This window comes from Martes martes (genome assembly GCF_963455335.1).
Source record: "Martes martes genome assembly, chromosome: 11".
In the NCBI taxonomy this organism is placed as follows: Eukaryota; Metazoa; Chordata; class Mammalia; order Carnivora; family Mustelidae; genus Martes; species Martes martes.
In genome coordinates, this window is record NC_137899.1 from 94,547,914 (window position 1) to 94,689,994 (window position 142,081).

The 142,081-nt window shown below is 49.0% G+C and overlaps 2 protein-coding genes across 2 annotated transcripts; one reads left to right on the forward strand and one right to left on the reverse strand.

Moving 5' to 3' along the window:
• Positions 1-10,300: 10,300 nt before the first annotated feature.
• Positions 10,301-111,708, reverse strand: DENND2A (DENN domain containing 2A). The gene is made up of 20 exons (XM_080818210.1): positions 111,579-111,708; positions 83,361-83,462; positions 78,920-80,083; positions 67,803-67,930; positions 66,017-66,138; positions 55,448-55,648; positions 50,554-50,647; positions 49,937-49,987; positions 48,597-48,784; positions 41,493-41,602; positions 40,376-40,445; positions 39,197-39,274; positions 33,749-33,889; positions 32,215-32,363; positions 19,886-20,063; positions 18,322-18,363; positions 14,963-15,080; positions 14,339-14,584; positions 12,609-12,695; positions 10,301-12,130 (listed from the first exon to the last, which is right to left on the reverse strand). The coding sequence occupies exons 2-20, from the start codon at positions 83,432-83,434 to the stop codon at positions 12,099-12,101; spliced, it is 3,273 nt and encodes a 1,090-aa protein (XP_080674336.1). The 5' UTR covers positions 83,435-83,462; positions 111,579-111,708; the 3' UTR covers positions 10,301-12,098.
• A 9,512-nt stretch (positions 111,709-121,220) lies between these two features.
• Positions 121,221-139,070, forward strand: ADCK2 (aarF domain containing kinase 2). The gene is made up of 8 exons (XM_080818070.1): positions 121,221-122,826; positions 124,989-125,135; positions 127,560-127,688; positions 128,680-128,775; positions 131,611-131,862; positions 133,243-133,371; positions 134,203-134,256; positions 138,648-139,070. Exons 1-8 carry the CDS (start codon positions 121,894-121,896, stop codon positions 138,786-138,788), a joined length of 1,881 nt encoding a protein of 626 aa, XP_080674196.1. The 5' UTR covers positions 121,221-121,893; the 3' UTR covers positions 138,789-139,070.
• Positions 139,071-142,081: the final 3,011 nt, after the last annotated feature.

Below are 142,081 nucleotides of genomic sequence, written 5' to 3' on the forward strand. Positions count from 1 at the left end.
TAAATAAACTTTTTAAAAAAATAGCTGGCTCTTAAATGGTTAAACTTAAAGGCTTATATATCTAACTTAGTAGGGTAAAGGCAAGGGGGAGAAAAGGCCACTATGGGAAAAACCAGTAAGCTTCTTTAGGAAAGACAAATGGGTTTTTTGAACAAATGAGAGATTTTTTAAAACGTGTGATAATGTCTGTACACCCAGTCCCAGCTCTGACTCCATCTATCACCCCTGCAGTCCATCCTCTGACCACAAGCCACGAAGCCTCTCTAAAACACTGTTATCACCTAGTAGGGCTTTTAGAGACAATCATCTTGGGAGCCCAGGACCCCCAAGAAATGCAATTCATTGTGAAGTCTTCTTTCTTGCTCACCAGGTCCTCGCCTAAATCAATGAGAGGCTCCAGGCTGTAAGTAGAAGAAAGCTGGCTGATTTCACCTGGTGGGGGCATTCTGTTCCATCACTGGTGACCCCAATGTCCGTTGACAGGTGAATGGACAAACAAAACGTGGCATAACGTATACTGGAATAAATATTATTTAAACTTAAAATGGAATGGAATTCTAGGCTCCAACATGGACGAACCTTAAGGATATTATGCTAAGGGCAGATACCCTGAGAGGTACCTAGACTGGGGGGGAATGCAGGGATGCATAGAGGCAGAAAGTAGAATAGAGTCTGGGTGGGGGGTGGAGGGGTGGTAAGGGAGAATGAGGAATCATATTTAATGGCTGCAAAATTTGAGCTAGGGGTAGGGAAAAGTTTCTTGAGATGGACGGCGGAGATGGTACACAATAAAGTGAATATACTTAACACTGCTAACGGCACACTTAGAAGTTGTTGAGATGGTAAATTTTATGTTTATATATATTTTAATACAGTTAAACAAAATTTTTAAAAGATTTTCTTTTTAAGTGATCTCTACACCCAACATGGGGTTCAAACTTACATCCCTGCGATCAAGAGTCACATGTGGGATGCCTGGGTGGCTCAGTCATTGAGCACCTGCCTTCGGCTCAGGTCAAGATCCCAGGGTCCTGGGACGCCTGGGTGGCTCAGTGGGTTAAGCCTCTGCCTTTGGCTCAGGTCATGATCTTGGGGTCCTGGGATCAAGCCCAGATACTCTTTGCTCAGCAGGGAGCCTGTTTCCCCCCTCTCTCTGCCTGCCTCTCTGCCTACTTGTGATCTCTGTCTGCCAAATAAATAAATAAATAAATAAATCTTAAAAAAAAAAAAAAAGATCCCGGGTCCTGGGTTCGAGTCCCACATCAGGTTCCCTGCTCAGTGGAGAGTAGCTTCTCTCCCTGCCTCCACCGCTCCACCCAGTCACGTTCTCTCTCTCTCAAATAAATTTTTACAAATTTTGTAAAAGATTTTATTTACTTACTTGTTTGCTTATGGTTTATTTATTTATTTATTAGAGAGAGAGAGGAAGCGGAGACAGAGCACTAGTGGTAGAGGAGAGGCAGGAGGAATGGGAGAAGGAGGCTTCTTCCTGCCCAGCGGGGAGCCCGATGCGGGGCTCAATCCCAGGGCCCTGGGATCATGACCTGAACCAATGGCATGTGCTTAAGGGACTGAGCCACCTGGATGCCCCATTAAAAAAAAAAAAAAAAGCCAAATAAAAAATAAAATCTTTTAAAAAAACAAACAAGGGGCGCCTGGGTGGCTCAGTGGGTTAAAGCCTCTGCCTTCAGCTCAAGGCATGATCCCAGGGTCCTGGGATCGAGCCCCACATCGGGCTCTCTGCTCCATGGAGAGCCTCCTTTCTCCTCTCTCTCTCTGCCTGCCTCTCTGCCTACTTGTGATCTCTGTCTGTCAAATAAATAAAATCTTTAAATAAATAAATAAATAAATAAAAATAAAAAATAAACAAACAAACAAAACAACAAAACAGAGCAGCATGCTACACCAACTGAGGCAGCCAGGCACCCCCAAAAATGTTTGAACATGAATGGATTTAGGAGCATTTGGAATACTAAGGCACACGTGGCTGAGAGCCGGTTCTCGGTCAAGCCCTGCCTGAGCCAGAGCCGCCAGAGGGGCCTGGTGTGCTCCTCAGGAAGGCAGACACTGCTGGGAGAGAGAAAGGTGCAGTCGGCTTCCAAATAAGGAGGGGCACGAGCTATAAATAGCTGCTAGGACGAGCTGGGGCATGTCCTGACTTCCAGATCAGCTCAGCTGTTAGCCGCTTGGGAGAGTCAGGGCTATAGTTCCCTCTTTGTCTCCTCCCTCTTCCCCCACCACCTTTCCAGCCAAGGGCACCAGCTCCTCCTTCCTTCTCCCATCTGCCCAGTGGCACCATCAGCTGTAGGTTCTGGGATTCCGCCCTGAGCCGGCTGGGAGGCCACACTTCCTCGGTGTGGGGAGGCCCCAGGTGCTCCAGGAGTCAGTCAAGTCTGGGGTCAGGAGGGGCTTCTTCTATGTTACAGGTGGGAAATAGAAGGGCAGGAGGTGAGGACGTGTGTCCCAAGTTCACAGTAACTTGGAAAGGTGGGCAAGGAGGCTGCAGGCCCCACTCACCCCCATATTCACTCCCGTTTGATGCTGGAGCCCCCCTCCCCGCCCCCCATGGAAAGCAAGTGGGAATCTGGAGCAGTGGCTGAAATAAATTGTCCCTCCCCTCCGTGAGGCCAGGACATTGTCAGTTTGCTGTGAGATACCGATTTGCTGGGCTTGGCACGCAACGCACAGGGAAGAGGGGGACGTTTTCTTTCCTCTTTGTGATTGTGTGTGTGAGCAAAGGAAGTGTGTAGAACCAACATGCCCAGTCTAAACTGAAGGGGGTCAGCATAGGCCGCCCTAAAATACGCCACTTTGGTATAAAGGTATTTTGAGCTGAAGGCAATTGAGAGTCAACAGATTTAAAAAAAAAAAAGTCTTGGGGCGCCTGGGTGGCTCAGTGGGTTGGGCCTCTGCCTACCGCTCAGGTCTTGATTCAGGGTCCTGGGATGGAGCCCCGCAGCTCAGGTCATGATTCAGGGTCCTGGGATGGAGCCCTGCATCATCAGGCTCTCTGCTCAGCGGGGAGCCTGTTTCCCCCTCCCCCTCTGCCTGCTTCTCTGCCTACTTGTGATCCCTCTTTCTCTGTCAAATAAATAAATAAAATCTTAAAAAAGAAAAGTATTTTTTAAAGTAAGTTCTAGGCCCAAGTGGGGCTTGAATTCACAACCCCAAGATCAAGAGTCACATGTTCTACCAACTGAGTCAGCCGGAGCCCCTCCTGAATTTTGTTAGCATAGATTCGTTTTCTTTTGCATTGTTTTGTTGGATGGGTATAGAAAGAGAACCAAGAGCCCTCCGTGCCCTTCTACCTGCACGAAGTCCTTATTTTTATTTTTATTTTTTTAAAAGATTTTGTTTATTTATTTGACACAGAGAGAGACAGATCACAAGTAGACAGAGAGGCAGGCAGAGAGAGAGGGGGAAGCAGCAGAGAGCCCGATGCGGGGCTCGATTCCAGGACCCTGAGATCATGACCCGAGCCGAAGGCAGAGGCTTAACCCACTGAGCCACCCAGGCGCCCCACGAAGTCCTTATTTTTACCATATTCAGATTTATCAGTGTTTTGCTTTGTTTTTATTTATTTATTTTTAAGCTTTTATTTATTTATTTGACAGAGAGAGGGCACAAGCTGGGGTGGGGGGGCGGCAGAGGGAGAAGGAGCCCAATGGGGGGCTCCATCCCAGGACCCTGGGATCATGACCCTTGCCGAAGACAGACGCTTAACGGCTGAGCCACCCAGGCGCCCCAGTGTTTTGCTTTATAGTGGTACTGCTCTGTGTCTTGTCAGAGAGCTCATCCCCCTTGAGGTCAGAGAGACTTTCTCCCGTATTGGCTTCTGAAAAGTTAGATCTAGGTTTTTAAATTCTGGTTTGTTTTAACAAGCTGTTAGATGGTACATACCAAGTTCTAAACCTTAAAAATATTAACTAATTTAAACCTCATAAAAGCCCTATTTACTATTTCAATCTTTAGGGTGAGGAAACTGAGACATTCAGTAAGTCTCTCTGAGGCCCACAGCTAGTGCGGGGAAGCCAGAATTCAAACCCACACAGTTTCCAGAATCCGTGACTCAGACTTGGCACACTTTGTTGGATACCTGGAATTAATTTGTACGCGTGGGCTGAAGTGGGGGGCCAATTTTCTTCTTTCTCCATGTGGAAAACCACCAGCACCAGATAACAGGGTGATTCAGGGATACTTTTTTTTTTTTTTTTAAGAGTTTATCTCAGAGCTAGAGAGCAGAGGGGAGGGCAGAGGGAGCGGGACAAGCAGCCCCCACACGGGACTCGATCCCGGGACCCTGAGATCATGATGGGAGCTGAAACCAAGAGTGGGATCCTCAACCGACTGAGCCACCCAGGTGCGCCATCATTCGGGGATACTTTGCAGAGCAAATCCCTGTTATTTCAGCTTTCAAAAAACTAAAAAAGGAAGAAAGGCCAAGTCTGTGCTCCTTCCTACCCTCGGGTCTGCAGATCTTCAAACATGGTAGGGAGCCTCTCTCCTGCCTTGGGTCCTGGTCTTGCCTTTCCAAAATGATGCAAACACCCAAAATGTCCTTCTCGTGCCTCTTTCAGAAGAATGCGGCTGATGGGCCAGCCTAGTCTCCTCTGTGGAGGGCATTGTCCACGGCCCACCGGTGTGACACTGGCAGTCACGGCCCAGTGTGGGGACGGTGAGGGGCTGGGGACGTTGGGAGCCTGCAAAGGAATGGAGGGTACAGCCCAGGACAGAACGTTCGAGCTGTTCCAGGGTTCAGGGGCCATAAGCAATGTCAAGATTCCGGGAGATGTCTGATGCAGCCCCTGGATGTGTCCCTGGGAAGAGGATGAATGAGGGAGACGCCTGTGTGTCCAGAGCACGCAGTAGCCTCACGGGGGGGAGTGGAGGGCCGCTTGGGAGGGTGCTCTCGGCCGCCGCCGGGACGCAGGCTGCTGTAACAAGCCTGGTGTTGAACAACTGTGAGGGCGGTGTGGTGCCCGTTCGTGGTGGTGGCTAGTCCCTGGGGTTGCTTTGACAGTCCACAGTCCATGGACAGGCGCCAGGTCCACAGTCACAGAGATCTTGCCTCTTTTGACCTCGCTGGGGGTGGCCAAGTGGGCCGACCCCCCGCGGGGGAGGTGCAGAGGTTGGGGACACTCTGTTCTTTATCCACACGCTGTTGAAAGTGGAGAGGTTTCGATGTTCCCCTGAAGGTCTCCCGTGCGTGTGCATGTGTGTGTGTGCATGCACACAGGTGTGTAGGAGTGGGGGGCCCGGGGCACGCTGTGTTGCCTCAGAGGGTTTGAGTGGTAGGGAACCTGGATGGGTAGTAGGCAGGTCCAACCAGGGAGGGGATGGCAAGTCAGGGAGAACATTCAGGACGGCTGCACCGTGCCCCCCAACACTATCTGGGGGGCAAGGGTGTGGGTGTGTCTTTTTTTTATGATAATCACCTGTGATCCACAAAGATTAACCAGATCCTAAAAAGGAAGTAAGCCATTGAAGGTGTTATCACTAGTCCCCGCTCAGTGGGGACATCAATAGAAATGTTAAAAGGATTTGCGTTCCCTGGTTAGCTCTCGGTAAAAGACCAGCCGTAAAGGTCCCTGTTGGCGACCCAGTCGGGACCCCTCTCGCTATGGTGAGCTTTTTCCGTATCTTCACGCAATAAACTTCTGTCCCTTGGCTCACTCTTTGTCCAGATTCCTTCTTCGACTCAGTGCCAGGAGAACCGCGCTCTCCGGCTTCATTTGAAAGCAGTTGCATAGAGGAAGTTGATGTTAAGGTGGCGGGTGTGTGGCCAGAGTTCAAATAACCGAAGCCGGATAGAAATGCACTGTAACATTCTTGCAGCGTGTGTGTCCTGCAGGGTTTAACAGGTACACAACGTAAAATGTAGCATTCTAACCATTACACAGCTTAGCGGCATGAAGTGTATTCACGCTGTACAGCCGTCACCTGGTTTTTGTTTTTGTTTGTTACCTAGATATTTTTTTAAAAGATTTTATTTAGGGGCGCCTGGGTGGCTCAGTTGTTAAGCATCGGCCTTCCGCTCAGGTCAGGATCCCAGGGTCGTGGGGTCGTGGGATCGCGGAATCGAGCCCCATACCTAGCTCCCTGCTCAGCAGGAAGCCTGCGTCTCCCTCTCTCACTACCCCTGCTTGTGTTTCCTCTCTCGCTGTGTCTGTCAAATAAATAAAATCTTTTTTAAAAATTAAAGTATTTATTTGAAAGAAGAGAGGGAGCACAAGCAAAGGGTGGGAGGGGGTGAGGGAGGAGAGGGGCAGTGGGAGAGGGAGCAGCGGGAGCCCAAGGCAAGGCTCCATCCCAGGACCCCAGGATCATGACTTCAGGCAGATGTTTAACTGACTTTGCCACCCAGGTGCCCCTGGATTTTGTTTTTTTTTTTTTTTTTTTTTTTAAAGGATTTTGTTTTTTTTAAGCACCATATTGTAAGGGCCTATTCAGCCAGAGTGGCCCCACCCTGGTTGAACTGCCATTTTGTAGTAAAACTTAATTTGACCTTGCCCCGCCCCCCCCCCAGGGGAACTTATTTAAAAGCACGTCCAGGAAACCAGTCCCACGTAACAAAGTCCAAATACAAGGGTGGGTCAGGGCAGGTGGAGGTATTCAATCAGTGGGGGCGCATACTGTCTCCGAGCTACCAAGGAGTATGGGCCCCGCCCTTTGGGCACCTTTTGGGCGCCAATTCTGAACTAGGTGATAGGCTGGTTCAAATGTCTATTAGGATAAATTGTAATTCAATTGGTCACCTAGCATCACTGTGGAGTTTCCTGTGTGTGTTACAATCTCATTGGCCATCTGTACGTGGCCAAGCCCAACCACATGGCCTTTGCTCTATAAAAGTTAGTCTGGAAAGCAGGGAGGGGTCGTCCTCTGTGAGGGGCGGCCCCGACTGGTCTGTTTGACAGTTGGTCTGATTCCTGATGCTTGGCGCGAAATAAAATAAAGCTTTGCTTGACCTTCACTTTGTATCAGTCTCGCTCCTTTAATCACGGACCCATTATTGGGGGACCCAATTTTGGGGGACCCAACAATATTTTGTCGCATCTAGAAGTGCAGGATGCTGACAGTCCCGCTCTGTGTAGCCCGAACCCCTCTCGCTCCCCCGGAAGGCAGATGCCCGGTCTCCAGAGGCTCTCAGCTTCACTCGGCCTCCTTAGCACCTGACTCAGCAGGGGCTTGGCTAGGCTGGAGGGAGGGGACCCCCGGCTGGCCAGAGCCAGGAAACTGGGGCCAGTGGACCCCACGCTGCTGGGAAGGGCCCTGTGCCGCCACACCGGGAGTCGCCCCAGCGGGTGGCCCCCGCTTGGCTCGGGTCAGGCTGCCGGTTCTGCTCAAGGCTTTCCCCAGGCCCAGGCCGGATAAACCCAGGCAGTGAGGGCAGAAGAGCAACCTCTACCCGGAGACCTGGGCTAAACTCCAGGTGCTTGGGGCTCTGGTCCGCTCAGGGGGTTGTCCACCTGCCACACCCCCCGGGGCCCTCCCAGACCCGCCCCCCAGGATCAGCCCTTCCACACCTGCCCTAGCGAGTGATGGCTCAGTCCACGTGAATCTGGAGTTCTCTGCCGGAAAGAACTCAGTCCACACCTCGCCCACTCGGGTAAGGGAATTAACCGTGGTAGGAGCAACAACCCGCGGTGAGGTTCCGGTGCAGGACTGGACTGGGTGCTCCTAGCAAGACGGTAGAGGTGGGGCGGGTGATGGCTGCCGGCAGAGGAGAGGAAGAGGGCAGCTGAGGAGCCTGGGGTTGGCCAAAGGTGAGACTGTTTTGCTTTTTGGCCCGTTGCTCCGGGAAGCTGGCACCAGGCCTGAGTGACTTGTAACCGAAAAGGAGTCAGAGGTTGGCAGCTGCGCCCCACCCAAGATCTGGGTGTGGGTGAGGTGTGGTCACTGGCCGGGAGTGAAGGCCAGGTGCCAGCAGTCCAATGACCCCTCTCGCCTGCCTCTGGCTTTTCCTACCAACCTTTGTTCAGGCCGGGATCTCCCTCTCCTCCGCTGCCTATTTCAGCCTCTCCTGTCCACCTGAGTCGGGCTCTGAACTCAGCTCGCACTGACTCCTGGTGAAGTCTAACCACCACCCCTTGCCCTCCTCTGAGCTCATCCCTACAGCAACTCCCCTCGGGATTTGGGGGGGGGGGCTACCATGTATTGCCTTGGGTTTGCTTTCAAGCCTCTGCAAGGTAACTTGAATAATGGGACCTTTTTAGAAACCCAAATTCGGGACGCCTGGGTGGCTCGGTAAAGCGGCTGCCTTTGGCTCAGGTCATGATCCCAGCGTCCTGGGATCGACTCCCACATCGGGCTCCTTGCTCGGCGGGGAGCCTGCTTCTCCCTCTGCCTCTGCCTGCCACTCTGTCTGCCTGTGCTTGCTCGCTTGCTCTCTAACAAATAAAATTAAAAAAAAAAAAAAAGAAACCCAAATTCATCAGGTTTGATATCTCAGTGAGTGTGTAAGCTTATACCCGTTTCATTTCTGTTTTTATTTTGCAGAGCATTTTGGGGGCTCTTAGGTAATGTTGAACTCAGGACATACGCAAAGAAGTCTTATTTCCAAAACCTGGCCCTAAGATGACTTTGTCAGTGAAAAATGTAAGGGAGAATTTGCTTATAAGGGAGGAGATCAGTCACCTGAGGAAGTGAGTCACGTAAGCCCTGTAAATGTCTGAAGACCTTTGGGGAACTCAATGAAGGGAGCCAATGAAGGGCTCAGGGGATTTAGCCCCAGGCAGGTTGGGGTGGACCCCAGGAATCTGTATTTCAAACTAGTAACCCATCAAACTTGATGCAGGAGGTGCCGATCACCCCCGAGATGATTGGGGTCCTCTCTGAGAGGTGTGGCTGGCAGGCAATGGACAGAACTGAGAAAGCTGGAACCTGTCTGAAGAAAGGGAGGGCGCACCGACAGGTGGGGCGCCGGGTGCCCTCATGCATCGTGGATGGGAATGAAAAATGGTGCAGCCGCTGTGGAAATCAGTCAGATGGTCCTTCCAAATTGAGACGTAGACGTTTCTATACGACCCAGCAGTTCCCCTCCTAGGTACAACTACTCCAAGAAACAGAAAACAGGGATGTAAATAAATCCACGTGCATGTGTTTGCAGCAGTGCTGTTCTCAGTGGTTGAAAGGTGGAAATAAACCATAAACTGAGTGTCACTGACGGAAGAATGGATAAACAAAACGTGGTCCAGCCGTGCCCTGCATATCGTTCAGCCATAAACAGGAAGCACTATTATGGGCTACAGCGTGGATGTACCCCGAAAACATTGTTCTCGGTGAAAGCAACCAGACACAAAAGGGGATTTGTGTCTGTGACCCCATAAACCCATAGAGACGGCAAGAAGAGTGCTCGGTTGCCAGGGGCTGGCGGCGGTGGTGGGACGCTGGGAGTAACTACTTAATGTGTACAAGATTTTCTTTTGGGGTGATGAAAATGTTTTTTTGGTTGTTGCTAACATTGCAAGTGTACTAAATGCAACTGAATTGTTTATTTTAAAATGACTGTACGTTGTGTGAATTTCACCCCAATATAAGAAAAAAGGGGGGGGGCAAGTGCCCAGAATCAAGGAGGCAGCAGGGTTCTCCAGCACTAGCTCTGCCTGGGGAAAAAGGGTCTCGTGGTTCACTGGGAACTGAAACCCGATAATGGCGTGCTTCTAAACACATACACATTCTTCATGGAAAATGTATGCCTTTTATTGGCATTAGAGGACTGGGTTTTTGGACAGATGCTCCGTGAGTGGCAAGACACAGAGGCTGGGTAATGGTGATCTGGTTTAGCCCACCCAGGCCTTATAGCCGCACTTTGTTTCTGAACCCAAACCGTGTTATCCTCCACTATCTGCCCTAAACTGTGAGCTTAGATTACAACTCGGCTTTGTTTTCTCCTGCCTCTGACCCTCCCCAGCCTAATTTACCACTTTGCCAGTTGTTGACAACTTTTCAGTTGATTTAGTTTAAACATAAGCAGGGCCGGATGGGAGGAATGCTGGGAAGGTTGGTCGGAGGGCTCTCCAGGGTCGGATGATGGTCTTTTCTTGCACCGTGTGCCGCTTACGCGGATGTGGTCATTTGCAAAAATCTGTTACGCTGTATATTCATGATCTGAGAACTTTTCTGTATGTATATTGCACTTCAAGCAAAAAAGAAAATGAAAATAAGGCAATGTACTAAGATACTTATACAAAGATGCTTTTCTCAAACTTATTAAAAACTGGAAATAGACTGCATGCATAAGAGTAAAGGACTGGTAAACTAACTTCTAATACATCTATAAAATAGAGTGTTACACAGTCATGAGAAATGTTGACAAAGATGCGTATTTATTCACTTGGAGGTGGTAAGTAAACAATATGAAATAAGTTAGAAAAGAAGGTATATTCCAAAATATTAAAAGTGATCATCTCTGGGCAGAATACGGGTATTCATAAAATTAACTAATCCGAGGAGCTTATTAGGTACAAATTCCTGAGCCCCCAACACTCAGAGATTCCCTTTCGGTCTCCCCCCTCAACGCCAACCACACGTACCTACCCAGGCTAACTGTGATGCACAGCCTGGTTCCGACCTCGCACCCCTTTGAGAATCTGATGTAAACCGCGGATCCTCTCTCCTAAAAACCAAATGGACACACCAAATCATGGCTGTAACTTCCAGGTGGAAGGGGGTCATCCAAGACTCCAGTTAAGAACCTCTAATGTAGAATGACAGAGATCAACCATTTCTTCATTTTCCTCTTGTTCTTTTTTTTTTCTTAGAAGACTCCTTGCTCCCAACTCCCTAAAGGTGAGAACCTGTGCCAAGTGGCACAACTCCTTGGGCCACTGCCAAGGTCAGGGCATATCCCTTTAGTATGTTTTTTTTTGGGGACCTCTGGTGCCATCCAGAGGGGGTCCGCGAGCAGTGGGTGGGCCACAGTGGTGGCCCTGAGGCCTGCTTGAGAACTTGCCAGTGCTGCTCACTTTCTCTTCCTGTATCCTCGCTGTGTCCTTGCAGGACAGGACTTGGGGTGCAGCCTCTACCCCCACCTCTCTGCTTCTGGTCTCGAGAGGGCAAGCCGCCTAGCCGGCGCATGAGTCTGACAAAGCTAGCCCCAAAGTTCTGATGACCCGTCTATGTCAATACCAGAAGCCCCTCCGTTTATGCAGATCTGGGTCCCTACAACGAGAGGGGAAACATTCCCTACAATATAAACGGGAATAGGGTCCAAGCCGCAGCTTACATGTTTTAAGGACCCCAAGAATATCTTATTAACAGATCGTATGAGGAGATCTCTTTTTGTGTGTCCCTCTAAAAGTCATGGACTGCTCGGGCCGTGGATGGTTCTATGGCTTTGAAGAGGAAAAAGGCCAACTGGAAGTGTCCGGTCCATTTGGGCCCAGAGAGGAGTGAGTAGCACGACAAACGGCCTCGGCCACCAGGTGGCGTCCCTGGCCGGCCTGGGAGTGCAGCTCAGCCCAGGAAGCCAAGCGCCTCTGCAGTTCCCCCTCTTCCTTCGGGCTGGATAGGGCCCCATTCCACACACACGCCAATTCCGCAAGAGGACTCGCGCCCCAACACCTGTGAGCACGAGGGTTGTAGGGCTGCCACTGCCCTCCTCTAACACCTGCGTCTGTCCCCGGCCCTACCCAGAGGGGCGCCTTGCTTCCCCGTCCCTGGTCACTGCTCCTGCCCTCCTCTTTCTCGTCTCCTCTTGGCCTCAGAGCCCAGCCGCCAGGCAGGATGAACCAGGGCACCATGGCACAGGGCACCAGAGTTTTCTTAGCCCTGGCATAATAAAAAGAAAACCCAAACACTTTTCTTTCTTTTAATACCTAAGAGTAAAAATATAAAAAATCCCAAACCCAACAACGCAAACCATCCATTTGAATGTGCCGTGCCTGGTCTCAGGTCTCCTTTCCAGGGCTGTTCTGAAGGAGCAGCACCTGCTGGGCCCTGGGTCCTGGGGAGGCCCTGGGGTAGCCAGAAGCCATCCCGGCCTTTATCCCCCACCTGTGACACCCAGGACCCGGCGTTTCAGAAAGGCCACCAGGAACTGTTTTTTAAAAATGTGGCTGCAACTAGGAAGAAGTTTTCCCTTGAAGCTGAGCTGAAGGTTATTTCTTGTGGAGAAACTTCATTTTATTGCCTAAAAAAAAGAAAATGAGAACATGTCACCAGGCAGACAAAAGTGAAACTTTGTCCTTTCCATCCCGAACCCGGCGGCGGGGGGGGGGGGGGGGGTGTTGCCTCCCACGCCACCTCCGGAGCCTCTCCTCACACAACCTCCCCAATGCAGGGGATCGTCCTCAGACATGGGGAGTTTTGAAAAGAAGAATGTCAGAGCTGTAGAGGAGCATTTGCTCCGGAACAGGTGACACAGGGAGCACCGCGAATGGAACATGCCCTGCTTCCTAAGCTCAATTCCCCAGAAGACTGAAGAGCGTGGGAGAGAAGGACTGCCCAGGGGCCAGTGAGGCAAGGAGGGTCCCCGGGGCCAGCTCAGAGCAGGAGCTCGCAAGGCCACAGAGCAGTGAGCTCTGCATTGTTTGGCCCCCGTGGAGGGAACCCGCCAAGACTGGGGGGACCAGAGACTGGTGATGGGGACAGAGACCACTGGGCCTTACCGAGTCCCTTCAGGAACTTATTGACACCACTGTGTTCTCCACTGGGGAGTGTTTCCAGGTACTCTTGGGCTCGGACCTCAAACAAACCTGTTGGCAAGAGAAATCCCAGCCATTTTAGTTCCTTCTCACTCCCTCTCTTCTAAACAGAGCCATTTCCTTACCGCCATAAAAAGGAAACCTTGCTTCTGAGACGAGCTGCTCCTCTGCACGGGCTCTGAATCCTGAGCTGTAGAAGGGGTTTTACTGGCCTTCTAATTGCCCAGCCTTGTGCAGTAACTGCTCTGGAAGGCTCCTACTAGCTAGCTATAAGCTAGCTCCGACATGAAATCCTATTTTATTCAACAAACACCTTCCAAGTGTCTATACTGTGCCAGGCACACGGTTTCAAAGATGGACCAGACAGCCCTGGCTTTCAGGACTCCTGTCGTCTCCCTTTTCCTCATGTTCTCCCCTAAGAGGGGAGAACTGGCCAAGTGGTTTAGCTTCCTGGGAACCCGTCTGCCATCTGTGGGCTCAGGAAGGCCTGACAGGGCACCTCGCAGGCGCCTTCTCCTCTAGCCCCAGGCGTGAGGCTCCGGCATGGTCTTCCTTTCTCCCGGATCTTCCCTGGACCTCCAGGACGCCTTCCACACTACTTTTAAGCTTTTGTGTCTCGACCTTTCTACCAAATAGTGATCTGTAAGCAGATACTCTGGTAAGCAAAGCTTCTACTTCAAGGAAGTCTGTCATCAGGAGCGTGACTCAGACTCTAACCAATTTCCTTTTGTCTCTTCAGATCCCGCTCCTCGGAATACCTCAGGTGTGGCCAGCCCCTGTCTCGTCTTTGCAAAGAGCTGCAGGAAGGGGGGGCGGGGGGGCTTTGGTTCCTTCACCCAGGCTCGGCCATCACAGCACCGGAGGACAGGGGGGCCTGGGGCCGGAGGCTGTCCTGGGACCCTCGCTGCCTTCCCTGTTCACTGCGCTGGCTTCTCCTTGGTGGCGTGTCTCCCCCGCCCAGGCCTGATTCCCATCAGTGACAGTCTTCACCAACATTTCTAGCTTTCCAATTCCCAGAAGGACTTAAGATGATGCAAGAAAGGGGGGGTGGGGGTGGTGCGGGTGGTGGTGATTTGATCCTCCCTCACATACTCCCCCTCTTCAGCCCTGGAAGAGGGATGAAGTCCAGCCAGAGGGGACAGGAAAAGGGAGGAGAGTGAGTGCAGGCGGGCAGGCTCATGGTGAGAGGACCCGCCAGCTCCTCAGGCTGAGGAGTCTTGGCTGTCCTACCTCCAGTGCTGCGGCCAGTTGGCCAGTCGGGCTGAAAGCGAGGAGGTGCTCACACCAAGTGGGGGCACGGCCATCCTCTCTGCCCCTGCTCGCTGGTGCCACACCCCGCGGAGACCGGCAGGAAAGAAGGGCAGGAGGGAGGAGAGGCCTGAGGAAAAGGAGAGGAGGGGCCGGCGAGGGACAGGAGCACATGCTCTCCAGAGTTTCATCGAGTTGGCAAGATGGGACCCAAGGAGAACCTGCCACCAGCACCGGGAATGTGGTTCTGGGAGAGGCTGTGAGCGGGGAAGGAGATGGCCAGAGAAGACAGGCGGGACACTGGGGCAGGGTGACCAGCTCCGAGGCAGCGGGACGGAGCTGCTTCCACCTGCGCCCAGGCCCCGTGACCTTCCTCCGTGCTCCCTGCCTCTGCGGCCTGGGCGTCTCTAGCTGGCTCGGCCCCCGACACGGAAGGTGCCCCTCACCTTTGGCATCCTGCCGGCGCAGCTCCCGCTCCTGGATGAAGCCCCGAAAGGTCTGGGTCTCCATGAAAACCTCCAGGAAGCGGCGGAGGCTCTTGGAGGAGACGGCTTTGCGGAAGGCCTCTCGCTGCAGGGTCCTCTCCTCGCGCTCGCCCGCCGTCAGGAACAGGGAGTAGTGGCCCACGATCTCCACGAAGAAGCGGACAAAGGCTTCGGACACCACTTCATTCAAGGGGCTGGACTCGGGGCCTAAGAGAAGTGGGGAAGGGCGGGCGCCAGTGAGGGCAGGGAGCAGAGGCAGAGCCTGAGACAGTCCCAGGGGCACAGGTAAGGACTAGAGCGGATCATCATTCTCCAGGACAGAGGTTATCTAGGGTGGTAAAGTCATTTCTCCCTCCCCATTAACCCGGTATTTTAGGGGTGAAATGGAGATGGGAACATTTTTCTCACGACTCATTGTTAGCAAGAGATCCAGATCAAGGGGTTATGCCCCTGGTTTCTCTCCTTGCACGCCCCTCTGGCCAGTTTTCCTACTTAACTCAAGGCCACATGGAAAGTCTGGCCACCGGCCCACTGGCTGCCGGATGCTAGTGATGGAAGGTGGAGACGAGGCGGCTGAACTCTCACCGTGCTTGCAGTCCGGGGGCCCATCATCCTGGTCACTTGCCAGCTCATTCCTCTGCTCCAGAATGTGCTCCAGGGCCACCTGAAGCTTCCTGGGGAGGATGGAATCCTCATCATCCATCTGTAAAGCAGAGAGAGCAGGTGAGCTTGTGTCCCAAGGCCCTTGGGGATGAGAACCACGTCCTGGCCCGCAGCTCACCCGGCAAAGTTTTGGGGTTAGTGGAAGAAATGTGATTTGGAGACAGAGATCTGAGGTTTGAATTGTGATTCCATGTTTGTTTCTTTTTAAAGTTCTATTTATTTATATACACCCCACATGAGGCTCAAACTCCCAACCCTGGGATTGAGAATCACATACTCTTCAGACTGAGCCAGCCAGGCGCCCCTCTTTATTCCACTTTTTACAACCAATATAAGCCTCAGTTTCCCCACTTGTAAAATGGGTACCAATCAATATCTACCTCATTGTGAAAATTAAAAGGGATACAGAAGACACTGATGAAAGAATTTGAGAAAGCTATAAATAAAGGGAAAGATAGTGTTCATGGATTGGAAAAATTAACTGTTAAAATGTCTGTTTTACTCAAAGCCATCTATAGATTCAGTGCAATCCCCACCAAAACTGTAATGGCATTCTTTTTTTTTAAGATTTTATTTATTTGTCAGAGAGAGAGAGAAAGAGCGAGCGAGCACAAGCAGGAGGAGGAGCAGAGGAGACTGAGAAGCAGGCTCCAGGACCCTGAGCTCACGACCCGAGCCAGAGCTCAACCCGCTGAGCCACCCAGGTGCCCCTGAAATGGCACTTTTTATAGAAATAGAAAGAACAATCCTAAAATTCACATGGAACCACAAAAGACACTGAATAGCCAAAGCAATCCTGAGAAAGAACAAAGCTGGAGGCCTCACAATTCCTGGTTTCAAGCTTTATTAACAAAACTGTAGCAATCAAAACAGTCTGGTAGTGCCATGAAAACAGACACACAGACTAAAGGAACAGAATCAAGAGCCCAGAAATCAACCCGTGCATACACGGTCAGCTAATATCTGACAAGGGAGCTAGGAATTCAATGAGGGAAATGATGGTCTTTTCAATGAATGGTGCCAGGAAATTCATGCAAAAACATGACCCCAGACCCCTATCTTACACCACTCACAAAAATTAACAGGAAATGGATTAAAGGTTTAAATTAAAGATTAAAGATAAGATCCGAAACTAAAGGTACTAGAAATAAACAGGGAAAAAGCTCCTTGACATTGGTCTCGGCAATGCTGTTTGGACAGGACACCAAAAGCTACAAGCAACAAGAGGAAAAATGAGCAAGGATTCCGTCACACTAAAAAGCTTCTGCCCGTGAAAGAAATGGTCAGCACTCGACGTACTGTCAGTGGAAACGTGAATCAGCGCAGCTGCTGTGGCAAACAGCACGGAAGGTCCTCAAACACTTACAAATAGAACTACCATGACTCAGAACTCCCACTTCTGGGTGTATATCTGAAGGAAATGAAATCACCATCTTTTTTTTTTTTTTTTAAATTAGAGAAAGAGAGTGTATGCATGAGTGGGGCAGGGGCAGAGGCAGAGGGAGAGAGAGAATCTAAAGCAGGCTCCGTGCCCAGCACAGAGCCTGACGCAGGGCTTTGTCTCATGACCCTGAGATCAGGACCTGAGCCAAAATCGAGAGTTGGACACTTAACCATCTGAGCCACCCCGGCACCCCTGAAATCCCATCTGTACCCCATGAACATCGCAGTACTATTCACAAAGGCCAAGACATGTAAACAACCTAAGTGTTCATTCTTGGGCGAACGAATAAAGAAAGTAAGAGTGTGTGTGTGTGTATACACAATGGAATGTATATACACAGATATATGCATATAATGGAGTATTAGTTATAAAAAAGAAGGAAATCCTGCCTTTTGTGACAACATGGATGGACCTTGAGAGCATTAGGCTTAGTGAAATAAGTCAGAGAAAGACAAAAACTGCATGTTCTCATTTATATGTGAAATCTAAAAAAAGCTAGCCACACAATTACAGTAGAATGGTGGCTGCCAGGAGCCAGAGGGTGGGGGAAATGGGCACGTGTAGTCAAAGGGTACAAAGTTCAGGTTATAAACTAAATAGTTCTGGGGATCTAACGCATAGCATGGTGACTATAGTTAACTATAATCTACTGTATATCTGAAAGTTGTTAAAAGAGTAGGTTTCAGATGCTATCAGCACACATACAAAAAAGATAATTGATTATCTGAGGGGATAGTGCATGGGTGGCTCAGTGGGTTAAGCCTCTGTCTTTGCTTCAGTTCATGATCTCGGGGTCTTGGGATCGAGCCCTGCATCGGGCTCTCTGCTCGGCAGGGAGCCTTCTTCCCCCCCCCCCCGCCTCCCTCTCTGCCTACTTGTGATCTCTCTCTCTGTCAAATAAACAAAAAAATCTTAAAAACAAACAAAAAAAGAAGTGTCAACTCATTATTTTTATTTAATTTTTTTCTTTAAAGACTTTATTTATTTGACAGAGAGAGAGAGAAAGTGCATAAGCAGTTCGAGTGTCAGGCAGAGGGAGAAGCAGATTCCCTGCTGAGCAAGGAGCTGGATGCAGGACTCAATGGATCCTAGGACTCCAGAATCATGACCTGAGTCAAAGGCAGTCACTTAACCAACTGAGCCACCCATATATACAGATTTTTAACTGCGCAGGGAGTGGGCACCTCTAACTTGTGTTGTTAAATGGCCAACTGTGTTTCTTTCTCTTTTTCTCTCCTTTTCATTAAAAGAAAAAAAAAAAAAGGCACTTGGGTGGCTCAGTTGGTTAAACATCTGTGTTTGGCTCAGGTCATGATCCCAGGGTCCTGGGATCAAGCCCTGCATCGGGCTTCCTGCTTCGTGGGGAGCCTACTTCTCCCTCTCCCTCTACTCTTCCCCCTGTTTGTGCTCTCGCTCTCTCTGTCCAATAAATAAATAAAATCTTTAACCCTCCCCCCAAAAGAGATCAGGACAATACTGTATATAATCATGCATCCTGATTTTTTCCACTTAATATTGTATCATGGACTTAAACAGTTATTGCTTGAAAACATTTTGAAAAGGACAAGTGTCTGTAGTTACAACTTATACAGACCTTCTAACTGTTAGAAAACCATTTTGTGATAAGACACACAGGACTCAATGCTTTGCCAAACCCTTGCTCTTTTGGCCCCGCCTTCTGTGTATTCCCAGTCCAGCCCTGGCCAGGGATCGCCCAGCCCGCCGGCCTGCTTTGCAATCCCAGGCCCACCAAAGAGCCTTTCCAGACCTGGAAAGCCTTGTGCCCAGCAACAGAGATGCAACAGAGCAGCGGGCTGAAGCTGGCCTACTTACTCACCTGTCTGAGGAACCGATTGTTGACGAGGTCGACCACAAGGACCTGCAAGATGAAGAAAAGGGACTATGACTGTCGCCGGGCTGTAGTGACACTCTTAGCCTTCCTCCTTCTTGGCATCCAGACAGGCAGCTGGGGTGGGGGGGTGGAGTGGCCCATTTGTGGTTTCCTGATGTTGCCACTATAGCCACAAACGATGTAGAGGGGGAAGGGGATGGGGAAGGGCTTTCCAGAACTGCATGCTTTCAACACTGAAGCCAGAGGCTGGGACGTGTATGCCACAGACTGGACTCCCTGCCCTGTTCGGAGACTGGCTGAGGCAGAGCCTCTGGGACAGACTTGTAGCGTGTGGGTTACTGACATGGGCGAAAGATGCTGGAGGAACCCCGCTGTTCCCATTCCATCAAGCCTGCACCCCCCACTCCCAGGGCTCTCTCTCCTCCCGGCTACCCATTCGGCCTTGTCATTTCTGTTAATGGGACAGGAGGAGAGAGATCCGGAGGAGTGGATCCACCTGGAGAGTAAGTCAAGCTGCAAGTACAGGACTTTCATCAAAGGTTCTCGGATAAGCACCCTCCCCTTCCCTCCTCAGAGCGGGGCTGAGACCCAGGGCCATGTAGGGTGGGGCAAGCACGTTGCCTAGGGCACACGGTCAGGAAAACGCTGGGTCTCTGCCTGCATGACCCCAGCCAGCGTGGGCCACTATGATGGGCGGAGAGCATGGGCCTGGAAGGCCACCACGTTTTTACCAACAGCTGGCAACACAGGCTCTAACACATCCCAGAGACCCTACCCAGGAGCTGAGGGGGGTCTCTCCTTCCTTCTCAAGCACTTCTGGGGTCGAACTGTTCAGGGATCACAGGGTACCCAGACAAACTCTGCGGTTCAGAAACCTATGCTTAAAGACCTGTGTGTGCCGGTGATTACTCGTGGGACTTCAGGCCTCCCTGGGCAACCAGAAGAGCCACATCTGGGGGCCTGGGATGAATTTCAGGGACAGGCGTTCCCCTGGGGGTTCAGAAGTGAGTGGTATCATTTAGGCACCTACTGTTCGCTCCCTGATTGCGGGGAGCAATCCGTACATGGGACAGAGATTATTTAGAGGAAGGGCCTGGGGCTAAAGACGCACCGGAATGCCAGGAGGACTTTCCCTACTTGGGGGCAAACATGAAAATCCAAAGTGGATCCTTAAAAACATTTTGGTGGTTGTCTTTTTTAACTGGTGTGATAAAGGACCTGTGTGTAGGAGCACAGTGTTTGTCAGCTTTGTTATTAGTCCAGATGTAAACTCCAGCTCTTGTTAGCTGCTCTGTGCTTTCTTCCTCCATGCAGGGGAGAGGGAGGGAGGGAAGGATAGGGTGGATGGCTCGGGCCAGCGCGTTCATTTAGAGAAAACTGAGTTTTCAGTCCCTGAGAGTCCACTGAGGCAGACATGGGGGGGTGTAGCTAATAAAACTGTGGGGCCCCCCCACCCCCTGACATTGCACTCTTGCAATGCCTTAGCCAGCCCCTCCCCTCTGCCCTCTGGCCCCCACGGGGAGGGAACAGGGATGTCCCCAGTGCTCACCTCTTCCAGCGGCAGCTCCCGGAGCAGCGGCAGCGAGCTAGTGAGCAGCCCGATGAGGAATGGGGTCGGCGAGCACACGATGTCGATCATGGCGGGTGGCAGCACGGGGATGTAGGTGTGCTGCCAGGTGAAGGGGTAGATGACGGCCACCATGGCGTGGCAGCACTTGGACAGTGTGCTGTGGCGGAGGGGAGAGAAGGGGAGAAGGGGCAGCTTCAGGGAAAGCTCTGGACTGGGCGTGCTCAGGCTCATGGGGTGGGGGCAGCCTCCAGGAAGGAGGCTGGAGAGAAATGCACACCCTCCATCCCGAAGACAGGCTGGTCAGAAAAAGGGGCACGCACGTTATCAGGTACAGCATGCACCACAGTCCTAACAGACTAACCGGGCACATGGGGCCTGGGTGAGGCTCTGAGACACAGCTAGAAGGATGAATTTAACGCCTCAGCTACCTTTCCCTAGTGGGCCTTCACCTGCGAGCTGCATTCTCTACGGTCTTGACCCAATCATTCACTTCCATCTCTCTTCCCCAAACACTTCCTAATCAGTGAAAGCCTCTTTTCTCACGGATGCTCATGAATGCTCATGAATTTCTCTTACTGAAGATGATTTTATAGTCTAAACTGGCTTTCTCTTTGTCCTCTTCCACACACTGGCTCAGTCAAGCACAAATACCCAGGTGCAATCAAGTGAAACAGGGTAGCGCTGGCTGCCGGCATTCGTGCGGCAGCAGCGAGCTCCCAGGCTCTGCTGTGAACCTCAAACTCAGTTACAGTTACCCCTTACCTAGAATTCAGAACGTAAAAAAAAAAATCACAGCACTGAGAGTCTCCCTTAAAGAATCATGATCATGTTGCAGCCTTTATCAGCAAGCCCTGAGCTCCAGTGATCACAGTCCCCAGTGTTCTGTGCGCAGCGACTGACCTCCTGCGGGGACGAATGGGGCGGGGGGGGGGGGGGGGGAATTACTCCGGACTGTCATCTGGAACATCAGCCCCACCCTGCCGCAGAGAGGATGCCTGGCAGCCCCCCAAAGTGAGCAAGAGCCAAATTTCTTTTCTTCCTTGCAGTTTCTTGTTGCTGGTAAGTCCGCTGAGGGTGGACCCTCTCTGCTCTCATTCTAGTACGCTATTTCTAAAATGCCATGGGATTTGAACTTCAGAGGCTTGCTAGAAATATGTAATGTAAGAATAAAAGTGAGGGCCTGTGGTTTCTCCCAGGAATGCACTGCATCCTCCTTGGGGCACAGGCCCTGTAATGAGCATTTTCTCTGTTAGGTCACCTTCTGAATGTCTGCCCCAGTTCTCAGCTTTGCTCTGTTAGGCAGTTGCAAGGAAGCCGAGTTCTCGATAGATGAACACTCCCTTACTGGATTCCCATTGACATCAGGCACCTATACATGCCTACTTTGGAGTTCTGTGCCAGGCCACCACAATCAAGCAAATATCTCAATAATGGCAATCAACTGAGTTTTTTTGTTTCCCAGTGCATATAAAAATTATGTGGGTTTTTTTTTTAAGATTTTATTTATTTATTTGACAGAGACTTAGCGAGAGAGGGAACATAAGCAGGGGGAGTGGGAGAGGGAGAAGCAGGCTTCCTACCAATCAGGGAGCCCGATTCAGGGCTCAATCCCAGGACCCTAGGATCATGACATGAGGGAAGGCAGACACTTAACCAACTGAGCCACCCAGGTGCCCCCAAAATTACGTTTATACTATACTGTATGCAAGTGTGCAATAGCATTATGTCTAAAAAAATAATGTATGTGCCTTAATTAAAAAGTAGTTTATTGCTAAAAAATGCTAACCATCGGGGTGCCTGGGTGGCTCAGGTCATGATCCCAGCACCCTGGGAGTCCTGGGATGGAGCCCTATATCAGGCTGCCTTCTCAGCGGGGAGCTTGCTTCTCTCTCTCCAGCTTCCCCATGCCTGGGTTCCCTCTCTCGCTATCTCTCTGTCATAAATAAGTAAAATCTTAAAAAAAAAAATGCTAACCATCATCTGAGCTTCCAGTGAATCATAATCACCAGTCACAGATGACCATAATATAATAATGAAAAATACTGTGAGACATTACCAAAATGCTACACAGAGCCACGAAGTGAGCAAGTGCTAGTGGAAAAACAGTGCTGATGAACTTGGCTGATGCGGGGTTGCCACGAACCTTCAGTTCGTAAAAAACAAAACCCAAAACCCTGCAGTATCTGCAACGTGGAACAGACTGAGGTCGGCCTGCAACCTCACTGTCATAAAACTCTCCTGAGCCCATTTTAACAGAATCACCTAGCTTTGGCCTCCTTAGAGAGAGAAGAAGTGAACTAAAAGATATTGGCCAGCAAGTGAAATAAGCCAGACAGAAAAAGGCAAATCCTGGATTATTCCACTTACAAGTGAGGGGCTTAGAACAGGCAAATTCAGAGAGACCAGGGGCTGGGGGAGGCAGAGTGCGGAGCTGTTGCCTAGAGTGGACAGACATTCAGTTTGAGATGATGAAAAAGTTCTGGAAATAGATAGTGTTGACAGTTGCAAGCACTGTAAATGTTCTTAATGCTGCCCCTGCATTGTGTACTTAAAAATGATTGTAATAGTAAACTTTAAGTTATGTATATTTTATCACAATTAAAAAAAAAAAGCCAAGATAAAAATCACTTACCTGCTAAAGGAGGTCCTCTGAATATGGAACTCCCTGAATATCCTTACATTATATACTAGCCCCCTTTCCATCCACCTGCATCTGGGGCCCCCTGAACCAAACAAAAGTAATGCTGAATCTGTTCATTTATCAGCAAGAGCCTCTTGACCTTCCTGTTTGGTGTCTTTGCAAATAATCACTCTCTGAACACTCCGTGGAGTCCACCATGCTTCTTAGGAGCATGGCACACACATGTCACACTATTTGGTCCTAGTCTTTTCTTTCAAGTGATCACCCCCAAAATGACAAAGATGTTACCCCTAAGACTTTGTTTTTATCATAATACCATAATATCTTCTCCATAAAAGGGAAGTATACAAGGCATCTAATACCTTCTTTATAATTACCTGTAATAGCTTCCTTATATCTACTGAGTAACAGCGAGACAATACTTGAGTTAGGACTTATCCCAAGGAGAACAGCAGCAGGAATTCAGCTGGCAGGTTGGTGACTTTTCATTCAAAGACTCTTCTCTCAAAGCAGAGAACCATTTTCCCTCCGGCATCCCTTTCTCTCTCGGATACTCAGGAATGTAAATACTGTTAGTGAGTGGCTCACCCTTTGTGTTTAACTTCCTTGATCACTGAACGTGTGGAATTTACTTTGTTCTAAAATTTTTAAATTTCAGGACTAACCTATGTCAGTGTGGGACCAGTCTGCAGAGTTGATCTGCTCACGTACTGCAGTTATGAGGACACAAGGGAGAAAACCAGAATATTAAAATATAAATGAGGATAGATGGGCCTACAGCAGGTTTCTTTTCAGACTACAGTTTGCCACCCATCATTGGGTCCTGAAATAATTTTAGTGGGCCGTGATCAGCCTTAGAAACAACAAAAAGAACAGACTAGAAGAGAGGGTGCTGCATTCTGTTCCAGTTGTAAATAGTGATCTGTGTGCCGTGTGTGGTGTGTGCGTTGGGTCTGAACGTGTAGGGCACTGGTTAGGGCCTGGAGTGAAAAGGCTCTCCAGCCAACCAGGACCAGGACCAGAGAACTGGAGGCTGGAGGCTAGAGGCAGGTAGACAGTGATGGTTCAGGGCGAATTCTGATACGTTCCATATTTTCCTGGGATGTTGGCTTTCGTTCCCAAATGACTAGATGGACCTTAAAAGAGACAGTGAGAATCCTCTGAAGGAAGCCTCGTGTATGAAACCCATCTCTTTGGACAGCCCATTTGTCCTGAACGTGTCCAAGCCCTGAACATGCGCTGGAGGAAGAATGGCTCCTGTGGGCCGGGGCCGTGGCAGCGGTCGCGCGGGGCCCACCTTGGCTAACTCTGAAACTTTCCTCTTCCATCTGCTCGCCGGCAGAGAATAAAAATGCGGTGCTCACGCTGAAGAGTTCCTTCACATTTTCAGAGTTGTGGTTTAAGCACTTTTGACCCCACAGAGGTTACAGAACCACAGAATTTTAGACCTTGAGCCATCTCAGAGATGGAGTTCATCTTCTTTTGAATCTTTTTTTTGGGGGGGTGGGGTGGGGTAATCTTTACACCCAACATGGGGCTTGAACTCACGATGCTGAGATCAGAGTCGCAGGCTCTACCAACTGAACTGACCATGTGCCCCCTCCTCTGAATTTTAAGAGCTAAAGAGACCTAGGCCTAGGCTGACTTCTGCATGCAGGGTGGGCAGTGAAGCGCCTGGAGGAGGGGAAGAGACGCAGAGTGAGGAATGGAGGCACAAGGAGGCGCAGTGAGAAGCCTTTGTGGTTTCCTCAATCACTGCAGTAGAAAAATAAATGTTTTTTTTTTCCCCCTCAACTTAAAGAAAAGGCCTTCTGCTCTTTTACTTTCTTGCAGCCGCATCCCTGGAATGAGAAAGTGTAATCCGCTGCTGGGTTCTCTCCCCCGGCCCGCCGCTTGAGCATCCTGTGGCTCCTAGGGGAAGCCTAAGGGGCCCTGCGGCGCCGGCTGCCCCCTCCCCCACAACGTTTGGCTGCCGCTGGACGAGGAAGGCAGTTGGAACGGGTCAGGGAAAATGATAAGCAATGCCAGTGCTAGCCAGATACACACAGTGGGTGAATGAATGTTCTGGAGAGCAAGATCAAATTCATTCACGCTCCTGGAATGCACAGAGCTGAAGGACAGCTGCATTCAATTTTGACGGGGACCAATGACGACAACTCAGCCGGATACTATGTAGGTAGGTGCTGCCCGCTGCTACCTCTCCTAACAAGTTGCTTTTGTTTGTTTTTAAATCGTCTGAAGTGCTGTTGCATCTGGAGCCCAATGTTTCCGCACCTGGCTGTCATTAGCACCTCCAGGCAGGCACATATGGAGCTGGGGGGCTCCCGACAACAGGTGGGCAGAGTTTGGGGAGTGGCTCATTCCTCTTGCTCACTAGCCCACATCAGCATGCTGGGCGGGTGGGGGGGGGGACCAACCTCTCTCTCTTGAAACACTAGACGGAAAGGTCAGATTTTGCAAAGAGTATAGTTAGTGACAACTCTTCCCCCAAAATAAATGGCAGAGGAGAAAAGACGGGATTATTTTGAGTGTAGCTTGTGTTTTTCTCGGTCTCAGCTGCAAGTGCTAATGAAATCGTAGTCCCAGGCTCATGAAGGCTAGAGGAGCCTTCCACTGGGGCGGGGGCGGGGGGGCACTGCTAGGATGGGTGGTCTCTTGGGACTGTGGAAAGAACAGGCTTTGGTTTGGGCGAAGCTGGGGATGACTTTTCAAGCAAGCTCGCCGCACAGCCTTGCTGAGCATCTGCTGGTTGGAGGAGAGGCAATGTTTTGGAGGAAGTCCTAGGAAGAGAGCCCTCGCAGCTGGCTCTTGTTACCGTGGGGGTGGAGGAAAGCAACACCAGCCTGCAGCTGTGATCGATTTGTACAAAAGCAGGGGAGGGAGGTGATGCCCAGGGGGGAGGTTAGCCAGGCCACAGGGCTTCAAGATGGGCACAGGGGAGAAGGGTCAGGTCCCAGAATGCTTTGCTATTTAGCAGTGCTCTGTGAGGGCTGAAGCATTAGTCTAGAGCCATCAGGATGCACTTGTGCGTACTTAGGTTGTCCTGGAGAAGACACTTTGGTTCTGGTTGCTACCCAGCCCCTGCCACTGAGTGTGGAGTTACTACGCTCAGCAACCTTCCCATTCATCAAGGAACCAGTAAGAACTGAACACAGAGCCTTCTCTAAAATGCTACCAGAGAAGTAAACAACGAGTTTCCTGAGTTAGACTCCCCAGGAATTTGAAGAATGATCCCATCAGCGTCCATTAGTATCCCAAGCAAAGTATCTCTCCCAGAGTATCATTCCCAGGAAGCTGAATGAAAGCCACACTTCAGTCTGGGCTGGTACCTGGAGGAACCCAGTGGGAGGCAGCTGTCCCCCTGCACTGGCTGCCGCATTTCCAGGACTGTACTTTCAAGCCCGGAAGTAACGTTGCCAAATTAAAACAAAAACAAATTACATAGGCTGGGCCCCAAGAAAACTGGCTTTGCTACTGCCTGTATGATCTCAGGTAGAAGCCCTGAACTTCCTTATCTGTAAGATAAGTAAAGTGGACTAGATAATTTCTAACTTCCTTCCAGCTTTAATGTTTACAAACTGCAAATCTATGCAAGAGAGAAAACCAGGCACAGGAAACAGCTGGAAAGTGAAAAGAATCACGGCTTGTCATCGGGAGATAATCCTAGGGCTCATTAGTGGAGACGGGACAGAAGAGCAGGGGTGGCGTCGCATCGGACAAACGAACAGATAAAAGTCGGGGACAGGGTTTGCGTCCCTGCAGTAAGCGCCACAGAAGGGTGACGACACAAGCAAGCAGAGCCTGGGAGCATCTGGACCACTGATGGAAGAACCAGAATAAGTCGTCAGTCCAAGATTTCGCTAGTGATGGGTTCAACGTAGAAGACAACTGGGGTCATGCTCGTCACCGAGTCTTGCTCCAAATGTTATCTTCTGGGTGTTCACGTGCAAAAATAGGTCATTGATACTTAATATTTCATCAGACTGATGCCACTAGGTTACTAAAGCTGTATTTTTCATAGGCTTTTGCTGAATGAAATTTCTGTATCTCTAAGACTGGCAGCCACTGATGCTGCAGGGGCTCGGGCAAGCTCACAAACCCTAGCTTTTCCTGCGACTGCAAACACTGCCGAGTATAACCGATTCTAGACAGGGCAGGGGTCCCCATTTAGGCTTACAGAAACTGATCAAAAAGAAAAAACAACCAAAAGGAGCACATAAAAGGATGAAGGTGCACAGCTACCTAGCCACTTACCTGTGCAGCTACCCATGGGGCAAAGCCAGGGTGCAAACTTTGGTATTTAGTGAGATTTGACCACCTAATCCTAACTTGTCATTAGCCAGTAGTCATTTGGCTTATAGTCTTCCAGTACTCTAAAAAGATAACAAGAAAATTTCTTAAATGTTAAATACTTTGCCCCATCTCAAATTTTTGAACGAATCTATTTACATCCAGCTCTGGCTCTATTATTCAGCCTGGTCTGTAGATTAGTCAAAACATTGGGAACTGGGGCGCCTGGGTGGCTCAGTGGGTTAAAGCCTCTGCCTTTGGCTCAGGTCATGATCCCAGAGTCCTGGGATCGAGCCCCACATCGGGCTCTCTGCTCATCGGGGAGCCTGCTTCCCCCTCTCTCTCTGCCTGCCTCTCTGCCTACTTGTTATCTGTCAAATAAATAAATATAATCTAAAAAAAAAATTGGGAACTGAAATTTATAATAAACTAAAAAACAAATGTTTATCACTGGGGAAATGAAGAAGGGGAGAGTAAGAAAATATTTATTTGGGTTGCTACGACAACAGAACAAGCCATCACAACAACATTCCCTCCTCTCCATCTGTCAAACTTGGGCTTGACAGAGCCTTAAGAAACACTCAGTGTCCACCCTGAAGATGAAACGGAGCGAAAATGTTATTCTAAATTTGATAGATTTTTGGCTTGACTTAAAACTTTTATAACTCATTCAGTATTTGCCACGAGTCCCAGCTACTTCCTCTTGCCGTGGGCAGACTCACTAGCAATTAAGAGTAAGTACGTTGTGTGTGGGGAGGGGAGGGGATGGCAGAACGACGACGACCGGCCGAATGCAGGCTGATGTCCACCCCGGGGATGCTACACAGCCACTCACGGAGCTCGTGGGGTGTCCTGCTCTCATGTGCTGTTCTGTAGTCTCACAAAGATTAGGGGGAATCATAGGAATGAGGGGGCTTGCTTCCACTTCTAGCTGAATAGGGCTGGAGATGGGATCGTGTGTGGTGTGGGGAGTTCTGTGCCCGGTGGTGATAAGGATGAGGGACCCCACAGGGGCTTACGCTGAAGGTTCTCCTTACAGACTTCCCCAGGTCAGACGACTTTCAACCAGCCATTGTCCCCCAAGCCCTAGCTTGTCATGGCCTGGCCCGAGAACCTTCAATTCCCTATGGCTCTCTGCCCGTACACCAGGCAGCAGTAGGTGAAGGCACATTCCTCCTAGAGGGATACCCGGGGAGCAGAACAGGCCGGAGAAGGGAAGATGGGTTCTAACCTTTTCACTCAGCCACTTCACACACACAATGTTCCTTGGTGGATTTTCTGTACTTTGATCACTAGCTCTCTTCCCCCATGCCTCCTCCCCTCCTTCCTTCCCTCCATCTCTTTCTTTCTTAAGATTTTATTTTTAAGTCATCTCTACACCAAGGTAGAGCTCAAACTTACAACCCTAAGATCAAGAGGCTCATGCTAGAGTCGCTGAGCCAGGAGGAGCCCCAGCTGGGTCACTTTCTCACAGGTGAGCCGGACTTCCCTGTCCTGGCTTAGTTGGCCTGTCAGGGAAGGGGTCACAGTGGAGGGTCAGAGAGACCCGACACTGAGGACTCCAGAAGCAGACAGTGTAAGCTGCAAAAGAGAGGCAGAGACACCCCGACTTCTAAGCACAGTCTAGAGCAGAGGCCTGGGCATCCTGGAGAGGGCCCACAACACCGTGCATATTTAACTCTAACCTAGAAACGTTAAGAGGGGCATTAAATGGGCACAGGCGGTTACCTGGTGTCACACCAGCTCTGAAGTGTCGGGGATCAGAACTGCTCTACGGGAGGCCTCAGTAGCAGGGACAGGCTACCCAGTGATTTCTACCAAACCAGATAAAGCCGGAGAGGAGTGAGCCTATGGAGCATGAGGAGAGGTGGGGTGTGGGGGCTGACTTTCCCTTAGCAGCATGTTCATAGAATCACAGAGCATTTAAGCCAGAGGGGTCCTGTAGGGATTAGACAGTCCTCCCCCCCACTGCATAACTGGGCACAAGACATGGTCATCCCCTGGGACACTCTGGAAAGCATAGGACGCCTGAGGAGGTGGGGTCAGGAATAGGGCCCTTAGGAGGTTCTGGGCCAGGATCAGAGGGAGGGCAAGGCTCGAAGGAGCACGGTTCCAGGAGGCCCCAAGCACTCTGGCCCGTAGAGTGAGAGAATTTCAGAGCAAGGAAAGACTGTGGGGTCGCCCAGTCCCACTGGCCTCACTGGGCCCCAGCTGAAGGCCACAGAGAGGGAGGGCCTGGGGAGGAAAGCACAGAAGTCTTACCTTCTTTAGTTCACAATTCTAGCCTGATGCCAAGCACAAAGGGGGTCTCAATGGCATGTTTTAAAAAAGACTTTCCTTATATACTTGTGTAGGTGGGGTCACAGATGCTGACCTTCACCCCCACCCCCAGGCCACGAGGCCTGCTCCTCCTTCCTTCTCATTTTCTCTGGAGCCAGGCTTCCTGCGTCCCAGCCCTCCCACTAACCACTTAAACTTTGCTTGAGCAAAGTGACTTAACCTCTGTGTGCTTCTTAGCTTCCTAATAATAGAAGCTATCTGACTGAGTTGTCAGCAGCCTGAAAGAGTACAGGTCAACCCCTTCCACGAGCCTGGCCCCGAGGCGACACTCCAGTGTTCCTTGTGGTGGCCGTGTTGCTACGGTCATCGGGCTCGCTCATGCCTCAAGTCCTTCTTTTCCTGCCTCAGCTCTACGGGCCTTTATTTATTTGTCCGCCTCTTCAGGTCTGCCTGGAATGGGTATTGGACGGAAAGATAATATACTGGGTAAGAGAGAGAACACCTTGAGCCATTTGTAATAGGAAAAGCAGGGGCTGACTGCCTCTCAGGACAACGTGACACGGAAGTCGTCACAAGTGGCAGTGACGAGGGGCCTCGGTGCAGATAAGCCCTGGTTTCATAAATGAGGAGGCCCAGGGCCCACAGCTGAGGACGCTGAGGCTTCCTCGCTCCTCCTGGGAGTACCCCTGGGCCCTGGGCCCTGTGTGATGAGGGACGGATGTGCAAGTCTGAAAGCCCTACAAAGGAAATTCAGGTGTTTTAGACACACACACACACACACACACACACACACACGGTAGTTAACTGCACGGTGGCCTGGCTCTGGACCCTGTCCGTGCAGCAGCCACAGGTGGCATTTTACCCCCTCTCCCCTCTCATGGGGGTTTGCTGTTCGAAGGGACTCTGTCTCCGAGGGCAGAATACCAGGCATTGTGGAAGGTGGGCAAGGAGACACTCCACGGTTCCTCCGATCAGACCACATCAGGGACTTGTCCCCTCAGGAAAGCTGCCACAGAGCAGGCGGAGGGGCTGGGAGAACCACCCCTGAGGCAGCCATGGCGCAGGCTCCATTCTCGGGGATGGCCTTCCTTCGCTCTCCTTCGGCTCTTGTTAGAGCAGCTCAGGGGGAAGGCCTTCAGCCTGTTAACCCAGAAATCTGCCCAGGCAGGAGTGAGACGTGGGCAAGTCCCCCCTGACATCTTTGTCACAGCACTTCCAGGAGTCTTGCTACCCTAAGCCTGACCCATCCCCTCTGCTGGCCCTAAGGGATGCACCTGACTTTGACCTGTTCTGTTCCCACCTTCTCTCTCACTGTACTTTGACAGGAAAAGTAGGTGAAACTTCGTGTTCTCCTTTGTTGGTGAGGGAAGCCTGGGGAGGGCACGCTCCCTTCCAGCCATGCCCATCTTCGAAGACATTTTCTCCGGCGGCACCTTCCGGAGCCGACCATCTTCAACCCGGCAGCAAGGTCCTCGTGGGACTGCGTGGCCCCAAGTCCAGTCTGGGCGAGCAGCACACTCACTTGGCTGGCCTTCCCTTCTTGCCTCGGCCTTCCTGAGAGCCCTTCCCCTCCCCCACAGCGGAGGCTGAGAATCCTGCTTCCGGGGGACAGAGCGGGGCTTCCAGGGAATACCGACAGCTACTCGATGAAATCCGACCCTGGTCACTGAAGGGTTATTACTCATCTCTCGCTTCCGGAGCCCCAACCTTAGAAGTCTCCCGCCTGAATTCCCCAGCGCCCACGAGCTTTGAGAGCTGCCCCCGCCCAGCACCAGCTGCAGGCGGAGAGCCGGCCTGCTTCCCGCACGCGGACCCCAGGGCACCGGGAGTGCAAGAAGCATGACGGAAACAGGGAAGAGCTCGCTCAAAACCCGGGTGGGAGCAGGCTGGGAGTAGCCAAGTGGCCGCTGTCCAAAGAGGAGCGTCACCAAGATGACCAGATGGGCTGGAGTGGGAGGAGAGGACTGGATTCCATTTCCTACCACGTTCCTGATGAGCTCCACATTCATACCTTCTGTCCTTTCATTCTTCTTCCCCGGTTCTTCTTCCTCCCTTTTGTTTTCCAGATTTGGGAGTCGTATTTTCTCTCCAAACCGCAGTTCTTCGATTTTTGTGTTTTTGGCATTTCTTCTTTCCAGATGGACTCCTCGGTTGGCCTCATCTGCTTTCCCTGGTTGGCTGGTCCGTCTCAGCCCTAACTGGAGTGGTGGTCACCACCTGTGCTGCTGTGCCCTCAGTTCCAAAGCCAAGAAGGCTCTGACTCAGTATTATGGAGTGATGAAAATGCCAGGAGTTCCTTTTTTTTTTTTTTTTAAGTTCAGAATTCACTCAAATCCCTATCTGCCTCTCCTCTGGCTTTTCTCTGATTTGTGCCATGGTTTTGCAAATCACTGAACGTGTACATTAGGACATGGGGGGCATCGTACCAAGCAGTGAGCAGGTGTGTGTGATTCTGTGTCATTTATTTTAACACTGAGAAGAAGGGCCGCCTTGGGGAGCCATCTGTGTTTCACACGGCCCTGCAGGCCTCCTTGAACCTTGGCTCCGTGCCCCCCACTTCTCCTTCCTCTCTCTGCAGTGAACTGCTTTACAAGTTTTTGAAGGTGACATGCTCGGTCTCCTGTCCCCTTGCCTTGGTCTAGATAGCTACAGCTCCTTTAGCCTGGAATGTGCTTTCTACTTGCTCTTAGTCTCAGGACTCAGCCAGAACTGGCCTCCTCTGAGCATGAGTGCCCTCCTCGGTGTCCAGAACGCGCTGCTCTGGTAAGCCTAGACAGCGAGGTTCCCAGGGCTCTGCTCACTCCTGTGTCCCCCGCCCTGCCCAGACGGAAAACCCTGAGTACAGCTCTGCGCTCCCGCCCTCAGCCCTTTAGCACACAGCAGAGGGTCAGGGAAGTAGCGCACAGAAGCGCAGGCTTCCTTGGTTTGACAGAATAGGTGCGCCTTATACACCTCCCATCCCCGAGGCCCACTGGTCCGCTCTCTTCCCTCAGAGGGGCGGCCTCCCCAGTCCCGGGCCGTCACCTGCCCCCCACTCCAGACAGTCCGCCGCCAACTGTCCTTCAGACGCTTGAGTGGAAGTGGCCAAGACTGGTACCTGAGCTTGTCTGCGATGAAGATGACCCTCCTTTCCAGAAGAAGGGAGGCAAAAACACAGAGCAGGTGGCGGACGCTGAGAGAGGAGAAGAGAGACTCAAAGTCCACGTGCTCGAGCCGGGAGTCCAGTGGGCGGCACAGTTCAATCACCTGCCGGGGAACAGAAGCAGCCGTGAGGCGGGGTCACGCCGCAGGCTCAGAGGTCCTCAGCAGGACTGAACCATTCGCAGGCGAAAAGGGAAAGAAAACGAGGAAGGCAAAAGTGATGGGAAAAGAAAGATCCTGGGAGCCTGAGGGAGCAGGTACCCTTGGTACGAATTTCGTCGCACAGTCAAGTGTGATGAAAGTTCAGAGGAAGGTGGGGACGCAGGATGGCGGAATTAATGGCCCACGGCCCCAGATGCTTGGAGCCTCTGCCTGCCAGTGACACGTTTCTACCATCCCCCTCCCTGGGAGATCCATGACTGCTGATGTCCTATGACTTGGAGTCCCACGGGAAAGTGTCTCTGCCTCACAAGGGAACATTAACTGCTGGAATGGAGTGGTAGGCTCGTGCAGAAGGACCAGCAGAGCCAAGCAGCAGCTTCAGGACTCACCTCCTCTGGAAGGCATTTCTCAGTAGGCCCAACCCCATGCCAATCCCTTATGATGTATCTTACAGCTTGTATGCTTGGTGGGCACATCTTCTCATTCTGTACTTGTCGAAATGTTCCCGAATTCATCTCGAGTCACTACTCATGTGTGTGTTTTTCTCTTTAAATAGCTGTCTCCTTCATAGTGAGCACAGACTGGTGTTTTGCTCTGAGCATGGCACCTGCCCGGTGCTGTCCCCGTAGTGGGGTTCACTCATGTTAACATCCTTATGGCCAAGCCACCATCTGCTATAGGATAGTATAGGGTTCTCTAGCAACACGGAGAATACTTCCCTCTCTTCTGGGAAACTGAGCTGTTCCAGAAGACCCCAGACCTATCCTTATCCCTCTCCTGTCTCCAGAGGTGACCAGCTTTTTCAAGAGCTTTTGGAACTACAGACTCAAGTCTGAATGGGATCTGCCTAGTGATATCCATAGAGCCATATAAAGGGAATGGGAAGGACAAAAATAAAGTCCTGCATTAAATTTCAACCCAGACAAGAAAAGGGACATACCTCGAAGTCCTAGACAGGTGAATAAAAAGTAGTACATAAGCTTGTCTTCCCAGAAGATAATCTGTTTTACATTATGAAGTTATGGAGATGATGGAGACCAAAAATATAGTTTCAAATACAACCTATGAGTGTAATGGGCTAGTAAGAGAAACTAAGGATGTTCAGACAGGTCCCTACTCTGTAAGGCCAAGGTCATGCAAAGAAATACCATCTGCTGCCATGGCATAGCTCTAGGACTGAATTCTGAAATGGAGGGACAGGACTTAGGGTGGATTTCCCTAGGCCTGATATCACATTCACTGATGTGACAGCCCACTGAAAGCCAGCCCCTTGGTCAGCTGGAGGAGCTTTGTCTCCTCTAGCAGACAGTAGGAATCTGATGACTTACTTCAGTTCCTGATCCTGGCAAGAAGTTCTTGACAATGATGGTTTTGCCCAGTGCTGGGAAAGGGGCCTCCATGACACTCCTCATGAGGGGCTGTACCAGGGCAGGAGAGATGCCTCGCCGTTTTTCCACCTCATCCAAGATCTGCAAGGGTCACAAAAGCAGCTTAGCTGTCCTGATGTCAGGGCACCAAGGCATCCCTCTGCTATCAATGAAATGGGCCTGCTACCGTGACTGAAGCATTATGGGGAAGGCCTGCTGTCTGCATCAGGCCAAACTTAAAGTGTTTTTCAACCCATATGTTATTGCCCCAAATCTTCTCTCTATGTACCCACTCCTTTGCCGTGTATCTTTGCACTTCTTCCCACTGAAGTGGTAAAATTTCTTGACCCCCTTGACTTTGGATTTGGCCAGGTAACTTACTGGGCCAATACATGCATTATCAATGGGAGCAATATTGCCCCCAGGGGGATAAAAATTGGTTCTTGGGGGTGGTGCTGAAAAAAACTTAGGTATTATAATGGTTTGTAGCCCTTTAAAGGCCCACAGTACCTAAAAAGATCTCCAGTGTATCTGTGGAGTTACAATTTCTCTGAGAGTACCATTAGAGAAGAGCAAACCCAAACCACAATGAGAAACCACTTCATACCCATGAGGTGGGCTGTAACCAAAAGATCGACAACAGCGAGTGTTGGTGATAAGGTGGAGAAACTGAAACCCTCATGTACTGCTGGGGGAAAGTGAACTAGTGAGGCTCCTTGGCTAAGCAGTCTGGCAGTACCTTCAGAGGGTAAAGATAATGTCCTAGATGACTTAGCAACTATACTTCTGAACCAACAGAAACAAAAACACGTTCACACAAAAAGTAGTACATTGGGGCGCCTGGGTGGCGCAGTCAGTTAAACATCTGACTCTTCGTTTTAGCTCAGGTCAGGATCTCAGTGTTGTGAGATCGAGCCCCATGTTGGCGAGCTCACAACCAGCGTACAGTATGCTTAAGATTCTCACTCTCTCCCTCTGCCCCACCCCCATGTGCACGTGCACTCTCTCTCTTGGATAAATAAATGATTAAAAAAAAAAACCCAAATGGGATGCCTGAGTGGCTCAGTCTATGAAGTGTCTGCCTTCAGCTCAGGTCATGATCCTGGGGTTTTGGGATCAAGTCCCACACTGGGCTCCCCACTCAGCCGAGAGTCTGCTTCTCCCTTTGCCTGCTGCTCCCCCTGCTGTGCTCGCTCTCTCTGACGAATAAATAAAATCTTAAAAAAAAAAAAAACCCAAACCCAAAACTAGTGCACTAATGTTCATAGCAGAATTATTCATAATAGTCAAAAGGAGGATGTAACCAAAATGTCCATCAATTGATGAATGGATAAACAAAATGTGATATTCCAATGTAGGACATAATCAGCCATAAAAAGGAATGAGATACTGATTCATGCTACAACATGGATGAACCTTGAAAAGATTAGGCTAAGTCAAAGACACCAGTCACAAAAGGCCACTTATTGTATGATTCCATTTGGATAAAATGTCCAGAATAGGCATATCCATAGAGACGGACAGCAGATTGATGGTTAAGAGGCTTGGGAAGTGACTGCTCATGGGAAAGGCATTGCTTGCTGGGGTAATAAAAATGTCCTATAAATGTGGAGATGATTACACAATTGTGTGGATACGCTAAAAGCCACCGAATCCTAGATTTTACTTATTTATTTTTTAAGTTTTTTTTTTTTTAAGATTTTATTTGTTTATTTGTCATAGAGAGAGCACAAGCAGGCAGAGTGGCAGGCAGAGGCAGAGAGAGAAGCAGACTCCCTGCTGGACAAGGAACCTGATGCGGAACTCGATCCCAGGACTTTGGGATCCTGACCTGAGCTGAAGGCAGTGGCTTAACCGACTAAGCCACCCAGGCGACCCTTATTTATTTTTTTGAATCCTAGAATTTAAATGGGCAAATTTTGTGGTTTGCAAACTATATCTCAATAAAACTATTATTTTAAAAAATCTAAATGCGGGGCACCTGGGTGGTTTAGTGGGTTAAGCCTCTGCCTTCGGCTCAGGTCATGATCTCAGGGTCCTGGGATCGAGCCCCACATTGGGCTCTCTGCTCCGCGGGGAGCCTGCTTCCTCCCCTCTCTCTCTGCCTGCCTCTCTGCCTACTTGTGATCTCTGTGTGTCAAATAAATAAATAAAATCTTAAAAAAAAAAAAAACTAAATGCAAGACCCTCCATAATCTAGTTGTAGATCAAAGAGTTTAAGTTAAAACACCATTTATAATAATACCACATGTAGCCACTGAACACTTGAAATATGGCTAGTCTTAACTGAAGTGTGTTATAAATGTAAAATCCTCAGTAGATTTCAGAATACAAAATTAAGAATGTAAAATATCAATGACTATTTGATTATATGTTGAAATAATAATATTTTGGATATATGGGTTAAATGAAATTTATTATTAAAATTAAAAAAGATTTTATGTATAGTAGTTCCTCAAAAAAACCTAGAATTCCCGTGATCCAGTAACTCCACATATATGGGTACATAGCTCAGAGATTTGAAAGCAGGAACTCCGATATCTGAATAGCCATGTTCATAGCAGCAAAATTCATGATAACTAAAATGCAGAAACAACACAAATGTCCATCTACAGATAAACAGAATAGAAAATGTGATACCTACAAATAACAGACTGTTATTCAGCCTTAAAAAGGAAGGAAATTCTGACATATGCTCCAATATGGATGAACCTTGAAGACATATGCTAAGTGATATGAGCCAGTGACAAAAGGATAAATATATGATTCCATTTACATGAGATCCTGCAGTAATGAGATTCATAGAGACAGAACGTAAAATGGTGGTTGCCAGGGCTAGGGAAAGAAGGGAACGGGGAATTAGTGTTTAATGGGTGCAGAGTTTTGATTCAGGGATATCAAACAATTCTGGAGATGGATGACGGTGACAGTTGCACACAATGTGAATGAACATAATGCTAATCAACTGTACACTTAAAAATGGCTACAGTAGGGGCAGTTGGCCGGCTCAGTCAGTATAGTATGTGATGCTTGATCTCGGGGTTGTGAGTTCGAGCCCCAAGTTGGGTGTAGAGATTAGTTAAAAATAAAATATTTTTAAAATGGCTAAAATAGTAACTTATGTTTATTTTAGCACAATAAAAAAATAATGTAACAAAAAATTAGAAAGAGTCTTATGGCGGTGGGGAGGCAATTCAGGGAAAAATGTCTTAAAAGCCTGGTTAGGGGCTAATAAAGAAAGGATGAGGGACACTGAGGCAGAAGTGACAGTGCACCAGTTCTAAGCCTGGGCCTTAGGAGGCCTGTCTCATGTATTTCTGGTTGCCATCCTGGGCCTCTGCCTCAGCCACAAGAACTGCACGCCTGGGCCAGCTCACTGTCTAAGGAGGCTGACAGACATGTGGACGAGCCCCAACTCTAGACTGGCCTCCGATAGTAGAGATCGGGCAGTCTGGATCAGCCAACTCCCAGCCTACCCACAAGGCAGGAGTGAGCCCAGTGGAAAAGAGCCAAGCCAAGCCCCAGCTGACCTACACGTCTCTAAGAATAAATGACTGGTGCTTTAAGCCACTGTGGCTTGTTACACGGCATGACTGTAGTGATATTTAATGGGATACTTTTCTTCAGAGATTCTTCAGAGATTCTAAAGCTGTTCTTCTTGAAGAGGATTCCCCTTCCCTCCCTCCCTCCTTCCTTCCTTCCTTTCCTCCCTCTCTCCATCCCTTCGTTCTTTGTTTCTGTTTTTCAATGTGGGGCTTAAACTCACAACCCTGAGATCAGGAGTCACATGCTTTAGGGACTAAGCGAGCCAGGTACCCTGATTCCTTTCTCTGTACAAAAGGACACTATATCATTTTAGTCATCCTTGTCCCTCACCTGGGAATAGCTCAAGTTTTAGAGATCAGTTTGCCAAAGCTCTGTTTCTGGTTCTAGCCAGCGTATTTGCTATTTGGTCTTTGGCATGGCATCAGACCACACTCTCACAATATCCCTAGTCACAGAAATGCCATGAAAACACAGAACTGTGGTGCATCACACGGTGTTAGTACGTTCACATGCTTGTCACTCCCCATCCGTGACAAACAATGGAGCTCAGGTGAATTCCAAAGCCACCACTGGACACTGGGTTAACTCAGCTGTTTCACTTCTACCTTCTGACAGCGTTCGTGCAAAAACAAAGACTGTGACACAGCCTTATTTCCACGTTTAAATAATCCCCCGAGAGAGACCGGGGTGAGCAGAAACGCATAACTGTCCTAGAGCCTGTAAGTGACCAACTTCCGTGTAAAAGGCTTATCGCCCCAGTGGAGTAGAGGCAGGAATACAGATACATTGATACCATTCTTTATTTCTTTTTTTTTTTTAAAGATTTTATTGATTGATTGATAGAGATCACAAGTAGGCAGAGGCAGGCAGAGAGAGGGAGGGGGAAGCAGGCTCCCCGCTGAGCAGAGAGCCCGATGCAGGGCTCGATCCCAGGACCCTGAGATCATGACCTGAGCCGAAGGCAGAGGCTTAACTCACTGAGCCACCCAGGTGCCCCCCATTCTTTATTTCTAACAGACTTGCACAGAAGTGCAAGTTCTACCAAGGCAAGTGGTTACACTAGATCAGTATAGGTCAGGCTTCCTCTGAGAGTAAGTGGAGGGTGGGCAGGAGGAAGACACATTTTGCAATGCTTTTAGGAAGTGCTGTCTGCCATCCAAGGACAGTAGACATAGGACTTCAACTCTCCGAAACAAAGCTTAGACTGAAAATACATGCTCAAGGTGAATTTAAAATCACTTTATGGATTAGATACTCGTGTCTGGTTAATGTAGGATATGAATGTTGGATTGTACCTAATTTTGAGATTATCATCATACACAATAGTAATTAGCTCCCCTCTACCCACCCAGAATAGTGGGATGGACGAGCCAGCTCAGTCTGGCAATTCCTAGGTCTTGATACATTGGCTTCTCTTCTCCAAAAGAGGACGAGAGTAAGATTTGGATCTAGTTAGAGCCCTACTACAGTAACAAATATCTCCCACACACCACCCACGTACACAGATGCTCGTACATCCATCTATCAGAGCGGCCTTTTTGTCATGAAAAAGCGAGTATGACAAACGACAATGCTTGGAAGTAAGTAAAACACAAGGAATATTCTGGGAAGATCCTCTGCCCCTTTCATCCTCTGCAATTACTTCGACTCTCCCCACACCCCCTTTCTCTGGGCCCTGACCTTCACTGGCTCTCACTGCGGGCACTAATGATAGGAGAACAGAGGAGGTGACAGGGGAGGAAGAGGGAAGGAAACTATACCGGGATACGATTACACAAGTGCCAGGAGTCAAGGTGTTTCCTGTGTCCTCCCTGGCTCTGCCTTGCCTTCCCTTCCGCCCTCCTCTAAGGCCCAAGTCCTCACCTTTGAAAAGAGGCTGAAGCATCCCAGGCGGCTCACGATGCAGTAAACTTCAGGGAGACGCTTCCCTTTGCCACCAGGCTTTTTGGAGTGAAACAAGGAAATCATGAGTGTTATCATCTCAAAGTAGAGAACCCAAACATTTTTAAGTGCCTATCATGTGCCAGATGTTTCCTCACTGCAGCTTCTGAGAATCCATTAGGTAAGTATTTACCAACCCCATTTTATAAGCGGGGAGCACTTCTGGTCGTGGAGTATATATATTTATATTCTCCTGAAGTGACCAAATCAAGCACGTTGAGTGCACAGTAGGTGCTCAATATGGCCTATGGAACCATAAAGAAAGGAGGGTTAACTTGTTTACCCCAATCCCTGTGGTTCCTCTTAAGGAGCTACGTTGAAACCAAATGCTGTTTATTATAATGATAATTCCAAATCAGAAATTATTTCTGAACATCCTTTTTGGAAATTGCATTTTAGGCTAATTTTCAAACTATTTAAATGAAAATCAATCTCAATATGTCAAAGTAATTTCATCCCCAAACCTTATTATCTCACTTAACTTTTTAAATTATTATCCCTGCTTTTTATTCACTAATTAATTCAATAAATATTTACTGGATACCTACTACGTGCTGTGCATCATCTTGACTCTAGATTACATCAGCTTATTTCGAAGATTCAAATACACTCAGAGGAAAATGATTTGCTCTTACTAAAGATTTTCAAAAGAATGTGTCTCAAAAAGACAAGCTCTAAAATGGGCTACCATGATCCTTTCATTGGATTACAATCCTGACTCCTACTAGCGACTGTTCTGAAGAACACGTTCTTGAAGGATCTGTAGCATGAACAACAGAACTATCCTTCTTTGGCCCTTAGCAACCATTATGAATGTGTGCGCTATATGCTCTCTGGGTCTGTCTAGCACGTTTTATTAGAAAGAACATTTGGCTTAAGGACAGAAAGTTCTACAGAGAAAATAACGGAGGAAGAATTTTCTTTCTAAAGGAGACGGAGTTCTAGTTCGTTCCTACCAGTAAGATTGCGATGAACCCCCAAATCTTTTTTAACTCCGCTGAGGAACCTGTCATGCTTCCTTCCTCTTCTCTTGTGGCATACGGCGAAGCCCCAGACCCAGCACTGCCCAGAGCCCTGGCGGACCAACAGTAGTGTACTAACCAGTAGTCTTCGGCAGTAACCGAACCGTCTGCTCCCATCTTCTCCAGTTAAGACAAATGAGAAGGTTTCACTGAGGTCGGGGAAACAAAAGTGAATTACATAGCAAAACAAAACAAGACACCTGGCAGAAAGCAATCAGGGGACACTCTGGAGAGGGCTGGCAAAAAGGGCTGCTCCCTGTCCTGTCTGTGCAGGGGCTCTGTGTGTCTGTAGTTTTGGGATCTGTGCCAGGGAGAGGGAGAGGGAAGCTCTCCCAAAAAGCTCCAAAAAGCCTGGGGGCAAAGGGAAGCGTCTCCCTGAAGTTTACTGCACCGTCTGCCTGGGATGCTTCAGCCTCTTTTCAAAGCTGAAGACTTCGACCTCAGAGGAGGGTGGAGGGAAACCTACAGTGTCCCTGCACCCTGCGAGGATGAGGTCTCCTAGTGTTCAGCACCCGAGCCGGCCTGTTACTACAGAGCATTGATTGGGACTGCTGCCCTCTGTGAGCTCAAGGGTGTGATGGCATCCGCTGCTCCAGGGACGTGACTCAGTGCAGGAGCAGCCAAAGAGACGGACAGTTTGTGTCCCTCTTGGAACTGCCTCTGGGGTGACCCTCCCTGAGAACTGTCTCCTCTGAGCCCCCCCGAGGGGCTCGGACTGCCCTGAGAGACTGCTGGGCCTCAAACACAGGATAAGCAGCCCCCTGAGTTTGGTCAGTCACTGGAACATCTGATAAAATGATACAGGTATGCAACAACCTGGTTAAAGCAGGAACACTGTCAGGATCTGAGGGATCAGCTGGATGGGCCGCTATTAAATGTTTCCAGGGCACCGACAAGGAAGGGAGCTAGGCGACGCTCCTCTAGCTTCTCCTACACCAAGAATTACTTTGCCCTTCACAGAGGCTTATGAACCAAACATATGCCCCCACTGAGCGAGAGGCCTGGGAATCTGCATAGCTAGCAAGGCGGTTCCTCTCTTCAGGGATGTTTTAAAACACAGGTGGGGGCCATCTCTTGCCTGGGGCCCATCAGGCTGGGTGGCAGCAAGACTGATCTATGGCGTCTGTCCTCTCCGACGCCCTCCCTGGTTCTTGCCTTAGCCTTTGGGGGTGTGGAAAGGAGAAGCCAGCTCCTACCTGGTAAATTGCTGGACGGGAGCCCAATCCTTGGCATCGGGGAAGCAGAACTGAGGGATGGCCTTCAGCTGGTCCTCAGCCTCTCTCATGAACTTGAAAGACCTTTCCAACTGCAGGGAGAAGAGTGAGAGAAGATTGGGGAATAAAACCCAGCATGGGAGAGAAAGGTAGACGCTTGCGGGGCGCCTAGGTGGCTCAGTGGGTTAAAGCCTCTGCCTTCAGCTCAGGTCATGATCCCAGAGTCCTGGGATCGAGCCCCGCATTGGGCTCTCTGCTCAGCAGGGAGCCTGCTTCCCCCCCTTTCTCTACCTGTCTCTCTGCCTACTTGTGATCTCTCCCTATGTCAAATAAATAAATAAAATCTTAAAAAAAAAAAAAAAAGAAAGAAAGGCAGACGCTTGCAAAACCACATGTTCTGCCTTCCCACAGGTGAGACCACCACCTTAACCTCAGAAAGGGTCTGCAGCTCAGTCCGCTGGGGCCTTTGTTTCCCAGGGCACTGTCAACTCGTCTTCTGGGAGAAGTCAAGAGAAAAGAAAATCGTGTGTTTTATTTATTTATTTATTTATTTACTTGTCAGAGAGACAGAGAGAGACAGAGCAAACGCAGGCCGAGTGGCAGGCAGAGGCACATAGAGAAGCAGGCTTTCTGCTGAGCAAGGAGTCTGATGCGTGACTCAATCCCAGGACCCTGGGATCATGACCTGAGCCAAAGGCAGCGGCTTAACCAACTGAGCCACCCAGGCGTCCCCAAAATAGTGTGTTTTAGATAAATATTCTTGGGGTGCCTGGGTGGCTCAGTTGTTGGCTGTTTGCCTCTGGCTCCGAGGCCCACATCGGGCTCCCTGCTGGGTGGGAAGCCTGCTTCTCCCTCTCCCACTCCCCCTGTTTGTGTTCCCTCTCTCACTATGTTTCTCTCTCTGTCAAATAATTAAATAAAATCTTAAAAAAAATATTCTCGCTGCCTAACATTCTGAAATGTAACTATTTTATTTTTAAATTTTTTGTATATTGTATATTTTGTGGACTATAACTTTTTTATTTTTCATTATTTTTAAAAAGATTTTATTTACTTATTTGACACAGAGAGAGAGAGCGTGGGAGAGCACAAGCAGGGGGAGTGGCAGAGAGAGAGGGAGAAGCAGGCTCCCTGCTTCGCAGGGATGTGCGACTGGATCCCAGGATTCTGGGATCATGACTTGAGCCAAAGGTGGACCCTTAACCAACTGAGCCACTCAGGTGCCCCTGGACTATAATAATAATAATTATTACTATTTATTTGGCAGAGAGTGACACAGCGAGAGAGGGAACACAAGCGGGATGAGTGGGAGAGGGAGAAGCAGGCCTCCCACCAAGCAGGGAGCCCCATGCAGGGCTCAATCCTAGGGCCCTGGGATTCTGACCCGAGCTGAAGGCAGATGGTTAATGACGGAGCCACCGAGATGCCCCTGGACTATGGCTATTTTAATCAATAAGGAAAAAGTGTCAAAACAACCCCCTCCGAACAGGAGATTCACAAGTCTTGAATCTGGTCTTCCAACCTCTGGGCCCCTGAAAGCTGCCCTTCCTCGATCCAGGCAAAGATATTTTATAACACTTCTTAGTGAATACAATCAGTTAAATCACATTATACAGTAAACTACAATTAATTTCAATGTCCTTGACTGTCAGAACCAAAAGGAAACTAGTCATCATCCACTGTCACATTCTTATTTCAGAGATAAGGAAATAGCCCTGACATGTTAAGTGATTTGTCCATGGTCACACAGCTGGTGTGGAATCCAGCTAGAGATGGCTTTTTTTTTTTTTTTAACTTTTATTTATTTTTTTAAGAGAGACAGAGTAGTGGGGAGGAGGAGAGGGAGAGGGACAAGAGACCCTTTGTTAACTGTGGAGCCCAAAGGAGGGCTTGATCCCATGACCCTGAGATCATGACCTGAGCTGTAATCAAGGGTCGGATGCTCAACTGACTGAGCCACCCAGGTGGCCCCTAGGGGCACTCAATCCTGAAGTGCCAGGATTGAGCCCTGCATGGGGCCCTTTGCTCAGCAGGGAGCCTGCTTCTCCCTCTCCTTCTGCCCCCTCCCTGCTCATGCTCCCGCACTCACTCTCTCAAATAAATAAAATCTTTTAAAAAAAGCAAACCCAGGGAGGAATAAAATGAAACAAGATGAGATCGGGAGGGAGACAAACCATGAGACTCAATCTCACAAAATAGACTGAGGGTTGCTGGGGGATTGGGAGGGATAGGGATAGGGTGGCTGGGTTATGGTCACTGGGGAGGGTATGTGCTATGGTGAGTGCTTTGAATTGTGTAAGACTGATGATTCACGGACCTGTACCCCTGAAGCAAATAATACATTATATATTAATAAAACAAACAAACAGGGGTGCCTGGGTGGCTCAGTGGGTTAAGCCTCTGCCTTCGGCTCAGGTCACCGTCTCAGGGTCCTGGGATCGAGCCCCGCATAGGCTCTCTGCTCAGCGGGGAGCCTGCTTTCCCCTCTCTCTCTGCCTGCCTCTCTGCCTACTTGTGATCTCTGTCAAATAAATAAATAAAATCTTTTAATTAAAAAAATAAAATAAACAAACAAAAAACAGAAGCAACTTAGAAAGTATGATCAGAGACTGTACTTAAAGCCATGTGCTTACTTATTTGCGAATGAACAGAAGTCTGTGTTTTGCGCCCCATTCTGTGGACCCGCTGAAACAACGTGTGTGCATTTGACAACACTGTACACTGTATACTTGGACATGTTGGGAGAGTGAATTTTATATGATGTATTTTTGTGCCACATTAAAAATGAAGCACTGTAGTTTCAAGTTTAGGAAACAAAAAGGAATAATTAGTAATTAGCGTTTCTTATCTTTTTAATTTTTATTTATTTCATTTTTTATTTTTTAAAGACCTTATTTATTTATTTGACAGAGATCACAAGTAGGCAGAGAGGCAGGCGGAGAGAGAGGGGGAAGGAGGCTCCCTGCCGAGCAGAGAGCCCAATGCGGGGCTTGATCCCAGGACCCTGGGATCATGACCCGAGCTGAAGGCAGAGGCTTTAACCCACTGAACCACCCACCCAGGTGCCCCAGTAATTAGTGTTTTTAAAAATAAATGTGTACTTCTAATGTGTTGGGAAGAATTTCTGGCTCTGTTGTTGTTGTTTTAAGATTTTATTTATTTATTTGACAGAGAAAGAGATCACAAGTAAGCAGAGAGGCAGGCAGGGTGGAGGGGGAGGCAGGCTCCCTGCTGAGCAGAAAGCCCAATGGGGGGCTGGATCCCAGGACCCTGAGACCATGACCTGAGCCAAAGGCAGAGGCTTAACCCACTGAGCCACCCAGGCGCCCCTGTTGTTGTTTGTTCTTGACAGGTTTATACTTGTTAACTTTTCTTTACAAAGAGTTAAAAACAAATTATGCTCAAGTTACCTTCAGTAATTTGATGTACCAATATTTGAAGTAAGTGGAGCCTGAATTTCTCAGGTTAGAAAACTGTTATTACTATCTCACCTAAATTTTTTCTGTAATATGTTCCATCAATTTCTTATTTTGTCTCTCAGGGCTTGCCATTGACCTTCACCTCAAAGCAGCTTTGCAGACAGCTTCTGAAGTCTGCAGACCAGCAGCACTGCTGAATGCCTCCCAGGGGATCTACAAGCCTTCTCCAGGACACCAAATGTCAGAGAGGGGAGGTCTCTAAAGAGAGTGCCCAAAGGAATAAAGCACTGAGCTGATTTTTTTTCAATTTTAAAACCTACTTCTAGTATGTTTCCCCTTAGGCTACAGCAAATATAATTAAAGCTGCTGCTAATATTGATGGATGAGACAACTATCAATGAATGAAACACAGCCACCATTTACAGACTTTAAGCCAATCAGTAACTGTCCTTTGGTTTTCCTCCTTCAGAATCAGTAGTCACTATCTCTTTTCTATATAATGAGTTCTCTCTTCCATCCATGACCCAGAAGATTCCAACTGGTCCTGGAGCAGTTTTTGAGTTGATAATTCACTAGCTCAGACTGTTGCCAAAACAGTAATTTTGACTGCCCTTGGACAGTCTCCCAGGGGAGCAAATACCGGTGTAGTTGTTGGAACGGGTCATTTATCACCACAGAGGGAAGAGCCATAAAGAAGATAAAGGGAAAGAACAGGGACATTTCTCAACAGTGGAAACCACTAGAGAACTGCAGAGAAGGCCCTGTAGGGAAGCAAGTTCCAGCACTTTTTTACATGGCCCACTCTCTGATCACATGCACGACATACAAAAATATGTATGTACACACATGTGCCTACATGTGCTGTCATCAACATAGGAGTTATCAACCCATATGGGCACATACATGCTCTCAAATGCACACACACTCACAGGAAGTGAGACAGGGAGCTGTCTGTCACATATACAAGCAATCAAAAGAGCCAGAAAATTTCCCAGTCTCCATGAACTGTCATAAAGGTAATTACATGGTATCCAGCATTTAGTGGAACAAGGCAGGCATGATCTCTAGTGTGCAAATATGAAGGGTAAGTCTTGGTCAAGGTGACCACAGAAGTGGGGGATAAAACTCATGAAAGGAGGAGAAAGAGGGAGGAAAGGTCCTTCTGACAGAGAAAAGGCAAAAAGATATAAAATAGCCTAATCCACAAAAAATGCATGTATAGAATGGTCACAAAACATTCAAAATATGTATCTAAAAAACATTGGCAACAAGATACATTTCCATCGGAAAGAGACTGGTTAAACAGATTAGGGCACACCCATATAACAGAGCTTTATATAATTTTAAAAATAATGCTTTTGAATTTACATTAAATAAGTTTCAGGGCGCCTGGGTGGCTCAGTGGAAAGCCTCTGCCTTCAGCTTAGGTCATGATCTCAGGGTCCTGGGATCAAGCCCCGAATTGGGCTCTCTGCTCAGTAGGGAACCTGCTTCCCCCTCTCTCTCTGCCTGCCTCTCTGCCTACTTGTGATCTCTGTCAAATAAATAAATAAAATCCTTAAAAAAATTGTTAAAAAAAAATAATAAGTTTCTAGGGGCACCTGGGTGGCTCAGTGGGTTGGGCTTCTGCCTTCAAATCAGGTCATGATCTCAGGGTCCTGGCATCAAGCCCTGCACTGGGCTCTCTGCTCAGCAGGGAGCCTGTTTCCCTCTCTCTGCCTGCCTCTCTGCCTACTTGTGATCTCTGTCCATCAAATAAAAAAATACATTAAAAAATATGTTTCTAAATAATGATATATTTACAAAATGTGATACAAAAATTATACAATGTATAACACCAGTTTTGTTAGAAAACTACGCTATGAGAAAAGTCTGGGAGAAAACATAATAAAATGCTAAATTCTATGAGGAGTGGGATTATAGATGACTTTTTTTGATACATTTCCAGATTGGTCCCCTTTCCAACAATGACTATACAAGTTTCTGCTCAAAAGAAGTTTTTTTTTTTTTAGATTTTATTTATTTACTTGACAGACAGAGATCACAAGTAGGCAGAGAGTCAGGCAGAGAGAGAGGGGGAAGCAGGCTCCCCGCTGAGCAGAGAGCCTGCTTCGGGTCTCGATCCCAGGACCTCGAGATCATGACCCGAGCCAAAGTCAGAGGCTTTAAACCCACTAAGCCACCCAGGCGCCCCTCAAAAGAAGTATTAATGTGGATGTCTAAGAGCCTGGGAATTCCAGGTTGGAAACTACAAGCATTTAATAATTATGGAGATTTATTCATTAATTCATGAATTAATGCCTTTGTTCCTGAAACACTGATTAAATATTGCCATGTGTATAACATTGTGCTAGGCCCTGAGGGAAGTAAACAGGATAAAAAACAGTCGTTCATGCCTTGGTGCTTGCTCCGTGTGGGCTTCAACTAAATGTGGGCATATCTGTGGGGCACCTGGGTGGCTCAGTCAGTTAATGGTCCTACTCTTGATTTCAGCTCAGGTCAAGATCTCAGGGCTGTAAGATCGAGCCCTGCATCGGGCTCTGCTTTCAGCAGAGTCTGCTTGAGATTCTCTCTCCCCCTCTCCTTCTGCACCCCCTTCTTTTTCTCTCCCCCCAAAATAAATAACATATTTTTGAAGTAAATAAATGTGGGCATACCTATAGTATTAGGGTTTTCAAGGGATCACCCCTGGAGGTCAGCTAAAGGCAGTGAATACAGCCAGTTAGGAGGGCTGATGCCCATGGCTTACTTCAATTATACACCTTCCGTCCTAAATTCCAAGGACAGGACTTGATTGCTGCACTAGACCACATGGGCAGGACAGAAGGACACTGGCCCAGAATAGGAGGAGACCTAGGCCTCTGTAGATATTGGGATTATGCATGGGTGGGCAGCAAAGGGAGGCCCCTGAGGGGATCAGGTCATGTCCTCCCTCCCCTCTTCTTGCCTCTGAGCACCTTCACTGTAGGAACTGTGCATACAGAGTCACATTCTACCTCATGAGTCTCTGTATGCTTATCTTTTGCCCTCCTGTCAGAGTGTGAGCCTCCTGAGGACAGCAAACACCATTTTGCTCATTTCTGTAATGATGCAGCCAAGCAGAAAACAGCTTGAATGTAATAGGGTCTCAGTAAATTCTGGTTAGGCTGAATAGAGCCTCTTGAATCCTGATGCCGAAGCCTAAAAATAATTTCTGGTCATGCCATTTTAGGCTTTGCTGAGGGCCACTCCATGAACCGTGTTAGAACAGAACAGGACTCTTGTGCACACACCCAGGGGGGTACATGGTACGCGTACAGATGTTCAGCGTGGACACGAACAGCCCTCCCCGGGAAGAGTTGTGTGGCTGGTGGGAAAGAGGCTTCTAGGACAGCTCGGGAAGAGATGTGGCTGGACAAGGAGACAGGGAAGATGACGAGGATGGCACGGCCAGCAGAGTCACCACAGGAAATGAGTAAGTGGTTTTGTCTGTACTTTGAGTCTTTGAGTTCCTCACCTCCCGGGACCTCCCAAATTCTCAAGCAGCAGCTTTTTTCATTTGCTATACCCTACTGAGGACTCATGGTCCAAGACTGTAGACACTGAGTGCTCCTGAGACTCCCGCACCTCCCAGAAACCGTGAGTCCCAACGAGGGCTGTGAGCCGCCAAGGCCAGACCGCCCTGTACCTTGAGCGGGAACTGCTGGGTGAGCTCTGGCACATACGCAGCCCCGGCCTGCTTCTTGTGCAGGGACACGACCACAAAATACTCGAACAGCTGCCTCTGCTGGTACTCCACGAGCTCCCGGTCCAGGGATGGGTATCTGGGAGCGTGCTTCAGGCGGGACTTCACATTCACCAGGCGCTGGCTGTGAGCTGGGGAGAGAAGGACAGTGAGCGCCTGGGTGCGACTCTTTCCAACGTGGAACCGCACAGATCCGTGACAGCTTGTGTGGTTCCCAGCCCAGAGTACCCCTTCCCATTCCCCCAAAGTGTTCCCACATTTAACAAATGAGTAGGAAACTCTTTGTTTGGGGTCCTTGCCAGACTTCGGGGAGGAGCAACACCAGACGGGCCGCCAGGCTAATGGGGGTGCGGAAGCCTGGAACGCGGGGCTCTGCTCTTCCATGGGTTAGCTGGGTGGACTGGGGGCAGCGGCTTGAGTCATCCTTGTAGCCCTCTGTCAGATGGGGCGGGGACACTGACGCCTCCTCTCACACATTCCTTTCATCTTTCAGTTTGTGAGATGTGACAAAATCCAGACAACAGAGCTTTGACAGTGGGGGGATTTTGTCATCACCTGCATGACAGACCCAGCAGAGCCATGACTAACTCGGGAGCTCCTGCCACCTTCCCTCCTGCCGTTGTTCTCTGTGATGGAAAAGGGCTTGCTTCATCCTAGAGGATGCCAGGGAGCAGCTTGCGGGGGAGACATGAGTGAAGCAGGGCTGCTGACCGGACGGGTCCCCCTCACCTCACTCAGCAGGTCTAGACTATGGCTCTCTTGGGCTTCCCCCTGTGGTCTGAGAAATTGTGGAAAACTCACTAAAGCCTAGACCAAGGTCACCAAATTTAGATCTACAGAGACCAATAACTTCAGTGACTTCATTTGACAGATGAGGAACTAGAGGCCCTGAGATCTTAAGTGATCTCCCCTGTTCTTTTAGCAGTTTTCACAGGAGTAGGACAAGAGCCCAGGTATCTAGAACCCCAGGCCAGCAGCGCTATACCTTCCAGGTGTGGAAAACACCTGTAATGGAAAGGCACGGGGAAGGGCTACTGTGTTTGTAGCCCCCCTGCACCTCTGGACCCACAGGCTCAGTGACCAAACAGGCCCATGCTGGTCATGCTCAGGACTGACCTGCCCCCACGCACCCTGTGGGTCCCCTTGTCCCCTTAGACATTCACATCTTGCCCTACAAGCTCGTGCAAGGACACTCGGTGCCCTCCTTCACATTAAGCAGGAAGGGCCATCTCAGTAGCTCCCAGCCCCCTGCCTGTGCCCTGCCCCGCAGCTGGTCTTCTCACCTTTCAGCTTCTCCTCTGTGTCACTGTCAGACTCACTGTTCTCATCCGTCACTAGACAGAAAAACAAACAAACAAACAAAAAATGGCAACAGGAAGAAAGTTTTTCTAATACAGGAAACTTTTTGTATGAAATGACCCATATCCAAGATTTCTACTTCAGAGGGGCTATTTTCTTTCTGTCGATTTAGACGTAATAGACAAAGGATGTCTTTGTCCAACTAAATGCAATTTCCAAATTAATGTGGCTCTAGTTCAGATGGTACTTATATCCAGTAATAGAGCAGATACTGGTTCGTTTTATGTACACGAAGCAAAGAAAGCGGCTCCCAGGGTGAGTTCAGAGCTTGCAGCGCTGGGCTGGCTTGACGGACGGACAGTGAAACAGGACCAGAGGACACACCACCAGGCTGAGCTCCTTCCCAGCTCTTCACTGTTGCAGGGCAACAGGATGTATTTACAAAGCACAGTATTTACGTATTTACAAAGCACCGACTTGGTCTCCTCTTTGGTGAGCCAGCCCAAAACAACAGGGAGCCTCTTTTCACATTGTGGGGGGAGCTGGGGCGGTGGCGGGGGTGGGGGGGTGGGGGGGTGGGGGTGGAGGGGGCTGTTTCTACCTTTTCCTGAGTTGCTCTCCGTTGACTGGGACAGCCTCTTCACGCGTTTCTTTCCTCTCCGGGCCTCATAAATGGCATTGATTCGCAAAACCAGCTGCCAGACACCGGGAGAAGAAAAGCCAGTGTTAGCAGCTTCCTCTCCATGTGCAGCTGGGGTTTCTTTGCCACTCATTCTCTTCTGGGACCATGGACGGTGGGGGAAAGAAGGAGGGAGGGGCCATTTCCCACTGGTCCACTGGCATCTTTCAACTATTCTTTTCTACCAGACAGGAACGTGACTTTTGAGAACACTAAAGGAGGCTGCCAACCTCACTGATGTATGGACGGGTGATGTCTAAATATACTAACGCATACAGCTGAGACACAGGCAAACAATTTCATTGGCTAATTGTGGGATGGCCGCCCCCCCTTCGATGCCGTGATGTCTCTGTGGTTTGGGAGCGGCCTTTGCTCCCCCCCAGGGGAAAAAAAAAACAACCCAGACAGCAAAAATAAAAACCTCCCAGGCAGGGCCCCTTCTGTCGGAACAGTGCCAAAGACCATCTAAGCAGCACCGGGCAGCAAGGGGGCAGGGATTATGGGGGATTTTGAGTTCTAGCTTGGGGCTACATGGTCGTGCCCTGCACCCAGCAGACCCAGCACACCCCCCTCTTGCAGGGGAGCACTCATCCACACTCAGGGAGGCCTTTCATGATCTCCCCGGCTGCTCAGCAGACTCCACCACTCAGCAGCACATCTTCCAGGCTGATTCTAGCAGACCCATCTGGCGACGGAAGCCCTGCGGCACTTCCCATCAGGCTTCACAGCACCGCCTGCAAATTTCAAGAGTGGAAGCTTCCTGGGCTCCACCTGGTTGCAGGAAAGGAAGTCTACCCATGCCCAGTCGAGACAAACCAACTCGGGATTTTAATTAAATTAATTAAAGTTTATTTTCTTTAGTAATCTCTACACCCAACGTGAGGCTTCGAAGGCCTGAAGCCATGACTCCGAGATCAAGAGCCATACACTCCTCAGAGTGAGCCAGCCAGGTGCCCCTCAACAGGTGATTTTAAAGGGGAGCTGGGTTTGAAAGCTGCCTTGAAAAGTTTATATTCTTTTTGGCCATGGAAGAACTGGAGAGAGTATGGGCTGTAGTAAACTGGGCGATGGGCACGCAGGTGGGTGCGGTGGGTTAGCTGCTGCCAATCCCTGTCTCCACCCTCTGCTTCTCTGTCCCACTGCCTGAAGTAGCTCACCAGCACCTCGTCACAGGCCAGAGCGCTGGACTACCAGTGGAGGAAGGTAGCTCATCCTCCAGGTCTCCTTGTGGTGGGCCTGGGCCCCGGCCCTCCAGCTCTGCAGACTAAGACACTGCCCTGCCATATCCTTGGTCACACACGTACTCTGGGTCCTGACAGGTGGCCCAGCCCTGGCCCTGCCAGCTCTCATTGTGAACTCCTCACCCCCAACCCGGTGCTGGCTTTGCCTTGAATCTGAATGACGTGCCTTCACCACCAAATCCCTGCCATATGGCCATTATTTACATTTGATCTTAGGAACCAGCCAGTTCCTTGGAGCTCATACCACTGAGCCGGCCCTCTTTTCTTTTTACACACATCCTAACCAGTGGAATATTGACGCTAACCCCATTCCCCATGGAAGAAGACAATGCATACATGAGATGCTACTATTATTCACAACAGCCAGGAAATGAAAACATCCCAATGTCAATCAAGGGATGAATGGGTAAACGCAATGTGGCATGTACACACAGTGGAATATCATTTAGCCTTCAAGAGGAAGGGAATTTGGACACATGCTCCAACATAAATGAAACCCGAGGATGTTCTGCTAAGAAAAATATGTCAGTCATAAAAGGATAAATACTGTATGATTCCATTTATAGGAGGTACCTGGAACAGGCACATTCATAGTGATACAAAGTGGAATGGTGGTTGCCAGAGGCGGGGGGAGGGCAGAACGCAGAGTTTCTGTCTAGGGAGATGAGCAGTTCCGGGGATGGATGCTGGTGATGGGCTGTATAACAGTGTAAATGCACTAATGCTACTGAACTGTATGCTTAAAAATGGTTGAAATGGCAGTTTTCATGTTACATATATTTATTTACCATAATTTAAAAATACATAAATCAACAAATGAGTTACTAGGTCAAATTGTGGTTCTTCTGGGAGGAGAATTTTTAAAACCATTCGGCCTCCTCTCACCCAATATCCAATGAACCAGAAAGAAGACAGCTACGATATAGGTAACATCCTTCCTAAGTTCACCTAAAATGCGGTGAACACGGGAAAGTGAGTTCCGCGCAGGTGGGCATCTTGATCACTTCTGTTTGCTGCTCGATGACAGTCCCTGTATGAGCTGGAACAGCGCCCAGCACGTAGTAGGTACTCAACAAATATCTGTTGATTGTGAATTTGTTGGATGAATACTAAGCGTCCCCTATGTACGAGGGTTTTTGCTAGAAGCTGGTGGTAAAAAGATGTATGGGACATGGCCTCCGTTCTCAGGGAGTTTACAAGCTTACAGGAAGGACCAAGATGCATTTGTAGCTATCATACAAGACAGTTCCTGAGCGCCATGTGGGTAGTATAAATGACATGACAGAGAACATTCTTCTCACTTTAAATCAGGTCATGGAATAAGTGGAAGCCATATATACACCACTCAATAAATTTTGTTCCTTTTTTTTTCTTTTTTTTTTTTTTTTTAAGATTTTATTCACTTATCAGAGAGAGAGAGAGAGTATGCACAAGCAGGCAGAGGCAGAGAGAGAAGCAGGCTCCCTGCCGAGCAAGGAGCCCGATGTGGGACTCGGTCCCAAGATGCTGGGATCATGACCTGAGCTGAAGGCGCAGCCCAACCGACTGAGCCACCCATGTGTCCCTCTTTGTTCCTTTCTATATAAAAAATTTTCCCCCAAGAGAAAAGCTTTAAACATGCTCTCAAATAATTGTACTTTAACAGGAGTTAAGTTTTGTTGTTTCTGTACTAGGGGGCGCCTGGATGGCTCAGTAGGTTAAGTGCCTATTCTTTTTTTTTCTTTTTAAAGATTTTATTTATTTTGACAGAGAAAGAGAGAGAGATTGTGCACAAGCAGGGGGAGTGGCAGAGTGTGAGAGAGAAGCAGGCTCCCCACTGAGCAAGGAGTCCCATGTGGGACTTGATTCTGAGACCCAGGATCACGACCTGAGCTGAAGGCAGATGCTTAACCGACTGCGCCACCCAGGTGTCCCTACGAGTCGATTCTTGATTTTGGCTCAGGTCATGACCTCGGAGTCGGGGGATCACGTTGGGCTCCACGCTCAGCAGGGTGTCTGGTTTAGATTCACCCTCTCTGTGCCCCACCCCCACATGCTCTCTCTCTCTCTCACTCTCTCAAATAAATAAGTAGAATCTTAAAAGAAAAAAAAAATCACGTACTCAAACTTAGAGTTGTGTTAAAGCTCTTTTAACCCAACAGCTAATTCATTTGATTATCCCTGTTTAATTTGCTAAAATGATGGTGAGGCTGGCAGTATGGATGTGAACAGCCACTTTTAATTATTCCACCAACTGTAGGATTTTGACCTTATAGATACCTATACTGATGCCAGAACAAGCAGAAGGGGAGTTAAGGGAGTGGCTAGAGACACCACACTTTGGGGGCGCCAGAGCAGCTACCATGATGGCAGAGGACAGTGACATCGGAGGGCAGCTGAGGGGAGGCATGGGAGTGAATCCGTGCTGAAAGAGACTGGGGTCCATGGGTTAGTGGAGCTCATTCAGGAAACATCAAATAATCAATATGCAACCTGCTCCACACCCTGGGCCCTGGGTAGGACAAGGTTAATGGGGAGAGCATGAAGGGGGAGGAGCCATGGCTCCTGTCCTGATCCCTTTGTCTGCCCTTCATCAGCAAAACAAAGGAAGATGGCTTCTCTCCGGTTCCAACTACAAGTCCCCTCTGACCAGGCTTCCGGTTACAAGTGTTTTCTCAACCACAGGACCCTCTCGGCCCTTACTCTTCAGAAGACACTCGACAGCCAAGGTGACTTAACTTCATTTGAATGAGAAAGCTGGGGACGGGTGTGGTAGGGGTAAAATTATGGCTCAAAATACTGACTAACCAAACTGTTAGGAGGAACCAGCTTGCAAATGTCCCATGATTTTCAGGTCAATGCATCACTTTGAGAAATCTGATGAAACCTACAATCTTCCCCTCTTGCCTCCATCCTCCAAAACTCTCCATAAAAAGTCTCACGCAGTTTTCCGGGTTTCGTGATCCCTAAATCCCATCCATCCATCCATGTACCCTGAAATGAAGAATCCCTGTTCTAAAAGTTCCCATAAAAAGTTGGTACCAAAGTTACCAGTGCAGAGGGACCAGCACGGCAGAGCTGGAATAATGCAAAAGGGAACTGAGTCACTAGCAGACGCATTAGGAACCACATCCCCCTGGGCACGTTTTACCTTTCAGGTTGAAAAGAGCAAGGAAAGATGTACTTTTGACAAGTGTTGCCTCAGAACAAAGGCTCCACATGGCATGGCCTCTGCATCCAGTGTTGGGCAAAGTGTGAGTTAGAGCGTGATGACTGGAGCTCTACTTTTTGAGGCCGTGAAGGAGGAGGAAATGGCCTTTTGAGGCCGGGTATTGGAAACATGGTCTGGGATCACGAGTATCATGAGAGGTTAGGCTGGGACAAGAATGGCTAAGGGGAAGGCTACAGGACCACAGTTACTATTATGACAAAGGCCCAGATAGCCCAGCCTGCGGGCTTCACAGTGTCTACCTGGTCTGTGATGAAGCAGGAAGAAGAGGACCAGTGTTCTGTTCTCTGCCCACACTCCTCTGCAACCTTCCTTTGCAGGGAAGGGAGAATGCATATCTGCACAGAAAGCTTGTTGCAAGCCTTACCTTGGGTATCTTTTTCTTCTTTCTGCCATTCTGCAGGTCTCCAAGGTTAAAGAAAGTATCATCAGGGCTGCTGGGAGTGGAGGGGGGGCTGATTTTGGAAGGGGACCCATAACCATCCCGACTCAGCTTCCTGGTGTCCAGAAGTTTGAAGTTCCTCCTCTCTGAATTTTGCCGGAAAAAAGCCGGTTTGGCCAATGACTGCTAGAAGGGGAAAGGAGAAAAGAAAAGAAGAGTAAATACAAAGGGCCAAGTGGGAGATAGCTGGAGGTGCCAGTGATACAGACTATGAGGTGGAGAGGGGAAAGCTGGTCTTTCTTCCCAGGGTGATGCTGAGTTTGTCTCTGATTAAGGATGCAGATCCAATCCAGTCTCTCTCTCTCTCTCTTTTTAAGATCTTATTTATTTATTTATCAGAGAGAGAGAGAATGATTGAATGAGTATGAACTGAGGGGCACAGGGAGAGAGAGAGAAGCAGACTCCCCACTGAGCAGGGAGCGTCATATGGGGCTTGATCCCAGGACCCCGGGATCATAACCTGAACCAAAAGCAGATGCTTAACCAACTGAGTCACCCAAGCACTCCCAATCCAGTCTCTCTTTTTAGGCAAGGGGGAATTCACTGGCTCAATCCCCTATCTGTACAAATCAGGCATTCTGAGAACCAAGACCCACTGCATTGGGAGGGAGACAACCTAAGCCCAGCTTTGACCCTGCTGCTGATAAGCTGAGTACCTCTTGTACAAAGAGTTTCAATCCCTAAGGCTCAGTGTCTTAGTGATTGAGAAGTGAGATTGAGAAGTGAAAAAGTGCATTTCTAAAAATGAGCCACTTTAAGGCCAAAGGCAAAAAGAAAATTGGTAAAAAAAAAAAAAAAAAAAAAAAAAGGAAAGGAAAAAAAAGAACAAAAACCTTCCCCAAACCCTGAAACTTATAGAAGTTATTTTTCTAAAACATACTACAAATTAATGAAAAGACAAACAGGTAAACAAAACAGGAATGGGAAATTTATAGAAAAAGAAATACAATGATGCTTTGATATAAGATTCTTAGCATCACTCATAAGAGAAAATTAAAACTCCATCAAAGAGACATTTTTCACTCTAAGATTAGCAAAGATAAATTTGATAATTCACTAGAATAGTGAAAGTGAGGGAAACAGTCCCTTTCACACTTTCATACAATGTTGGTGGGACTGGAAATTGGTACAGTTCTATGGAGAGCAATGGAGCAGTATCAAAAAATGACAAACACAGATACCTTTTCACCTAGCAGTTCCACCTATAGGAATGGGCCCTACTGATGCATACTTGTGCAAAGTTACACTGTACGAGGCAAGCTGTATTGTCTACTGTGAAATGGTTTATAAATACAAAATACTGGAAACAACCTAAATGTCCAGCAGAAGCTGGTCAAATAAATTATGGTACAGTGGAGTACAACGCAGGTATAAGAAAATCTTAATGTACTGATATAGAAGGTTCCCTCAGATGCATATTGTTAAGCATAGAAAGCAAGGGATAGGGCGCCTGGGTGGCTCAGTGGGTTAGGCCTCTGCCTTCGGCACGGGTCATGGTCTAGGGGTCCTGGGATCAAGCCCCGCATCGGGCTGTCTGCTCAGCAGGGAGCCTGCTTCCCCCACATCTCTCTCTGCCCGCCTCTCTGTCTACTTGTGACCTCTCTCTGTCAAATAAATAAATAAAATCTTAAAAAAGGAAAAGCAGGGGTGCCTGGGTGGCTCAGTGGGTTAAGCCTCTGTCTTCGGTTCAGGTCATGATCTCAGTGTCCTGGGATCAAGCCCTGCATCAGGCTCTCCGCTCTGCTTCCCCCTCCCCCTTTGCCTGCCTCTCTGCCTACTTGTGATGTCTCTCTCTGTCAAATAAATTTTTAAAAAATGTTTTTTAAAAAAAAAGCAAGGGGTTGGTATAACATTTTGATATTTGTGTGTTCTAAGGAGCTATTCTGCCGGTGTATGCATAGACTAGCCCTGAAGGATACATAAGAAACTAACAGTGGTTGTTCTGGGGGAGAGTAATGGAGGGTCAGGGGCAAGAGGAAGATTTGTCACTATATACTTTTCACATTCTTAAATTTTAAACCATATGAATATGTTAACATGGAAATAAACAACAGTAAGATAAAATTTAAAAACTACTTGGACTACCTGTTTCCTAAAGGTACTTTCAGGACACACACTGTATGATACTATAATTATAACTGCAAAGTGTCTTTTTTTTTTTTTTTTTAAGATTTTACTTATTTATTTGAGAGAGACACACAGAGAGAGAGGGAACACAAGCAGGGGCAGTGGGAGAGGGAGAAGCAGGCTTTCCCCTGAGCAGGGAGCCCGATGTAGGGCTCGATCCCAGGACCCGGGATCATGACCCAAGCCAAAGGCAGACGCTTAATGACTGAGCTACCCTGGCATCCCAAAGTGTCTTTTTAAAAATGAATTAATAGGGACGCCTGGGTGGCTCAGTTGGTTAAGCAGCTGCCTTCGGCTCAGGTCATGATACCAGCGTCCTGGGATCGAGTCCCGTATCGGGCTCCTTGCTCAGCAGGAAGCCTGCTTCTCCCTCTGCCTCCATCTGCCAGTGCTCGCTCTCGTTCTCTCTCTCTCTCTCTGACAAATAAATAAATAAAATCTTTAAAAAAAAATGAATTAATGAATTAGGTGATGAAAATGTATATAAAGCGCCTAGCAAAATACCTGATACACAACAGGCAGTGAATATGTTTTTCTCATGTAACATGGACATTTTTTCAAACCTTAATATGCTAACTGCTTTTTTTCTTTAGTATGTTATTTTAAAAAATATTTTATTTATTTATTTATTTGAGAGAAAGAGAAAGAAAGCACAAGCTGGGTGAGGGGCAAAGGGAGAGGGAGAAGCAGGCTCCCCAAGAGGGAGCCTGATGCAGGGCTCAATCCCAGAACCCTGGGATCATGACCTGACCTGAACGCAGACGTTTAACTGACTGAGTCACCCAGGTACCCCTCTTTAGGATATTATTATGTTCTTTGCCTATTTATCTTTTGGGAACCCAGTGTTTTTCTTATTAATTTGAATGAGCTCTTTATTTAGAACAGATATGAAATATTTGTCAGTTTTACTGCAAGCGTGTTTTTCCCATGGGTTTTTTTTTTTGATCATATAAAATTTTTATATATGAAAATCTGTTTATCTTTTCTGTGCAATTGATTTAATCTTGCCTCTCTAGAAAATCTGTATCTTTCTAGAAGTTTAATACATACTTAATTCCATTCTCTTTTGGATTTTCTTAGTCTACTTTGAACATATTTTATTCATTAATCCATCAGTAATTTATTTTGTTTTATGTTAGTCTAAACTGATTTTACTCCAAGCTAAGTTATCCCTATTCCATTTAATAAATGAGTCTTGTCTTTCACTATCAGTTTACAAGGCCACATTCATTATATCTTAAATTCATAGAATAGTCTTATTCTGTTCCATTGATTTCTCAATTCTTGTATAGTTCTGAATAGTATATAACACAAACTCCAGAACCTTTTCTAAAGATTTCTGGGAATAAAGACTCCTAGCTTCCCTAAGTGGCCTGCTCCAATGTTTGAATCATGAGTCTACAGGGTGCAATCAATTGCTTAGTACCACAAGCCCTGAGTAGAAAAAGCCAGTATGGTTTGCTCACTGTGGGCATCTTAATAATTACACCAGCACCAAAAGAAGGAAGAATGACAAGCTTTCTTACAGACCAAATTCCATCTGTAGTGAAATCCAAGCAAATGGCCCCATTTCTTTCACTGCATTAGAATTGCCTATCAAATTAGTCGGCAAAAAGCAGGTATCTGTTTTCAGTAGACTTTTAAGTTGTGAGTGTTTGTTCAAAGATCTGACCTATGAAAAGGTCTGAGAAGAAAGAAAACAGAAAGATATCAAAACATGGCACCCAGCTCTGTAAAGAGTGTTCAGAGACCCACCTGGGGGCTGGGGTTGTGTGGGCTGCATCCCCCTGCGGTGACACTGCCAGGGAATGGGGCCCTGGTGTGCCCCCGAGAGCACCCAGAATCAGCCTCCAAATGTCCACGGAGCTTTCGTGAGGGGGTGGAATTTCAGCTGCTACTTAACTGATAACAGAGGATCTACAAGGCTCTGGGGTAGAGCATTCTCAAGGAACACAATCTGAGAAGAGGCATAGAAGTGAGGAAGTGCAAATTAGCCCAGAGGGATGCCTGGATGGCTCAGCTGGTTAAGCGTCTGCTTTCAGCTTGGGTCCTGATCCCAGGTTCCTGGGATCGAGTCTTGCACTGGGCTCCTTGCTCAGCGGGGGAGCCTGCTTCTCCTTCTGCCTGCTGTTCCCCTGGCTTGTGCTCTCTCTCTGACAAATAAATAAATAAAATCTTAAAAGAAAAAAAAGTTAGACCAGAGAGGGTGCTCATGGCTCAGAGCGAGTGCATCGAAACAGATGGAAGAGATCATACAGCAATGATGACATCGAAATGTCTGTGGAAGGCCTTTGAAAACGAGGGTGTGAATCTTAGTCCTTAGCAGGGGGCAGCAACTTTTTTCTTAAAGGCCAGACAGTAAATATTTTCGGCTTTGTCACAACTACTCAACTCCGCCGTTGCAGTGCAAAAGCAGCCATACAGAATATGTATGTGAACGAGCGTGGCCATGTTCCAGGAAAACTTGATTTACTAAACCACTCACCCCGCAGTAGTTTGCCAAACCTGAACTATAGTATTAAAAGGAAAGACACTGCAGGACCCTAGGGATGACTATGTCAGGCTGTGGCCCAGAGAAGATTCCAGCTTTTGGTCAGAAAGTCTCACACCAACATGTCTTGGTGATAATACACCCACTCCATTGTGTCTCTCTGGAACAGCCTCTAGGAAGGGGCCTAACTCTGTTGCAGAGGCCCACAGAGTTTCCCTAATCTCATAAACACTGGATTCACGATGGACCCAGCAAAAGATCTGTGGTGTCCAAGAAAGAAAAGCAGACAAGAACTCTGATGAAACTTCATGAGTTATTTTGGGGAACCAAGTGTGATGGGCCCTGGCCAGGGGCCTTCCTGGTGGGGAGGAGAGGGAAAGCTGCGTGCCTCCCTAGAGGGAGGCGACCTGGACTTGAGCCAGGGTTCGTCTGAGAATGGTGATTTAACTCCTTCCTTTCTTCCACTGTCCCTGTCTTAAGACCTCAGGAAACAGTGATGTAAAGAGACGAAGAGTCCTTCATACAAAATATCTCATCTCTTCTGTACCTAACTCCACCTCATTCCTACTCTCTTTCCTAAAGGCCTCCTCCAAGTAGCCAGGTGTCATTCTCACAAGCATACACATTTGTTCATATATGCCCATAAGTACACATATTTCCATATACACACATAGAAATACATAGGAAGGCATACACACATATTTCAACAATTGACACATTATACTAATGTAAAGAAAGACATTACATTTAAAGGACAGGATACCATGCAGGCAATAAAGATTATTTAAAAAAAGAAATTAATGATGTGGGGAAATATTCAGGATAAATATAAAAGACCAGCAAAAATATAAAAGTAAATATACCTCATCCCAAGTCTTTTTTATGTACACACACATATACACACACATGCACACGAACAATCTATTTTTTAAATATATATATACATATATATATATTAGATATTTTATTTATTTATTTGACAGACAGAAATCACAAGTAGGCAGAGAGGCAGGCAGAGAGAGAGGTGGGGGGAAGCAGGCTCCCTGCTGAGCAGAGAGCCCGACATGGGGCTTGATCCCAGGACTCTGGGATCATGACCTGAGGCGAAGGCAGAGGCTTTAACCCACTGAGCCACCCAGGCGCCGCCACACTAACAATCTATTATAGAAAAAAATAAAAATTCTTAATTTTGTATGAGTTTTATATTCCTCATTATCCTTTTCAGTATTTAAAAAAACTTTTTAAAAAAGATTTTGTTTATTTCGACAAAGAGAGTGAGCACAAGAGAGGGGGTGTCAGAGGAAGAAGCAGACTCCCCACTGAGCAGAGAGTCAGACATGGGGCCAGATCCAGGGACTCCAGGATTATGACCTGAGCTGAAGACAGAAGACTGAGCCACTCAAGCGCCCCTTAAAAAACTTCTGTGATGAGAATGTTGTGATGAGATGAAATAAGGTTATTTTTAAAAAGAACACATAATGAAAAGCCTAATTCTCTATATTTACCAAACATACATAAATAGTACTTATATTGCAGGCACTAGACTAAATGGTTTACAAGTGTGAATTAGTTTTTAAGATTTTATTTGTTTATTTGAAAGAGAGAGACACAGCAAGAGAGGGAACACAAGCAGGGGGAGCAAGAGAGAGAGAAGTAGGCTCCCTGCTGAGCAGGGAGCCTGTTGTGGGACTGGATCCCAGGAACCTGGGATCATGACCTGAGCCGAAGGCAGATGCTTCACCGACTGAGCCACTCAGGTGCCTCTACAAGTATGAATTTGATTAATCCTCATAAGACCCCTAAGAGGAGAGTACTATAATTGTTCTTTTTTTTTTTTTTTTTAAGATTTTATGTATTTATCTATCAGAGAGAGAGCACAAACAGGGGCGGGGAGGGCCAGAGGCAGAGGTAGAAGCAGACTTCCCACTGAGCAGGGAGCCCAATGCAGGGCTGGATCCCAGGAACCTGAGATCATGACTGGAGCCGAAAGCAGCTGCTTAACCAACTGAGCCATCCAGGCATCCCTAATTGTTCCTATTTTATCAATGACAAAGCTGACACGTGTAGATGAGAACATTTGCCCAAATTCACACAGCTAGCAAGTGGTCTAGGCAAGTTTTGAATGCAGGCAGTCAGACTCTAGAACTCACATGCTTGACCAGATACTGCCTCTCTAGTTACGGTTAAGTGATGTACAGTTTTTGGTGGGAGATGGTGTGGGTGGGCTCTCCAGGCAACCAGAGAATGCTAGTTAATGGTACGTTTTGTTCCCTAACGTCTTACATGCCAGTGCATTAGGAAAAAAAATGCCTTGGGCACCTGGATGGCTCAGTCGGTTAAGTGTTCAACTCTTGATCTCAGCTCAGGTCTTGATCTCAGGGCCGGGAGTTCAAGCCCCAGGCTGGGCTCCACACTGAGCGTGGAACCTGCTTAAGAAAAAACAGCGCTAGCCTAGATTTCCTTTATTATAAAAATTAGTTCCTAACACATTTAGTGTGCTATTCTAGGTGTGGGAATGGTGGGTAACACATAGCAGGAAAAGAAAATGGCTTGATCTCAGGAGCTTGCCTTGTGCGTTGATAACCATTAGCATCTGCCCCCAACTGCACAATTGCTCCTGTCTGTCCAGCTGACCCTGACCTCTGGCCTGGGACTGGGCACGATCTCATTAAATGAAAATCCTAAAAGCTGTCATAGGCTCTTCAGAGGCTGATAGAGGAGGGGGCCACAGAGGGATAGCTTCTGCCAATTCTAAGGTCCCAGATGCGGCCCAGATGCAGCAGATGCTCCATGAATATTTGATGAGCTAAACGGAGGAAGTGGTGAAGTCTGCAGCTGTCCCCCACAATGGGGGCACCAACCGGACACCCAGATGTGGGAGAGCAGAGGAATGAGCATGGACGCTGAGTCCTGCTGATGACTTGCGAAGAGCTGGAAGCAGCCTTCGTGTATCCATGGCAATCCGACATGCTTCCTGGGCACCCAGACTGTCCTTCTGCAGGACAGCTGCTTCTGGACCTCAAGCTCTTGCTGACGTGATTACCTACTGTGTTTAACTGTTCTGGTGACAGAGGACCGGGGTTTGCTCTAGCCTGGCAGGAACGGGAAGAAAAGGGCTGTTGGGTCCTTATTCTCCAGCATTAGGGAGGAGCACCCGGCTCGGACTGCACAGCTGCTATGGGCAGACGTTGCTCTTTGTTCTAAGAGGCGAGCAGTGCCTTCCCAGCAAGAGAGGAGGGCAGGGGAGAGCCAGGTGGGACACGAAGGGGCAGACCGAGTTGTGACCCCTTTCCTCTGTCAAGTCAAGCTTATCCACTATGGGAAATGAAGGGCTTCCTGAATGTTTGAAGGCATCTATAGCCAATGAAAATACATTTCAGAGGCAAGTAGGAACTGTCTTCTAATGATCTGCTGGGCTGGACTCTTCCATGAGAACATTCTTCCATAGGAGGAGCAAAATTGCAGTTAACTAGCTTTCACAAGAATGACAGGAATTGGTATGGTTAGGTGAGATCTACCCTTCATGATGGATTCTACCTTCAACTCTCTTCAGGAGGACTGGTGGCAGACAGACTCCCTGAGTGACCACTGAACACAAAAGGCATGATTTCTCTGCAGACCCCTACTTGCTAGCAAATGCTGTCCTTCCCTGGGGCCCAGAGAGGAACATGGCTTCCTTTCTTGGGCTGGAAATAGATCTTTGCAATGGGATTTAAACCGATACTTGCAGCCTAGATTTGGCCTTCCTTTACTTAATTTCTTGAACAACTACAGCTTGTATAACAACTATTTATAGGGGACACAAACATATTACTGAGGAACTCAAGGAATTCATAACATAGCTGGGGAGATTTTTTTTTTAAAGATTTTATTTATTTATTTGACAGAGAGATAGAGAGAAAGCACGAGTAGGCAGAGTGGCAGGCAGAGGGAGAGGGAGAAGCAGGCTCTCCGCAGAGCAGGGAGCCGGATGTGGACCTCAATTCCGGGATCCCAGGGATAACGACCCAAGCCAAAGGCAGACAGTTAACCCACTGAACCATCCAGGCACCCCTGGGGAGATGTTTTTAAGATACATTACACAACTTAAATCATATTTCAAATCATCAAAGAGATATCATAATGCAGTTTACACAATTTGGTATAAAATGAACACTTTAGCCCACTAAGAGGGGAAGAAGTTCCAGGGACTGGAATGACCTAGCAGTTTCCTGAAGTAAGCATGATTGACCTGGGCCTTAAAGGATGGGGAGAGAAAGGCAAGAAAGGGCAGACATAGAAATGACCTAGCACAGGGGTGGGCAAAATACAACGCGTGGGCCATATCAGGCCCTCCATCTACTTCTATATAGGCCATGACCTAAGAATAGTTCTTACATTTTTTTTAAGATTTTATTTATTTATTTGACAGAGAGAGATCACAAGTAGGCATAGAGAGAGGGGGAAGCAGGCTCCCTGCCGAGCAGAGAGCCTGATGGGGGCTCAATCCTAGGACCCTGAAATCATGACCTGAGCTGAAGGCAGAGGCCCCAACCCGCTGAGCCACCCAGGCACCCCAGTTCTTACATTTTTAAATGGTTGGTGGGGTGCCTGGGTGGCTCAGTTGATTAAGCCTTTGGCTCAGGACATGATCGAGTCCCGTGTCGAGCTCCTGCTCAGTGTGGAGTTTGCTTGTCCCTCTCCCTCTATCCTTCCCCCCCAGCTCATACTCTCTTTTTCTCTCTCAAATAAACAGAATCTTTAAAATATTTTTAAATGATTGGAAAAAAAGTAAGATTTCATGATGTGAAAATTACATAAAATTCAAATTTTGGTGTCTATAAAGTTTTGTTTTTGTTTTTTTAAAAGATTTTATTTATTTATTTGACAGAGATCACAAGTAGGCAGAGAGGCGGGCAGAGAGAGAGGGGGAAGCAGGCTCCCTGCTGAGCAGAGAGCCCGAAGCGGGGCTCGATCCCAGGACCCTGAGATCATGACCTGAGCCAAAGGCAGAGGCTTAACCCGCTGAGCCACCCAGGTGCCCCATAAAGTTTTTTTTTTATATACACAGCACATTCTTTTGTTTGGATACTGTCTACTGCTGCTTTGCACTACAATGGCAAAACTGGGTAGTTACAACCGAGAGTCTATATTTACTTTCTGGTCCTTTGGGGGAAAGGTTTGCCAGTCCTGGGCCTCTAATATCAGAGGGGCAATTAATAGGCTCTTGCTGGAGGGGAGCTTTTGTATGTAGGAAATGTAAGAAATTAGGTAGTAATGGGTACCCAGGGATCAATTATGAAGGATTATTTAATGTCAAGCTAAGGAATACGAATTCAATCCTATAGGCAATGCGTTATATAGAATAGAGTTTTATTATCTATATGTACATGGTACAAAATTCCAAAAGGCTCAAAAGGATATTCTGTAAAAAATGTCAGTTTCTACCTTGACCTCCAGGTATTCACCCAGACAGCTCCACAGATGTCCCCACTTCCTCATTCTGAGGTTTCTGTATAGAGATAATCTTCTATATACATAAACATGTATGTATGTTTTTCTATTTAAAACACCACAAATGGTAGCATACTATAAAAGTACTGTTTCTGCACCAGAAACTTTGTTTTAGGTCAGGACAATCTTTATAGTTGTGTAATATGGGTGTACTGTCATATTTACTCAGCTTGACCCAGAAGCTACAATACTATTTTAGGATGCTTGGTTGAGCAGAGGGGTTCTAGAAAAACTAGAGGCAGAAGAGCAGGCAGGTGGCCAATATACACATCCAGGAGCCCAGCAGTGAGGGTGGCCTGGCATTCCAGCATAATCCGGAACTCCAGGCTGCTCAGTGCTGGCGGGGACCCCTCTCCCTGCACTGCTCCCCCGGGGACTCATACCTTGGAGGATGTGTCAGGAATGGAAGAAGTGGGAGAACCAGGAAAGGTCAAGACGCATTTCTTTCCCAGGCAGCGACCATGTAACTCAACGTCCTCATAAGGGTTTTCCTTCATTGGCGGATCTGTGGTCAAAGGCAACAAGTCAGGAACTGGTAACATCAAATAAGTTTGCCTTATCAGGTATCTACCCAACACCTTGGCCTCTCCTTATGGGGATGTCTGATATCTTGTTACCCATTCATGCCCTTCCTCCTGTACCCTGATTTTCACTGGGGTAACTTCCCACGTCCTCAGTCTTAGGTCTTACGTGTACAGAGTTAACTCCACTCTGAGCTGCTGAGCTTTAGCCAATCGGAGTATCACCAGTCCGGGCCTCAGTGTCCAGGTCAGGGAAGGGCTCATATCCCAAGCTTACACCAATCAGTGCACAGATTCCTGGGCTATGAAGGTGAACAGGGGACCTAAACCAGTCTCGTCAGAGTCAGAGTGAACCTCAGGTTTTTCTTGGGTGCAGCACAAGGGTTCTTCTTTTCCAACTGGAAGGTACGGATTCTCCAGAGCTGATGGCAGCCGTCATGGAGATGATGGGAAAGCTGCTGAGCATGGCGCTAACCCAAGAGATAGGAAACAAGGGAGCACAGGCCAGTTTGGGTCACATGAGCCAACAAATGCCCTTGGTACTTCAGCGGGGTCTTCAGTTCTCTGTAACTGAAAGCTGCCCTGTCACGTACACATGGAAGACCAGATCTCGTACCACTTTGGACCTGGGAAGCCTACGGCTTTGGCAGCAACCCATCTCCACAACTTGGGACACCAGAATTCAGGTTGTCGTGGTGAAATTCATAGCTCAGCTAAACACACACGCCCGTCTTCTAGTCTCCTGTTTTCTCCCACCACGGAATCTTCTCTTCTGGTACTGGTGACTGTATGCACATATGCGTGTGTGTATCTGCTCTACCTGCCCCTTGCCTGTGGCCGCACGTGGGCTTCTCCTTCTTACCAGCTCCTTTCTTCCCCGACTACCCACCTTCGACTACCCACCTTCGCTGACAAGCAGACAGTGCCCCCCCCAACTCCCACCTCAGTCAAACTGTGATGTTCCCTGCGGAGTAGTTAACTCACTAATTCAAATGCAAACAAACTCTGTGAATCTGAGCTCCACTTGAGAATTTAAAAGAATTAAGGCCAATATTATATACATTTTTAATAGTAGATATTTTAGTCTGAATTTTGGTGCCCTGTTACTGCCACACTCCTATAGATTCAGGGAGAGGGTGATGGCCCGAGTTTTCCTTCATTCGGTAGTCCCCACACTTCCCTGAGCATCTGTGACACACGAGGAACTTTGCCTCCCATTTTCTCCCACCCCCCCACCCCCACCCTACCAGGCAGCTGTCGTCATCTTTATTATACAGATGAGAGAACTGAAGTTCAGAGGAGTTAAGGCTCCGGCTCAGTGGCACACAGCTAACACAGCAGAGCCGAGAGTCAGTCACGGCCACCGAGACTCCATGTCCCCAGCGTGTCCTGCCGCACCCTGCCGCCTCCGTGGCGGTTCCAGAGCAGCCTTTCCACGTCCCTCCCGGCCCCCATGTTCTCACGTGTCCCTCAAAGGTCCCTCTCCCTCACCGCTCCCAGCTCGCTCATTCATCTGAGTACACGTATTTCTTCGAAACTCTGTGCATGTGCGTGTGTACGTGTGTGTGTGTTTCAAGCACTCAGCCCCATTTCCTCTCTCCCCTTTCTCACAAACTCATCCCCATGCACAGGCACGTGAGCCTCTTACCTAGAATGTCTTCGTAGACGTTCTCCTCGGATAAAGTGCGTGTGAGCCCCAACTTGGTCTGTGCATACCAGTCCACCCTGCTGTTCTCAGAGGAAGACTGCAGTAAGTCTTCAAACTCATAGGACTTTCTGGTTTGTACAAGATGGGAGAAAAGCAAACAAGAACTCGAATCAAACTGGGCTGGTCCAGAGATTATACACCAAACAATTTTCTTCCTGCAAACATTTCTGTTACTGAAATCAACTCTGTTTCTTGCAAAAAGGTATGAAAATCCTTAAATAAGAAGTGTGGCTTTTATGTGAAAGAATGTTTATGCTGTTATGCTGTGTAAAGGCAGCAAAGTGTATACACACACACACACACACACACACACACACACACACGGTCCCAACTTTGGAAGCAATCATATACATAGAAAAGAAGGGAAGGAAGTGAAATATACAGCTACTATCTCAGAGTGACGAATGGCTCGTGGCTTCTCTTCACTTTCACTTTACTGGACTTTTTAAATACTCTGCAATGTTTACAGAGCACACACTCATGTTTAGAAAGGAGCAGCAAAGGCCAGTTTAGCGTGGACCAGAGGCCTGGGCACCTCCCTACTTCTCTCATTCGACTGGTTATTATCAGAATGAAACTCAGAGGCCCCCTGAGACACCTCCACTCTCCGCCTGCCCCTCAGAGATCGGTGCAAGTGTGGCTGCTTCTCTGTCCATGGCCCGGCTCACTCTGGCTATCGCCCTCACCTGCATCCACAGGGGCTGTCCCTGCCCTGCTGGGGCTGACCTAATGCAAAGTCCAGCCTCTTCTCCCGCCCCACCCCCACCCCCACAGCCGCTCACCTTGAGTTTATTTGACTTCTGAAGCTTCAGAATATTTGGGAGGCCATGAGGTAGACCACAGGAAGAAACACACAGGGCCTTGGCCACCTCACCGGTTCAGTCCATCTCCTCTTTTTTCTCCTCTCTCCCTATCCTTCCCCAAAGTAACCCACAACCTCCCCCCCACCCCGCCCCCACCAGCTGGAGCAGAACCACGTTGCCCACTCAGGCTTGGGAGTCTACCTCCAGCAGACTTGTCAAGAATTTGTGTTGAACACACTCGCCTTCCCTGAACAGGAGGAAGACAGACGTTCACCAGAGTGCACACAAATAAACAGAACGGTAAACTGTGTTAAGCTCAGTGACAGAAAAGCACAGTGAGACTGTCAAGGAGGCCTCATTTTAGGCTGGGGATGCATCAGGTAAGGCCGTGCTGACAAAGTCACTCATTACAGCTGAGACCTGGAGGACAGAAGGGGGGAAGAGTTGGGGGAAGAGTATTCCGAGAAGGGGGGGAAGAGTATTCCGAGAAGGGGAAAGGGCACCTGCGAAGATCCTGTGGCCGCAGGGAACTTGGTGCGTTTGTGGAGGGGGCACACAGACATTCGGCAAGGCTGTACCGCAAGGACAGGGTGGTGAGTGCTGGGCGATGAGAGGGCAGAGCCAGGCAAGGGCCATTTGCCTGCCTTCCACACTTTGGGGTTTCTTGCATTTTATTTTATTTTCTCATTTTTTTTTAAGTAGGCTCCATATTCCAACGTGGGCCCCAAACTCATAACCCTGAGACCAACACCTGAGTTGAGACCGCTCAATTGACTGAGCACCCAGGCGCCCCTGGGATTTCTTGCATTTTATATCTTTCCCTCTTGGCTAGTTTCCTTCTTTCTTTAAACACACACACAGGTTTCCTCTAGAAAAACTTTCCCTGGAAGCAATGACCCTCATAGTCTGTGATTTCTCACCTTCCTTGCCAATAGTTGTAAACTGGCGTGGGTTGAGGGTTGGGAGGAGGAGGGAAGAGCTGAGGCTCTCTGACTATTCCTTTACTGGAGTTCACTGGTTTTTCTTCCTTTTAAAAACCAGCTCACTGGTTTTCCTTCCTTTCCTGGCCTCTGTATGCATCCCTTTCCTGAAGCTGCCCCCTGAAGCTCAGTAGTGAGTTTCTGGTAAAACCTAACCACTTCCTGGGGCCTCTCTGTGGGCCAGGGCTGGTATTCTAATGAGACAGGCAAAGAAACTGAGAATAAGCATTTAGAAACTTTAAAAAAAAATTTTTTTAAAGTAATTTCTATACCCAATATGGGGCTCGAACTCATGACCCCAAGATCAAGAGTCACATGCTCTACAGACTGTACCTGCAGATGCCCATGTTGAGACACTTTTAAATCAATTTGACAGAATACATTTTTTTAAATTTATTTTTATTTATTTATTTGATAGACAGAGATCACAAATAGAGAGGCAGAGATCACAGAGAGGCAGGCAGAGAGAGAAGGGGAAGCAGGCTCCCTGCGGAGCAGGGAGCCTGATGCGGAGCTCAATCCCAGGACCCTGGGATCATGACCTGAGCTGAAGGCAGAGGTTTTAACCCACTGAGCCACCCAGGTGCCCCAACAGAATAAATTTTTTAAAACACAACTGGAACTTGCACAGTGTTGTCTTTTTTTCATGTCACTTCTCTGGTCATTCTTTTTTATTGTATGTGACAAAAGTTTTGTTCAGCAAAGCATTGCAAACACAGGCTCACAGGTCCCCCAAGGGTTTGAGGAGCTGGGTGCACGGCCGCCCACATGCTACTTCTCCTCTCACACAACTTCCTGTGCCTTCCCAGGCAGCTCTCTTCCTGGTCCTTTCCCTCTTTCTGGGCTTTGGGTGTATCCCAAGGTTTTTCTTTAGATTCTAAACTTCGTATCTCCACATCTGAATTCATCACCCCTTATCTCTACTCCACCCTCGTTTCTTCTGATCCTGAGCTCAGCATGTGGCGTGGCCCAGGAACACAAAGAAGGGCTAGGCTTCCAGCTTCCAGCCTAGGTACCAATGGTTTTAAGTCAGGTCATGAGGCTGAAAACTGTCACCTATGCCCTGGGGGGCCTGACTCACTCACAGGAGCTCAGGCTGGGAAGGAAGGGCTATCTCTCCAGGAGCCCCTTCTTCCGCCCCTTGAGGTGTCCAGCCAGGAGAGGAAGGACTGAGCTTCAGAGCTCCAGGGAGATGGGGGTCTAGGCGAGTGGGAAGCAGGTCTGAGTTGTTTTCTCTAGGATGGGGTTGTGCCCCGCCCCCAACTCCCGAACACTCCCTAGTCAGGGATGCCTATCCCAGGCTGGTACTAGCCAGGCAGCTGCTTGGGGATGGGGGTGTGGTGGTCTGTGACCCAGAGCAGAGCAAAGTTACTGGGCTGGAGTGGGGCACAACTCCTGGGTTTTCCCTGCTGAGTCAACCAGATCATGTTAGCTAGAGTCCCCAGCACGCACACTACCTAGATTTGGTAAGGAACATGCAAACTGCTCAAAGAGGTCACAGAATCATTCACTCAACATTTACTGAGTAGCAACTAAGGGCTTTACTCAGATTAGCACGTTTGAACTTTGCAACAACCTTGTGGGAAATTACTATTATTATCCATACTTTTACATGAGAATAAAGAGATGGAGAGAGGTTGGATAAATTGCTCAAGGTCACATGAGGAGAAAGTGGTAGAGTCAGGGTCAGAACCCGGAAGTCTGGCCAGTGAATGGTGCTCTTAGTGCAGGCACTAAGTGGAGTATGGATGTAAGTCAAAATAGGAGGAAATGTGTAGTCACAAAAAGGTTTTAATACCTTTATTTACATATTAACCTTGCAAAAAAGGGAATTTCGAAAGGCTAACAGTAACCACATCCAAACTGGCTTCTCTCCTGTTTAAACATTTCCATATTTGTTCCACATCCAGTCCATATGTTTAATACGCACCTTCTGGGGTCTGAGCTGAGCCCACAGCTGGTGCTGCAAAGGCAAGAAGTCCCTGCCTTCGGGGAGCCCACAGCCTGGTGAAGGGGTGTAACCTCCTCTCAGCCTCAGTTTGCTTCTCGGGCCCTCAAATTATCATGTGATTGTGGTACTTCTTAGTTTTAGAGATGCTGGAATGCTTCAATGGGCTCACTGAAGTTTGCTGACAAGGGTTATAACTTAGGTATTATCCCAATTTTGACAACCAATGCCAAATACTGTGATATCAAGTAGTATTTTGAAGGTTATTCATGACTTTCCCATATTTTTTTAAAAGTGATTTTTTTTAAAGATTTTATTTATTTATTTAACAGACAGAGATCACAAGTAGGCAGAGAGGCAGGCAGAGAGAGGAGGAAGCAGGCTCCCTGCTGAGCAGAGAGCCCGATGCGGGGCTCGATCCCAGGACCCTGGGATCATGACCTGAGCCGAAGGCAGAGGCTTTAACCCACTGAGCCACCCAGGTACCCCATGACTTTTCCATATTTTTGTAAATGAAATACTGTCTTACAAGCTCCTCCCCCATTGAATGACCCATGGGAATCTCAAAATGAATAAATCCAAAATTGAACTCAGCCTCCCACTCTCCCTCCTGGGTGAGGACCAGCTCCTCCTCCAGTGCTCCTCAGCAAAGGCTATCACCATCTGTCCAGATGTTTATGCCTTAAACCTGGGAGTCCTGTCCAAACCCCCTTCTCCATTAGCATCCATTTCTAACCAATTAGTTGGAGTGATTTTAACCAATTTGCTGGAGTTACCAGCAGTATTCCCGGTATCCCCTATTTCCCTCAGTCCCCACTGCAGTGAAACCACAGGCCAACCCCAATGTCTCCTGGCTCTGCTACCCACTAGGCCCATTGGTGCCCCTCCCAGTCGGCTTTTCACAAATGCAAATCAGGCTGGGATTCTCTCCTTCTTAAAAACTCTGACATGTTTCCCATTCATCTTAGGTGGTAGGCCCAAATCCTTGCCTGGTCTATGGGACTCTTCCAGAGCCGGCTGCAGAAGATCCGGGGGCCTCAGCGCACACCCTTCCTGACCCTCTGGCCACACTCCTGCCTTCAGGGCCTCGGGCATACTAAATCTTTCTTGCTCTGGGACCTTCATCTGTTTCTCACCTGAATTACTCATCTCCCACCTTCCTTCTTGCCTGGGAACCTCAGGCCTCTGTCGGGAGGGCTGCTTCCTCCCCAGTGCGGCCCTGTTTCCAGGACAGGTGAGATACCGCTACTGAACATTCCCACAGTGCCACAAGCTTCCTGCAGCCCTGAATGCGGTTATAGTTCGTAACTGCAGAGCTGTGTCCTTCTAACGACCACTAGTCTGTGAGGTCCGGGAGGCCAGGGTCTCCGTCTGTTCTGTTCACTGCTATATGCTAATATCACAGAGGTGCATGATAAATATTTGTTGGTTGAATAAATGAGTGAATATTTTAAAAGCTGGTTTTAATGGCCAAATTTACTGCTTATAGTTTATCCCTCCATTGGGGTAAAGAAAATAAGGCAGCTGTATTCCTGGAGCTAATTTTTAGTCAATTGTTTGGAACACATCTCCCCCAGGATTATTCTCAGCTATGACTTAAATGAGCTTGGAGAGCCTGGGACCTAGGCACCACTTAAAACACCATTTGGGGAGGGGCGCCTGGGTGGCTCAGTGGGTTAAGCCTCTGCCTTCGGCTCAGGTCATGATCTCAGGGTCCTGGGATCGAGCCCCCCATCGGGCTCTCTGCTCAGCAGGGAGCCTGCTTCCTCCTCTCTCTCTCTGCCTGCCTCTCTGCCTACTTGTGAGCTCTGTCTGTCAAATAAATGAATAAAATCTTTAAAAAAAAAAAAACAAAACACCATTTGGGGGGCAGCTGGGTGGCTCAGTGGGTTAAAGCCTCTGCCTTCAGCTCAGGTCATGATCTCAGAGTCCTGGGATTGAGCCCCACATCAGCCTCTCTGCTCCGCGGGGAACCTGCTTCCTCCTCTCTCTCTCTCCCTGCCTCTCTGCCTACTTGTGATCTCTGTCTGTCAAATAAATAAATAAAAATCTTAAAAAAAAAAAAAACACCATTCGGTTGGGCTGGGAACTGTAAAAACCATGCTTTGATTCCCTCAGCCACCTGCGCTGCCACAGACTCTCTTCTTACCTCTGTCTCCAGCAACCACAAGCAGCTCTTTCCCCTGTCCCACCACGCCCTTGGGAGGAGCATTCGTGTCACCAGGTGATCAGAGTGAGGGGCTAAGTGGGAGAAGGCTTATGGTATGCCAGCCCACACTCTTATTAGTGACCCCCTCCGACAACTGCAACTGCAACTCACGTTGGGTTTCTGCTTATCTCTATCCTGAATCCAAAACAGAAACGTCAGAAGAAAAACCATCTCTATCCCCCATTACGTCTAACATCCAACCATTTCCACTTCCAGTGCGGAATAAGACATGACAGTCACTGCTCTAATGTAGAATAACAACTATCCTCTCTATTCTCGTGTCTTTGTTTTCTAATGCAACCACCATTAAAATAAATGAATTTAGGGCACCTGGGTGGATCAGTGGGTTAAGCCTCTGCCTTGGGCTCGGGTCATGATCTCAGGGTCCTGGGATCGAGCCCCGCAATGGGCTCTCTGCTCAGCGGGAAGCCTGCTTCCTCCTCTCGCTCTGCCTGCCTCTCTGCCTACTTGTGATCTCTCTCTCTCTCCCTCTGTCAAATAAATAAATAAAATCTTTTTAAAAAATTAAAAAAAAAAAGAATTTACAAAACCAAGCTTCTCCAGTGCTTTCAAGTAACTTTTGCTCTAGGTCTTAATCAAACAATTTGCCCTTTTGAAGATTTTAAATACTCAGGTTTTCTTTTCTTTTTAAGATTTATTTACTTATTTAGGAGAGAGAGAAAGCACTGCATTCATGAGCGTGCAAGTGCAAGTGCACGTGGGAGGGGCAGAGGGAGAGGGAGAGAGAATCTCAAGCAGACTCCCTGCTGAGCACAGAGCCCAACACGCAGGCTCCATCCCACAACCCTGAGATCATGACTTGAGCTGAAACCAAGACTGGGACACTTCACAGACCGAGCCATCCAGGTGCCCTATTATGCTCAGTGTTGGTTTACTTTATTTTATTTATTTATTTGACAGTGAGAGAGCGAGCGAGCTCAAGCAGCGGGGGCAGCAGAGGGACGGGGCGAAGCAGACTCCCAGCTGAGCAGGGAACCCAATGTGGGGTTCAATCCCAGGACCCTGGGATCATGACCTGAGCAAAGGCACTTAAGCGACTGAGCCACCCAGGCGCCCCAACACTCAGTTTTTAGACATGGCAGTTAGAATTGCCTCATGGGTGTCACGTTGACTGGGACAGACTCCACAGTGTGGCTGGTAAGTTAACTTAGCCACTAACTGGGTAATAGCTGAGGGTTGCTGTCCAGCCAGACAACTCTGGGGGTCTCAGTCAGTCCTACAGAAGATGGTAATTATTGAATCAATAACATCAGGCATGTGACTTGGCAGCCATATAATGACCAAGGTTTCACGTCCTCCAAAAGTTCTGCAAGTCACACACTAAAGCTCCTAGAAAAGGTTGAAGCTATACAATGCCAAAATAATTAGTTGAAAAGCTGAAATTTTGGTCAACATCATTATTTTGGTTTCATAAAGATCTAAAAACTCTGTCATAGGATCAGATTAAACTAAAATTAAAAGTCTGCATTCCAGTTCAAACATCTGGGGCATACAGATACATGTGAACTCAGGATACTGCTTATGCTTACAAAATAGTAACTTTCCTCGTTAAATGTTGGCTTTAAGGCATTCCTGCCAGTTACTCAATGCATGCCACAGGACATACACAAGCAAGTTAGTGCTGCTGTAGGGACCTTATCTTTGGAATTTCCTGACATTTAAGGGTTTCTCATTTCCCATTTTAGGATGGAAGGCACAAGTCCTTGCTTTTAATTTCCTGGGGCTTTAGAGAAATGAAGAAAGAAGAAAGGGACAAAAAGAGGAGGGGAGAGAACACAGAACAGAGGCAAAAAGGAAGAGAAGGAAAAGAAAGAAGACATTTTCTGAAACTGAGCATCTGAGTCCACTGGTTTGGCTCCTACAGAAGCGGACTCATCGGCCTATGAAAATGAGCCCAATGCGTTCTCTGAAGTGCACAGCCTGGCCATGTAATTCTAAACCCTCCCAACCTCGAAATCCTTAATCATTCCTTTCTTCAGCCCTGGCTTGGCTCTCCTGCTTCAGAGAGGGCAGTAAGTCTGCCAAATTTGAGTTCAGCCTCTTCTTTTTGTTAAGAGATAGGACCACAATAAAAAGTACACTTTATTTTTCTAAGTAGAAAATGAACATCGTGCCCTAATCACCCCCACTGTACTATTTTAAACAAAAGGAAAAATCCGAAGCCAAAATTCTTAAAACACAGCTGATGCAACCATATTCAAACTGGCCAAGAAAAATTTCATTTTTGGACTGAAACTAAGTAACTTTAGCTGGTTTTAAAGAGAATGCTGGAAGACGGCAAAGAGCAGATGGTAGCTACAAGAGAAAAGATAATGGGAATAACTGTTCACCAGGTTGATCTATTTGCCCAGAGATGACACAGAGGTAAGATTCTGATTTCCCAGAAGCAACCTGCCCCTGAGAAAGGGGGCCTTCCTGGAGGAACATCCCAGAAAGGGCACAGAAGAGCCGCTGTCATGACACACTGGGGTCATGAGCAGAAAGGTCACCCCAGTACTTAGGCACGTGGGTTTCGGCACCGGTTTGGGAAATGATTAAGAACTGGAGGCGGGTACAGCTTTCTCAGAACATAAACAAGGAAACCTCTAAGTTCTTTAATAGATCTTATGTATTACTGATACCCTAGCCTGGTAAAGACAGTACAATGAAAGCCAAGTAAAGACCAGTCACATTTATGGAATACGAACACCAAAATCTTAAATAAAGTATTAGCAAACAGAATTCCGCAGTATATTAAGAGAGTAACAAACCAGGACCAAATGAGAGTGCATTCCCAAAATGTAAGAATGGGTTAATATTAGGATATAAAGTCAATATTCACAGGTCAAAGGATAGGAAACATATGATCATATAAAGCTATTGAAAAGTAATCTGACAAAAATCTAACATTCAATCCTAATTTCTAAAACCCTAAGTAAAAGAAGCATAGGGGTGACTGGGTGGCATAGTCAATTGAGCGTCCCACTCTTGGTTTCAGCTTATCTCAGGGTTGTGAGATCCTGCTGGGCATGGAGCCTGCTTCGGATTCCCCCTCTCCCTCTGCCCCTCCTCCTCCCTCCTACCCACTCCAGTGCTCTCTCCCCCTCTTTCTAACAACCAAAAAAAAATTTTTTTTTAAATTAGTAAGGAGTGCCTGGATGGCTCAGTCAGTTAAGTGGCTGCCTTCAGCTCAGGTCATGATCCTGGGGTCCTGGGATTGAGCCCCTCATCGGGCTCCCTTGCTCAGTGAGGAGCCTGCAAATCCCTCTCTCTCTGCTTTTGCCCTCTCTCTCTGTCAAATAAATAAATAAAATACTTTAAAAAATAATAAAATAAAATTAAAAAGGAAGGTGAAAAAAAAAAGTGGTAATGTTGAAAGATCTTTATGACATCCTAAGTAAAAAACAGTATATATAGCATGATTTCTTTTTTTTAAAGGACATAATTTCTTTTTCTTTCTTTCTTTCTTTCTTTCATCTATCTATCTATCTACCTACTTACCTACCTACCTACTTACGTACCTATCTGGAATATGCAAACTTTTTCCCTTGGAAGAGAACTTAAGAAATTCTGGTTTTTGCAGCCAAAACAATCCTACCTGACAAATCACGTAAAGTAGGCCAGTGACATGACTGAATATAATTCTAGAAGACTGCTCTGGCTGCTATGGAGGAATAGACTGGGGTGGGAAGTGGACACGAGAGAACTAAGGTGGTAGCAACGAAGCAGATGTAGTCACATTCAAGGGCATGTCTCGAACAGCTTGCTGATAAATTAGATCAGGGCTCTGTGAAAAAGAGAGGAATCACAAATGACTCCTAGGATTTGGCTGAAGTGTAATGAAGGGTGATGCCATTTAATAAGATGGCTGTTATTTGGGGAGGAGACGCTTAGAGTAGCTTGGACCGGGAATTTAGGTTTGGACATGTTCAGTCCAAACTATGAATACAACCAAATGGGAGAGCCATGCCGGAGATGACTCTGCAAACCTTCGCTGGAAGAGGGAGTCAGGGCTGTGGGGATCCATGTGGGGGTTATAAGCATGTAACTGACATTTAACGCCATGGGACTAAATGAGCTCATTTAGGGAATGAGGCAGATAGAGGAGAGAAGTGTCTGCTCTCACCCAGGATGGTGTGTTGGGGGTCTTATTCTGACACTCAGGGAGAGGCGAATGGAACTGAGAAGGAGTAGCATGTGAAGCCGGACCCCCAGGAAAGCAGGTGATCTAGAAGCCCAGTAAATGGAGTGAAGTTGTTCCTCCAATGCCAAGACATGTCCCATAAGGAAAGAACAGAGAACAGGCAACTGGATTTGGTGAGATGGGGGTCACAGGTGGCCTTGGGTCAAGAGCAGTTTCAGGGTAAGTGGCAAAAGTCTAACTGCAGTGAGTTAAGGGGAAAACAGAAGGTGCAGAATGGGTGACCAGGCTCCGAGTTTTCCTCTGTGGCTGGTTCCCAGTTTAGTGGGTATCAAACCAATTAGCACATCCCAGAAATAGGCTAGAAAGTAGTTCTCAAAGCAGAAAAGAAACAGTTTCCAATGTGCTGATCTGATCTTCAAGCACGCACAAACTTTATTATCTCATGTACTATTCTGACATTATTAAATATTTAGGGTGTGCATCTTTATGTATAAATGAGGAAACGGAGGCTTCGGGAGGTCAGACAAGGTGTTCGAGGTCACACAGAGAGACAGCAACAGGGCTGAGGCCGACCCGGGCTGTGTTTCTAGAGCTCACACCAAGAAAAAGCATGAAGACAGGAGCCAGCGGAGATTGGAAACACCATGCAAGAGTGGGGGATGGGAGTGGCAGATGAGAGCACCAATTAGCCCACCGTCAGAGTTATCACGAGTTTTCGTTGAACTCTTGGTTAGCGCCAGAAATACAAGTACTTATCACATCTAAAAGATAATTTTTCCAAGCTAATACTCATTTTGAGGACGGAGAACACAAAACACCGGCATCACTTATCACGTTTGCAGGTTTCATCAATACACTGTCTCAAGCTGGACCAACTACAAGACCCACCCATTTAATAAAACCAGTAAGCCACCACCTGAGAGTGGCTGTGATGCAGCATCAGCCACTGAGCGGACAGTCGGCCGCCACCTACCTGTGGTCAGCAGTGGGTTTCGGCCTCCCGGTCCACAGTCTTCTGTTCACGGAGGAAGGCGGGGGTGAGGAGGGCAGGGGCGGGGGAGGTAGAGAAGGCAGAGGAGGCAGGTGCCTTTTATCCTTCCAGAAGCTGATGCCTGGGTTCCCATCCTTGTCCCCTTCTCCATCGTGTTTAAACGTTCTCCGGGGCTTGGGCAGGGGGTTGATGAAGGGTTTTGCAGGGGAGCCCTCTGAGCCCCTGTCCACACCCTCCGGGCTCTGGTCGCAGGGCCTCCTGCACAAGCCTTTCCTTTCCTCTGCGGCCTCAGGGGTGGGGTCCCTGACCTCCAGGTCCCAGTGGTGGGACCTGAATTCCAAGCCCCGCCCGGCCCCACGGTTCTCAGGAAGGGTGGGCCCCTCCTCAGCCTTGTCCGGCAGGCAGTGTGGGGAATAACACGTCCCCGGTAACTGGGGATCCAGCCCCGCCGACCCATCCTTCAGAGCCTGCTCCAGTTTCTTGACCTGCCTCAGCACGGAGAGGCTGTCACTCGGAAAGCGCTGTTTGCCCAGCCTGGGCTCTCGGCCTCTGCCCGAGTTGGGAGCCAGCTGCCTGGCTGGCTGGCTGAGATCTTGCCTCGGCTCTGCGTCTTGTCCCCCGACTTTCATGACCCCTTTATTCCTCTCATTCTCCTTGCTCTCTGTTTCGGGCCTGGTTCCATCCTGCACCTCCGTGACCCAAGCTCTCACACCATCACTGCTCCTCCTCCCCATCACACAGGACATCAGGTAGTCCTCTTGCCCATCTGCTTTCCTGCAGGGTGCAGGGGTGGGCAACTCCTTTTTCCCTTCCCATTTGGATATCTTGTCCTTTATGCTGAGGGGCTTGTGCAGGGCCCCTCCCTGGGCAGGAGGGCAGGGGTTCTGAGCACCGCTGAGCTGCCTCTTGCCCGCCTTGCTGGCTTCTTTAGCACTGAGACCTGAAGCTGGGTCGCTGATGATCATATTTGAGCTGAACATGTTCTGCTGAAGACAGTTCACTCTTGACTCTAGCATCAGGTTACTGAGACTTTCCAGTGAGCTTCTTCTGGGGGGTGAATCCTGATCAGTCTCTGGCAAAGGAATGGGGGACCTAACTGGCAGCCTTCGAGGGTCTTCCCCAGCCTTTGGACCTTCCACCTCGACCCTGAACAAGAAAGACAAACATTGGGTAATGGATTCTTAGTCACAGAAACTAGCTAGAACTTAGATATAAATGCTATATGCTAGCTGTAAGTAGTAAACATTGAAACCACCACTTTAAGAAATCACTCTGTTCTTCTTAGGAAGACAGTATTGTGGAATAAAAGGATCTACTGGATTTTTGGAATGCAGCAGACTTGAGTTTAAAGCCTAATTCAACCACTGACCAGCTGTGTGACCTTGGACGAGATGTTTCACTTCTCTAAGCCTAAGTGTCCTCATCTGTGAAATGGGAATAATGATAATACGTATCTACCAGAGTGGCTGAAAACACTGAAAGAGGCAGGCCATATTAAGTATCTAGCATGTCGTAAGTGTATAATGTTATCATTATCGTCAGCTTGTTTCCCTGATGAAAACAGGGAACATCTTCTGAGGTAAAAGCTTACATAGTCCAGATTTCCTCTGTTTCTGGAATCAATGGATGGGCCTTTGTGATGACTATTTAAAAATTAGAACAATGCCATAAGTCATAAAATGTTTGCTCAATCTGGGCTTCCTAAGCTGTCCTGACTTGAGTAGGAAAAGCCACAATTATTGGCTGCATCTGAATTGGACCTTCTCTAGACAGTGAGCCTACTGGACTGGTTTCTTCCTGTGAACAGGGATTGCTTGGCTTTGTTGGATTACTTTGAATTTTGGTCTGTTTGGGCTACTGTTGAATCCTCAGCACCTGGAACAACAGCAGAGTAGTAGAACATGGTACTCATTATCCACATGTGACATCCACATTGGACAGAGCAAAAGAATATTTCCATCATCGCTGGAAGTTCTGGCCTAGAACAAACACGTCGGGAGATAAGCCTCCAAATGTGATTTTAGGAGATTAGTCAGTGCCACGAAGATGTTAAAAGCTCTTTTGAAAGGAAACCAGAAAAACATTTTTAAGCTAGTCTAATGAGAACGGGAGTATCTGTGTTTTTGAATGCAAAATAATCTTCCAACAGCAAAGGTCATAACTAAGCTGAGTGACCTTGGACATGCTAAGATTAACAAGGACGCACAGACCAACTTCATGGTGCACATTTTTGGAATATATAGATCTGACTACATAGGAATTCTGAAACTCTAGTTAAGGGTCACAGTGAGGGACGAATAATTAGCAATTTCATGCATCCTGTTACTATTCAGCTTTCTGTTCCAAAGACTAATAATTGTTTACATGAAGACTTCTCCCTCCATTGGGACATTAACACGTAAATTGTGTTGCTATTTGTGGTTGCACAGCATAAATTAGAAACTTGTGAATATGCAAACACATTTTCATATTTTAAATACGGCTATCAAAGCAGAATTCCTTATTTAAATAAACAATTAGCATGCACAACAGAGTGCTTACAAAAGAGAAACACATTTTTCAATTGTCCTGTCACCACTGAGGACATTAGCATGAATTCAGATTTTAGTGAGAAGCAGAAACAGAATCAGTTTGTTGATATTTTACTGAAAGTTCAAAAGGCAGAAGTTAAAGCCCTGGCTCTCACAGTGCTAGAAGCAAGATGACAGGACAGACACATAAATACACAATTCACATTAGTTCATGCTTAATGACAATGGATGATATAAACAATAATTATAAAAATCATACATACTGGTTTTTTAAAAGATTTATTTATTTGAGAGAGAGAGAGAGAGTGGCATGAGTGGGGGGCGGGCAAAGGAAGAGGGAGGATCTCCAGCAGACGCCCCATTGAGTGCTGAGCTCCACGCGGGCTCAATCCCACGACCCAAGAGATCATGACCTGAGCCGAAATCAAAGGTCGGGCACTTAACCGACTAGGCGGCCCAGGCGCCACATGGACTGTTAAAAAATACTGACAACAGATAAACATGGCTTTCAAGTTAGTGGGGACCTCAGTTTGAATCTTGGCTCTATTTTTTTTCATTTTAAAATAAGAACTCTTGAGGCACCTGGGTGGCTCAGTTGGTTGAGTGTCTGACTCTTGATTTAGGCTCAGGTCATGACCTCAGGTCATGAGATCGAGTCCTGTGTCAGGTTCCACACTGAGCAGGAGCCTGCTTAAGATTCTCTCTCCCTCGGGGCACCTGGGTGGCTCAGTGGGTTAAGCCGCTGCCTTCGGCTCAGGTCATGGTCTCAGGGTCCTGGGATCGAGCCCCGCGTCGGGCTCCTTGCTCAGAGGGGAGCCTGCTTCTCTCTCTGCCTCTGCCTGCCTTTCTGCCTGCTTGTGCTCTCTCTCTCTCTCTCTCTCTCTGTGTCAAATAAATAAATAAAATCTTAAAAAAAAAAAAAAAAAAAAAGATTCTCTCTCCCTCCCTCCCTCTTTCTCCCCCACCCCCACCCCACCAAAATAAATAAATAAGAACTCTCTCTCTCTTCTCTAGACTGGAACTTGACTGGTGCAGAGGTCAAATTTATCTTTAAATTTCTCTAGTATGCAGTAGACAGTCAATAAACACTTAGAAGACAAATGAGTGGATGAGTCAATATATGTTAATGTCCCCGGAGTACAGCACACACTCTAGTTCCTGACAGTACTAAATGGCAAGGAGTGTTGTTGCAATTGACTAAGATCCCACATGTCTGGGGTGACCTCACAATCATGGAGGCCCTATGTGAAAACGGAAAGGGAAGAAGGATGGCTTGAAGAAGACCACATGGAATTATGAAGCTCAAGCGAGAGGCAAGGATGGTGAAGCCAGAGGCAAAGGGCCCTCTCCATGTGGTTGTTGCACCCAAGGATTTTCTGAGGTCCTGTTTCTAGGACACTATGGCCCCAGAAGGGACTGGGGACTGCGGTGCAGAGCTGTGATGACCAAGGCCACCACAGAGTGTGAGACAGAGAGTCAGAGGAAAGGGCTCCATGTGGAGAGAAAGCAGCACTGCTGAAAGAAGATGGGCAAAGCCGGCCTTGTGGACAGATGCACCTATAAAGATTTAAGGTTGAAGGATAATGAAAAGGCCTATGCATCCTAGTAGTTAGGAAAATAAATCCCGGGCTGGAATGGGGAGAGGGCGTGAAGCTGCCATAGGCCTGTCCTCTCAACAACTGGGCGCTAGTCAGACCTTCCACTGCCCACTGTGGTCACAGGTTCTCCGGCATGTGGGGATGATTTCCAGGAGGCACATGGCAATGACTTGGAAAAGAACCTGTCCTTAGTCCAACGAAGTGGAGTTAGAGAGGAGGGAAAGGCGGTAGAAAGAGGAAGGAAGTAGAGACTCTGGGCCAACTTCTACACTCCCAGGGGAGAAAAGCTCTTACTTGTCAGCCAATTTGTAGCTCAGGTTTTCAGTCTGGCTGTGGCTGCCCTTGGCCGGCCGGCACACTGTCATCATGTCAGCACCAAGAGGAGCTCCAAGTCGCCTGGGGGAACAGGGATGCACACTCAGTGAGTCACGACAGCAAATCTAGGGCCCACACCCCAAACTATTTATCCCTGACAGAGTCCACCCAGGGGTGGGGTATGTGTGTGTGACTGCAACACACCCTTCAGAATCCCTGACCCAGGAGAGAGGGCAAGGGCACAGAATCCTGAGATCCCCCTGGATACAGACCCCATACCAACCAACCTCTTCTCAGTCAGAATGCATGCCAATCCTGTGTGTGCGTGTGCGCGTGCACATGCCACGTGTGTTCATGGGTGTGTGAAAGCAAAAGATAAAATACCAGCACAACCGGGCACTTTTTCAGGCTCTCTTAAACCTGTGATGCACTAACAGTCCCCAAAGAAGACATGAGTCATTACTCTACTTGAAACAATAAACCGCCTGCCTAAGCCAAAACCCCCACACAGAGGTACTCCTGTGCTGGCCCTCGGGCACGCATGGACACCCTCCGTCCTCCGCCTTGGAGCCCTGTGCAAAGACCCTCTCCCAGCCTCTGCAAACCCAGGGAAGGAAACACGGAGCCACTAGATCATCTGTCTGGTCTAAGGAAGAGCAGGTGGCTCTGGCAAACCCAGGAATCCCACGGGGCACCTCACACCTAACAAATAAGGACCACATGGATGCCAAAGCAGTGGCCTCCGCGGTGACACGCCAGTGCCTGACATTCCAATGCAGTGAAGTAGCTGATTAAAATGTAGGATTTCAATAGCAAGGCCCGTCAGAACTCTGTGTCTCTCAACATAAGGACAAACAGACACTGCTCAGGTGGACGTGGCTAGGAAGATGAGAATGGAGAACACCAACAGGATGCGCAATCCAAGTCTTCTGCAAAGCATGAACACCGCATGGACGGTCCCTCCTGATGGCGACAAGGTGGCTCTTTGGTTAGAGGTTCAAGGAGTACTGAGATACTGGAGATTCACGTCTCTTTTCCACTGACCCTCCAGGGAATCCCTCTCCTGAGTCCCTCTCAAGTTCCAAGATTCCCATCCCCTCTCCCAGGAGAGTTTGCCTGCCAGGTGACAGGGTAGCTGCCCAAATTCCTGGCCTGGGCATCCCCTTCCTGCAAGAAATCAAAGGGCTGGACTTCAAGACATGCGTGTAACTCCTGGGAACAAGGAGAGGGAGGCCAGGAGCAGGAAAAGAAAAAGAAAAGGTAGCGAGCTCTGGGTAACAAATTAAAAGGAAGAGGGTTGTGACTGGTGAGCTGAAAAGCCAGGAAGGGAACAGTCTGGTTCAAGCAGGTGTGAGTTTGGGGAGGGGAGCAGCGCTAAGGCCTGCCCATGGAGCTCAGCTGCCCCTTACCCCAGTCATGTGGCATCCTACCTTTTGGGGTACGGCTGTGCTGAAAGCAATCCAGCTCTTTAAAGAAGTCAGGCCCAGAGCTCTCCCCTCCCGTTAGGGAAGAGAGCGCTGAAGTGCCTTTCAGAGCAGGAAGGAACTCATTGCCTCTCTCATAATGCTCCACAAAGCTTCTGGTCAACTATATTTCAATTAAAAAAAAAAAAAAGCTTCTGGAGCCTCTCCATTTGGCTGGGCTGAAAGACACTGCCCTTTTGTCCTGCATCTGGCAGACGGCCCCGTTGGATATCAAGGACAGTGGCTGCTCCCTCTCCGCCCCCTCATGCCTGCACTCTGTACCCACACACACAACTGCAGGGATGCAGCCTCAATCTGCGTGAGCAGCAACTCTCTCCAGCCACCCCCTTCTTTCTAGCAGGCGTCCCCCTCTCCTGGGCACCACAAGCACGTGCCAGGTTCCATGCAGGATGCAGGGCAGCCTCAAGGATGAGTAAGACATGGTGTCTGCCCTCAGGGAGAACACCCAGGACTGTGCTTAGGTCACTCAGTCCTGGCATCTGGCTTTCCCCCAAAGAGAACAATTTGCCTATACTTCCCAGAAAGCCAGAGCTTTCCCAAAAGGGGCAAAAGCCATGTGTCTCATGCACAGAGAACCGTGTATGGAGTCTGAGGCTGAAGGTCACAAGAAGCACTTAAACAATATGGTACTGGAGTGAACTCGATTCCCATCGGGTACTGATGACTTCGAGGACTAAAACCACGGTGTCTAGAGAAAGAGCTGGTGCCATATTCTGAGAAGCAAGTTCAAGTGGGCTTCAGGGGCTGGAACTGAGAGAGTAAAGAAGGGCCTGCCACTCGGAGATCAGCCTCCCAGCATTTCTAAACTCACAGACAAACAGAACATGTTGCCCCCACAAAACTATGACCCTTCCCTTTTCACCTGTGATGTTTCAAAGCCATTAATTAGGTGACAAGCCCAGCTTAACTTGCTGATCGGAAGTACTCTGGCACTTATGTCACCGTAACTTTGCCATCACTTTGTAGATCTGGGATTGCAAGGTGGAGCTATTTCCCAAGTGTGCTCCACCTGGAATCTGTTCCAGTCTGCTGGGGGGTCTTGGGGGGCAGGTAGACTCCAGGGCACTGCTCCAACTACCAAAACCCACTGTCTGGGCACTGGCCTGAAGCTGCATTTAAATACGGTCAATCAAAGGCCTCGGGTGATTTTTACACAACCCGACATTCTTTATTTCTTCCTGAGCAATTTGGCCTTGTGATCCAGACTGGTTTCCAGGAGGTATAATGAATGCATGACTAATAAAAACACATTTTCCCACTCCACTGCTTTCCATAAAAACAGAACTTCTCATTCACCAGATGGGCTTAATTAGTATTAATAATTTTAATTAAATTTAAAATGTCATACAAAATTCTGAAGCTAGATGATAGGTACGTGAATATAGGTTTTAGAGAGACGCTTCCAGTCTGTCTCAAAGGACCACAGAAAATGTAATTGCTCCAGCCTGACATTACCAGATCAAAAACCTGTGTTATTTTATAATTCCTTTATGTTTACCCACAAAGGCTTAAAGTTCCAGCCTGATCTCTGAAAACACCATTTTTTTTTCTTTTTTTAAGGGACTTGGAGTACTAAAAGGTGAAGTCATTAATTGAAAAACAAGTGTCTTATTTTTGCCCATGAGAGTGTCAAGATTCTAAAACAGATATAAAGTGTTTTCCTGGTGGAGGAAATGACATATCAGATCTTCTCCTGAGCACAGTTCTTACAGGAATGACTGAAGACCTGAAGGAGGGACAGGGTGCAGCCCACAGGGCTGCAGCGCAGGGAGAGGAGCCACCAGAGGAAGGAGGGGGGAAGCAGGTCCTTCAGAATCCTGCCCAGGCCTGTCTGCCTGCTCTGCTTCCTCCCGCTGCCATCTGGGGTAGCAGCCTGGGGAAGCCAGTGTGGTGTCCACCGCCAGGAGCCCAGTGAGACAGCCACTGGCGTTCTGAGGCCTGGCCTCTCAGAGCGTTGCTACTTACAATAGAGCATTGTTCATGTTTTATTTATTCTGAGCATTAATTATCCATTTATCATATTATGAATTATATAGGGGGCTGCTGAGCTCTCACCAACATTAATAACATTCTTCCTGTTAACTCTGGTGGGGTTTTTATGGTACAACAGGGAGGTGATATATGGCTACAGAAATGTTGCTATCGGAGTCACCTACAAAAAGAAGTTCAGATATTACTGTTTTAGACGCTGCTAGAAAAACAATCTGGACACGCATAAGCCATGGGGGTTGGGGGATGGAGAGACTGGTTTCCCCAAATCTTAAAACAAAAACAGTGATTTAAATAAAAAGTGAAATCTGGAAATGCCAATCCACTGATAAACGAACAAAGTGTGATATATACAAACAAGGGAATGTTACTTAGCCATAAAAAGAAGTGAAAGACTGTTACATGCCACAATATGGATGATAAGTGAAAAAGCTGGACACAAAAAGCCACAAATTGCATGAATCTATTTATAGGAAATGTCCAGGGTGGGCAAGTCCATAGAGGGAAGGGGAACTGGGATTGATTGCCAATAAGTAAAGGTTTCTTTGGGGGATGATGGAAATGTTCTGGAATTCGATAGTAAAGACAGCTGTACAACTATCACTAAATAGTGAATAACTATAAGTCACTAAATTGTATACTTTTAAGTGGTAAATTTTATGTGCGTTGTATCTCAAAAATACATTATACACATCTTCAGTAAAAACAAAAATAAGAAATTTGGGCAGGGGAAGGAGGTGGAGTGAGGAATAAAACACACACAACTATAATTCTCCAGTGCCCTTTACTGTTCTAAGGTTAGTATGCTAATTCTGGAAAATAGGTAAATATACATTATATTCACTTGATTTGTACATAAAATGGTCATACTTGATATACTGAATGAAAAAATACAATTTATATCACAAATGACTGCACATTAATATTATTATTTATTTTATATTATTTATTTTTTTAATGATTTTAAAAAATGTTTCTTAAAGATTTTATTTGTTCATTTGACTGAGAGAGAGAAAGAGAGAGCACAAGCTGGGGGAGTGGCAGGCAGAGGAAGAGTGAGAAGCAGGCTCTCTGCTGAGCAAGGAGCCCGATGTGGGGCTCGATCCTTCATGACCTGAGCTAAAGGCAGATGCTTAATTGACTGAGCCACCCAGGCACCCCTACAATTCAATTTTAAATGGTTTTTCCTTGTGTTGCAAATAAAGCTATAAGTCATTTGGCTTTTATGATTCTAGTAACTTATTTTTATCATTTTATAAACAGCAAACACAAAATTGAGAAGGAACCACAACAATTACTGTAGAACAAAAATAGTTCTTTTTCTCAACTGAGCATTCTTCTTCACAGCAAGCATATGTGGAAAGTTTGTTTTCAGAAACTATGTTGAGAAGGAAGAAAAACGGCACCATCACAACCATGCAGCTCTGGCTGTGTCTAGCTGCTCAGGGAATCTCACTCTGAGCCTCTAGAGGTTTCATTCTCATCTTCTTCAAGCAAACAGTTTTTAAAAAACACTAGGGACGCCTGGGTGGCTCAGGTGGTTAAGTGTCTGCCTTTGGCTCAGGTTATGATGCCGGGGCCCTGGGTTGGAGCCCTATGTCCGTCTCCCTGCTAGGCGGGGAGCCTGCTTCTCCCTCTCCCTCTGCCTCTCCCCCTGCTTGTGCTATCTCTCTCTCTGTGTCAAATGAATAAATAAAATCTTCAAAAAATTAAAAAAAAAACTAAATAGCTTTAGTTTTTTGATTTTGGAGTATCTTCCAAAAGCAAACCAATTTCTTCACATTTGGAAAAAGACAGAAGACTGAAGTGGGTGAGGAACAAGAGAAGCCAAAGGCTACGCGTCGCCTCAGAACAACGCCTAGGAGGCCATTTTGGCAGAATCGCAGCCTGCACTCTTGAACCAAATGCTTAAACCATGCCTGTACCAAAACACCACACACCACGACAAGAAACCAGGTCCCCAGTGCACCATACCAGGCAAAGACCATGGCAGCGCCAAGGAAATTATTTTTCTGCTAACAATCATCAGACTCTTCCTTTTTCTAGAAGTTCTGCTTCTGAGCCCAGAAGCTTCCCCCATCAAATAAGAATGTTCAAGAAGGGTCTAATGAAGGAATGAACATGTATCATTTTCTTATATTTACCATATCCATCAACAGATGACTGGATAAACACATGGTTTAGCCTTATAATGGAATATTATTCGGCCACAAAAAGGAATGAAGGACTCATACGTGCTATGACATGGATGAACCTTGAAAACACCATACAAAGTGAAAAAAGAACAGTGACAAAAGACCACCCATGTTATATGATGCCGTTTATACAAAATGTCCAGGACAGGGGTGCCTGGGTGGCTCACTGGATTAAAGCCTCTGCCTTTGGCTCAGGTCATGATCCCAGGGTCCTGGGATCGAGCCCCACATCAGGGCCTCTGCTCGGCAGGGAGCCTGCTTCTCCCTCTCTCTCTCTCTGCCTGCCTCTCTGCCTACTTGTGATTTCTGTCTGTCAAATAAACAAATAAAAATCTAAAAAAAAAAAAAAAAAAAAGAAAGAAATGTCCAGGACAGGCAACACAATCAAGACAGAAAGCAGATTAGTTGGGTTGGGGGATGGGGTAACTGGGTGATGGGCATTAAGGAGGGCACGTGATGTGATGAGCACTGGGTGTTAAATGCAACTGATGAAATCACTGAACTCTACCTTTGAAACTATTAATATACTATATGTTAATTTAAAAAAAAAGAGAGAAAGAAAAGCAGATAAGTGGTTTGCCAGGGCTGGGGAAGGTAGTGTGGGGAGTGACTGTTAATAGGTATGGGTTTTTGCGGGGGGGAGTAATGAAAATGTTCTAAATTAGGTAGTGCTGATGACTGGACTGGTGAATATGTTAAAGACCACATGTTTGTTCACTTTAAAAAGGGTGAATTTTGGGGTGCCTGGGTGGCTCAGTCGTTAAGCGTCTGCCTTGGGCTCAGGTCATGATCCCAGAGTCCCGGGCTCAGCCCTGCATAGGGCTCCCCGCTCAGCAGGAAGCCTGCTTCTTCCTCTCCCACTCCCCCTGCTTGTATTCCTTCCCTTGCTGTGTCTCTCTCTCTCAAATAAAAAAATAAAATATTTTTTAAAATAAATGAATAAATAAAAAGGGTGAATTTTATGGTATGTGAATTGTATCTCAATAAAGCTGTCATTTAAAAAAAAGAAAAAGAAAAAGCAGGAGGGAGTGCTGAATGGAAGGAGTCCTGGCCCCAACCCGGACCCGGTGACTCAGACTGCCAGAGGGCCCAGGAATATGCATTTCTAAGCTCCCCAAGGAATTCATGCTACAGTCTAAGAACCCATAAACCATATTTATTTTCCTGCCCCTTGTGTACTCAGTCGGGAACAGAAACACTCTCCTCTGTCCTCTGCTTTGGAAGGCGGCCTTTTACTCCAGGGTGTCTGTCTGCTCCTATTTCCGAGCACCTCTAAAATCTGACTGAGGACTTATCAGCACACAGTGAGCTGCTCCTGTCCCTCCAGCCAGGATAAATGCTTCAACTGCTGTGTCCCTACACAGACTCCAATACCAAGGTTTGTTTTCATTCTAAAGGAGGCCTAGGACCAGAAGTATAATCTGAGTAATTTTAAGACTTGGTGGGTATGAAAACTCAGTTACCGGACAATAATATTTTAACAACTTGGTCAGTATTTTCCTGACCTACACCTGTCAGTTTGTCTGACGAATGAAGCCATTGGGAATCTGGCTAGAGCAGTCTGACCCTGCAGGCTGGACCACACTCTGTGATGCTCCTGGGGCCAGAGGCAGCTGAAGATTTTTATTCTTCTCACTTTCTTAAACACGGGTTTCACACCTGCAGAACATTCTTATGTACAGGGATGTATCTGGCCAACTTAATAAAATGGAAACACATTTTCGCTTAACAATATTTGCAAACCAGGCTTTTTCCTTCACCCACTTGCAATGCAGAAATACTCCCATATGTTGCCTCTAGGCTGTCCATTTTGTAGAGGGTAAAAAAGAGAAAAAGTGCAATTAGGTGGCCATCTTGCCTATAAGCACGAAGCTACACTATGTATAAGGTTTTAGCTCTGTCAGCCCTCCCGAGTGAATGCTTATAACTACTACTGTCACCTCTTTGGAAAAAGTTACTATGAGTTTGCCACAAATCATCAAAGTATGAGTTATGAAAGTTATGAAATACGCTCACATTGCCAAAATACGGCTTAAGAATCCGAATTCCGGTAAATATATTTTCTTTTAAGTAAAAAATATAGGGGCTCCGGCTGGCTCAGTTGGTGGAGCATGTGACTCTTGATCTGGGGTTTGTGAGTTCAAGCCCCACATTGGGCATAGAGCCTAATTAAAAAATAAATAAATAAACATGCATTACAGTGGTATTATCTTCATTTAAAAAAAATAAAAGTATACTTTTTTTTTTTTTTAAATTATAGATCACCAAACTAGGAGGAGTCAGGTTCTAACTTCTTTCAACCCCAAATATGTAAACTTGCTCTTCTTTTCTCTGTTCTGGGCTAGCCAGAAACTATTTCTTATTTCTAACTTCTTTTTTTTTTTTTTAAGATTTTATTTATTTATTTGACAGACAGAGAGCATAAGTAGGGAGAGAGGCAGGCAGAGAGAGAGAGAGGAGGAAGCAGGCTCCCTGCCGAGCAGAGAGCCCGATGCAGAGAGAGCCCGATGCGGGACCCTGGGATCATGATCCGAGCCAAAGGCAAAGACTTTTAACCCACTGAGCCACACAGGTGCCCCTCTTATTTCTAACTTCTATGGAAGTCTGGAGTCTGCTTCTCCCTCTCCCTCTGTGATCTCTCTTGCTATCACTCTCTCTCTCAAATAAGTAAATAAATCTAGTTTTAAGGAAAAAAAAGGAATCCTAAATATGAAAAAATATATGCATAATGTTTACAGGTATTACTTACAATATTGCAAACTTAAAAATAACTTAAATGTCAAACAATATAATGGTTACATAAACTATGATAGTTATTTGATGGAATATTATAGAGCACATTAAATTATGTTTAAAAAGGGGCTCCCGGTGCATGTGCATGCGCACTCTCTCAAATAAATAAAAATAAATCTTTAAAAAAGAAAAAAACAAACGGTGCTTAAGGAGACTACAGTTCTGTAAGGACAGAAAGGAGACCAGTGGTTGCCTAGGCTGACAGTGGGCAGGGCAAGAAAAATGGGAGTGATTGCTAATGGGTATGGGGTTTCTTTCTGAGGTGATGAAAATGTCCTAAAATTGAGGAGCCTGGGTGGCTAGTCATTAAGCGTCTGCCTTGGGCTTGGGTCAGGATATCAGCCCCACATGGAGCCCTGCATTGGGCTCCCTGCTCAGCAGGAAGCCTGCTTCTCCCTCTCCTTCTCCCCCTCCCCGTGCTTGTGTTCCCTTTCTCCCTGTGTCTCTCTGTCAAATAAATGAGTAAAATCTTAAAAAAAAAAAAAGTCCTAAAATTGATCGTGGTGACAATTGCAAAAGTCTGTAAACACACTAAAAACCATTAAACCATACCCTTTATATGAGTGAACTGTACTGTATGTGCAATAAATCTCAATAACTCTTATATAAGAAAATAAATTAAAAAGTCAAGCTGGAAAAAAAAGACTATTATTAAATGGAAAAAATGCTGGAATCAAGATTCAAAAACTTGTATCAAATATGAATAAAACGATGTTAAAAAAAAAGAAAAGGAGGAATCTATTCCTACTCAAATCGTGTAAGAAAATGACTGGAAGTAAATACAACAAATGATGAACAGTAGTTGTCAGTGGGCAAGAAACTTGGGAGGCTTTTTTCCATTCTCTCTACTTAACTATATTTCAACAACAAAACTCCCCACATTTCAAAAATTTCTATATTAAGCATGCACTACTATCAACATTACAAAGAGTGGGGAAAATGTAAACCCCGTTGTTTCTGGGCCTGCCCCGTGGCGCCCCCAGCAGGCCCTTGGTTGCCTTGCAGCCACAGCCGTGCCTGCAGTTTGTTGGCTCACCTGAACCCCTCAGTCCCCAACCTGCTTCGCTGTGGCAGTGGAATCTCCTGAAGGGAAGGGTAAGTGACACTGTGTTCTCACCACCTCCTTTCCCTTAGTTGACCACCAGGATCTGTATTCTGGCCTCCCACTTCCCAGTACAGATGTTTCACTGGGTCTAAAGAGTGACTATACGGAAACCTCCAGCTACCAGGAAAATAATCATACAATTCATTCTTCCAACTAACAGTTGTGTCTACTTTGCAAAGGGAACTGAGTGAAGCCTGGGAGAAATATAAAATAAAGACACTGATTTGCCCTCCGAGACTTTTCATTCTTGTACAGGAAAGAAGATGCACAAGACAATACTGTATTATGCACTTGAAAGTTGCTAAGGGAGTAGATCTTAAATGTTCTCACTACATATACACACAAGTCGACCGTGTGAGGTGACAGATGTGTTAACTAACCTTCACAATGTATATGTATTTCATATCATCGTGTTCTATACTTTAAACTTATACAATGTTATATGTCAACTATATCTCAGTAAAGCTGGGGGGGAAGGTGCACAGGAGTGCCCCCCATGCAAAACACAATACGATAAACAAAACAATGAAAGCAAGATCCTGTTGTGGATCTGGGCTTGAAGGATGGGCTGAATTTCCTTTGGGGTATATGGGTGAAAGGCATAGATGTTTGCATAATCTCAGGACAACTAAACACTCAAAGAAGCACAAAACCACTGAATGAAAAGAATTGCCAAACTCCGTAAGGAGCTTACACTGAACTGCGTGGCTGGATTCCTTTCAGGGCTCAAGCAACATGGGAGCCAAGGCCGACTTTGTGAACACAATCTCTGTAGATTTTCTGAAAGCTTTTACCAAGATATTACCGTAAGCATAACAACCTTACAGATTTTTTATTTGGAAATGATTGCAGGTTGGCGGTACAGTTTCCAGAATATTACAGAAAACGCTTCTAAACTCTTTATACAAATTTACCAAGTTTTAACATTCTCTCAGTGGAGGACTGCTTTAAAATGCTGGTTTGGAGGCTTAGGGAAAATAAGTTCTATGCCGGCACTAGGAGTCTTAAGAAAACAGAATCTTACAAAACCAGTTTACTGAAGTGAGTAAGCACAGCCAGGTCCAAAAGACAACTCAACCCCCAACCCAATCCAACCCTCCACCACGACCTCCCAGAAGGACGCTGAAAACTTTAAAACCAGAATACCAGACATGGAAGAAGAGCTAGGAAAACACTGAAAAATACCAAAGAGTGGGGGAGTGGGGGTGAGGGGGGCACCACTATGTATTTAAAACATACTATAAAGCCTCTGTAATTAAAACAGTGTGGTACTGCCACAAGAATAGATAAATAGACTGGTGGAACAAAAGAGAGAGCCTAGACCCAACTACACACAGAACTTATTATATGTGACAGGGGCACCTGAGTGGTTCCATCAGTTAAGCATCTGTCTTCGGCTCAGATCATAATCCCAGGGTCCCAGGATCGAGCCCCGCATCGGGCTCCCTGCTCAGCAGTGAATCTGCTTCTCCCTTTCCCTCTGTCCCTCCATCTGCTTATGTGCATGCGCCTTCTCTTGCGCAGGCGACTTTGTATATGATAAAGGTGGCATCTTAAATCACTAGGGCAAAAGTGGACTTTTTAATAAATGATGCTGGAATAACCAAATAGCCCAAAGCTGTTCAAGTAAGATCACACTGCAACTCTGATGTGCCTGTGGTGCCTGGCTGGCTCGGTCTGTAGAGCATATGACTCTTGGTCTCAGGGTAGTGAGTTCAAGCCCCACATTGGGCATGGAGCCTGTTTAAAAAAAAAAAAGAAAGAAAAGAAAAGTGATGTGCCTGCAGTTCTGACGAACTGAGGATAATCTGCATCTTTTTCAGAGGCAGAAAACCAGCTGCAGGCAAGAACTGGTTTCACAAGGGGACCGGAGCCTTGAGGGGTTAACAGGAGACCCAGAAGGATCTGACCAGTGCCTGCCCTAACTCCCAAAGGGTTCCAATTGCCCTCAGAACCTGCTGTGATTTCAATGAAGTTTTTAAAAGTCTGATTCTTTTTTTTTTTAAAGATTTTATTTATTTATTTGAGAGAGAATGAGTGAGAGAGAGCATGAGAGAGGAGAAGGTCAGAGAGAGAAGCAGACTCCCCAAGGAGTTGGGAGCCCGATGCGGGACTCGATCCTGAAAGTCCGGGATCATGACCTGAGCCGAAGGCAGTCGTTCAACCAACTGAGCCACCCAGGCGCCCTAAAAGTCTGATTCTTGGAATGCCTAGGTGGCTCAGTTGGTTAAGCAACTGCCTTCGGCTCAGGTCATGATCCTGGAGTCCCAGGATCGAGTCCCACATCAGGCTCCCCGCTTGTCAGGGAGTCTGCTTCTCCCTTTGACCCTCCCCCTTCTCATGCTCTCTCTCTCAAATAAATAAATAAAAATCTTTAAAAGTCTGATTCTTGGGATGCCTGGGTGGCTCAGTTGGTTAAGTGTCTGCCTTCAGCTCAGGTGATTACCTCAGGCCTGGGATTGAGTCATGCATCATGCTCCCTGCTCCTTGGGGAGCCTGCTTCTCCCTCTGCCTGCCACTCCCCCTGCTTGTGTACACGTGCATGCTCTGACAAATAAATAAAATCTTTAAAAAAAATAAGTCTGATTCTTTTCCTAGGACAGCCCTGGAGCTTACAATACATTTGTGCAGCACCTGATAGCCATACACACATTATAACACATTATATGTTTACATATATATATATGTATATATGTATATATATAGATACACATCCATACACACATTAAAACACATATGACCCCTCTCCTTCCCACCAATTTCCAGGTGTGTTATTGTTATCCTTATTTTGAAGGTGAGATCAAGGGCCAGAGACTTGCCGAGAATCACAATTGTTTAAGAGACAGAACAGGGAAACCCTAGGTGGCACAGTCCGTTAAGTGTCGGACTCTTGGTTTCAGCTCAGGTCATGGCCTCAGGGTCCTGGGATCGAGCCCTGCGTTGAGCCCCTTGTCAGGCTCCTTGCTCAGTGTGCAGTCTGTTGAAGATTCTCTTCTCCCTCTGCCCCTCCCACCATGCTCGCTCTTTCTTGCTCTCTCTGAAATAAATAAATAAAATCTTTTAAAAAAATAAGAGAGAGAGACAGAACAGGGAATTTGTAAGTCTCTACTTCAAATTCTGTATTTCGGCCCCCAAACCTCCTTATCTGCTCTCCCAGTACCTTCCATCAGAACTAGCCTGGATTGCCACCTCTCACAACCTGATGCAAGAATCTGCTTCTTGGTGATGCCAAGACCCAGGGGACAGTAACCTCAGAGTCTGACCCACAGGGGTCAGGCTCTTTAGGGGAGCCCGACTTTCGTCTTAGGGCAGCAAGCAGGAAATAGCTTTCATTCATAACCTTCGGGAAGGTCAGGGTAAAGAAATTAGCACTGTTACATCCTGTGATCTGTCAGCCATTGATTTAAGCACTTTACAAACATAATTCTAGAAATAATGCATGGCCCAAGACAAATGAAAACACATGTCCACATATGTTTTTCTACACTGATACTCACAGCAGGATTATTCATAATGGCCACAAAGTGGAAATAATCCAAATGCCATCAACTGATGAACAGATAACCAAAATGTGGTATACCCACACCATGGAATATTCTTCAGCCATAAAAGCCACGAAGCCCTAATACATGTTACAACGTGAACCTTGAAAACACTACGCTAAGTGAATGGAAACCAGTCACAAAAGCCCGTCCATTGTATGAGTCCGTTTATCTTAAATGTCTAGAACAGCGAAAGCTATAGAGACAGACAGTAGGTGAGTGGTTGCTTAGTGCGGAGGGGAAAGGAGAGGGAGTTGGGGGTGATAGCTAATGGGTATGTATGGGTTTCTTCTTTCATGAGGAAAATGTTCTAAACCACTGTGGTGGTTTGCACAACTCTGTGAATATACTAATAACCATTAAACTGTATGCTTTAAATGGATGAATTTTGATGGTAAGTGAAGTATACGTCAATAAATCTATTCCCCCCCCCAAAAAATGAAGGGGGGTGAGCAGAAGGAGGATCAACCCAGGCATGCAGTACCATGTACCGAGTACGTAATAGGAAGTCATAACAGCATCACTGAGATTTTAAGAGAGATCCGTCTGGCCCCAAAGCCCTTGCTCCAGAATGTCATTACTTCCTTCACAAGCAGTATTTCTTGACAAAGTACTTAGAGAATGAATCCAAGAAACCGGGGTACTCAGGAGCACAAGGGTAAAACAAAGGAACACAAAACGGCCAAAGAAACATAACACGGGTAGTAGAAATGGCTAGCGCTATGTAGAGCTCGCCTACCTCACAGGCAGGTCCCTTTTTCCACAAACTGGCCCATCCCTCATCCAAAGGGTCCCAGGGCGTCTGGCAGCCATGTCTGACTGATGAGCCCACCCCCCAGCCACCGCTGATTGGTTCTAGAGGCGGCCTGACTCAAGTTGAGCCAATCAGATTCCAGTCTGAGGGCGTGGCACCGATCTGCATGGCGGGGCGGTAGGAGCACGACGCTGTGAGGGAGAGCCGCTTGCCAGCTCGGGGAGTAGGGAGCCGAGAGACCTGGGCTGTCGGAGGCAATGATGGCGGGGCAGAGGTGGCTTGGCACCCCCTGGATCAGTCCCCTCTCTCTCTCTCTCTCTTTTTTTTTTTTTTAAAGATTTTATTTATCTATCTGACAAGGAGAGAGAGATCACAAGTAGAGGGAGAAGCAGGCAGAGAGAGAGAGAGAGAGAGGGAGGCAGGCTCCCTGCTGAGCAGAGAGCCCGATGCGGGGGTCGATCCCAGGACCGTGAGTTCAAGACCTGAGCCGAAGGCAGAGGCTTAACCACTGAGCCACCCAGGCGCCCCGATCAATCCCCTCTCTTGAGGCTAGGCTGCCGTCCTGCCCGTGGGTTCCACGAGGCATCTTCATACCTTGGTTTAAGCAACCAGAAGAATCCCCCCGACGCGTGGTGCCCTGTGAAGTCTGTGTTCGTCTATGTTCAACTACCTTCCCAAAGCGAAAACGTAAAGCTACTGTATGTGTGAGGTTGGTTTTTTTTTCTTTTAAGATTTTATTTATTTACTTATTTTTGAGATTGAGAGAGCACAGAGGGAGCGTGAAAAGCAGACGCCTAGCTGAGTACGGAGCATGACCCCGGGGTCCATCCCAGGACCGGGGAGATCACGAACTGAGCGGAAGGCAGACGCTTAACCGACTGAGCCACCCAGGCGCCCCTGTGGGTGTGAGTTTGTTTTTTGTTTTTTTAAGATTTTATTTATTTATTTGACAGACAGATTACAAGTAGGCAAGAGAGGCAGGCAGGGAGAGAGAGGAGGAAGCAGGCTCTCCACAGAGCAGAGAGCCCGATGCGGGGCTCGATCCCAGGACACTGGGATCATGACCTGAGCCGAAGGCAGAGGCTTTAACCCACTGAGCCACCCAGGCGCCCCGGGTGTGAGTTTTAAACATGAATCCGCACCCAGATCACTGAAGCTGAGAGTAAGCTTCAGCTACTGAGGAAGCTAACGCCCCCTCCGGTCGGCCTCCAGCCTGGCACAGGAGGTCGGGTGGGATGCCATCATTCCCGGTGAGGAGCAGAAGAGCAGCTCTCAAGAAGTCCTTTCCCTTCCTGAGTCTCTTCATGACACTGGAGGTGCTGGAAACTTCTTAGGAAAGCTATCAGGAGACCTAACCCTTCCAAGGACTCGAAGAGCATATTATAAGCATTACTACAGGCGAGCGGCTGAACCCTTGGATGAACTCTTAAATAAGACAGGGTCTCAGAAAGTGAACATTCTCCTTCCTTTCTTCCCAATAAAAAACTCACTGAAAAATTCTAGCTTTATACTGGAATGGACTAATGAGAAGTTACCGTGGGTAAATGAACAAATAAAAGGCATGGATGCCTTCTTCGGGTCTTATTTTAGATCTACAATATATATACAAGAAAGCAGATAACACATCTCTCTCACACACACACAGAGGCAGGGACACATTTGAACAAAAAATATTTCTAAGAGTTTTGCATAGTCTGGACACCAAAAGGAAGAGCTGAGTTGACAGGAGGGAAGGAATGGACGAGTCCTTTTCCCATCTCTCTTGTCTATTTATGGGAGTCATTTCCCTTCAGGAAATGCTGAGCCCCTTCTCCCAGGACCCTGTTGGGAATGACGCCTGCACTGGCTGACCCAGCGTTCCACATCCTCCTCCTGGCCTCAGCAATTCTCCCCTCGTGACCCAGTCAGCACTGGGAACCCAGCCTGTAAATGACAGTACTTTTCGAGGCCCCAGTCTAGTGAGGAAATTCAAAGAGAAAAGGAAGGGTGGGAGAGACACATAATGAAGCCAGAAAGCCCGTGGCATGGAGAAGCTCCTAAATTTGAACACAGAAAGGGGATGGATCAGGAGTAAGTTGGGGCTAAAAACAGTGACACTGTGGCCTGAGAGTGTCGTGGCTCACCTAGCTTTGGTCACCCGGCTGGGTGGTGGCGGAGGCAGGAGCAGGACCCAGGGCTCCTATCGCCCCATATAGGGCTCATTCACCAGCTCCACACTCTTTTCCTTTCCCCAGATGACTCACATTTCAATAGAAAGCTGTCCCAGGGGAGCCTGGGTCTATGTGTTCTTGATGAAGGTGGTTCACTTCTCTTCTTGGTCAGCTGGGGTTTTGGTTGGCTTTTGTTTTCGTTTTAGAAATGAGAAATGTCCTTTGTTATTAGGACATTGAGGGACTTTAAAAAAGCCACAAAAGAAAAAAAAAAACATTTGCCCCACAGATGCCAGGTAATATTAGCTGCTGGCTCCCAAGGAATGATTTTTCTTCTTTTTAAAAAAAAACTAACAAAAAAATTTAGTGTTCAGAACTTCCCTGCTGTATACCAGGGAGGAAAAGAGACTTCGTGTTAGCAGGTTAAGGGAAATGAACTGGAGAATGGGGTTAAGACAGAGAAAAGTAGAGACAGAGAATCGGAAGGAAAGGCAAAGACTGAAACCAAAGAAACAGGGAAAGAATGGCAGTGAAGCACAGAAAGGAGAGACCTACCAAAAAACCGCCAAGACACAGACCCAGGGGGTGGCTATGTGAGGTCACATCCAGATGCCTTTCCATCAGATGCAGCATCCTGGCCATCAACTCTTTTGCAGCTGAAATGTATGTAAAGGAAATACCTTGCCCAAGTGTCTACCGTGGGTAAGAGAATAGCTAGAATGCCCTATTGGCAAATACTTGGAATTAGAATTTTTTCAGCCCCACACTTCTGTTCCTATTCTTTCCCTCAGTTGTTCCCTCCCTTTTCCTTGCTATTATATCCCCACCTACCCCTCAAAATCTGGTTTAAATCCTAACTTTTCCATAAAACCTAACCTGACCCCCTCAAACTAAAGTTCTTCAATCTTCTGAATCTTTATTTACATTTAATGATCTAAGTAAATCTAACCTTGTCTTATCTCTTCTATGGCTGGGTTCAACTGTTACTGAAATATGTTTTACTCCAGGTGCCTGGGTGGCTGGGACAGTTGAGCGTCCGACTCTTGATTTGGGCTCAGGTGGTGATCTCCGGGTTGTGAGATCCAGCCCCACCACCTCGGGCTTGCCCTATCTCTCTCTCTTTGAAAATAAATAAATAAAATCCTTAAAAAAATCAAAATAAATGTGTTTTACTCAAGGTTCCACATCTTTGTTTGCTGCTTCAAACTGCAATAATGAATGAATTTGTTCATTATTGTTTATTTATAACTAAATAACTATAATAAATTATATAATAAAAATAAATAAAAGCTAACATTTATTGAGTATTTACTATGCTCTAGGCGAGATTCTACATGGATTCTTGCACTGAATCCTCACACCACCCTCAACACTGCCTCCCCTTTACAGATGTGGAAACGGAGGTCTGGAGGGAATAACTTTTCCCAAGGCCGCATAGATGCTGGATGAGTCCAGGTTGTCAGATTCGAGAGTCCAGTGCCTAGCACCCACATAAACGCCTTGGGGGCAGGGTACAGGCCTTCCCCTCCTGCGTACAGAGTAGCTACTCAGTACACTGTTATGACTGGATTTTATTCCAAGTACCCGGCACCCATCCCCTCTCCTCCCTCCCCTCCGTCCCTTCCCTGCCCACCTCGAACACCCTGGCTCCAAGGTACTGCCTGGCCATCCTTCCACTTCCAGAGACAGCCCTCAGGCTCTCCTGATTTTCCATTTAACCTGACCTCACCGAACAGTCATACGGAGGAGGGGAGGTAGTCCCCTACCCCCACCCTGGGGGATCTGTCCTGGGCCCTAAGCACCTGGAGAGCCCCAGGGCCTGTGCCTCCCAGGGCCGGCAGTTCACACTGCACCACGAGGCGCCACTTGAAGGGAGGCACCTGAAGGCCTTGTTTGGTTTGCTTCCTGACACCGGTCTCTGGCTCCAGCTGGGCTGCCCCAAACTCCTCACTTGCCTGCCTCCTCTTTCCCTCTCTAATCCCTGCCCTCCTCTTCCTTTCCTCCCCCTCAAACCCTTTCCCACCCTCTTTTGCTGGCTTCTGTTCTCTTTCTTTCCATGAGCAGAGACTTTCCAGCTTGGCTCCCGGCCAGCACATTTGGACAAAAGGCAGCAATCTTAGAGGAAGACGTCATCTCGCATCCCCTTTCCCGGGGCCAGCACCGTGGCTCCCGAGACCAGAGAGGGAGAAGGGGGCCCAGGCTGCTCTGCCATGGCCCCCCATTCTGGGAAAGGCCTTGAGCGATAGGGGTGCAAACAGACCCAGGTTCAAACTCGAGCTCTGCCACTTGAGCTGGCGGGCCTTGGATAAGTTACTTTTCAAGGACTTCGTTCTCTCCTCTGTAAAACTGTGGCCGTTGCAGCACCTCTTTTGAAAGAAAGCAGGAAGGACTAAATGAGATTGCACCTGTAAAGCATTCGGCACGGCACATGTCCTAGAAAAAGTGCTCCACATACGTCTTCCGTAATAGAGCGAGCTTAACTCCCGCCAGATAATAAAATAGGAGTAATAATACGGGAGCTTGGATTAATAACACTATCACGGCCTCAACTTCTCCGCAGGGCTGCTGATCAAGCCTCAGTTGTTCACAAGTGTGGCAAAGCTGTAAACCACTCTCAAATGTGGAATTGCTGTTACTGTGTACAAATTGGTTTTGAAATTGTAAGAGGGAGCTGACCCCCTTTCCTTTTAGTAATAACTGGGACGTGATAATGCTCAGCTTCGGGGCTGGAGGTGGAAGGAGGAGCAGCCCAGGCCATCAGCACAGCAGGCTCATCCGGACTCTCCCTCCTTTCCCCTCCCCTCCCCCTCCATTTCAGGCTCCCTGAACTCTGAGGCCCTGTTTCTGTTTGTTTACTATCTGTGCCTGCTGTTTGGTACTTGGAAGTTGTGCAGTGCCTGGGAATGTGTTCCCTTTTATTTAGCTAGGTTTTGAGAAATGGGAAATGGTCCTTCCCCTGTGATTTTATTTAGCTCATCTGGGCCAGCATGGATGGATTTGAATGCAGTCGACAGGATTAACCCAAAGGGCTGAGTACAGTAGTCCGCATGAGGTGCCACCGGGACATGCACAGACATACGGGATGGTCCCTGCCTCTTGGAGCTGCGGATGACAGCTACGAACCCAGTCACCCGAATGGCAATAAAAGACTGCAACTGTTCAAGACAAGAAGACAGGAGCAGTCCAGGGAGTGCCGGACACACAGTCCACAGAAATCACAGCAGGAGATTGGTTCGAGGACTAAACTTGAGCTACCGTGGAGAGGGTCTATACAAATGCTAACTGGAGGGAAGCAGAGGTGGAAGATGGAAGTCAGAGGAGTCACAGACCGCTGCGAAGAGGCCGGATCTGATGGCCCCTAGGACTAGACTGGGTTCCAATAGCTGGGGAGGGAGAACGTGATCCAGGCAAGGCAAGAGCGAGAAGGCGCACTCCTGCCCGGGAGGCACGCACAGACCGGGGGGGATGGAAGCCATCGGATGCCTGACGGGAGCCAAGAGAAGATGAAGTGAGTTGGGGGCTTGCACTTGGCCATGTCCTGAAAGCAAGGAGGAGGGGTTACGACAGGCTATCCTGGGAAAATGAAGAGGACACATCACGAAGACATGCACTCTTTGGGACATGATAGGGTTAAAATGGCACCTTCAAGAGGAACTTTGTGGGGTAGGCAGTCAGAGGTAAAGATCTAAGGGTCTGGGGAAGGAAGCCCCCCCGGAGGGGTAAATCTGGGAGGGAGCCCAGGAACCCTTGGCCACAGGAAGGAGCTCCCTGAGGGTCAACTGCAGACAAGGGAAGTGGGACACGGGCTCTGGCAGTTCTTCCAGGGTCCTCGTTATTCTTGCCTCAGTTTCTTTTTGTTTATCTGGGCCTGCCAACCAGACGCTGCAGTCTGATGGTAGAACACTGGCCTTGGGCTTCTTTTCATTCCTCCTCAGTGTCTAACCCACACTTGGTCTGCTATGAGTGAGGCATAAATGCTCGTCAAATAAGAAAAAGAGAATGAATCAGTGGCGATCTCCTTTTCTAAAAAAAATGAGGATAAGCCAAAGAGTATGGCGGTCTCCGGTGAGGAGGCACTATTCAGAGCACTTACCAAAGGGGTGGCTGGGCCACCAGCCAGTCGGAGTGGCTTCGCTGTTAACCCTGTCATGGCTGGATCTGGGGAAGTTGGGGTTCTGGGGAATGTGGGACCCTGGGAGCTCAGCAGCTCAGAAGCAGTCAGCATTTTGACAAGTGGATTGATGTATCAGTGCACAGTGGTTCTACATTGACCTTAACCTGGGTCAGGATGGGGGGAGGGTGCTCACGTACATCAGGGAGCTAAAGAACAGGGAACCGGCCACTGGGTCCATCATTAGTAACTGAGGATAGGTCTCAGCAGCCGGTTAAGGAAGGACGCCAGATTTCAGGGCCTTGGGGAGTGGCCGGTGGACCTGCCTCAGGGGCTCTCCCTGCTGCTCCATTTCCCCCACCCGAGAGCATCCTCCTCCTCTTTTCCTCCAGGCAGCTGGCAGCCCGCACCTGGAGCTGTGTGTATCCGGAGCTGCCTCTTTGACCCTTTCCCCAGCTCTCTCCTCTCTGCCCTAGGCCAGGGATCTTGGCTGTCCTGTGTTCAGGGGAGAGGAGAGCTCTTCTTGGCCCCATCTTGGCAGTTCTGGGACCTCCAAGTCTCGTGGTTTTGGAAGGCATCAAGGAGCTCCCTCTCCTCTGACATTTTTTCACCCCGTTAGATGCATCGGTTCAGCCAGAGGGTAAACAGAGAGCACTGGTCCCTTTTTGATGTCCTGGGAGCCTGTGCATATTTGTTGACTGTCACTAACACAGATGATGACATGGACCAGATGGAAAGGATGACAGTGGCCACAAGATGCCAGGGAGTTTTACTTGGGGTTGAATGACCACACACTTCATTCCAAATCTGAACCCCTCTCACCTCAACTCAGAGTATTAAGTAGAGAACCCCCCGGGACCCCCAGAGGGCTAGAGACATTTTCTGGCAGAGAAGCCCAGAGCACCCATAAGCCGCTTCGAGAAGCTCCTTTGTGCTTTCCCAGTCACCACCCCTGACCAAGTCTGTGGCTGAGAAACTGGCCCTCTCCAGCTGCTGGGGAGGCAAGTTCTAAATCTCAGGCTGCCCATCGCCCTTGCCCAGTGATCAGATCATGCAAAGCGCAGCTTTAATCCTGATTTGCTGCATGCTCCCGTACAGATGCCTTTGTCTGGTCATCTGGGGTGGTTTAGCCTGTAAATCCCAGAGACGTGAAAAGCACATAAAATTACAGAAGTGTCCTGCTTCAGTGGTTCTAATTTGCTGAAAAAAGACAGTTATTATTTTTCTCAGGGTGAACTGGGGGTTGGCAGGGACAGTAGTATCCATCTCCTCTCTCTCTCTCTCTTTTTTTTTAAGATTTTATTTATCTATTTGAGAGGGAGTGAGAGCGAGAGAGATCACAGAAGGGAAGGAAGAGGGAGAAGCAGACTCGCCACGGAGCAGAGAGCCTGACGCAGGGCTTGATCCCAGATCGCTGAGATCATGACCGAGCAGAAGGCAGATGCTTAACCCACTGAGCCACCCAGGCGCCCCTCCTCTGACTCTTTTAGTGGGAAGGAAAAGTTCACATGTAGCACCTGACCCCTCTTTCTTCCCTGGTTTTGGGCTCTACTTTAGGGGGGCTAAACAAGGCTGGGCGGGTGGGCAGAGGATGGTACACACTCATGTCTGCCTATGTCAATGCACTGGGACGAGCAGGGAGAAAGGACGGACATGGGCAACTCACACCCTTTCCCAGGGCCAGCGACAAGATGCAGTTTCCAAGGACGGTCCCAGGGTAGGCTTGTTGTAGGCCAATTAACAACTTATCTTAGTCCCTTTTTACTTTCAAAGTGTCCCAGTTTGTATATATGGTTGCCCTATCCATGACCCACAGTGGATTTCCAGAGAACTTTGTGCTAAGTCAAATGCAACCCTATGACATCTTCCTTCCTTAAGATTTTATTTATTTATTTGACAGAGATCACAAGTAGGAAGAAAGGCAGGCAGAGAGAGGAGGAAGCAGGCTCCCCGCTGAGTAGAGAGCCCGATGCGGGGCTCGATCCCGGGACCCTGAGATCATGACCTGAGCTGAAGGCAGAGTCCCCAACCCACTGAGCCACCCAAGCGCCCCGACATCTTCCTTTCTGAGAAGTGAGGAAGCACGAGGGAAAAAGGGGAAGGCACCGTGGATTACTGCACTGGGTTGACTCCTGTGTGTAACCCACCCCACCCATCCCACGTTTCCACCTTCACAATATGTGGAATGGTGGTTACGTGGGATCAACGTTACAGGAACACGAAACCAGCAGCCAGAGACAAAATTAAGTCAGTTCGTTGGATAACAACCTATAAAACATAGAAAAACCTCTTAGAAATTAAAACTTAATATGTTGCCTATTTTAATTTGATAAAACTCAAAAGAGTAGATTCTCTTTATGAATGTACCACACTGTGAATTTTAAGTTTCAGAATAACTTAAATAGAAACTCATAGTAAATTCAGTGGGGGGGAACTGGGGTGGGAACACTTGGATTAAGGGAGAGGGAGGGAATATATTTTACATTTTTTTTTAAGACAGAGCATTGGAATCTCATTTTTGAAATGTCCATCACCAAGCCCAAAGATATTCAATATGCATGTGGCTTTGAAATCTATTTTAATCTAGCAATTACGCCTCTAGGAATTTATCTTATAGAAATACTGGAACAAGTGCCAGAGACTGTTTGTAGTAGCTAAACTCAGAAACAACCCAGGGCTCATAAATAGATAATGTGTTAAACAAATGAAGGCGATCCACACAGAAGGAACTCTAGGTGGCTGGGTGGGGAAGGACGGAACTATGTATGTCCCATGTGGAATTATTCTCACAAACTACTGTTCAGTTGTGATAGCATGCATCCATTTCTGTAAGCAAACATATGACATGCAAAGGAAAGGAAAGTCAAGGAGGATTTGGGATACATACCAAAGAGTGATTGCCTCCAAGGAGGGAGATAGTATAGGGTAAACTTTCATTTTTTGTTTTGTTCTTTTTACGGATGGCTTAAATGTTTTCCAACAAGCAGAACTTCCATAGTTTACACAGAAAGATATACGTATATATACAAGGATCTATATAAAAGCAATCTTGTAATTTTAAAGTACACTTTCTAGGACCACAAAACCACCAAAGGAAATGCATTTGATGCTGGTCTGCCGAGCCCTACTGATAAGACACGCAGCCCTGGGTACCATGGAAGGATGCTCACGGTCACAGCTTCCTGTCCTGACCCCACTCTCCAGCTCGATCCTGCTCTCATTTCCTTCTGAAGGGGAGAATGGAACTTCCTGGTTCCCCACGACTGAGGGAAGCTAACCTCTTCCCTGAGCTTGCCACGAAGGTGACTCACCCCTTCCTTCCCTAAGGCCAGGGGGGAAAAGATAACAGTTTTTGGCAGTTGAGCCTATCAGACAGGGTGGGGGCGTCTGGGGCTCACCCCTTTTCAGCCAACTGCGGGCTGAGGATGGATGTGTCAAAGGGAAGCCAAAGGCAAAGACCCTCCGGGCTACAGATGGCAAAGGGCTTAACTTCTAGACAAGCTGAGAGTTGAGATTTCTGCTCAGATCAGACGATGGTCTTAACACAAGTGTAAAGGATGGTCTGACTCTGGCTTCCCAACATATTCTGTCTTTGGACATCAAATGTAGAAAACTGAGGTAATCGCTCGCCTCAGTTCCAGGCACTGACTTGCCTCCTATAATTAAAGGCGCAGATGTGCCTGTCAATCCTGTTGGGTAGCCAATGTCGGGGAGTTAAAGGCGGCCTGGGGTGGGGCGCCTGGGTGGCTCCGTTGGTTAAGCATCGAACTTCAGCTTAGGTTGTGATCCCTGGGTCCTGGGATCAAGTCCCATTTCAGGCTCCTTGCTTGGCAGAAAGCCTGTTTCTCTCTCTACCTGCCACTCCCCCTGCTAGGGTTCTCTCTCTGACAAATAAATAAAATCTTAAAAAAAAAAAAAATGAGAGGCTGGGGTACCTGTGGAGGCCATCTGGCTCTGTAGAGGAAGAAGGGTCCATGCCTGGACACGGGAGACTGGGCATGACATAACCCTGGTCACTCATGAGTACATGTGAGACATTCCATGAGCCCTAAGGAAGCAAAAAAGGAGGGGCTGGGGTTCCAGAGAGAATAAAGGAAGCTGAGTCAACTTTGCCCACAGCCAAAGAAATTAATGCCTGCAAGGTGTATCTGAGTGTTGTTGGGAAAGTCATCAAGCCTCAAAAATTTCCTATTATCCTGTCAGAGGTACAGAATTCAACCCTTAGAGATTCATTCCTTTTGATTGTCACTTTATGGACATTCAATTGCAAACTAATTCTCCCAGCTTTTTTCCAATCCAGAAGACATGGGTCAGAAAACAAATACACTTGACTATCAGGAGGCAAGTAGAAAGAACCCAGAACTCAGAAGCTCAGCACTCAAGAAAAGTAGACTTAAGTGGATTCCAGCCAAAAAGAGAAAGGTGCCAAAGCTTGTCAGTTCAGGCACTGCATACTATCGGATTAGACAGATCTAACTGCATAAGCCGCGTGATTATGCTTTTAGAATTTCTATTTTTTAAAAATACTTCACATACACATGAAGCTTCACATGAATGTGTCTGCCACTAGCCTTCTTATCTGTATCTGTTCAAGCTGACTTTGAATCCTGATGTTGAAGGCTGATCAGCCACTTGATTTCATAATGAGTAACAGGCTTCCTAATTTTAAATTTATGGGGTCCTTGCTTTTGGAATCTGAGGTTTCTGTCCCCCGCTGTGAGGAATCCTTTATATGACTGTTAAAGCACCCCCTCTCACCTCTGGTTGTACCTTTTTTTTTTTTTTTAAAGATTTTGTTTTTATTTATTTGACAAGTAGGCAGAGAGGCGGAAGCAGACTCCCCACTGAGCAGGGAGCCTGATATGGGACTCGATCCCAGGGCCCTGACATCATGACCTGAGCCGAAGGCAGAGGCTTAACCCACTGAGCCACCCAGGCGCCTCTACCTCTGGCTGAACCTTAAAATCACCTGTGGCCTTTCAAAAATCCTGATGCCCGGAGCCCATTCTCAGTGATTTTTATTTAAACCACAGGGGAGGTGGCGCGTCGAGGCACCCATTGTTTAAAGAAATGCTCACCCAGGACATCAAAGTGTTCTAAAGTGCACCCTGAGTTAAAAATGTTAAGAAACATGATGGGGTGGAGGGGTTGGGGAGTAGAATCTCACACCTAGTCAATGCTAACTTAGGACATCTAAAATGAGCAAGAAATGGTTTCAACAGAAGCCACGCATTGACATGGATTCTGCAGGTTCTGTCCCTTCCGCAAAAGCAAAGAGAAGGGCCCGGCCCGCTGGGAGACTGGGGACTGAGTCCGCAGAAGGTCCACCCCAGCTCGGCTTACAACCCCTGCTCTTCTGTGACACTCCTTGTGTTGCAGCAAACAAGATTCCCACCCTCCCTGGCCGCATTCGCACGGGCACTGGAGTCAATCTCTTGTCTCCTGAGTCCCAGCCTTCCCCTCCTGCTGAGAAGTAGGCTTCACATCAGGTCTGAGGGTAGAAAGACCCAGACCACGGTGGGGGAAGTGCTTTGTCCATCGGAATGGAATCCTCAAATGCTGCTCTCACTCCCCATTTTCCTTTGGTCAGGATTTCCGGATGCACACTGTCCTACCAGACCCTTCACCAGACCAGACAGAGTCTAGCCCAGCGGGCGGTGGACCACGCTATGACTTGCTTCCTTCCCGTCAAGATGGGCGCCCAGCGTGCTTTGCGCTCTCCATCCATCGAAGCTGGTGTCCTCTCTTCCTCCACTTGAGAAAATAGGCTCCTCCACACAGAGTTCCCCTGGCTCCAGCTGCCTGCACCGCCGCTGCCCACAAGCCTGAGCAACACTCAGCAGCCCACAGAGAGGCTCCCAAGTCATAACAGGAAGATGGTATAGGAAGATAGTCATGTGGAATTTTATCTTCCCATCTTCTGTAACACCAACAATGAAGATTTTTTTTCTATGTCACTCTTTAGTCTTTACACCAAGTTCCTCATGACAAATTCCCTGCTGAGTTAATTCCAGGAAAAATTGTGTTCTGAAAAATAATCTGTAAGCTTTCTGTTGTCCAAAATCCAAAACTGTGCAAGTCAGTGTATTTTTGTTTGTCTCTAAGCTGCCAGAAAATTTAGAGCCAAATTCATCGTCCAAGTGTTGTAATCTGCTAAACTCGGGCCACTCAAAATATCCATTCCTTTTGCTCTGCTTTGTTTTCTTCTGAGTTTGGGGGCACTTAGTTTTGGTCTAAGTTACCTCATCTGCACCAGAGCCTGTCACCGGGTCCTACCTCTTTATCTCGTGGATCCTTCCATCCTATCTCAGCATCGCCAATTGTCTGTGCGTCATTAACGCAGGCCCGGGTGCCGCGTGGCCTTGGTCACATCCTCCAGGCCCCCACCCAACAACCAGAACAGGCTTTCTAGGACATCAGGCGGAACCTATCCCTCCACCTTCAGTGAGATTCCCCCTTCCCTCTGGCGGCACACTGTGAGTTCTCCCCACACTCACCTTCCCCCCTTCCCTCTTGGTGACTTTGTGATTTCTGTTCCCTTAGGCTGGAACCACCTTCCCTGCTTTGTTCTTCCAGGGAAGAAGTTTTCAGGGCTCAGTCCCAGCATTACCTCGTCTGTGGGCCTCTCCGGAGTTGGGTGGCCTTGCTCTGGGCTCTCCTAGCATGTAGCACTCAGCTAGGCCAGCCTAGGACTGGTTTGAATTTTATTTTATTTTATTTTATTTTTAAGTAATCTCTGTACCCAGTGTGGGGCTTGAACGCACAACCCCGAGATCAAGAATCCCATGCTCTACTGACTGAGCCGGCCAGGTGCCCCTGCTTTTCATTTTTTGACTACTCAAGCAGGATGGCTGGTTCTGGAAGGAAGAGAGATATATCTTATACATTGCTGTGTTTGTTCCTAATGCCTAGCACAGAGCTTTTAAGTGAATGATGACACAACCCAGGGAGGCTTCAAATCCTTCCAATAAAAGGACCTGAAGGCCATCCTCCTCCGCCAGACTTTTCACTACCGGTCGTCAAAACCAGTTACTGATTGCCTTTACTTCTCCCAGAATTTGGCTCCACCAAAGCAGCCCACCCCAAAGACTTTCTACTCCACTCCTCTGGTGTGTTCAGTACTGTGATGACGCAAGCAGAAAGGATTTTGTTAAGTTGTAACCAAGGGTGCAAGAGTTTAATAACAAAGTTATGGTAGGGAGCCCCTTATTAGCCTACTGCCCTGGGGCCATCATTACCATCATTACCTGGAGCGTTAGAGAAGCCGCATCCCTGAAGCACTAGCACACCGGCTCGAAGTCCGCCGGATCCTTCCCCAGCACTGGCTGATGAGAGCAGTCACCGCTCTTCCCTTTCCCCGGCCAAGCCCCGGAGTGCACCGCCCCGCGTCCCCACCGCGTCCCCACCGCGTCCCCTCCGGGAAAGGACTCCACCGCGGAGGTCTGGCTCTCCTCAGGGGTTTGAACCCAGCTCTCTGGGATCCCTCCCAAACTTGATTGCATCTCCTGCTGTTAAGAGACGCCCCCTGGGCTCCATCTGCTCCCAACTCCATCCTTAGGGGAAAAGTGGGAGAAATAGGATCATTTAATCATCTTCACCATCCCGCTTTCCCAAGACTGCGCATTCTGACCACAGCGGGGAGGGGGGTGTCTGGCTGCTCGGCCCCCCTCAGCCCCACTCGACTCTTTCTCTACACACCCGCACACACACACTCACTCTCACACTTCGCTCCTGGGACCCAGCCCGGCAGAGGGCCGGCTCTGCCCAGTTTCTGCAGGTTTCCGAGGCGCGGGACGACGGCTTCCCCACTCGGCCCTGAAAGTCGTCCCGAGCCCCCGGAGGCCGTCCGGCCAGTACTTTGCTCAAGTCCCATAGGTCCGGCTGAAGCGCCTCGGTCCCCACGTCCGCACACGGGAGCCCCGGTCTTGGGTCTGCAAAGAGCCACTTCCCCTCTCCGGCCGGGGGCAGCTCCCACCGCCGCCTCCCCTCCCCCCGGCGCGTGCCCCTCCGCGGCGCCCCCACCCCCACCACCGCCCCGCGCGTCCCCTCCTCGCTTCCCCCGGCCCGGCCCTACCTCCCGGCGGGCCGCCGCTCCGCGGTCTCCGAGGCGCAGCTCGGGGGCGCCCGGGCGGGCGGGGGCGGCGGGCGGCGGGGGCCCGGGGCGCCATGGCCCGCGGCCCTCCGCCCTGCTGTCGGCCGGGCCTCTCCCGGCGCCCGGCGAGCCGCGCGCCCTCCGCTCGCGTGCCCGCCGCCCGGCCGCCGCTGTGGGCGAGTGGAGGGCGGGCTCCGCCGGCTGCCGCGTCCTCTCCGCCGGGCCGCGCGCCCCGCCGCCGCCCCCCGCCCGCCGCCGCTCCAGTGAGCTCATCCGCAGCTGGCGGGCGCCCGGCCCGTTGCCACGGCAACGCCTCTCCCAGGGCCGCGCGGACTCGAGCGGCTCCCGTAAACAGGACCTTCTGCCGGACTCTTCCCCTCGCCTTTGAGGGGGTGGGCGGGGGGGGGGTGCGCTGGCGGCTTAACCCTTTCTTTGCTGGAGACCCAGAGGCTCGGCGTTCTCCGTCTCCGCCGGGCAGCTGTCCGCGCGCTGCGCTCGGCCGCGGCTCAGACCCTCATCCGCAGGCACGGAAGTGGCGGCGACCCTGCCTGCACCCCCACCTCCGTTCGCTCCGGTCGCCCAACGCGTCCGTGGGGCACCTACAACGGGTCAGGCGCGGCGCCAGGTCCGCGACATCCCAGACAACGAGGCAGCAGCCACCCTCGCCCCTTGCAGCTTGCAGTCCGGCTGGGGCGCAGGCGACCGCGATCCAGGCGATGAAGCCCGGGGGTCCCGAAGGCGGGGCGCACGGGTTCCCGAGCCGCTCGGGGAGGGGAGTCAGGAAAAGGTCCCCGGGGGGGGCAGTGACTTTATAGTGTCCACTGCCCCCACTCACTCAAACAACCAAGGAACACAGATCGCCTGAGTTAGGACTGCCAAATGAGAAGTACACGCCAAGTGCTGTGGGCTTCTATGCCGAGGACAATGGGGGGCCACGCCAGGTTTTTGAGCCTAGGAGTTCCCTGATGAAAGGGAGACTGAGCTGACAGTGGTGATTTATGGGCCTGGGGGGCGGGATGGGGGGGAGACTCCTGGCTCCTCTCTATACCAGAGAAAAGTCACTCTTCTCTTTAGTTCAGGGCGGGGGGGGGGAGGGGTTGCGGCTAGAAGGAAGGGTCTAAAGCTCAGGCAAGGGTGGGGAGGGGAGATAGAGGCTTAGCCTGTATCCATGAAAGTGGGTGCAGGAGAGAGGAAAAGAAAGGGTTGCAGGGCACGGGGAACATTAGATACTGTCTAGGCAGTCCCTGTAGACTGGGGACCCAAGATTTGAGGGACTGATTTAGATCAGTCACAGGAAAGTCATAGGAAAATAGTCTCCTTCTTAGCTGAGGGTTTTATTAATTCTGTGAATCTCTGAAGCTTTTCTCCGGCTTGTTAAAGCTTCCTAAATTCCATCATGCCATACCCATTTCAGCTAAACACAATAAACTTTCAGAATACGAATTTGCAAGGTATAAGCATTAAAAAAAAAAAAAGAAAGGTATTGGGGTGCCTGGGTGGGTCAGACATTAACGGTCTGCCTTCAGCTTAGGTCATGATCTTAGGGTGATGGGATCCAGCCCTGCATGGGGCTCCCCGCTGAACCGGGAGTCTGCTTCTCCCTCTCCCACTCCCCCTGTTTGTGTTCCTTCTCTTGGAGTCTCTCTCTCTGTCAAATAAATAAATAAAATCTTTTTTAAAAAAGTATAAACACTTATTTATTTATTTTTAAAGATTTTATTTACTGGAGCTCCTGGGTGGCTCAGTCAGTTGAGCATCCGCCTTTGGCTCAGGTGGTGCTCTTGGGGTCCTGGGATCAGCCAGGAGTCTGCTTTTCCCTCTCCCTCTGCCCCTCACCCCCACTCATGCTCTCACTCTCTCTCTCTTGCTCTGCTCTCTCTTCGTCAAATAAATAAATAAATAAATAAAAATCTTTAAGGATTTTATTTATTGTAGAGGGAGAGAGAAAGCAAGTGAGTGGGCGAGGGGCAGAGGGAGAGAGAGAGAGAGGGTCTCAAGCAGATTCTGCGCTGAGCTTAGAGTCGTTTGCTGGGCTTGACCGCATGACCCTGAGATCAGGACCTGAATCTAAATCAAGAGACAGACATTCAACCCACTGAGCCCCCCAGGCGCCCCCAAAGTACAAGCATTTAAATTATTGCTTTGCTTGTTGGAACATCATTTAATACCTTTTCAGGTACTAAGATCAAAGACTTGGCTTCTTCCAGGTTAATTAGAACCAGAGTTCTGGGGCATCACGAAGGCAAACTGGCAAAGTAGAGCAAATGGCAAGCAGAGAACGACTGAGAGCCCAGCTGGATGCCTCCCCCAACCCGGTGCGCGCAGCAGGCCTGTCGCCTTGGATGTTGTGCCTTCCAAACTGCCAGGCACATGTCAGGTGGACAAACCAGAGAGGAGCTGGGGAGTTCCTTAGTAGTGGCCACCACTCCATCTGCTCCGTCATCTTTGAGTTCTAGACACTAACTTGTTTTAGAAAAATTCCCTGCCTCGGCTCATTGGCTCAGACTCTGATGAGTGATGTGGGGCCAGCGCTTTGCAAGTTTCCACCCCTGCCTGCCTGTCCCAGCCCCCAACCCCATGGCTGCTCCTGTCCCTGGGCCAGTCAATGGCTCTGTTGCCACGAGGCAGGGTCCCTCCTTCCCTGTGTGGCCCTGCCCCTGCTGGTTCCCTGGAGCCTTCCCAGCTGATGCTACCTCTGGTCCATCCCAAGCCCTGGTTCTCCAGCTCCAGAGGTTGGGCCAGCCGTCCACGGTGGGGGCCATGCCCTGGAGCATGGCAGTCCCTCTCCGTGGTCCCTCTTCTCCCAGTTCCTGACACTGACTGCTCCAACTATGGCCCCAGCCCTCCCGGTCTGTCCTCAGCTCCTCTCCATGGTGGAAAATGAGGCCTGGGGCACCTGGGTGGCTCAGGGGGTTAAAGCCTCTGCTTTCAGCTCAGGTCATGATCCCAGGATCCTGGGATCGAGCCCCGCATCGCATCATCGCATCATCAGGCTCTCTGCTCAGCAGGGAGCCTGCTTCCCCCTCTCTCTCTGCCTGCCTCTCTGCCTACTTGTGATCTCTGCCCATCAAATAAATAAATAAAATCTAAAAAAAAAAAAAAGAAGAAGAAGAAGAAGAAGAAAGAAAGAAAATGAGGCCTAGGGTAGGAGATACTGCCTGGCCTCAAGTCAGGGAAGGAGCCGATGGGAGGAGAGAGCCAGAATTGACTTTTCTTTATCTTTTTTTTGTTTTTAATATTGTATTTATTTACTTACTTGACAGAGAGAGCACAAGCAGGGGGAGAGGGAGGCAGTGGGAAGGAGCCTGATACGGGACTCAATCCCAGGACCCCAGGGTCATGACCTGACCCAAAAGCAGATGTTTAATGGACTGGGCCACCCAGGCGCCGCACCTTGATCTTGAATCCTGGTTTTTCCACCTAGAACAAGCAAGGAGTCCTGCAGAATCTTTCCTACCCCTCTCTTCTCTTCCTTCAGCATCCTGTTGGGGGGCAGTGTGGGGTCTGGAGCAGGTTGCTTTGCTTCGGATTCTCAGGGTCTCCATCTGTAAGGGAGAAGTAGGAATGGTTATAACCGACTTCATCCTGTTGCCGGGATTAAAGCTGATCCAGCAAGCAAAGGGGGTAGTACTGGGCCCGGACCATGGGCGGCTCTCTTGGTTACCTCCCGTTATTTTTCTAATCTCTCTCTCTCTCTCTGCAGGAGCAAAGAGAAAAGTGCCGTTTTTCTCCTCCCTCATTGGGCACAGATCCTGCTTCATCTCACCTCTAAACCAAGTGAAGGAGAACGGGGGGCCAAGGGCCAGAAGGAGGCTAGCCTGGTTTAGGATGGGGAGAGAGCCTGAAAAGGAGCCTTTACCAACTCCTCTCCCCCAAATTGTTTCCTTTCTGTTCAAATTCCCTTTGGATGCTAAACATTTACTGAGAGTCCTTCATTCCAGCAACTTCGCATATGTCATGTCACAGAATCCTCCCCACACTCGTGAGCAATTAACTATCTCCCCTAATATTTTATGGACGTAAAGGTTATGTGCCTTATTTGAGGTCTCGCTAGCTGAGGACTGTCTGGCTCAAGCCATGTCCTTTGTTACACCAGCTTTGCCTGAGAGCTGCGCCCTGCCCAGTGCCAGCCACTCTGCACGGCGATTTCCAGATCAGCGATCAGTCCACGTTCTGGTTATGCTTCCCCCTCTGGAAGGCACAGGCAGTGCAGTTCCTCCAGGAATTTCAGACACTGCTCCTTAGACACTGGGTGTCCCCTGCTTGGGTCACTGGGACCCATTCCTTCTCGGCCCTTGCGTGACAGCAACTCCTCCTCTGGGTCACGGCCACCTGCCTTCCAGCACACAGAGGAAAGATATACACACAGCAGCAAACCGATGAGAGGTTTGGGTGTGGTTACTATTCTTTTATGCAGAAAGCTGGCGTGGGGAGAGCAATCATTCTCTAATGCTCAGGCCCATGACATCTAGATGTGGCCGAGGAAGGAAGGAACTTATTTTAGGGACAGGGAAAAATCCACCATCCACAGCCTCACCTTGACATGCCCTTGGCAAGGCTCCTCCACACCGCTCCAGTGACTGATGTGAGCGCACCAGCGGCAGGCTCCCCTGCTCCCGTACTCCTCAGGCGGCCCTCTCCCTTCCTCCCTTCTCCATCCTTGGCCCGTTCTCTCCTGCCTACAGACAGCTGGACGCGAGTTCCTTCCCAGCCACCACAACCCTCATCTGCCTCCCTCTGAGGAAACCAAACCAAACCAAACCAACCATCCCACCCAAACCTCAAACTGGGGTTTGGTTTGTTCTTGGTCCCAATCAAATGTCATCCAGGAGGTGTGGGAAGAGAGGGGGGAGGGTGGGTGGGGCCACGGGGGCCACCCAGGGAAGGGGTGAGCAGGGCCCAGACGGAGGGCCCCAGGCTCCTTCACTCTCCCGCTGTGAGGGGCGGGTCTTTGGCTGAGATCGCTTTGCCCGCTCTCCTCCTCCCTCTGGGTGCTCTGCTGCCTTCTTCCTCCTGTACTGGGGCTGCAAGATGGGCAGCTGTGGGGGCCCGTTAGGGGGTGCTGTGGAGTAAATGACATTTGTCAGGACACCACTGGAAATCTCCATCACTGAATTGGCAAGCAACACAATAACATAATTTTTGCCTAAGAAGCAGCTGTTGCATGTCTATGCCCCTAGCTTTGGAGGGTCATTTTTTTTCCCCCACAAAGAATTAAGGCATTCATAGCTTTACAAGGATTAGTGTGTTTATGACCGAAAGCAAAGAACAAAGTCATGGACATTCCACAGCGTTCACCATCGGGCAGTCTCAAACGTGAGGCCTGCCGTGCCAAATACCCTCTACTCGTATTCTTTTCTGTTCCTTTTGGGAGACCCAGTTGAACATCAGGGAGGGGAATCAGAGTGTGGTGATTGAGATTCTCCTTTTCTGAGTCACGGATTTCTGCATCTGAGCAGTTCTAGATCTTCCTGGTCACCGTGATCCCAGAACACGCTTGGACAGTCGGACCAGCTCTGGACGGGGCTGATGCACGACTGTCCGAGCTTGCTTCTCAGAGCTTTCCCTGACCTCCTTCCCGGCTGGCTAGACAACCTCCTCACACCGGGGGGGGGGGGGGGGGGGAAGAATCCCTCCAAACATTTTCATCACACGTCATGAGCTGCACGCACGGACTCCAAACCCACCAGCTCATCCCCGCTTGCTAATGTCCCCCCATCCCTGATCTCAACCTTCAGACCTCCAAATAATCTGTGTATCACCTAGTTGCCTCTCAGAGGCCATACCTTTGTAGGAACAGGTTTCTGGGAAGCCCTAATATCCGACCCACTTCCTGTCTCTCTCAGATCAACTTAGAGCAAAATAAAACCTACGGCCCTAAAGGCAAGCCAGGTGCCATCTGACCAGCCTAGACAGCAGTGTGGTTTTCGGTTTGGCTACTCTCTTTCGTGGGTCTCAGGTGTCTGGGGAGATCAGGCCAGTTGGCCCTCAGGCCATACCCAGCTCCCCGCCTTCTCAAACAGGCAAACAAAGCACAAAGCAGCTGCCAGTTCTCATCCTTTCTGCTGTTTCCTGTATGGCTGCTTGTGTGCCAACCGAAACTAGAGATCGCCTAGGAGGCAGGTTCTAGTATCATCCTCTTTTATCAGTGAAGAAACAGCCAAAAAGAGGTAGGTGCCTCGCCCAAGGCCACTGCAAAGGAGTTCCACAGCCCAGAAGGGCCCAGCAGTCTAACCCAGGACAATCCCTGCTTCTTGGCCATTAGGACCACAGGCGGGAGCCACCGTTTTTTCACGTGTCCAGCTTGAGAGCAGGGATGCGGAAGGCCCAGGAGCAGCAAAGCCCAGCGGGAAGGGGCCTCAAAGGAGGGCACCGTCAAGCCCCTCATGGAGGAGGGAGGGGACCTGCCCAGGCCACCTGGCATTTGCACAAGGGCAGCACCTGCCCCTAGGGCACGCTGGAGCAACCCCAGCAAGCCAGAAGGTGGGATGCTGGGGAGGAGAAACTCCCATGACAACCCCACTAAGGAGAAAGAAAGGAGGAAGTGGGAAGGTGGCCAGGGGGCCCACGCGAGGGAGGGAGGAGGGAGGTGGGCGAGCCTGCAGCAGCCTCCTCTCTCAGTGTCCTCCTTCTCCGTCTCCAACATGACCCAGTGTCCTACTTCTGTTTCGGAGAGTCCTACTCTATCAGGCTTGAGGAGTAGCTGGAGGTGGGTGGCTCAGGGCCAGAATTTTCATGCCAGGGGCCCATTCTCTTGGGAGCTGATTGCAAGCCAGGTGTACCAAGCAGGATCTGGGGTGGGGTGGGGGTAAGGGTGGGGGGAGTGGTGAAGGTGGAGGGGTAGAGTCAGTCCTGGAACTTTTTATTTGCCTGACAATCCCCTTGCCTTGGCGGTGGGGGTGTCTCATCTTCCCCCACAGGGATCCTGGGGCCGGGGTTTGGGCTCTGGAGCCATTGAGCTCAGGGGCTTCCCTTCCTTGATACTCTGTTTTGAAGAAAATGAGTGCGTGTGTGTTGAGGGGGCAATTGTTGAAAGGGTCTCAACAGAGAACTGCTCCCCATGGGAGCTAAGCCCGGTGGTTCTCAGCTAGGGGCAACTTTGCTCCCCAGGAGACACCTGGCGAAATTGGAAGACATTTTAAAGTCATAGTCTGGGGCGCCTGGGTGGCTCAGTGGGTTGAGCCTCTGCCTTTGGCTCAGGTCATGATCTCAGGGTCCTGGGATGGAGCCCGAGTTGGGCTCTCTGCTCAGTGGGGAGCCTGCTTCCTCCTCTCTCTCTCTCTGCCTGCCTCTCTGCCTACTTGTGATTTCTGTCTGTCAAATAAATAAATAAAATCTTAAAAAAAAAAAATCCTACAATGCACAGTTCAGCTTCGCCTCCCCTCCCCCCCCCCCCAATAAAGAATTATCCTGCCCCAACTGTGAATCGTGCTGAGGCTGACTAGAGTTGGTTGCTGAGCCCCCGTTGCCCATCTCTATCCCCTTACGCGGGAGTCGTGAACAAGTACTTGCGCGGCATCGCATCTGCTCTGTAACAATATTACGTGGGAAATGCTAGACTCACAGGCACTTGAATCCTGTGAAAAGATAAGCACGGCCAGGGGTCCTTTGCGTCCCCACCCGAGTCTTCTCAGCGGGGTCCCGGGACGCGGGGGAGCGTCGGTGCGCTGCACGAGAGAATGGTGCCACCTAGTGGTACCAGGGTTAACAGCAACAGCGGGAACATTTCCAAGAACTGGAAACTATTTATAGGCTTAACTGCGAAGAAAATTTCTATGGAAGAAAAACGGTGACCACCCAAATGAGAATGAAAAGAGGCTATTTATTCAGAGATTTCTATAGCAAGGAAGTCAGCCACCATCACTTGCCCGTGGCAGAGACTCAAATACCGGTGGAGACTCAAATGCTAGATTTATAGAGGAAAATAAAAGACTTCAGGTGTGCCTTGCTTGGAGGTTGTTGGCTCCAGGCAGCTGGTGGCCTGGGCATCCTCGTGATCGGTTTGGAGAAGGTATTTGGCTATCTCTGGTTGGTCCCGAGATGGAAGTGGGGGATGCAAATTAGAGAAGTTGGCAGTCATTGACAGAGTCCTGACTATCCCCGGCAGACAGAGGGTCCAAGTTCTACTGTCCTGTATCTTGCCAGTGTCTGTTTGTGTATTGAGTCTCTTAGGTCATTAATCACCCCAAATACATTCGTGCTGTTACTAATCCTGAACCGGATTACATAAAATGACCCATGTGAGAAGCAGCTTGACTGCAGGCCAACATCTGTGATTTTTAAAGGCTGCCCTTACAGATTCTGACTTAGCGTTCATATTTGATAAAATGGTGTGATTTTGCTGCCCATGTGCCTTAATATGGATGACATCGTCCTCCTCACTGACAATCACATGGGGGCCCCAGGAATCCCTCAAAGTCACCTGCTTGGGTGAGTAGAGCTCCTCTCCCCTCCCCCCACCACTACCATCAGCAACACCACCACCACCACCACCTCTAACACGGGTCTATGGCCCCTACTACCCCCACCATCACCTCTGTTTCTCTCTCCCTTGCTGTTTAGAGCTATATGACCTTCCTTTGGTTCTTCAAGGTTAAAACAAACCAACACCCCTGCCCCGCAATGCTTCACACTCAACTCCTTCCTCTTGAGGGCTGTATTCTTTACACATCTGAATACCCCCCCACCCTTCCTCTCCAAAGTAGCTGCCATCCTCGGGGGTTCCCCAATTCTTCACTTCTTTCGTGCTCTTGCCACACTGAAATGGCACATTATGCGTTCCCCTGTGGGGTCTCCCTCATGAATCATCAGCTTGTAAGGCAGGATGTGTGTCTCTGTGCGTCTCCAAGGCCCAGGGCCCAGCATGATACTTTGTTCAATAATACTATGAAGCCTTGATAATAATAGATTCTGCTTAAGAAATATGTATTGGGCTCAAAAAGTATTGGCTAAACGAATAAGCACGGTCTTTCAGGAGCCACTCCTCAAGGTCCAAACACATTCCCCAAATCAATGCTGCCTGGAACTCCCGGTCCAGGGGTAACCTCTCCCGCCCCTCCTCATGTTCTCCTTAGCTGGAAACCCAGCCTGCGTGCAGAACCGGCTTTCAGCTCACTGCGCGTCTCAGCGCTTCCATGCCTTTTGTAAGGAAAGCTACAGAGACGTCGGTGGAGACTGACAGGCACGGGGGAAGGGGAGGGCACACAGGGTGCCTTTGCATTTGGCATTAAATCTATTTATGGAATCCAGGACCCCAGGGCCAGGTTAGCCTCTGACTGTGTCCGCGCCGCTTCCGCTTTAAGGGGCGGAGCCGGAGCGGGCGGGCGGGGCGCTCCCGGAAGACGCGGCCTCCGCGTCCTTCGCGTCGGATCCCCGGCCCGCCGAGCGCCCTCCCCGGCTCACCGCTGCAGGACTGCGGCCGCCTAACTCCGGCCCTCCGCGCCCCTCTTCCCCGCCCTCCTCACCCCTCTTCCCCTCCCTCCCCACCCCTCTCTCCCCGCTCTCTCCATTCCGATCGCCGGCCCTCCGCACACCCTTCCCGCTGTCGGCGTCCGGATCCTCGGACCCTCGTCTTTGAACCTCTGCACCCCTCATCTCCCCGCCCCTGGCTCTTCCCCACCGCGGTACCCGGTGCCCGGGTCTTCGGCGGTTCGCACTGCCCCCTCCCCCACGCCGCGGCTCTCAACCCTTTGTCCCTGGTGTACCTTCCTTCTTGCCCCGCACCACCCTTGCCTCCGCCTCCCCCCTGCTCCCGGCACCCGGGTCCTCCGCACCCATATCCACCCCCACCCCCGCCCAGCCTCTCCGTGCTCTGGCTCTCGGCGGGTGCCCGGGCACCCGCGCGGGTTTGGGTGACCCCGCGGCCGCCAGGCTCTGGCTCCGCCCGCGCGGCCACCTCGCGCAGGTCGCGTCTCCGCTCTGGGCCTGGCCGGGCGACTGGCTTGACTCCTTCCGCTGTCACAGTGGGTGCGGTTCTGAAAGCCCCCGAAGGCACAGCCGGCCTCCGGCCTTAGGTCTAGGCGAGGTACGGGGAGGCAGTGGGGTTCGGAGCCGGGACGGAGGGGCCGGGCTGCGCGGCCTAGGGGGCGCGCCCTGCAGAGCCGAACTGCGCATAGCCTGCCCACGCTTAGTCTGCACGCAGGGTCTGAGCGGCGCGGGGTCTCGCTGGTACCCCACTTTTAAGTGGGATACTCAGCTGTGACCCTGGACTCGTGTCAGCCTTGCCTAAAGCGTGAACATACATGGGTGCCCTTTAAGTCGAGGGCAGGCAGCCTAGGCCGAGGACTTCTGGAAGAGGATGGTGACCCCCTGGCGCTTCTCCGTCAGGGTCTGCTTGTCGTACCTAAGGGGTTTTGAGCTCAGAAAAGAACTCGGCCTTTTAAGATCATCTGGATGCTCTCGTAATGCCAGACTCTGTTGGCTTCTGCTCGGTACTTTACCCAAACTTATCTCAGCCTATGGGGACACTGGTGAGGGGGCCCCTGAGAGCGCGTGCCAGCGAAGAGCCAGCTGGAGTGACCTAGCTGAAAATGGACCACTGGAGAGAGTCTCCCAAGAGGGTCGGTGCGGAGGCCTCTTTCTGCACCTCCGCATCTGGCTCCGGGCTGGGGCTCTCTTGATGAAATTCTTCCCTCTCCTTCTCTTCTATCCCCTCACCTACCTGGCTCCCAGCGTCTCCAGCCTCTGGCTCTACCTGCTTCTGAAAGCCACGGAGACCTCAGGCCCAACATACATCAAACTGGGCCAGTGGGCCAGCACCCGGCGTGATCTCTTCTCAGAGGCTTTCTGTGCCCAGTTCTCCAAGCTGCACGTCCGGGTGACGCCCCACCCTTGGACTCACACAGAACACTTCCTGCGGCAGGCGTTTGGGGAAGACTGGGGGAAGGTCCTCTGCTTTGAGAAGAAGGAACCTGTGGGTTCAGGCTGTGTGGCCCAAGTGTACAAAGCACGTGCCAATCCTGCCTTCCTGGAGAACGACAGTGTCCGGAGACTCGCTAAGGCCTCCCGCCTGCAGCCTTCTTTGGAAGCTGGGACAGTCGGGAGGCTGGGAGATCTCTTTGGACCCTCGGAGAAGGGGTGGGGGTTTCAAGGAAGTCTTGCTGACCAGTCCTTTCTAGAAAGGCTGCTCCTCCCGGAAGCTGACCTGGTAGGATCAAATGCAGTTGTGTCTCAGTCTTCAGCACGTGCCCACCGACCTGAGCCAGATCACCTCATCCCCGTGGCCGTGAAAGTAAGTGCTCAGATGGCTTCAGCAGACACTTTCTGTCTAAAATTTTACCGTGTCCACAGAGCTGTCCCGGGTCAGGCACTCCCATTTGCAAATCAGCCCACATTGCTTTCCACTGATTTTTCTTAGCTTGACTTTTGTTTGTGTGCCTATGCTGTGCACGCTGTATTTCTTGGTTTGAGGGAGTGGTTGTGTGAAGAGGGTTTGGGGTCTCTTGCCTGTGTGGGTGGAGGAACCACTACTCAGCTGACCTGCTCCTCTGGGGCGAGGATAAGTCAGAGACAGTCTCAGACGTGCTGGGGCGAGCCCAAGATGGCGGTATTCATTTGTACAGAAGTGGCTTCCTCCTGTCTTCATTTCTAGTCACCCCTGCCTGGGCTACATCATTTTTTTTTTTTAAAGATTTTATTTATTTGACACACAGAGAGAGAAATCACAAGTAGGCAGAGAGGCCGGCAGAGAGAGAGGGGGAAGCAGGCTCCCCACTGAGCAGAGAGCCCGATGTAGGACTCGATTCCAGGACCCTGAGATGGTGACCTGAGCTGAAGACAGAGGCCCAACCCACTGAGCCACCCAGGTGCCCTGGGCTCCATCATTTTTGTCTCCGCCCTCTTCCATCCCGTTCATCATGGTCCCAGGGCTCTGGCAGACCCCGGTGGGAGGTACCCTTGACGCCTTCTCTTATACCTACTTGGAAACAGCCCTCTGTTTGCACCTACTGAATCTTTTTTCTTTTTTTTTTAAGATTTTTTATTTATTTATTTGACAGACAGAGATCACAAGTAGGCAGAGAGGCAGGCAGAGAGAGAGGAGGAAGCAGGCTTCCCGCGGAGCAGAGAATCTGATATGGGGCTCGATCCCAGGACCCTGGGATCATGACCTGAGCCGAAGGCAGAGGCTTTAACCCACTGAGCCACCCAGGCGCCCCTGAATCATTCTTTCCAAGGCCTGAGGCCTGGCTTTTTATAAATACTGCCAGTGATTCCCATGAGCAGGCATGTTTGGGGAATACTGGACCAAAATATCCTCCACTCTGTGGAATACCAAGGGAGTGGATGCCAGCTGTGTACCAGGCCAGGTGCCAGTCATGGTAGACACATTATTTAGTCTGTAGTAGCTGCCTTTGAGGTAGGCATTGCCTTAACTTGTATCCCTATATATCTCCGCTTTGTTCTCAGCTTTTGAAAGGACTTGATGTGGGGGAGCAGGTAAGGACTATTATCTCCATGGTCTGTTTTGTTCTTAGATTTTATTTATTTGAGAGAGAGAGTAAGTGCAAGAGAGAGCACGAGCAGGCAGGAGGGGCAGAGGGAGAGGAAGAAGCAGACTTCCCACTGATCAAGGAGCATGATCCCAGGACCCGAGGATCATGACCTCAGCTGAAGGCAGACACCTAACCACCTAGGCACCCCATCTCCATGTTTTAAAAAGTGGAGGGGTGCCAGGGTGGCTCAGTGGGTTAAAGCCTCTGCCTTCGGCTCTGGTCATGGTCTCAGGGTCCTGGGATCGAGCCCCGCATCAGGCTCTCTGCTCAGTGGGGAGCCTGCTTTCCCTCGTCTCTCTCTCTATCTGCCTCTCTGCCTACTCAAATAAATAAATAAATAATCTTTAAAAAGTGGAACAGGAGGCTGAGAGGTTGATATCTTGGCCAGTTTCAGGCTGGGAATGAGTTGCATAACCAACAATTTGAAAGCAGACTCTTTCCATTCCACCTCAGCGCATCCTTGCTGGGGTTCTGTGACTCTAGATCTTCTCTGACTCAGGCCCTGGTACTGACCCAGTACCTGGTGTGCTCAGCAAAATGCAGATTCTTGCCCCATCCCCAGAGTCGGTGACGCAGGAGGTCCTGGAGGAGGCCTGGCCGTCTACATCCGTGCACTCCACGGTGACTCTGATGCACACTAGGGTTTGGGAGCCGTTGACCTAAACTTAAGGTATTTGGAAGGAAAAGCCAGCCTGTTCTTTCCAGCAAAGCCAAGTGCAGCCCGGAGGGGCCGGCCCTGGCGTCTCAGCGGAGGCAAGCGGGAGCGAAGGAGGCAGGAGCTTCCCAGGTATTGGGCCCACATCCGTTCTGCTCTGTTGAGAAGCTGGCTTGGCTCCCCGGTGCTGGGCCCCGGTCCCATCTGGGTGAGCGTCCCCTCCTGATGCCTTCCTGTCCCTGGCAGGTGCTGCACCCCGGCTTGCTGGCGCAAGTACAGATGGACCTGCTGCTGATGAAGATGGGCAGCCGCGTTCTGGCGCTTTTGCCGGGAGTCAAGTGGCTTAGCTTGCCCGAGATCGTGGAGGAATTTGAGAAGCTCATGGTCCATCAGGTGAAGTCTCCTTCCCTCAACTGCAATTGCAGTCACCTCAACTGCCAATCGCATGTCACCTAGTTCTTTCCATCTGCTGTTTAGCAGATACTGAACGGCTGCGGGATTTCCCAGCGTGTCACAGCCGGCGTGGTGTGATAGTGGGGTAGGTAGTGGTCACTGACGGAACAAGGAACGTCCAGATCTCAGAGGCCAGATGCCACAAGGCTATTTCTTACTTGTAGCAAAGTTCCGTGTGGGTGAACGGAAGGAGGGAGAGGGAGCTCTACCCCATAGTGACTCGGGGACCCATTTTTGTCCCAAGGTGGGCATGGCCATCTTCAACCTGCATCATCTTGGGTCTGTGCGGAATGGGCAGCAGGTCACGGAGGATCCCGTACGGGATCTGGGACCTTCCTAGTCCACAGGCCAGGGCTTGACTGCCACGACCCAGTGTGACTGCGAGTGTGCTTGGGAAGCCTTCTTCCTTAGCACATGGCAGGGAAGCGCAGGGCTGTGGCGAGGCCTTCAGCATCATTATCTGCGCCACGGGTGGCCGCCGAGCTCCCGGGTGAGAATTTGTGAAGTCGTGCACTGTGCCTTTGCTCCGTTTCCAGGGCTCTTGAGTAGACAGGGTCCTCCATCCTGTCCAGGACCCTTAGAATCCTTGTTTAAATAACAAGACTTGGGGAACACACTTTGGGGGAGGTCAGGGCTCCACGTAGGGAACCGGCCTGGCTCCCCGTTGGAGAGTGTGAAAGTTGGCAATCTTTCAGAAGCAAGGTCCTCATTTATGTCCTCCAATGTAAGGTTTTAAGTCCCAGGGACACATTTTAATGTTTAAAAGCTTTGCTGTATGCTATGAAATAATGTAGTTTTGTATTTAAAAGAAGATTACAAGAGAGAAAATAGTTTCTACTCCCACAGCCATCTCCACATTACTGTCAGTCCCACCACCCGTGCGAGCTTTGGTTCCCCTTCTAGAAGTCTGATGGACAGCATGGGGTGACGAGTGAGATTTTCTTGTCCATGAGGAATGTATGGTAGGCAGAGGCTGCTGACCTGTAAATATTTGCAAATAGCACATGATCTCAGAGACTCCTGTAGAAGTCTCTGCGGGTTCAGTTGGGTTCCACTGGGGCCCAGACAGGAAGTGGTCATTCTGTCTTGAGGGTCAAGGCTCCCCAGGCTCAGGCTGAGTCTTGGGAGGTGTTTACAGTTGGACCAAATAGGGAAGAACATTCCCATTAGAGGGAATAAGGAAGGCAAAGGAGAGAGGGGGAGGCTCAGGTAGGCTGGGATGTTCAGCGCCATACGGACTGGGGGAAGCTAGAGTTCAGGGCCGGAGAGGACACGGGAGGCACGAGAGGTGGATCTGAAGAGACAGCTGCCGTGGATGTCATCCTCAAGAATTTAGACTTCGTCCCGCAGGTAGTAGGGGGGCACCCCGCAGAAGGGTTAGAGAGAGGGATGACGGGAGTCAGGGAGCCCCACTCAGGTGCCTCTGTTACGGCCGGTGTCCGTGTCCGGTGACTGGTTGCCAGTCAGCTTGGGACCCGCAGAGGGGTGGAGCGGGGGAATGGATCTGAGCGTGCTGAGATCTGAGAGCCACTGTTAGTGGCCCACCGTGTGGAGGCCATGAGAAACGAAGGAATGTGCGGTGACGCCCAGGTGCCTGGCGGGGGTGGGCAGTAAGTTCTGTTTAGACACGCGTTTAAGGGGCTTTGGGCTTCCGTGAAGCTACAACTCGGGAAGAGAAGTGTGGAGCTGCTGGCGGGGTCTGGCCAGGAGACCACGGTCCTGAGAGGAGTTGTCAGCTGAGGATGGGAGGGGATGGAGGGCGGGAGCACAGGCTGGCCAAGGGCAGCCGCTGAGAGAGCATCAGCGCGTGTGGGGCACACACAGGAGGAAGGGCTGGGAGACCGGACCGAGACGGACCGGCTGGAGGCCCAGGGAGGGTCCTGGGGGGAAGTCAACAGCAGGTGCCAGGAGGACAGCTGTTCAGAAAGAAGGGGGTTCTCAGTGGCACTGGTACCGGGTGCCCCGAGATGTCATTAGGATCAAGATGGAAGTGGTCCCTTGAGTCTGGCAAGCGAAAGGCTTGCTGAGTGTAGGGGGCAGTGCAGTGGGCGGAGGGGAGCAGGCCGCTGGGGAGCCATGGGGTAAACCCGTGGGATGGGGGAAGGGCTGCAGGGGCTGGAGTGAAGGGGGGTGAGCAGAGGGGATAGCCGGGAGGCAGGCGAGCCTAGGTGCTATAGGGGTGTCTGCAGCTGTAGCTTCCAGAAGTTCCTAGATGCCAGACCACCCCTCCAGAGTTTCCTGGGGCATTCTGGAGGTGGGGAAGGGGAGGCCGGTGGATGTGGGGACTGGCTAAGCTCTATGGTGGTGTAGATGCTGCCGCCCTGTGCCCAGATCACCTCTCGTCCCCTCTCCACATCTCTCTAGATCGACCTGCGTTACGAAGCTCGGAATCTAGAACACTTCCAGTGCAACTTCCTGAATGTGAATTCTGTCAAATTCCCCACCCCCCTGCGTCCCTTTGTCACCAGGGATGTCTTGGTGGAGACTTACGAAGTAAGTGAGAGCTTGCTTCCTGGGGCTGTGCCTTCCACTCAGGGCTGGGCCATCTCCACTTCACCCGGAGGCTTCCGTCTGAAAAGACAAAAGCCAAGAGAGCACGGGATTACTGTCCGTAAAGCTGAGGGGAGTTTGGATACAGCACGGGGTGGGGAGCCTGTGTAGGGAGGTGGCTGGGAGTCTGGACATGGCCTCAGACTTTTCTGGACTTGAAAACCTTTCCAATTTATTTGCTGGTGATGTCAGTTTCCTCCTGTGTAACAGTGGGCGCCTGTCCCTGCCTCTCAGGCTTGTCCCAGGAGTCGGTGACACATTGAATGCAAAATGCCTTCGGAGTTTGCACAGGGAAAGTGCTCAGCAGTGGCCTTAGCTGTTGCCTGGTCGGCCTCCTTTGTAAAACTGCTAATGTTTGATCCAGGGAAGTGACATGAAAGGCCCAGTGTTACTGGCTGTGTGACCTTGAGGAAGTGCCTTAAACTCTCTGGGCTTTAGTTCTCTTTGCCACTGCGGATTAACAAGATCTATCTCAACGGGCACTTGTCTCAGCGGACAAATAACTAACCTACGTGAAATGGTTATTTACTTTGTCCTTCCTTCTCTTTCTCCCCTTTCTCTCCATTTTCTTGCTCGAGGTCACAGAGCTCACTCATGGCCTTGTTGGCTGATTGCTGATCAGAAACTAGCTCTCCTGAGCCCCGCTCCTTGTCTTCTCTCATGACATTACATCTCTCACCTGTGGGCAGCAGAGTCACGGGTTTCCTCCAGAATAAACTGAGGGGAATTGTGGGGTTTTTTTTTTTTTTTGAGAAGTGCTACCAAAGGGAAAAGCAGGCAGGTTCAGATTAACTTGTGGATGACAGATTCAGAGGGATCGTGAGGAAGGGAAAACTCTCTGGGAAGAGTAAGGATGGGTCATGTGGGGGTGGGGAGCAGGGCACGGGGTGTGCCGTCTGGGGTCCAGCTCTATCTCCCCTGACATTCCTTAAAGGAGAGCGTGCCTGTGTCCAGTTACCAGCAGGCGGGGATCCCCACTGACTTGAAGAAGAAGATTGCACGGCTGGGGATCAACATGCTGCTGAAGATGGTGAGCGTGTGGGCTGGGAGGGAGCGCTCCGGCCCCGCATGGGGTTGAACTGCCTGTGGGGAGATGGCAGAGACGCTGGTCGGCTGTCAGGGGTGGTGGGGGGTGAGCAAAGCACCAGTTGAGAGTCTGCTCCAGAGATAGCCGAGCTTACCAGAACACCCCTTCATTCTGTGCCTTTCTTTTAAGCACTGGTTTGGACAAACGGCCAACGACGCCGCGCGCTCGGTGGTATTTCATTCATTCGTCCAGCAGCTGAGCCCCCGCTCTGTGTCCTGCCTGGAATTAAGTGCTAGGTAGACAGCAGTGAGCGAAACGGACCTGATTTCAATGTTCCTGGAACTACCATTCCTTTGGGAAGACAGGCCACAGATCAGTAAATGATACACAGGGACCACAGGGTCATTCAGGAGGGGCCCGTCCTGGCCTCGGGGTTTGGCCGACACGGAAGAAGGCAGTCAGGGGCTGGATGGCTCGTTGTAAGCAGGAAAGAGGATGAGTGTCCCTGTCTGGAGGGCACAGGAGCTGGGTAAGAAGGAACAGGTATGTGGTCAGAGTGGGAGGAAAGGACCCATGTGACTGACGTGGCGCCGTGGGGGCAGAGGCCGGTGGCCACGGTGCGGCAGAGGTGAGCACAGGAGCGGAGTGGGTCCAGCCTCTACCTCTAGCCTCGAGTGGAAAGTCAGCCGCCCCCGACCGAGGACCGCGCCGGGAGAGCTGGGTGTCCGCTCGGTCGGCGCGTGCTGTTTTACCATAACTCTTTGTGGTGGGAGTTCGGTGGGGAACCAGGCCCCAGGGCTCCGAGGGGCACCTTGGGCCAGAGGGGAAGCAGCAGTGGGAGCAGCTCCGGGAGAAGCAGCACCAAGCAGCACCCAGGAGACAGGAGATCATGACAGGCTCCAGCTGGCAGGATCGAGGACGGGGGCGAAAGCTGGGGGGCTGAACTGATAGCCATGTGCCAGGAGGTTTGGCCCTGGGGTCAGCCAGTGTTTTGTACCTCCAGCCAGCAGGCGTGCCAGCCCTGGCTTCTCTAGTTCTCAGGATTTTCACCAGAGCAGCAGCCGTTCTCACCTCCTTCAGAGCCAGAACCCAGGACCAGGAGGGTGTCTCTGGGGCCCTGGGCTGTGGCAGGAGATGTCCCCAGAGAGTCTCTGTAGCCGCAGCTCTCTGCACCCTCCCCTGGGGCTCTCCTTCCCCTTGGGAAGGCTTGCTGGTGGTTTCTGACCACAGAGATGACCTTTCGCAGGACGCACATTCCTGTCCCACAAAGTCACACCTGACTTCTGTCCATCATAGTCCCTGGAGCTTTCTTTCCTGCTTAAGAGGTTCAAAGCCACTTCCCCCGCACAGCCGATTCTGTGTGCCAGGATGGCTGTTGGTGTCACAGTTGGACTTCACTGTGATGGGCAGAGGGAGATCATGGAGGGGAAGTCTGATTCAGGAAATGTTTTTTAAAAAACGTAGTTCTGGGGCGCCTGGGTGGCTCAGTGGGTTAAAGCTTCTGCCTTCGGCTCAGGTCATGATCTCAGGGTTCTGGGATCGAGCCCCGCATCAGGCTCTCTGCTCAGCGGGGGGCCTGCTTCCCCCTCTCTCTCTACCTGCCTCTCTGCCTACTTGTGATCTCTGTCTGTCAAATAAATAAATAAAATCTTTAAAAAAATAAAAAAATAAAAAAAATAAAGATAGTTCTGGGGCGCCTGGGTGGCTCGGTGGGTTAAGCCTCTGCCTTCTGAGGTCATGATCTCAAGGTCCTGGGATCAAGCCCCGCATTGGGCTGTCTGCTCAGCGGGGAGCCTGTTTCCCCTTCTCTCTCTCTGCCTGCCTCTCTGCCTGCTTGTGATCTCTGTCTGTTAAATAAACAAATAAAATCTTAAAAAAAATAAAAAGGTAGTTCTGTGGGGCACCTGAGTGGCACAGTTGGTTAAGAGTCTCCCTTCAGCTCAGGTCATGATCCAGGGGTCCTGGGATTGAGCCCCCCACCCCAGTCCCTGCTCAGCAGGGAGCCTGCTTCTCTCCCTCTCCTTGGTGCTCCTTCTGCTTGTGCTCTCATTCTGTCAAATCAGTCAATCTTTAAAAACAAAATAAAATAAAAATAAAAAGGTAGTTCCATGCATTTTAAGAACTTCGAATTTGGGGAAAATCTTTAAGCAATGGGTAGATAATTATTCTGAATTAGATTATTACTGCTAAAATCACAGAATAAAAATAAGTCCTTTAGCTCAGGTCGTGATTTCAGGGTTGTGATATTGAGCCTCACATCGGGCTCCGTGCTCAGGGCAGAGTCTGCTTGTCCCTCTCCGTCTCCCATTGCCTCTCCCCCTGCTCACGTGTGTGCTCTCTCTCTCTCTCTCTGTCTTTAAAACCAATCAATCAATCAATCTTAAAATAAGTAAGTCCTTTGAAATGCAGTTCAGTCTTTGGTTTTTCATGTTCCCTTATAATCTTTTTATTTTTACTTTATTATTATTATTATTTTTAAAAATTTTATTTGTCTGAGAGACAGTGAAAGTGAGAGAGATCACAGAGGGAGAGGGAGAGGCAGGCTCCTCGCTGAGCAGAGAGCCTGAGGCAGGGGCTCCATCCCAGGACTTTAGGATCCTGACCTGAGCCAAAGGCAGACGCTTAACCCGAAATTATTTTTTTCTTAAAAATGTCAATCTGGCCTGTCCCAGGACAACTTCTGAATGCATGACATAAGCAGTGAGGCTTTATGTACTCCACCATCCTACTCAATCCCTGGGCACTTACTGTCGCCTTGGAAGCTTTTCTGCATATGGCCTGGTGACACTGGGGTGGTGAGGGTTGCCTCTGCCTTGAATAGCGCCGATCTCCTTCCAGATATTTGTGGACAACTTTGTCCATGCAGACCTCCACCCGGGGAACATCCTGGTCCAGGGCGCCGACGGTCTTTCCAAGAGTCGAGAGGCACCGCTGCAGCAGATGGATGTCTGCGACACGCTGGTGGTGGCCATGACCCCCGCCCGCTGCCCGCTGCGCCTGGTGCTGCTGGATGCCGGCATCGTGGCGGAGCTGCAGGCCGCGGACCTGAGCAACTTCCGGGCCGTTTTCATGGCTGTGGCGATGGGGCAGGTGAGCCCCAGTGGGCCTGTGGGAGCTGGGGACGACCTTTCATTGCAGGACTCCTCTGCCCTTGTCGATCTTGCAAATGCCTGTGTTTGCCACAGGTGCTCCTGCTGGACGTGGGTGGAACGGAGCAAGAAGGGCAGGATTGGGAGGGAGAAGGAGAGAGGAAATGAAGCCATCTAAGGGGTCTTTAGTCAGAATGTGCTGATGCCCGTGGGGGACACCTGTTCCAGGCGGCTCAGGGTTTGGGATGAGGGGAGGAAATGACTCCAGCCCGAATGCTGTTTTGTACCAGCAGTTTCTCTTCCCTCACCGGTAGGCCTGTGGGTGGTCATTGGGAACACTGGCCTCTTGTCCGAGTAACCATCAGACTGGTGAGAAGCAGCAGGACAGAGGACTTCCGCTCCAAGTGTGGGAAGGTCCCTTGGAATCCGGAGTGGTTTTTGACTCCCGACCCCGTGGCTGCGAGGGGCTTCGGTGGTTGAGAATTATTATTTGCAGAAAGGGATTTGGCACAACCTCTGCTGAGTCAACTTAAAGTATGATGGCAAGAGTGACCATGAAGAAACCCTCCGACCAACTGCTGTGGAATTTTCCAGCAAGAAAGACCCTGGCAAAGAGAGAACGGTTTTTGTGTTTTTAAAGGCAAAATTCAGGGGAGCCGCTGCTTATTTGGGAGCCTTCTGAGGGGACAATCCAAAGGCTTGAGTCAGAGACAGTTGAAAGTGTCCCCCAAGTCAAGGTTAAACACTGAGGTCCAGTGGCAGGTTGCGGGGGGGAGGCATTCCCCTGCATAGATTGGGATGAAGGAAAGTTCAACCAGAGAGAAAGAGCTTGGCTCCTGGGGCCACACTGTGGGAGGTGAAAGGCTTTGGGAGTGACCACTAGGGTGTTCAGGGGGACTGGGAGGCTCTGGTCTGAGGGTGCCCAGGGAGGAGGAGGAGGAGGAAGGCTGGAGCACAGAGGCTGGGTCAGGTGTGAGGAGGGAATTCTCCTCGGCCAGGAAGAGCGCCCACAAGGCGAGTATGGCCGGTTCAGTCCAGAGGCAGGTCCCAGCGACTCTGGGGATGGGCTGGTTGGTCAGCAGGCCTCGTGGAGCATGAGCGGCAGGACGCTGGCTTTGCTGCCATGCCCTGCGCGGCTGGTGAAGGCGAAGGAGATGATGGTGAAGGAGATGGCGGTAATAGCATGGGGGGGGCTCCCACCAATTTCAAAGTCTCTGTCGGTTACCATATATTCTGGAGGGGGTGAGATTAAAACCGGATGGGTGGTCAGATGGTTGAAACCTTGGGTGGAAGCAACTAGGATAGGAGGAAGTCTGCGCAGAGTGTCTAGTGTTATGACCTCTCTTGACTCTACCAAGTTCCTTGCCTTCACTTCTTGTAGGGCCAGAGAGTGGCCGAGCTCATCCTGCATCACGCCCGGGCCAGCGAGTGCAGGGACGTGGAGGCGTTCAAGGCTGAGATGGCCACACTGGTGACCCAGGCCAGAAAGAACACCATCACCCTGGAAAAGGTGAGCAGGCCGCTCGAGGGGCGGAGGCCATGGGGTGTTTACCACCCCGGCTCTTGGATGGAGCAAAGGTCGAAGGGAGACCCTCTTTATGGGGAGAGGTCTCAGGCAGCGTTGAGATTTAAGGCAGATGTAGAGCAAACCTGTCCTCTGCCTGCATCTGGGTGTGAGCAGGTCCCTGGCATCCCTGGCTCTCAGGAGTGGCTCCTTGACCTGGTGGCTGCTGGCGAGGTGGCATTTATAGTGCCGTAACCCCTCCCTGTCCCTGGTGTAGCCATTCTGCTGCTTCGCCCGGGAGCAGGGGCTCAGCTGAGCAGGGAGGGAGGGAGGACGAAGGCCCCTGAGCAGCCAAAGGACAAACCTAACGTTGCTGTTCTTTATTTACACGTGAACAGAAGCCCACTGTGTTTTAGCCACAGTTCTAGGAAACTTGACTTTTTCCTCACCGAGTGCACGGTCTACACTAGCAGGAGTGAGTCAGAGCAAGGAGTGGGCCCCTGGTAGTGAGGAGTGGCGGCTGGCACCCCGGCCCTTCCCATCTCATGGATTCGGATGGGATTTCTGTGTGTGCTGGAGTGATGGGAGTGATGGGGTAGAAGGGCCTCGAGGCTCAACCCCGCCAGGGGTCTTTGAACTCACTAGTGTGATGGGAGCCGCGATGGTGCGTGTGCGGTCCTTTCTTGAATTTGTCCGACAGTTCGTGTGTGTGTGGGGGTGGTGGTGGTTGTGAGTGTGGGTGTGAGCGGGTGTGGGTGGGAGGATGGGGAGAGACGGGGCTGGAAGGAAGAGAAGCAGTGGACGGGGCTCTGCAGTCAGTTTTATTCTGTTTTCCAGCTTCAAGTTTCCAGCCTTCTGTCGAATGTCTTTAAGTTACTGATGACTCACAAGGTGAGGCCCCTGGCGGAGTCGAGCCCTCGTGCTCTGGTTGGGTTGGCGGGGAAGGGTTGGGGAGGCAGGAGGGGAGCTGCAGGGTGCTGAGAGGGACCTTTCCTACAGGACATCTCAGTTGTACAAACGTTTTCCGTACTAGTCCGTTTGTGTGAAGGGTGTTGTTTCTGTTTCCTGACATAGTCACGGCATGACCACAGTTGGTCGGGGTACCTGTCAGTCTAGCAGTCTCAGTACTCGTGATCCCTCACTGGAGGAATATGTTTTTACAAATGCAAAAACTGACTAATTCAGGCTTTCCATACCTCTTCCCTCCTCAGTTCACATCACGGATCCTTAGTCTTAATGTAAGCCATGCTTAGTTCTTTGCTGGGGTCGGGGCAGCCCAAGACGAGGTGCCTCTTGTTCTGGTGCGTTTTGGAGGTCGCAGGGGGGCTGTCCGGGCCTTTGTCTCCTGGCCCAGTCCCTTGGAGGGAAGTGGCCTCATGGTTCTTCACCTCGGCCTTCACCTTGGGCTCTGTCTCCTTGTGACAGATGGCGGTCTTGGGCCACTCTCCAGAGTCAAGCTGCCAGCCGAGGGTGTAAGGTGTTGAGGGCAGGGCAGGTTCTCCTCTGAAGATGGCCCCTCCCATTGTTTCTCTTGAAGTTCTGCAGTCTGATAATGAAACTCTGCATGGGAAAGGCAGCTTTTTTTTTTTTTGAAATTACATTAAATATTTTTAATTAAACTTTTAATTTTGGAATAATTGTGGACTCACATGCGTTGTAAGAAATAATACAGAGAGCTCCCGTGTATCCTTTATCCAGTGTCCCCCAGTGGTAACATCTTACAATATTATAACAGGGACTGACATTGATATAATCAAGGTACAGAATATTTCCATCAAAAGGCAGCTATTTGATAAGGATCGTAACACACAGCTGAGAGTTAGAAGGGTGTGTGGCCTAGTGTCCTCATCTTACAGGAGGCACGATGGAGGCAGGGTGGTCCGCTCGCCTCCCTGGGCCTTGTGGGCGGAGCCCAGACTTGACATACAACCAGCGGGTCTCAGTCCTGTGCTCTTCCTGCCGCTCCGCACCTGCTCTGCAGCGGCTGTGTGCTTGGAATAAAACCAACACACAGCCTTAGGGCTTCCCCAAGTATGCCATGGACTCGTGGGGTAACCGGTCCAGGGAGCCCCGGTGGGATGCTTGCCACCTGGCATTGGTTGCGCTGGGTGCTTTTCATCCAGTGTCTCATTCAAATCTCAGGACAGTCCCCCTGGGCAGGTATGATCTCTGCCATATTAGCCGCACGAAGAGATGGGCCCTGAAAGGTTAGGTGGCTCCCACGTCCCACCGACTGTGCATAGCAGAGCCACAGTCTGCACCCATCTCCGACTCTAGGGTTGCCTTTGTTGGTGGGGTTGTGGTAAAAAGCTTTATGCTTTCCAAAACTTTTGACAAGTTCTGTTTTAAAAATGATTTCAATATCATCGTGGGATTGGGAAAAGCTTTAATCAGTGCTGGGAGTGGAGCTGGAGGGAAACAGGAGTGAACACATACTCCTGGGAGTTCAGTTGCACTCAGTGCAGAGCCGGTAGCCGAGGCTCACACTCGCCAGCACCGGCCTGCACGAGCCTCTCCCAGCCCCCAGGGCCAGTGGGAGGACTGGGACAGTCATCGTGGGGGTATAGGCTGAGCTCCCTCTCTGCACCCCGTAGTGCCTGATTTAGCTGTGTCATACTTGTCAGTATCCCACTGAAGCCCCCCACATTCCTCATGGCAGGCACCTAAGCCAAGAGGCCCGGCAACAAACCTGGCAACAAACCCGTGGCCACACGGCCCCAGTGGCAGGTTCAGGATCCGGGTGCTGGCAGTCTGACCACAGAGCCCCGATTCGTACAGCTTTGACCTCCTGCCTCCTGTGCTCCAAGTCCTGACATAGCCTTCCCGAGACACAGTGGGGGACACAGTGGGCAGAAGCTCCCTAAAGCTTTGCTGTTCCCAGAATGAAGAGCAGAGAATGTCTGGTACAAGGACTGTGTTCTAGGTACTTCACTTGGCGTTTAGCTTTTTAAAAACTTAAAAATGTTTACTTACAGTTAAAAATACATGTACAGAATTTACCCTAACCATTTCCGGTGCACAGTTCAGCAGTGTCAACCATATTCACATGGTTGTGTGGCAAATCTCTAGAACTTTCTCAACTTGCAAAATAGAAACTATATCTATCGAACAACTCCCTATTAATTTCTCCCTCTTCTCGGCCCCTGGCAACCGCCATTCCACTTTCTGTTTCCATGATTTTGGTGACTTTGGTTATCTCGTATAAATGGAGTTGTGCAGGATTTGTCCTTTTGTGCCTGGATCATTTCCATCACCATGATGCCCTCGAGGTTCATCCGGATTGTAGCATGTCACAGGATTTCTTTCTCAAGACTAAAGAATATTCCATAGTGTGTGTGTATACCGTATTTTCTTCATTCGTTCATCCATCCGTGGACATTTGGGCGACTTCCACCTCTTGGCTATTATGAATAATGCTGCCGTGAACACAGATGTGCAAGTGTGTCTTTGAAGACCTGCTTTCTCTTCTTTTGTATATTTACCCAGCAGTGGGACTGCAAGACCATATGGTATATTCGTGTTTTTTGAGGAAGCTCTATACCGCTTTTCCACACAGGATTTTACCTTCCTGCCATCAATATATAAAGGATCTGGTTTTCCAGATCCCCACCAACCCTTGTCGTTCTGACGACCGTCATCCTAACAGGTGGGAGGTGGTATCTCATTGTGGTTTTGATTGCATTTTCCTAATGATTAATGACGGTCAGCCTCTATTCATAGGCTTGCTGGCCATTTGTATGTGTTCTTTGGAGAAATGTCTATTCATGTGGCACCTAATTTTTTAATGAAATATTTGTCAGAAACACAGAGTAGAAAGAATACAGCAAACACTGAAGAACTCAGCACTCAGCTTAAGAATGAAAGCACTTGGGGCGCCTGGGTAGTTCAGTGGGTTAAGCCTCTGCCTTCGGCTCAGGTCATGATCTCAGGGTCTTGGCATCGAGCCCCGCATTGGGCTCTCTGCTTTGTGGGGAGCCTGCTTCTCCCTCTCCCTCTGCCTGTTGCTCTGCCTATTTGTGCTATCTCTCTGTCAAATAAATAAATAAAATCTTTAAAAAAAAACAAAGAAAGAAAGCATTTCTGGTGGTGTTGAAGCACCATTTAACTCCCCGACAGCTTTTCAGGCCTGGTTCTCTTCCCCCTCACACAGTGGCCTTGAGCAAGTCACTTAACCACCCTGTGCTTGAGCTTCCTTTTTATAGAATGGGGATGATGATAGTACTTTTTTTTTGTTGGTTTTTTTTTTTTTTTAAAGATTTTATTTATTTATTTGTCAGAGAGAGTGAGCACAGGCAGACAGAGTGGCAGGCAGAGGCAGAGGGAGAAGCAGGCTCCCACTGAGCAAGGAGCCTGATGCGGGACTCGATCCCAGGATGCTGGGATCATGACCTGAGCCGAAGGCAGCTGCCCAACCAACTGAGCCACCCAGGCGTCCCTTTTTTTGTTGTTTAAAGATTTTATTTATTTATTTGACAGAGACACAGTGAGAGAGTGAACACAAGCAGGGGGTGTGGGAGAGGGAGAAGTAGGCCTCCTGCTGAGCAGGGAGTCCGATGTGGGGTCTGATCCCAGGACCCTGGGATCAGGACCTGAGCCCAAGGCAGAGGCTTAACGACTGAGCCACCCAGGTGCCCCATGATGATAGTACTTTTGAGAAATAGTTGAGTAATTCACTTAAATTGCTATTACTATTAACCTGGCTCCAAAGGGGAAGAAGTTGGGGTGCCTGGTCTGCCTTTGGCTCAGGTCAGGATCCCAGGGGTACTGGGATGGAGCCCTGCACTGGCTCCCTGCTCAGCAGAGAGCCTGCTTCTCTCTCGCTCCCATGCTCATGCTCTCTCTTGTTCTCAGATAAATAAATAAATAAATAAAATCTTTTTTAAAAGGGTGGGGGGAGAAGCTCTTCTGTGTTTGAGCAAAGCCATTTGTGCGTGGTCTCAAAAGGCTACTGCAGATCTTGAAGAATGACCCTCATGTAGATTTATAGTTTCTGGTTTAGCTATGAAATATTCATTGTATTATTTTTTTAGGTCATTCAAACGTACACACACCCACCCCTAGAGAAGTACATGCTGCATCCCCCAGATTTTCCCTTAATACTTCTCGTAGATGTGAGGTTGATTGAGTGGATGAGATGGTGGGGAGAATGATGAGGTAGGGGAAAGAGTGTCAGGTAGATGGTAGAAGTCCCAGCAGGCCTAGAGTGGACAATCACATGGTCACCCAGGATACCATCTCTAGATCAGAGGGCTTTAGAAAAAACCAGTCTTTTTCTGTTTCAGGTAAAGCTTGAGAGCAACTTTGCCTCCATTGTGTTCGCCATCATGGTGTTGGAGGGCCTTGGCCGCTCACTGGACCCCAAACTGGACATCCTGGAGGCAGCAAAGCCCTTCCTTCTGAAAGGACCAGCGTCCTCCCGCTGACCGCAGCAGTGGGCGTGCAGTGGGCCTTCGTCTCAGGACTAAAGGCCACTTCCGACAGCCTCTCATGTGGCAGCCTGAACATTTTAAAATTGGGATGCATGGAAGGCATACCACTATTTTTTACCCTGACTTGGTTTCAGGCATCTGTTTTAAAAGCTTTGGGTTACTTAGGCGAAGTAAAGGGAGAGAAGACTCCTAGCCATTCAGTCGTGGATGCTGGGCCTGGTGTTGGGGATAATAATGTTCTGCGGAGGAGGACAAATAAACTGAGTTATTTTGTTTTCTTGTGTTTGTCTCTTCTCTTTTTAACCCTGTCTGCTTCCGGATCAGGTGGGTCCTGCTGGGTGTTCCGTGACTCTGAGATTTAGGTTGGAAAGTGTCACAGAATCCTGTAGACCCATGGCTTCCAAATGTTTCTGATTATGTACCTACTGGTGAAATATATGTACTTACATATATATGCACACACATATCACTTATTTATGGGTTTTATACAGGTCCTACCACCACTAGAAATCTCTGAAGGCATAGTATATACTTTGGGCAAATTTTGCTATACTTCAAATTATCTTCTTGATAATTTTAGATATTTCTTTTTTTAAAGATTTTATTTATTTATTTGTCAGAGAGAGAGAGGGAGAGAGAGAGAGCGTGCGAGCACAGGCAGAGGCAGAGGGAGAAGCAGGCTAGCCGCCAAGCAAGGAGCCCAATGCGGGACTCGATCCCAGGACGCTGGGATCATGACCCGAGTCGAAGGCAGCCGCCCAACCAACTGAGCCACCCAGGCGTCCCAATAATTTTAAATATTTTTTGATGATCTCCTGAGCAATTTTTTTACAAGGTAAAATGATACCAGGGACAGGAGCAGAATGGGCTCTGCCATTTTCTTCAAGTTCCCCTGTGCTCACATGTTAACTGCATTTTCTCTGAGTCATGTTCAGCCCCTTTTCCATTTGTCCGGAGTCAGTTTTGGCTAATATGAACATAGAGATAATAAAATCAGTACATCCCGTTAAACAGGGCTTGAATCTGCAGTAGTGCCCCAGCGACACCCCAGCAAAGGATTAAGGTGGCCACTGCCCACCATTCTGCACGGGACCCACTCACGGGCAGTGGGCGGCCCACACGGACTAAGAGGGTGCCAGGGTCAGCTGGTGGAGTAGGTATTAGTAAAGCTTAGTTTCTTTCTTTCTTCTTTCTTTTCCTCCCTTCCTTCCTTCCTTCCTTTCTTTCTTTCAGATTTTATTTTGAGAGAGAGAGAAAGTGTGAGCAGAGGGGAAGGGAAGAGGGAGAGAAAGAAGCCAACTCCCCGCTGAACAGGGAACCTGAAGCAGGATGCAGGGCTGGATCCCAGGACTCTGAGATCATGACCTGAGCCATGACCTCCCCCTCCCCCTCCCCTTCCCCCTCCCCCTCCTCCTCCCCCCACCCCCTCTCACACTCTCACACTCCCTCTCACACTCCCCTTGTTTGTCCGTCAAATAAATAAATAAAATCTTAAAAAAAAAAAAAAGAAATAGTATTTTCTTCCACATCCCAGTGGACTCTTGCTTGCTCTGGAGACCACTGTCCTAAGTAGTGAGTGAAAGTCAAGCTTTCTGCTCTCTGGAAGTTCTGCTCTGACCACAGCACTAGATCTTCCATTCTTTCCTTCTCAAGAATTCCTTTCTGTCTGGGGAACCTGGGTGGCTCAGTGGTTTAAAGCCTCTGCCTTCAGCTCGGGTCATGATCCCAGGGTGCTGGGATCGAGCCCCATATCGGGCTCTCTGCTCTGCAGGGAGTCTGCTTCCTCCTCTCTCTCTTTCTCTCTCTGCCTGCCTCTCTGCCTACTTGTGATCTGTGTCTGTCAAATAAATAAATAAAATCTTAAAAAAAAAAAAAAGAATTCCTTTCTGTCTTTTAGGAAGCAACTAAGGTTTAGTCAGAGGTTCATTTGGGGCGGTTTTTTTCAGAGAGCTAGGGTGGCTCAAGGTAGCTGGGAAGGGGCAGTGGCACCATTTCGCTCCTTCATGGACACTTTGGCCAGATGCAGGGCAGTTGTGTCAAGTGCACATACGCTGTGAACTGACGGGGGCACAGGCACAGAGCGGGCGCTGCCCTGAGCCCACACCAGCACTACTGAGCTTTAACTAAAAGCCAATCGTTTTACTCACACCACTATGACATGTATTAGTTATCTATCAGTGCCTACAAACTACCCAAAACTTAGTGGCTTGAAAACCAACAAAACTTAGTACCTCACAGTGTCTGCAAGTCCGAAATCTGGGTGCTGCTTCCCGGGCCCCAGCTCAGGGTTTTGCTCGGGCTATGGGTATCTTGAGTCTCCACAAGGGCGGGTCTGACGTCAAGCTCATTCACATGGTGGTTGGCACAATTTAGTTCCTCATGGACTGTTGGACCGAGGGCCTCAGTTCCTCAGGAAATTTTATAGCAACAACAGAAAATGAACACAGGCTCTATGGAACAGAAAAAAATGGGCAACAGATACGCTTTAATATGGGTAATTTGCTGATTTTTAAATTAAGCATCTTAAAAAGGCAAAACTTGATTTATAAAGTCATCTTCTTAAGGAGAAAAGGCTATGGCTATTTCCTTGGCTGGATAGGGAACCTGATGTGGGGCTCGATCCCAGCACCCTAGGATCATGACCTGAGCCGAAGGGAGATGTGTAACCGACTGAGCCACCCTGGTGCTCCTGTGGAATAGGTTCTTGATTTGGGGTTAGGTGCTCTATGTTAGGTCATTTAGAGTCTGTCTTTTGTTAGCAGTTGTCAGTTTGTTAACACTTGACTGGGAATTTGATTCATCATGTAGCCGGTGAGATCTCAGTGTCAGGGCTTGGCATCCTTCCTCTCACCTTCGAAAATGCATTCTTTCAAATGGGGCGCTCACCTGAGAACCCAAAAGAAGCCACCCAACTCCTAGCTGCCATCATGCAGCCTGCCTAAAACAGTAAAGGATATTTGCCCCCTGGGAGTTCTTAAAGCATGTCTGCAGAATGAACATGTGTCACCGCCACAGAGTCGAAATAATTTACTGATTGGACCCTAAACTTTCTATAGTAAAAAACCCAGAATTTGTAATGTAAGACATAAAAGCCAAGGACCCCACAAGTGATCTATAAAACAATACTGCTTTAAGTGCAAGGAAGTACTGAAGTTAAGTTGTTTTTTTTTTTTTTAAATTCAGCAAGAAAGATGGTCAGGGTGAGGATGGATTTTAATTCGCCAGAATCAAGGTTTTGCTACTTAGGAAGGGAAGAAATAACAAAGCATAAACATTTCCTGAATGTG

Excerpts from the sequence above, each read along its gene's own strand:
- DENND2A (XM_080818210.1), bottom strand. The coding sequence starts at position 83,434 with ATGATGACAGTGTGCCGGCCGGCCAAGGGCAGCCACAGCCAGACTGAA. Across the intron at positions 41,603-48,596 it reads CCCAGCAGTTCCCGCTCAAG|TTGGAAAGGTCTTTCAAGTT; the intron begins GTACAGGGCGGT and ends TTCTCCCTGCAG. Across the intron at positions 32,364-33,748 it reads TGCCAGGATCAGGAACTGAA|GTGATTGAACTGTGCCGCCC; the intron begins GTAAGTCATCAG and ends GTTCCCCGGCAG.
- ADCK2 (XM_080818070.1), top strand. The coding sequence starts at position 121,894 with ATGGTGACCCCCTGGCGCTTCTCCGTCAGGGTCTGCTTGTCGTACCTA. Across the intron at positions 127,689-128,679 it reads TCTTGGTGGAGACTTACGAA|GAGAGCGTGCCTGTGTCCAG; the intron begins GTAAGTGAGAGC and ends CATTCCTTAAAG. Across the intron at positions 128,776-131,610 it reads TCAACATGCTGCTGAAGATG|ATATTTGTGGACAACTTTGT; the intron begins GTGAGCGTGTGG and ends ATCTCCTTCCAG.